We start from the raw sequence: 144179 nt of genomic DNA, 5'->3' as shown, positions 1-144179 counted from the left end.
CATTCAGATATTGACGTGATAAGCGCCAGCTGGGACTCCTGCAGGACAGGAACGTGAAGGAGAGCAGCGCGTGCTTCGGACTGGGACCTGTTCCAAAGTCAAGCAGCATACACTGAGGGAATGCAGAGCTAAGTGCCGTGCTCCTGGCGGTCTCTCCCACACAAGAAACCTGTGGGAGGGAACACCCACCTAGGAATGATACACATGTATTTTCTGCCCATAAACATGGTCTTGTCCAGCCCCATCGCCTTACTCCATGCTCTCTGCTATGGGGCACTCTGTGTTCTGAACACAGAGATCCAATTGGGTTTGGCATAAACCAGAAAAGCATCACTTTGCGTTCCACATGAATGCTGCCTGAGCTAATTTTGGGGAGGTCTGTCACCTTGTCAGTGGACAGGTGGTAGGCTGAAACAAATTCAGCCTCCTCCTCCCACCCCAACTCTTCTTGCCAGCTTTCATGCCAGAGGAAGTCTGAGTCAAACACTATTTTTGATTTTTTTATAAATGTCTCTACAGGTTGATGTTCAGGCTGTCACACGCACAGATTTTTAAAGAACCAGCTTTTAAAATTTGTCTGAAAGAACCACACATGTTGATGGGTTTTCCACACCAAGATAAGCACCCACTAAACCAATATGAATTTGTCAATTAACCTTAACAGTGCTGTACTGGGTTGAATAATGTCCCCCCAAAATTTATGTCCATCTGGGACCCTGGGATGTGGCCTTACTTGGAAATAGGGTGTTTGCATACGTCATTGGTTAAGATTAGCTTATACTGTTTTAAGTCTGGGCTCTAAATCCAATGACAGGTGTCCTTATAAGGAGAGAGATATTTGGAGATACACAGACACACACAGGTGAGAAGATCACGTGACGCTGGAGGCAGAAACCAGGGTGATGAAGCTGCAAGCCAAGGAACACCAAGGATTGCTGGCAACCACCAGAAGCTAGCAAAAGGCAAGAAAGTTTTCTTCCCTGGAGCCTTCACAGGGGCCAGGGCCCTGCAGCTACCTTGACGTCAGACTTCTAGCTTGCAGAAAGAACTGTGAGAAAGTAAATTCCCGTTGTTTGAAGCACTATGTGGCACTATGTTACGACAGCCCTGAGAAAGTAATACATTGTCTAGTAACCAACTTCACTAACATTATTTTGAGAGTTTGCCATGTGCCGGGCACCTCTCTGAGCACTTTACATGCATTCATCCATTTAACCCTCAAAGCTACCTTCTGCAGAGGGTACAGTTATTCTCATTCCTCATAAGATACATGACGTCACTCACCCTCATTTCTTATGCAGCTGATGGTGGTCAAGCAGCTTCTAACCTAGGCAGCCCCACTCAGAGCCCCTACCTGGGTCCCCCAGCCAGGAGCTCTGAGAGTTGGGAACTGAGACAAACATAGGGGCAGGAGTTGTTATGACCATACAGCAGCCCATGTTCCCACTCCAGCTGCCCCCACGGATGAGCAGAAGGGAGTCTCAGAGGCAGAACCCACAGGAATCAGTTTCACAATCAGGAAGCCCAGCTGCCCTGTAGTAGAAATTGATGCTGGTTGGTGTCTAGGAAATGCAGTTATTAGTGAATGCTCTCAATTAAGAAAAGTTCCAGGGTGCTAACCTAAGCTAAAGGAGCTCAAGGGCTCTGCAGCAGACACGCCTGGGAGGATCAGCAGGGGCTGAGCTTCAAAGAGTGCTGAGAGTGCCACTGGGGTGAGACACAACCAGGCTCGAAGATAAGTGGACTTGCAGCGACAGCTGGAAGGAGAGTACCAAGGGAAGGGTGACCTTGCTGAGTTCAGATGTTTAATTCTTTAAATATATTTCCCGGAAGCCTTTAAGGCATTTATTAAGAACTATTTCTAAAATTACTAAGCTCATGTACAGTTCGGGTGGGTTGCAAAGGTAGGCTGGCTCTCGACAATTTTTCAAATACGCACTTTCAAAGGCGGCCCTGCTGTTGCGGCACAGACTAGAAAGAGCTCGAATGCCATGTAGTGACCGGCAGCTCTCACTGCAAACACCATGCCTGGGGCTTTAAAAGGATGTGTGGAGTGAGTGTAGCCAACACACAAAGTCCACATCAGGGTTTCGGAGCCTTCTCACTTGGTGTTTTGGACTAGACAACTCTGAGTTGTAGGGGAGCTGGCCTGTGCAGGGGAGGATGTTTAGCGCATCCCTGGCTTCTTACCCACAAGAGGGCCAAAGGATCCCTACCCAGCTGTGACAAGCACAAATGAACCTAACGGGATAACATCACCCCCGACCCCACTGAGAACCACTAGTCTATATAGAGTGACAGAAATCAGTCACCGCCGTGGAAATGTAATGGCAGTGTGCGATGTCAGAGGGGTAGTAGATGGGGGGAGGGGGTTATCACTGTGTGAGGGGTATAAATGATAAATGTCTAACTATCACATTGTTTGGTATACCTGAAACTAATAAATATATATACTTTTTTTTTTTAAAGAAATCTGTCACTGTCAACTTGGGGAAAACTTTGTGTTTACAAGGTTTCTTTGGCAGCTAAAAGTCGAGATAGGATAACACCTCAGCTCTGCTCACACACCCTAAGCCCAGATTTATCCACCTACCTGAAAGTTTTCTTTTCCTTGCTTAGCTTCTCCAACACTACTCTCTCCTTGGTTCCATTCCCAGCCCTTCCCATTCTCTTTTCCTAGCCAGTTTTTCTTCACTTGCCCCTAAAATGCTTATGTTCCACCCGGTCTTACCCTGGACCCGCTGGTCTACTTTCCGTGATTAAGTTTCACTTATCCCATAACCTCATTTCTCACCTACCTGTTGCTAACTGACTTCTAAATCCGTATCTTTTGCCTGACCCTTGTCCTAAGTATTAATTAAAAAGTACTAAACTAGTAATCCGGTATTTTCGACTAGATAGCTATATCTGTTTCACAGATATTTCAAAATCAAATTATCTAAAACTATGCGAAATGTGCATTAAAATTCCAGGCAGCTTTGTCTCACACTGCCACCCATCTGATCAAATTTCCATCAAAATTCTGAGAGGCGTCTCTTCTGTAAGTAAGTCCCCCACAATCAACTAGTCACCAGGCTCTATTACAGACTGCACCTGTGGCTGCTTTCTCAGGTCTGAGCTCTCCTCTCCACTCCTGCTGCTGCTGTACTGGTCCAAGCTCCTTTTGGGGACTGGATATCTGGGCCTCTCCAGCTCTGTCTTCCCCTCGATTGCTAAGGCACCATTCCCAACCACAGCGCAAATCCAGTCCCCCTCTCCCTCCTGTGCTTCTACCACAATGAGAGTCTCCACGATCCACCAAAGCACCCAAACCAGAAACTCCCATTCAGCCAGTCGACAGTCATTATCATGCTACCTGGAATCCATTCACTCCTCTGTTTCTACTTCCGCCACCTTACCTTTTGCAACCATTCTATGTTTCCTGGACTATTCGATATGTCTCCCTGACTCCAATATTGGTCCCGTCCAATTAATTTTATACACGGTCACTAGAATAACCTTTAAAAATGAAAATCTGCCATATAATACAATAACCCCGCTTCTGAATATTTATCCAAAAGAATTGAAAGCATCATCTCAAAGAGATATTTGCATACTCATGTTCACTGCAGCATTATTCACACCAACCAAGAGGTAGAAGTAACCCAAGTGCCCATTGATAGAGGAACAGATAAAATTCGGTATATACATTCAATGGAATACTATTCCACCCTAAAAAAGCAGGAAATCTTGTCTCATGCAACATCATGGATGAAACCTGAGGACGTTATGCTAAATGACATAAGACAGTCTCAAAAAGACAAATGCATGACTCCACTTCTACGAGGGATCTAAAGTAATCAAACTCGTAGAAACAGAAAGTAGAATGATGGTTATCTGAAGCTGCAGGTAGGGGAAGATAAGAAGTTTTCTGAATGGGTACAGAGTTTCAGTTTCGCAAAATGTAAAAGTTCTAGAAATCTGTGGCACAACAACATGTATATACTTAATGCTACTGAACTATACACTAAAAACCGTAAAGATGGTAAATTTTGTTATGTGATTTTTACCACAGTTAAAAATTTTTTTTAAAGGGAAATCTGTTCATATCATTGCCTTGGCTCACGTTCTCCTCTGGCCTTTGCACAATCTGTCTACTCTACTTGGATCCTTCTTCAAAATACCTCCCCTCCACCAGTCACTCTGCTCCCGGCAAACGCCTCCTGATCGTCTTGGATTTCTCTCCTGCCTCCTTTGTGCACACACAGCCCCTGAACTTGCCGCACCAGAGCACTGACACTGAGTAGTTGTTGCTCACTTTCTCCCTAAGATGCTGTGAAGGCTTCACACACAGGAACTTCCGCATCCTTCATCTGTGTCCATGGGGACGGGCGCATTGCCCAGCTCGTTTATCAAGGCATTCGTCAGAACCCAGAGCTCTGCCGAAGAGGATTGCGGTTGAATTATATTTTCTCCATCTTATTCCACCTGAAAGGAATGTTTCTCTTTTCCTCTCCATCTGACTTTCTGGATCTCTTTTCCATAAGCTTCCTACACTGGCCTGGTCCTGTCTTGACTAACCTCAGGCTTTCCAATTTCATTTTCCTTATGCTTCTCGCCAATGGCTGCTGGATTCCACAGCTTTCCATCAACGTATAATTTCCCACAAACAGTATGCAGCACGACCACTGAACCAGAATAAAATCTCATTTTAACTCAGACTAGACATGCTATCATAAAGCAGAGGCCAGTTGGAATTTGAAGTTTGAAGGATAATCCTTATATTTAGTACTCTGAGCCACTGGAGAGCAGACTCATGAACATTTCTCCACTTCCTGTTTTAACATGTAGAATTTATCACCATTCAGTTCTGGTGAGGCCAACAGATGAGGAGACGACTGCCATTGAAAAGATAGTTTGTTTTTCAGAGTTTGCAAGAAAAGGGGTCATACCGTCAGCAAGTCCTTCGGAGGTGAAAGCCTCACAAAATGCAGAAACGAAACTCATAACTAATAGACTTCCCAACATCAGAATCAGGCTGTCGGCGTGTAGTATGGCTGGAGGGAGGACAAAGGCGGTGGGGAATGAAGACAGTGCTGCTACTGGCCTGGCAGGTACCCCAGACCAGGGCATTCCCTGACTTTTACAAGGCTGGTAAGAAACAACCTTCCAGCTATGGATTAAAAATAACCCCTTACTTTCTGAGAAGTAAGCTCCTAAAACACTTACTTTAGATTTCTTTTTATGTGAAGTGATAAATATACAGTTTTCCCATGGAGAATATTTATGAAAAGTTTTCTGGGAATCCTCTTTTCACTAAATATAGGGTCTCAGGAGACAGCTCAGGAAAGCAGCCCACCCCCTCCCGAATATGCTGTCAATTGTGACCTGACAGTCTGAATTACTGTATTTTTATACTGTAACTCACTTCCTTTAATGATATGTATATTCCACTAATGGGGTAAAAGAGATGGAAACTGGCAGCTTTAATGGTGTGTGATATATGTGCTCCCTAACCATTAAATGTGAGGTTTTAGACTGAGACAAGGGGATGCTTTGGCTATGGCCGTTACCTGGGGCATGGCTTCCGTGTGACACTCAGCAGAGGTGACTTTGGTGACAACATGGCGTGACATGTGAATCCCTTCTCCTTACTGCACAGTAAAGATGACTGCACAGCTAGACTTCTACAGTTGGTAACTTCTGAACCTTTTATGCTCCACTTTCTTTCTCCAGATGGTCTCCCTCCACAACACTTGGGTCCCTCCTTCCTTGTTCTTTTTTTTTTGGCCTCTTTTCCTGGATGAGGCTCTAGGCCTCAGTGCTTACTGGAACTGACTGTCAGTTCCAATGACTGTACTGCAAAGCCATCCTGCTGGAGGGAAGGTGTGACGCTGTCTGTGTTTTGGAGAGCTGGATGCTTAAAATAAGTCTAACATAGTGATTACACAGTAGGACACCAGAGTGTGCCCCTGTCTGGGAGGTAAGGGGGACACCACACAGTGCACTCCTCCATTATCACCCTGTATCCCCTTTCTGATGTCCCCGACTCCACAGAGCCAGCCGATGGAGGAAAATGTGAATGGGCATCGGTTATCCCCGTGCTTCCTCTTTGTCCCCCTTTCCTCTCAACATGTCCCTTTATTACCCACTCCTCCTCATGTTCTCGGTGCCCTTCGCTTGGCAGAGATCAGGAGATAATGTGCTATCCGTCATTTATACTTCAATCTAATAGTCCTCACTCCCAGGCATGTTAAGCCTCTTGTCTGACTGTGGAATAAAATGCTTAGGTTCCTCTCAAAGAAATTTCAGAAGAGATCCAGCAGGTAGAGGAGGAACAATTTGGCAGGTGGGAGGTAGCTTTCCTGGAGTCCCTGACGCCTGTCGTGCTGGCAGCCTGTGATGCCCTCTGCCCACACAGAAAGTATCGATGCCTTCTCTCTGCTCGGATGAGCACTGGGAAAGGGCCCAAGCTTCCAGTCTCAACAGAATCTCCAGATGGGGCACATCTGTCGTAGCCACTTTCTGTGTCGTGCTTGTTAGCCCCCCAAAGTGACATGGGTTGTCCTTGTGCCTGAGCCCCAATGATACTGTTTTGGGCACTATTGTTGTTATCTTAACTTCTACCAGCTTTGCTCCCTTTCCTTCTCTTTCTTATGACTGAAACCTGCCAACTTTCCTTCCCCAATCCCATCAACTCCTGACTATGGTTTGGCTTGTAATCATCAGGCCATAGAAATTTAATGCAATCTCAATCCTATTCTCAAAGTCAGACAGAAAAAGTCGACAACCATCTGATTCCACTCCTATGTGGGATATAAAACTGAAAGCAACAAACAGAATAGACAAACAAAACCTCATAGACACAAACAACAGTTTCGTGGTTACCAGAGGGAACAGGAGATGCGGGTGGTGTAAAGGGACTCAAACACACGGCGGTGGAAGGAGAACTGACTCTGGGTGGTGAGCACGTGATGTGATCTGGAGACGATGTACACTTGAAACTGTATAATTTTACTCACCAATGTCACCCCAATACATTTAATAAAAAATTATTTTTAAAGTTTGTTTTCAAACTTAGTATATATTAATTCTAAAGCACATCTAAGAGAAAAAGACAGGGAGGTAAAACAAAGGAAAGCACCAAATTAAACCATTTAATTTAAATGGACTAAATAGTCCAGAATTAGATAACATCAAAAAATAAGAATTTTATATATAATAAAAAAATATCATAAACCAATGAAAGCAAAGGTAGAAATATTTAATAGTGTTGGTTTTGCTTATTAACATTGGTGAGAAATGACTTAGGACCAAGTAATATAATATATAAATTTAGAATTAAGAGATTAAACGTAAAACTTCAACCATGAAAATATATAGACACTTGTATAATTTATAATTTAGTAGATCTGCAAATTTTGGAGAGAGAAGACTTTCTAAATATAAATGTGATAAAAGAAATCAGAGAGAACAATTAACAGATTTGATTGAAAAAAAGTAAAAATATCTATACTCCAAGAAAAATTATTAAGCAAAAGAAAAAGAATAGATTGGGTAATACTATTATAGAAATGATTGATATTTTTAGAATGTAAAAGTTTATACAACTTGAGATAAACACATTAAGACCCCAGTACATAAACCAGGAAGATAATAAGATGATAAGATTCACAAACATGAAAGATAACTTTGCCAATTATAAAAATAATGCAAATTTAACAAACATTAAGGTACACATTTTACATATCAAGTTAACAAAATAAAAGCCTAATGGTAATTTACATTGCTGGTAATAGTGTATGAAAAATATTGCCACGTGCATTGCTTATAACATTTTAAATGGATACAATCATTTTGAAAAGTTACTTGGCAATATATTTCAGGGACCATATGAAAGATTATATTGTTTATCTTGATAATCTTACTCTCATACAAAATATGCAAATGCTATATACATAAAAATGTTTATCACAATATTATTTTAATAGCAAAAACAGAAGTAAACAAATGTCCAATAATAAAGAATAACTAAACTGGTTGTGGAACCGTGGCAATTTTAAAACATCTCTGCAAATACTTTCATCCCCCTGCCAGTGACACATATTCCTTCCCTTTGAATCTGGGCTGACCTTGATCGTTGGTTAATCGATAGGGTGTCAGTGACATGGCACCATGTGAAGGTCATAGGAGATATTGCAGCTTCTGTCTGGCTTGCTAGAATACTCTTGCAGAAGCCCTGAGCCACCACATAAGAAGTCCTAGCATCCTAAAGCTGCCATATTGTGAGGAAGCCCAAACTGGCCCAAATGGAGAGTCCACATCGAGATGCCCTGAGATGACGCAAAGAGAAACGGAAGCTGGCCAGCCCCCAGCTGCCCCAGCCCCCTTGTCCCAGAACCAGCTACATATGATAGCAACTGTTTGACCCTAAACCACCCATACAAGCCCTTCCCAAAGCTCTGAGCCAAAACCATGAGATAATACAATGATTGTTATTGTTTTAGGTCACTAAATTCTAAGAGGTTTTATTGCAAAGCAATAGGTGCCTGGAACAGAAATCTCTATTACATAGAACACAAGGTTGTCATTGAAAAGCTTAATTAAAAAGACTATGTTTGTTTTTGTTGTTTTTTTTTTTCCATTTCGTTTGTTTTTTTATTGTTGAGTTTCATGAGTTCCTTGTATATTTTGGATATTAGCCCCTTATCGGAGGCACTGTTTGCAAAAACCTTCTCCCATTCAGTTGGTTGCCTCTTTATTTTGTCGATGGTTTCTTTTGCTGTGCAGAAGCTTTTAAGTTTCATATAGTCCCATTCGTTTATTTTAGCTTTTACTTCCACTGCCTTTGGAGTCAAATTCATAAAATGCTCTTTGAACCCAAGGTCCATAAGTTTAGTACCTATGTTTTCTTCTATGCAGTTTATTGTGTCAGACCTTATGCTTAGGTCTTTGATCCATTTTGAATTAATTGTGGTACATGGTGACAGATAGCAGTCCAGTTTCATTTTTTTGCACGTGGCTATCCAATTCTCCCAGCACCATTTATTGAAGAGGCTGTCTTTCCTCCATTGTATGTTTTTAGCTTCTTTGTCAAAAATTATCCATCCATATTTATGTGGTTTTATTTCTGGGTTCTCAATTCTATTCCATTGGTCTATGTGTCTGTTTTTCTGCCAATACCATGCTGTTTTGATTATTGTAGCCCTGTAGTACAAGCTAAAGTCAGGGAGTGTGATACCTCCAGTATTGTTCTTTTTTCTTAAGATTGCTTTGGCTATTCAGGGTCTTTTGTGGTTCCAAACAAATCGGATGATTTTTTGTTCTATTTGTTTAAAAAATGCCTTTGGGATTTTGATGTGGATTGCATAAAATCTGTATATTGCTTTGGGTAATATGGACAGATAATTTTTGACAAAGAAGCTAAAAACATACAATGGAGAAAAGACAGCCTCTTCAATAAATGGTGCTGGGAGAATTGGATAGCCACGTGCAAAAGAATGAAACTGGACTGCTATCTGTCACTGTGTACCACAATTAATTCAAAATGGATCAAAGACCTAAGCATAAGGCCTGACACAATAAACTGCATAGAAGAAAACATAGGTACTAAGCTTATGGACCTTGGGTTCAAAGAGCATTTTATGAATTTGACTCCAAAGGCAATGGAAGTAAAAGCTGAAATAAACGAATGGGACTATATGAAACTTAAAAGTTTCTGCACAGCAAAAGAAACCATCGACAAAATAAAGAGGCCACCAACTGAATGGGAGAAGGTTTTTGCAAACAGTGCCTCCGATAAGGGGCTAATATCCAAAATATACAAGGAACTCATACAACTCAACAACAAAAAAACAAATAACCCAATTGAAAAATGGACAGAGGACCTGAAGAGACATTTCTCTATACAAATGGCAAATAGACATATGAAAAAATGCTCAACATCACTAATCATCAGAGAAATGCAACTAAAAACCACAATGAGATATCACCTCACCCCAGTCAGAATGGCTATCATCAACAAGACAAATAGTAACAAGTGTTGGAGAGGCTGTGGAGAAAAAGGAACCCTAATACACTGTTGGTGAAAATGCAGACTGGTGCAGCCGTTATGGAAGGCAGTGTGGAGGTTCCTCAACAAATTACGAATAGAATTACCATATGACCCAGCAATCCCTCTCCTGGGTATCTACCAAAAAAATCTGAAAACATTTATACATAAAGACATGTGTGCTCCAATGTTCATTGCAGCTTTATTTACGGTGGCCCAGACATGGAAACAACCAACATGTCCTTCGATAGATGAATGGATAAAGAAGTTATGGTATATATACACAGTGGAATACTATTCGGTGGTAAGAAAAGATGATATAGGAACATTTGTGACAACATGGATCGATCTTGAGAATATAATGCTAAGCGAAATAAGTCAGACAGAAAAAGCAGAGAAACATATGATTTCACTGATATGTGGTATATGAACCAAAAACAACAAAAGAACAAGACAAACAAATGAGAAACAAAAACTCATAGACACAGACAATAGTTTAGTGATTACTAAAGGGTAAGGGGGGTGGGGAGTGGGAGATGAGGGTAAGGGGGTCAAATATATGGTGATGGAAGGAGAACTGACTCTGGGTGGTGAATACAAAATGGGATTTATAGATGATGTAATACAGAATTGTACATCTGAAATCTATGTAATTTTACTAACAATTGTCACCCCAATAAATTAAAAAAAAGGAAAAAAAGACTATGTAGAAACACAGAAAGATTCTTTTATGTAATATTTAGTTTAAAAAGGACATAATATTTTTGTTCACTATGATTGTAATCTTTAAAAATTCATATTAAAAAAGACTAGAATGGAGTAACCACAATGTTAAGAATTGTATTAGGTTGGTAACATTACATGGTATTATTGGGCTAATGTCTAACCTTTCTAAAATGCAGTTTTGATTGGGCAATTAATTAATGATAACTACTTGTCCCTCAAAAAAAGGAAAAAAAAACTAAGATTCTAAGATACTGGTTTAACAAAATGAAAAATCTAAGACATTAGAAGCACAACAGTCCTATGTCAAAATTCACCCCCTTCCTAAGACTGATTATGAATTGGATTGAAACCCTTGAGGTTTGTGGGTTAAAATGTAAAAACTGTATCTCCCATTGTGTCTGAAGTTTGAAGAGAGGTCATAAGTACTGTCCACAGCCACATATGTACTGGAGAGGTTTTACTTTACCACTTTTACTTTTCAGATAAAAGTTATGCAGGTATTTTGTACAAAATGCAAACAACATAAAAATGCTTGAAATATCTAAATGAAAACATGATTTTAGGATCATGTCTCTTGGGACTAGATTGGAGACTACTTTGACATTCTTTTCACTGACTTCATGTCACCTCCACCAGGAACATGCACAGTCCTGTAGCTCAGTGAAATATCAACTGAAGGACACACACACACACACACACACACATGCACGCACGCACGCACACACGCACACACACTACGGGATGATGGAGGAAGACTAAACAGTGGCAAATAAAACGGCTGTTAGGGAACGGGAGACTAGAGAACCATGCAGCAGTCACTAGCTTGTTGTAGTTCATCAAATCCCACCGAGTAGAGATTGTGAAGGCTCTTTCTCAGGCCGGAGTCAGCTGATTAATGGCCCATGTGGCACTTTACATGCTGTCCTTGGAGAGCAAGGTAGGCTTTGGAGGCTGTGCTCTCCTTGGAGGCTGGCAGACCACTTCCTGCTGGTACAGGTTTGGGACCAGCGGCATTGCCATTCTCCAGGGTTGAACAGTTACAGACATTTGCAGGTGAATATAATAGTTACTTATAACAATAAATTCTCTCAAACATATGTTAAGCTTCTTGTCTCTTTATTTGCCTGCAGTCACTCTGTGTGCAAGATCTTATCTCACCTTAATCTTTATGTATAAGACTCCAGTCTTGAGGTTGGCAAACTTCTGTAAAAAGGCTAGATAGATAGTAAATAGTTGGGGCTTAGCGGGCCAAAAGCAAAATCAAGAATGTTATGTAGGGACTTACAGAATAAGAGAGAAAACAAATGTCCATGTTTTTTTCACCTGTTTAAGATCAGGGCCATACAAAAACAAGCAACCCGTCAGATTTGCCTGGCGGACGGCAGGGTGCCAGCCCTGGTCTAGTCTGTGATTCCATACCCTTCTTTTTCATCTTCACAGTGGTCATCTTGAAGCCATCTGACACAGTAGGCTTTAGAGGGAAGACAATACTCCTTCTGATTGTTGCCATTATTATTTTACTTTGCTTATGGTGATGCAACAGACACTTAATAGAGGATGAGACAGTCAATAAAAACAAGAGGATGAGAAAGGCCTGCAGCCAGGAGCTCCTGTCCTCGTAAAGCTGCCCCTTCACAGCCAATAGTAACTCCACCAGTTTGCAACACAGATAAACATGCTATTTGCAGCCCTGCACGTTCTCTGGTTGCAGAATCCTCAGTCAGCTTAAACTGCAGGACTCAGGACATGGTAGAGTCCTATTTCAGCAATGGCATTCTCTTACGACAAGGGTGTCAAGAAACAGTCAACACACCACATTGGGACATTTTTGCACCCAGTCCCTCATACTGTGGGATCACACTGCCCCTGCTCTGCCTCCCAATGAACCCAGCGAACAGTTTTACTAAATGTTTCGCCACCACACGGCAAAGGTCACCAGCTTGCTAGCTCGCAGTGTCTGCGTATTCCCACTTACTACCTGACCGCTTCAGCTTACACTAAGCCACACACTTAGGCTCTGTTACGTGCAGCTTCCCACTTCAGGAACCGAATTCCATCGTTGTAGCTCTTCTTGACCTTGAACTTATGGTTCAGAAATATAGTGCCAGCTTCTAGGGAATAGGATGGAGGAAGAGACAAAGTTAAGAACGGAAAGGGGCATGTGCCAGATGTCTTTAAAAGAAGATACTTAGAAGCTGTTACATGATGCTTTTGCTTATATATCATTGGCCAGAAGGTAGAGACATGGCCATACCAGGCTAAGAGAAGAGCTAAGAAATGCAGCCTCCCTCCTGGGCAGCCATATACCTAGCCAAAAACTGGAGCTATGTCACCTTGAAAGGGAGAGTGGTCACTAAGGGCTGACTGGCAGTCTTTGCTGTAGATGGGTACTAATGTAATTCCCATTTTGAAGATGAGAGCACCAAGGCTTAAAAGCCTAAGTGCTGCTTGAGAGTAAGTGGTAAAACCAAAATTCCAAACCAGGCAGTCTGATGCGGAAGTCTCATTTTATTAACAAAGGTTCAACTGGCTTTTATGCAGGTTTTCACATATACAGTTCGGGACAAGCCTCCAGCCTGCATATAAACAGATTTTAGTGAAGGGAACAGCTATGGGCTTCCTAGCTGGTGACTTTTGGAATCATGACATTCCTTACCAAAAATTTCAGACTCTAAGTTTCAGAGAGGGAAAAAGGAAGTCATGGCCCATGAACAGATGAATGGACAAACGAAATGTGCAATAGCCATACAAAGGAATACTATTTGGCCATAAAAGGGAATGAAGTACTGATACATATGACAACATGGGTGAATATTGCAAACGTTATGCTAAGTACACGAAGCCAGTCACAAAGAACAGCATGTAACATGGTTCCATGTATGTGAAATGCCCAAGATAGGCAAATCCATAAGGACAGAAAATAGATTAGTGGTTGCCAGGGGCTGGAGAAATAGGGGATGAGGAGTGACTGCTAGTGGGCCCAGGGTTTCTTTTAGGGGTAATAAAAATATCCTAAAATTGACTGTGGCAAAAGTTGTACAACTCTGAGACTATATTAAAGAGCATTGAATTATACCCGTTAAGTGGGCAAATTGTATGGTCTGTGAATTATATCTCAATATAACGGTTACCAAAATATAAAGCCCAAGGTGACACTGCAACAGGGAAGTTAATTCAAGGTAGAGCCGTAATATATGCACGAGAGTATATCACGTACTTACAGAAATACTTCATGCTATCTATCAGTCATCCAGTGTGAGAGAGTGCCATAGTAAAGCCACACCCACATTAGGAATCACAAGCTATCATAAAAATTAACAAAATGAAAAGAAAGAAGCGAAAAGAGAGCCATGAGAATCAAGGAGTGAAGGATGAATGCACTTTCCTTGTAAACTGTTAAAATATTTTTCTCTTTGTTAGAGACTGATCCTTGGCATGTTTCATGATTCAATTAGGGCCAAACAATATGTAGGGCTTTTTATTTTGGTAACAGCTATGTTGAGATATAATTCACGTACCATATAATTCACCCATTTATAGTGTGTAATGTCATGCTTTTTAGTATATTCTCAGCGCACTGGCACAGAAAATCACGTGAGAAACAAGAGCTTTCTCTAGCTGTGGTGCCTTATTCTGACAACACAGATGGTACCAAGTCCTCTCCTTCATTCAGTGCCTGCCTTCATCTAGGCAAGGATTACTCAGGATCCCAGATTATAGAATCGGAGACCTCAGAGACCAGCCGGTCCATCTCCTCTGATTGTACAGGTTACGTAACTAACCGATCCTAGTGTTGAGTGACGTGTGGGAAGGGGGCAACAATTTATGTGTGACAATATATTCACTCTGGCACTTAAAGAGGACGCATTCTTGCAAGCCAGTTCAGCTCTTGGGCTGTTCTGCCGTGTAGAGATGCTGGATAGGGCAAGAGGGAAAATGAAGGGAACAATTATAATTATGTTTACTACTGCCAGGAGATGATTTTCAGGAATAGAGAAATAGAAGAGAAAGACTTCCAGAGCCAAAAGCTATTAAAAGGAGCAGTAAATTGGGGGTGGGGGGTGGGGGGAGACCTATTTTAACAAGGCTGGTTGTGTATTAAGAACACACAAGTGTCTTTTCCATTTCAATAAGAAATTGAGTAACGAATTAAAATATTTCTCTAGGATGCGTTCGTGAACTTAATTGTCAGACCTCATATATTTTCATGGGATGTAAAGTGCAGCATAAGGAATATAGTCAATGGTATTGTAATAGCTACATATGGTGTCAGATGGGTAGTAGATTTGTTGGGGTTATCACTTTATGAGGGGTGTAAATGTCTAATCATTATGATGTTTTGTACACCTCAAACTAATAAAAAAAAATTATTCTCTGACCTTTCTGATCATTCTCAGATGTGAAAAAAAAAAAAAAAGGAAAACAATGCCTTGGGCCAGTGGCAGAGCTGATGGTTATCCCAGGATCTATTCTCTCCTTTTCCCATAATAGCAGATTTTTAGTTAAAGAACAGGCTGTCTCTCTAAAGATCACGTTTCCCAGTTTCCTTTGCAAATAAGTATGGTTATATGGATAAGCTGCAGCCAGCACTGATGTGTGAACAGAAGTGATGTGTGCATATTCAGGATGATGCCCTGAAAGAGAAAAAGCCTGCCTTCTTTTCCCCTTTCCACTCCTCACAGCCAGGAATAAGTGTATTATGCAAGGAACTAGCACAGCCACCTTGATCATGAGGTAGAAGCTGTATGCTGAATGGCAGAGCAAGAAGAAAGAAGGAACCTGGGTCCTTCCTGTGACTGCAGTAGAGTTCTAGACTTCCAAACTAGACTTCTAAATGAGAGAGAAATAAGCTTCAATTTTGTTTAAATCACTGACTTTTTATTCTCTTTATTATAAAGATCAAACCAATTATGTTTTCAGGGGGGTTGTACATATTTTAAATATAAAAGTAGCTTACCCAATTCCTTCCCAACAGTTAGATTTTCCACACCTATTGAATGACATTCATGGATCTAAATTACAAAGTTTCAGTAGAATCCCAAAATTAACACTTGAATATATTCTATTCAGTTCTCAGGAATTATGAGGGGTCTTCTCTCTTTAATTTTAAAGAAACTGTCCTGTTCTATTACACATCCAGGGGGCTGAAATAGAACTTAAAAACTATTTCCTAGGGATTGAAAATTTTCTGAGATCCTACAAGCAAATTATTGCATACAGTGCTAAAACCACTGGGGATTTAGTAGGTGGGGGGAGAGAAAGAGAGAGAGAGAGAGAGAGAGAGAGAGAGAGAGAGAGAGAGAGAGAGATATTAAAATAACTTGAATCATCAGGAAAGTAGAGCTGCCTATCCAGCCTACTTTGCAAGCATTGCTGAAGAGGGAACAAAGGTGAATGGAAAGACTTCCTGACCCTGCAGCTAACCTCCATGTGACCTTGGGCAAGCCACTGCTACTCTCCTATCTCAGCAAACCAGGTGCGGCCTGAATGGTCATGATCACTAATTCCCTCCTGGCTATAAAATATGGATTTTAGTAAAATCGAGTGACTTAGTTTCCCAACTTTAAGTGAGACCAAAATAAGCTTGTCTCCAGCCTTAAAACCCCAAGTTGAATGGACTCAGGTTCTAACTGGCTGCTATTCAAAATCCTTCGTTGGAGGTCTGTATGAAGCTCTGTTTCACAATTGTAAAAGCCAGTTGCAAACAACAGAGGCTCACTTGATATTCATGACAATGAAGTGGGTTTGCTATAAGGATACACGAGGAAATGCAACACCATGAGGGTCGGAGGCAGCTCTAGAGACCAGTCAGTCCATCCATCCCTCACAGTGGATGTGCTTCTCTTCTCTCTGCTGACCATTTTCTACTCCATTTTTCTGTCCTCTTACAACGTCAGCTTGCATGAATCCTCTTGCGTACTCCTCTGTTTCTCCCTACGTCACAGCCCATCAGCTTCTGCTTCCACTGTTTACGGCTCTGTTCACTCAGTCTCTGCACAAATGTCATCAGCCCAGGTTATCTTTTTATGACAGGCCACATAATCAATCAGTGAACAGTCTGCAGACTGGCTGCCATTGTATCACACTGCCATCTCTGATCCAATCAATGGTAGCCAGGGAGATCTCATATTGCAACCCGTGGCTTCCCTGCAGCAGGGTTCATAGACAGAGTAAGCACCTTGATGGACATGCCTACTATTCTGTAATAGGATTGCCACTGTGTACGTCCTATTTTGAGTTTTAATGAAATTTCAAGGTAATAGAAATAGGTTTTGTTTTAGAGTGTGCGCTCTAGGAAGAGGTGGACCTTCTCAGCCCTTGCCTCCTCATTTGTTACATGGAGCTCATTCTTGCCTGTATTATTCAGGGATCTCCAGAGAAACAGAATCAATAGGGAAAGAGACTTATTTTAAGGAATAAATAAGGAAAAAAACACAGGTCTGACTCACGTGACTCTGGGGGCTAGAGAGCCTAAAATTTGCAGGGTAGGCCAGCAAGCTGGAAATTCACGTAAGAACTGATGTTGATTCTGAAGTCTGCAGGGCAGAAAGCTAGAAACTAAGGAAGGAGTTCTATGTTACAGTCTTGATGAGAATTCCTTCTTCTTCGGGAAACCTCAGTCTTTGTTCTTAAGGCCTTCAACTAATTAGGGAGGCCCACCCATATTATGCAGGGTAATCTGCTTTACTTAAAGTCAATTGATGGTAAATGTTAATCATATCTAAAAACATACCTTTACAACAACACATATACTAGTGTTTAACCAAAACACTACTCACCACAGTCTTAAGCAAGTTGACACATAAAATTAACCACCACGCTGCCCTTCCTACTTCACAAGTTATTAGGAAAGCATCACTCTTATACGTTTTATTTATTGCTTTATCTCTAGCATTTACATAGTTTGGGGCACATGATAGGCACAAAAATAAATACTCAGTGAATGTATGATGTAATAACACTTTGAAACTATGAAAAATTGTACAAGCTAGGTTCTGACCACTGTGGTTTGGGAGAATATATTTTTGAGCCCACTGCAGTCTGATTCAGCTGCACCTTAAATTCACAATTGAACTAATACACTTGCCTAGCAATTCCACTTCTCGAAATTATTTCCACAAATATACTCACACAGATGTGAACAGACTTAAGAACAAAGTTATTCATTACAACATGATTTGTTAAAGCAAAAATTGAAAACAACCTAATTGTCCATTGAGATGGAATTTTGTTAAATGAACTTAATGGAAATTTTTAAGATGAGGAAACTTTTTATATAATATATTGATGTAGAAAGATCTACAAGATAAATACACTATTAAGCAAGAAAAGCAGGAGTGTAGCAACATGAAGGAGTGTTACCACTTGTATAAAAGAGGGAAAATAAGGGAACTATGAAATGCCTTTATTATGCATAACATATGTCTGTTAAGGTACATAAGGAATTCATCATATTGGAGAGGGAAACTGGGTAGCTAAGAAATGGAGGTGGGAATGACAACTTTTACTGCATATCTACTTATGCCTTTGTAATTTTGAATCACATGAGAATATTACTGATACAAATATTAAATTTTAAAAAAAGAAAGTTCACCTAGAACTTAATATAAAAATAAATAAGCAACCAATTGGGTTTGCTTTTACTTTTTTCTAAATGTCTACCTGCTTTTGAACTTCAGGTCACTTGTTCTGGGGTCTGAGAATAACTATCTCATAGAATGAGAAGTACTGAGAAGACCAATGGAGGCTCAGTTTCCATAGGAGAAGTCCTAAATTTTAGCTTTTTGGGATTGATGTTTGGCTTGTAACAGACTTTTCTCTGGTGAAAGAAAAGAAAGGCAGAGAGCAAAGGTTTCGCTCAAAGGAATTCCAGGGAAATCAATATGAATCAGAAGCAGCAGGGAAAGTTTTTTGAGAAGATGGCCAGAACACATCAGCCCAAACATAACAAGAGTTGAAAAAATCCCAAGTTATTTAGTTGAAAGACAGAATTCCAATGTTTTTTGTTTTGTTTTGTTTTGTTTTTGTCTGCAGCTGATCAGAGCTAAAACAGAACCAGAAGACTTTAGACACTATTGTAAGAGGTCTATCTTTAGAAAACCACACTTGCAAATCCAGCCAACTCTCAGGTGGCCAGAGCTTGGCAGATTAATCTGTGAATCTAGGCTAATTCTTCATCTCTTTCAGAGTCCTGCTATCTTCTTTATAACACTTGACCAACTCCCTCAAGCCTAGGAGGGAGCAGAAAAGAAGACTCAAAATAGTTCACCCAGGAATTGAAATTATCAGGGCTTTTTTTTTTTTTTCTGTCAGTAAAGTGATATTTCTCTAGATAATAATCTCTACCATTTACCAAATTTTGTGGTGTTTCTTTATCAGTCAGTTTACACTAGGTTACTCTACAGTAATTAACAACCTCTAAATCTTACAAGCTTGAAAAACAATGGCTTCTTAGTCATGTAAAGTATCCTACAAGTTCTGGCACTTTCCAGGGAGCTGTCTTTGGCGCTGCACCTCTGGATCACTGTCTACTTGCATGATCACTGTGGGAAAGGAAGAGAGAAGATGGAGAACCACACACCAGTTCTTAAGCACTTCTACGCAGAAGTACCCTATATGCTGATATTCACATTTCCTTAACCAAAAAAAATAAAAATAAAAACAATAGAAAACCACATGGCATGTCCATCTTCAGAGGCTGGGGAAGTACAATTTTACTGTTTGCCTAAAGAAAGGAAAGCAGAAAATATTGGTGGATAGCACTAGTGTCTTCACATTGGCTCGGCTCCAAAAAATAAGAACGCTTATCATTGTTTGGTTTTCCCTTCAATTTTTGAAACCGCACTGCATGGTTGGACATTCTGTCCAGGTGCTGGAGGTAAGAGTGCCTGAATAAATTAACTTGTGAAACACAGGTCTGGCCACCTCTGTTCTGCTTATGCTCTGACATAAATTACTTTTTGAAAGCTACACTTCCAATACTATGGTGACATTTGGGGCTCTATCAAGTAGTACACATTCAATAGGGTTCCATTTTAATGAGCCATTGTCATTCCTTTCGTGATTCTTCCTTGTAAGTAATGCAAAGCATCTGTAAAACTAGAGCATTTTTGTGATTTTGGAACCAAGTTTCAGAATGTCTAAACTAATAAAAACATTAAAAAACACTTCATTTTCAACCATTGCACTTTACAAATGAGAAACTTGAGGCCCAGAAGTGAAGTGCTTGCTCAGAATCATAAAGCTAATACATGGGTGTTGATTTAAGTCACTAAATGTTTGTAATTTATTACATGGCTATAGATAACTAATACAAAGGTGTAGTCTCAAGAGTATTTATGTTTTGCTCCTGAGATCTGGTCAAAATGGCAGAGTAGGTAAATGCTGTGCTTACCTCCCCTCAGGACCACATCAAAATTACAACTAAACTACAGAACAACCATCACTGAGAATTGCCTGAAGTCTAGCTGAACAGAAGCTCTACAACTAAGGAGCCACTTAGAAGAAACCACTTTAAGACTGGTAGGCAGGACAGAGATGTGGAATGGGCTGGTCCCACACCCACATGTGACCATTAAAAATCCAGAGGGATGTATTGGCTGCAGAGGTGTCCTCTGGAGGAGTGAGGGGTCCCAAGAGCCACACTAAATTCCTCAGCCCAGGGTTTCAGTGCTAAGGAGAGAAGTCCCCATAACTTCTTGCTGTGACAAACAGCACAGATTGTGGCTGAGTGAGATGGAGTGTGACTAAAATCCCAGGTGTTCCTCTTAAAGGGCCCACACATGAACTTACTCACTGACAGACTCACTCACTCTGAGCTCCAGCACAGCTGTAACTGAAAAGGCACCAGGGACATAAAGGGAGGAACTGAATTGTCTGGCTTCAGAGCAAGGGCTGGAGTGGCAGCTTTCTTTCACATGGGGGAACTAGCAGAAGCCATTGCTTCTTTGTTGAGCCTTCCTCCCAACCAGCATGTAAACACAGGAAAAAACCACATATGAGTTTTCATCAATCTAGTTAACACCAATCGTCCACCCTGTCCTGGTGATTCCCTGAGACTCCACCCAAATTTCAGGCACACCCAAGCCACTTCCAATGACTCTTCTATACAAATGGTCTGCCTTGGCTCATGCTGTGGACTTTCCTAAAATCACTCAAAAAAAAAAAAAAAAAAAAAAGCCAGCATCTGCCTTTGGCTTGTCCAGTATCTCTGGCTGAGCAGCCCCAAACCCGGAACTAGTGACAGCTGGCTTTTGTTCTCAGCTTGGCCTCTCAAGGCACCTCCAAGCTTTGTGGCTCATGCCAGGTGGCCCCAGGCAGGGCACAGGCTGTGGCTGAACTTTACCTTTGGCAGGGGCCCTCCCAGAAAGCCACAGAGCCAGCTTCAGACAGAATAGGAGCACCACCCAACTGCCTTGACACACCCAAAGGGCACACTGGACAGGCACCAAAGCCCTGTAAAAGTGAGTCCTGCTCCATAAGATCAGCCCCTGCACAATGGCTCCTCCACTGTAGTCATAGCCAGTCCTCACAACCAATCAGCCCAAGGATCAATCGCTCCCAATAATGTGCAAACAGAAACCAAAGCTCAACTGAAACAGGAGGGCAGACACAATCCACAAAAGGGAACACCTGAAGTACCCAGCTCAGGTGATCAGGAAGACTGTGTCCCTGACCCCTATTGGTCACCTACTACATAAGGCCACTGTACCAAGATTGGGAGACATAGCAGTCCTACCTAATACATAGAAACAAACACAGGGAGGCAGCCAAATGAGGAGACACACACACACACACACACACACACACACCACAAAAATATGTCCCAAATGAAAGAACAGAACAAAGCTCCAGAAAATGGACTAAACAAAATGGAGACAAGCAATCTACCAAACACAGAGTTCAAAACATTGGTTCTCAGTGATCTCAAGGAGAAATTCAACAGAGATAGGAAACAAAAATGGAGATAGAAAGCAGAAAATAGAACCAGTCACAAAGAAAGACCTCTGAAACAAAGAATACATTACAGGGAATCAACAGTAAATTAGATGAAGCAGAGGATCAAATCATCAATTTCGAAGATAGCTAGCAGAAAAAAAAAAAAGCAAAACAGCAAAAAGAATCCCAAAAAAAAAAAAAATGAGGCGAGATTAAGGGGACTCTGGGACATCAAAAATACCAATCTTGGTACAGAAGGAAAAGAGAGAGAGCAAGAAATTGAAAACCCATGATTGAAAACTTCCCTAGCCTACTTAAGGAAATGAATAAGCTCAGAAAAGCACAGAGTCCCAAACAAAATGAACCCAAACAGGCCAACGCCAATACATATATTAAGTAAAATGCCAAAGGTTAAAGACAAGAAAAGTATATTAAAAGCAGCAAGAGAAAAGCAGTTGGTTACCTATAAGAGAGCTCCCTAAGAATACCAGCAGATTTCTCTACAGAAACTTTGCAAGCCAGAAGGGATTGACACAAAATATTCAATGTGACGAAAAGTAAGGACATACAAACAAGATTACCCAGCAAAGCTACCATTTAGAATCAAGGGACAGATAGAGAGCTTCCCAGGCAAGAAAAAACTAAAGTAGATCATCACCACTAAATCAGAATTACAAGGAATCTTAGACAAATTTAAGACAAAAAAAAATAAAAAATATGAATAATAAAATGGCAATAATTACGTATCTATCAACAACTACTTTCAATGTAAGTGGATTAAATGCTCCAATCAAAAGATAGGGTGGCTAAATGGATAAGAAAACAAGACCCTTACATATGGTTCCTACACGAGATTCACTTCAAATCAAAAGACACACACAGACTGAAAGTAAAAGGATGAGGAAAAGATATTTCATGAAAATGGAAAGAAACAAACACACAAAATCTGGGATAGCAATACTTAAACCAGACAAAATAGACTTTAAAATAAAGGTTATAACAAGACACAAAGAAGGACCTAGTAATCCCACTTCAGGATATTTATCCGAAGAAACCCAAAACACTACTTTGAAGAGATGTGTGCATCTGTATGTTCATTGTAGCATTGTTTACAATGGCCAAGATGTGGAGGCAGCCTGGATGTCTGCCAATGGACGCATGGATAAATAGTAGGTGGTGCATATATACAATGGAATATTGCTCAGCCATGTAAAGGAATAGGTTCTTGCCATCTGCGGTGGCACGGATGGACCTGGAGGGTATTGTGCTGAGTGGAGTGTCAGACAGCGAAAGACAGATGCAATGAGATTCCATTTGTGTGGAATGTAAAGAACAAAATAAACAAACAAAACAGAAACAAACTCACAGATACAGAGAACATTTTGATGGTTGCCAGATTGGTTGGGGTTGGGGGAGGAGAAAAAGCAGAAGGGATTCTGTAGTACAAATTGGTTGTTACAAAGTAGTAATGGGGATGTAGGGAATAGCAGAACGATTATAGTCAATAATATTGTAATGACTATGTACTACTAGATCTATCAGGGTGATAGATGGGAGAGTGGCTTGGGGCAGGGTGAAAAAGGTGACGGGATTAAGAAGTACAAGTTGGTAGTTACAAAATAGTCATGGGGGTGTAAGGAAAAACATAGGGAATATAGTCAATAATATGGTGACAACTATGTATAGTGCCAGGTGGGCGCTAGACTAGTCAGGGGGATCACTTCTTAAATTATATAAATGTCTAACCAATTTGCTGTACATCTGAACCTAATATAAAATAATATTGAATGTCACCTGTAATTGAAAATTTTTTAAAGTGGGGAAAAGGTGAAGGGGAATAAGAGGTTCATATTTCCAGGTATAAAACAAATAAGTCATGGGGTTGTAATACACAACATAAGGAATAGAGTCAGTAATACTGCTAGCATGGTATGGTGTTAGCTGGTTGCTGGACTTATCATGGCAATCACTTCTTTAAGTATATAAGTGATAAATAATTGTGGTGTATACCTGAAACTAATATAATGTTTTATGTTAGCTATATTTTGACAAAAATCTTTTTAAAAAATTTTAGATAAAAAGTGTTTAAAAAGAGCATATTCTACCTAGGCTTAAAATGATAGTTTTGGGGTTTTTTTTAATGACACATAGCTTACATGTGTGGTATAATTAAAATAAGCTTCTTAGAGATTTTCTGAATTCAAAGATATGGATCTTTCTAACAAAATAAAAATTTTTCCCTTTCTCTCTTTTTGCCAGATAATCCACCATCGATTTTAAAGATAGGATGAGGAGGCTTTAATTAAAAAAGCAAACATCCAATCATGGAATTTCAGAAATCAGGATAGGAATGGGGGTACATGGATGCCATGGGACGGGGTCCTTTCTCAGGGTCTAGAAACCACCTCAGTCTCAGTTATCGCCCCAGGCAGCAGCGCAACCACCTGGGCGACCTGGTTTCATGGCAGCAAGGCATTAGCGGGTGCCCACTGGGTTCTCCCGCATTACTTCTGACAGATGTGTCTACTGCCATCTCCTCCGGCCATGTCCGGGAACGAAAGTACACACAATGGAATTTTCAGATACCATTAGGACCAGAGGTGAAACTATGGTTCACGTTGCCTCTGAGGTGGGAGAAACCAGTGAGGCCAATGGATTGCCCAGGACCCAGGGCTGCCAGGCTCAGCTGTATGCACCCAGACATTGCCCCACCACAGATAGACCAAAAGCTACTGAGGCAATTTCCCCCTTCAGGGCAACCACTGCCACCCCCCTCATATACATTGTTTACAGAAGGGTGATGAGGGACCAAGGCAGGGCGAGAGAAATCAAGGGAGCAAGTGCGCACATCTAGATTAGAAAGCAAATTTCAGGTCACCAAGAGATAGACACTCAGTTCTACATCTCGAGCATCTGCAGAAGCCAATAGGGCCACCCTCAAAGCAGTCCTGTATAGGTAAGAGCGATGGCCTTGGCAAGCTGTCTACAAATCCAACTTCATCATTTGTTACCTAACTTCTTTAAGCATCTGTTTCCTCATCTGTAAAATGGAGATGATAAGAGTAGCTCCGTCGTGAGGTAGTTGTGAGGATGAAACAAGTGAAAACGTAGAAAGTGCTAGGTCCTGTATCTGGCAGATAGAAAGTACTCAAAACTCTATATCCAAGGCAGTCTTTCTAAACTTTGGTAAACTTGCTCTCACCATGGCAGAAAACAACAACCATTCTCCACCTTCCTTCCCACTCCTGCCCCCACTCCCAGTAAGAGCCTTGGTCTTGTTTAACCATACCTACTTCCCTTGCTTGCAGAATGAAGCAGATAGTATAGTTGAAGTTTACTCTGTGTTTGGAAGACGCAGCCTTTGACATTGCCTCAGTCCTATGAGGTCTGACAATGAAGTTCGTGAACTTGTGGCAGCAATGCTGCTAAACTTTTTTGATATCAGAGGGATTATTCATTATGAATTTGTACCAACTGAACAGTCAACCATGTTTACTATTTGGAAGTGCTGAAAACGCTACGTGAAAAAGTTAGATGACCTGAACTTTTCGCCAACAATTCATGGCTCTTGCATCACGACAATGCACCAGCTCATACGGCACTGTCTGTGAGGGAGTTTTTAGCCAGTAAACAAATAGCTATATTGGAACACCCTCCCTAGTCACCTGATCTGCCCCCCAGTGACTTTTTCCTTTATCTGAAAATAAAGGAAATACTGAAAGGAAGATATTTTGATGACATTCAGGACATCATGGGTAATAGACAACAGCTCTGATGGCCATTCCAGAAAAAGAGTTCCAAAACTGCTTTGAAGGGTGGACTAGGTGCTGGTGTCAGTGCATAGCTTCCCAAGGGAAGTAGTTCAAAAGTGACCGTAGTGATACTCAGCAGTGAGGTACTATATAGCACTTTTTCTAGGATGAGTTCACGAACTTAATTGTCATGTCTCATATCTTTCAACTTCAAACATTGGTCATCACCTCAGGCCCCTATGAGCTGCCCCCAATGCATCAGGCAATGGATGGGAGAAATTTATTTATTTTTTTACGTCATATGGGATCAGAGGCAAGGCTTCTTTTAAGAAATGGAATCATAACTCTGATAGTTGTCAATAGGGTGGAGTCTGGATTAAGTGTGAAAAGAGGTTGTATCTTTCCCATTCCAACTTTCCTGGGGGATGAATCAGCATGGAGGTAAACCTGGCTGGCTACACCAACATAGGTATGCAACCCCTGAGTATCCAATCCTGTCTGGAGAGAGGAAACCACAGATCCTGCCTTGTCCAAAGCAGTTAGCAAAACCCAGGCCAGCACCCTGAGCTACAATGAAAAATAATGAGTTGAAAAAGAAGAAACAGGGACAAAAGGATTGTGTCTTCAAGTTACATGGTCTTTTTTAAAGAGGTGTCCAGCAAACTGTTTTGAACCAATGTGGAGAATATAAGATGGCGACGAAACCACAGTGCCAACCAACTTTTTAATCTAAAGAAATTACTCAGAAGGTCTTTAAATTCACAGGTCAAAAATTACATTCTCCTGGTCAACTTTCTAGTTTATCCTTTGGAGGGACTTTCTCTTCTGCTCAGGATAAGATGAAAATAAAAATAAGGGATTCGAGTGAACTCGTTGATCTCCACAGGGCAGGTCCGAATGGCCCTGACAAACTCCAAAATCTCACAGTAAACTTGTCTGTCACTCAAAGTCACAAATGAAAAACTCAGATTCTCAAAACCCCCATGGAGGAGACAAAACAGCTGATATAGTCTCCAAGCAAGATTAAGTCGGGAAAATTTTTCCTATTTCTTTTTCAGCGTAGAATCTTCACCTAATGGTCTAAACCTCGTGGTTAGAACCTGGAGAGTCATTTATTTCAAAACGCGCTGGTTGCATTTGTCCACGAAGTGGATAGTAATGTGTTCCTTCCCAAAGGGAGCAGCAGCGAGAACGGAAATGTAATTTATTTTTTATTGCTGAGTTGGGCTTTTTCAAATGATTTTTGCAGACGGATCTTTAATAGATTTTCAGACATATTTTATTTGTTGAAAAATCCATGCCCTTGCATAATTTCAATTATTCAATGGAAACCACAGTTTGGGAAATTGTTTCCAGCCACTTATTCAGCCCTTTGAATAAGCCAGATTCATAAATTGAATTGATTACTTTGTCCATTTGGAGATTAGCCCGGATGAACTGGGATTAAGAGAGAACATGTTTCAGATTCCTTTTTCTCCTGCAGTCACGCAGGGCCCTTTTGTTTCTTTAGAGCAGCCTGTGAGCAGCTTGGCATCTGGTCATTCAGGCCACTGGGGTCCTAGTGAAGAGGTGCAGGAGAGGGAGAGTGACTCTTAGGGTACTGTATGCTGTCACTGAAGATGCACTCAGCCGCAAACAACAGAGGTTTGTTTATTCACAAAACAAGAAATCTGGAGAGGCAGTAACTGGCCGTGGTTCGGGGAGATGACAATGCCCTTGGTTCAGGGGGCTGAGATGCCTGGATGACATCTAAACGTGCTTTTTGACCAAAGATGGCTGCTATAAATAAAGTTGTCACATCCAAGAAGAGGAGTAAAAGGGGAAGGATCGCTTTAGCATAGTCTGACTGTTTTTAATTAGGAAATAGAAACCTTTTCCCGAAGCCTCCAGCTGATGTCCACTTACTCTCACTACCACTCTTAGTCCAAGCCACCGTCATTTCAGCCCACTGTCTTCTATTTTGTCTCCTACCTTCTTCCTCTGGCCCACAGTCTGTCTTTTCTCAATATAGCAACCAGAATGAGCACATTAAAATAGAAATCGAATTGTGCCACTCCTCCACTCCGAACTCCAATAGCTTCCCAGCAAACTGAAGAGAAAAATCCAAACTACTCAGAGGAGCTTAGAAGCTCCATGATCAGCACACCTCGTTTCCTCTCTGACCTCGCCCCCGCTGCACAATCCTTGCCCACTCCACTCCAGCCACACGGGCTCCCACCATTCAGTTAAGGCCAGCCTTCCCCCACGCCATCAAAGTAGGAAAGCCCAGCAGGACAGAGGATCCCTGGCCAGGCACCTTCTTCAAGGAGCCTCTCCTTTCTGTAGTCAGGGAGTTGGTGGCCTCAGACTGCATCCCCTCTTCTCTCACTGGCATCCCACTCTGTCCCAGCACAGCAGCCAAGAGGACAAAGCATGGTGACTGTGGGGCTGGGGATACAGGATCCCCCACTGGCATACAGGCCAGACTGCCTGCAGCCTTCAGAGGGCCTGTTCCCTGCCCTGGGAACAAGACAGAGGGGAACAGAAAGCAAAAGTGGTGTGACTGGGTGTGTCACCCTGCGATGGGAGAAGGGGGTGCAGGGCCTGGCCCTGCTATCAGTGCAGCCAGCTCCAGGTCACTCCAGGCCCCTCTTCTTTTAGAGTCCCCAAGGCTCCAGTGCTGCCCAGCCCCCACAAAGGGAAATGAGAAGAGGATGGGTGGTCCTTGAGGGGAGGGGTCTGCAGGGAGCTACCCAGGTATCTGGTGATACCCACTCTTCCCCCAGGGCTGGAGAGTACAAATGCCTGTCCCCAACCACCACACTTTTGCATTTGCTGTTCCCTTTGCCTGGCATGCATCTATAACTACATGGTTGGCTCCCTCACTCCTTCAGCCTTTGCTCACTTTTCCACTTGGCAGCGAGACCTTCCCTGACCAATGTATTCATAATTCCAACTTCCCTTTCCTCAGTGCCTTCCATGTTTTATCTGACAGCTTTGGCATAGCATTATTTAACACATATTCCTAGTTATCTTTTGCAATCTGTCTCCCGCAGTGACCAGAACACTGCCTGACACATATTAGATAGACACATATTATCTGTTGAATGACGGGTGGAAGCATGAAAAAACTCCAGGACAGAATGGCTTGCATGGCCTCTACTAGCAAGTACTTGGTACTCTGGCTTCTAGGGCAAGAGGCTCTGAGGAGAAAGGGGCCTAGGAGTGACTTCTGAGCAGTCGACAAACAGTGCATGATGTGGATTTACTCACCCTTCTCCATTAAGACAAATTCCCAATCTACTACTCGTGAACTATCATAGCAAAAATGCTCAAATTAATTCTGGTTTTACTTATTAAGTGAGAAAAAGATTAGAGTCTTAATTACAGGGGATAAGAGAAAAACTAAAAAGAGTTCATGCGTTTTGATAGACACTGTATGTGTTATTTCATTCTTTAAATCCTCGAGACAGCCCTGAAGGAAAGCAAGGCTCCGAGGCGTTGAGTACCGTGTCCCCAGACCCTAAGCCGGGATTGGACTGCAGTGGAGTTGTTCTCCACCCCACTGTAGAGACCTGCTCTCGGCCCCATGAGCACGTAAAGCGTGGCTAGTCCAACCTGAGACGTGCTGCAAGGGCAAACCACATGCCAAGTTTTGATAACTTAATATACAAAAGTGTAAAACAGCTCACTGATTCCTTTTTATATTGAGGACGTATTGACATGAGACTATTTTGGACATACTGGGTTCATTGAAATATACAATTAAAATCAATTACACCTGTGTGCTTGTTTTTACTTTTTTTTAACGTGGCTACTAGGAAATTTTAAATTATATCTGTGGCTCACAGTACATTTCTGTTGTACAGCACTGATGTGGACAATTCGTGGCATTATACTGTCCTTGTTTGTTTTATCTATAGATATCCCACTTGACTGGAAGCTCGAGGAAGACACAAAAAATTTCTTCCAGTGCCCAGAAAGAGGCTTTATCCATGTTCAGTATTCTACAAAATGCTTGTCAAGTGAATAGAGTTATGAATAAAAAATAATAATAACTCTTCAGTGATTCTGAAATAACTATAAAATCACTTGGAATTATATGCTATGAATTGCTATTGAATTGCCATTAATCTTTTCGGTGCAGAGATGACTTTCAATTGATGCGGTTGGTATGGATGCCCACATATTCCCACAGGTGTAAATAAAATGAATATTCCAAAACTACACTGAACCTTGTGCAACTCAAGCTTGCACATTTATTCTGTAAGTGAGTTGGGCAGGCTACTAATTTATAAAATGTAGTAAGTGACTGTTGTCGTTTCTCAGAATTTACTTGTTCAGTCAGCTGTTCCATTTCTTTCCTTGCTACCCAATGGGTGACCCAAGAACCAGCTGCATGAACATCACCAGAGAGTTTGTTAGAAATGCAGAACTTCCAGTTGTATCTCACTTATTGAATCAGGACAAGATCTCTGGTTAATTGTATGCATGTAAAATTTGAGAAGCCTGAGCTATGCGTTTTTGTGTCTCAACTCTAAGGAAGAAGGCCACCTGGGAATCCGGCTATCATTCCTTCTCATTCTTTACATGTTTCTTGATAAAAATGGTTGAGCATTCAGTTCGTGGAAGATGCTCTCCTAGGCCTTGAGATACAAGGATGAACCACACATGGCTCTTGGTTCTGTGATTGTGTCTCCAGTTACTGAGTCCTTACTCTTTGTGGAGCAGCTGGACACACAGTGGGTCCTAGAGGACCAGAGAGCTCTGCAGAAGGGGTGGGCAGGAGTGAAGGGGTCAGAAACAGCGCAAAATGGCCCCATGTCTGGAGTGAATTTATAGCTCGCTGCTTCATGAATCATACATTCCAAGAGTGTCCAGAGGAAAAGAAGCAGTCAACACTGCCTTTCTGTCTAAGAAGGAAACTGTCCAGAATCTGCCCGTTTCCATGGAGAACCAAGAATTTGCAAAGCCTCCATCAGCTTTCAGGTCCCCAGGCTGAGGTTCAAGCCAGCTTAACTCCCCTTTGTCTGGGTCTCTGGGGGAATGTGAGTTTTCTTACTCTGGGGGAATGCAGGGCTTTTTTAGTTTTACCTGTGTGTTCCTGGAGAGCGAAATCAACTCAAACTTGATCTCAACAGCAGTCCTTACTCTGTGGCTGGTCAATTGCATTGAAACCTCAATCAACTTTCACCCAAACCATCAGAAAATTTCGCTACCAGAATTTTTCCCCTCTATTTCTACAAATATAATTGCGTTCACTTGATTTAGTGAAATTTCTTGAGCTCCTATGGTGTTTACTACAAAGGCTACAGAATAGTACTTCCTAACAAGAGAAACTGATGCTTAAACAATAGCTTGAAACATTCCCATGGTTCTTGTTGTGTCATACATGTTAATTATTCCAGAAATGCTTGGCCTACCAGGCTCACGTGCTTGCAGGCTCCTGACTCATCTCACACACCTCCCCCCTGCTCTCTGCGCTCCAGCCGTACTGACTGCCTCCTCCTCAAGGGCCTTTACCTAGAACATTCTTCCTATCACCCACTTCCTCCTCCAACCCTCTTTTTGCCTAGTAAGCTCCTATTCATCCTTCAGATCTTGGCTCAGGGATCACTTCCTCACGGATCCTTATGGATGCCCAATGGCCTGTGCAACCTGGGTACCTACCCTGTGCTCTCGGAGCCTTTCTCCTCCCTTACACGCTCTCTACTCATCCTTCAGAGTATGTGCCTCTTTCCTGACTGATACAGACTTCATTTTATAAACTCTGGGAATCTGAAATTTTTTGAGCAAGGGAGAGATAAGATTAAAGTTTGGGGAAGATGAATTGGCAGCTGTGGACAGAGTGTATTAAACAAAGGAAGAGATTGCAGGCACAGGAAAGAGACTGGAACGATTATCTTTGAAAACCAGACCTGGGGCCATTTTAAAAAATATTATCTTATTTATTCTTCATCCTATATCTTTGAGGAAGGCATTGATGTCCCCATTTTTTAGCTGAAAAGACTAAGACCGAGAAGGGTTTAATAACTTGCTCAAGGCCACACAGCTAGTATGCCCAGGCCTGCCTCTCTTCCATAAGAGTCTGCCTCCCAGGAAGCTATTATATACGTTCCTTTACGAGAAGATAATGGAAAGCAAAAAAGAGACCTGGCAAAAGTTATGGAGGAAAATCAACAGAATGTACTGATAACTGTTCATGGGGACTGGAGGATGGGAGAGGAACTCATCCCAGATTGCTGAAGTGCTTACCTGGCCACTTCCTCCTGGAAGAATTCCCAACACCCTTCCCCTGTGTGCCCGCCATCAGAGCACCCTTCATAGAGTTTTCCCATTCTCGGTCTGTTTGCCTGTCTTCCCCACCAAGGCCACGTCTGTGGGTTTCACTCCCAGACCTCCACAGTGGAGCAGACAGCCCCCAAGTGCCCAGTGAAGACTTGCTACATGAATAGGAAGCAATGAATGAACAAAGGACTGGTGATTGGGACAGTCAGGCTGCCAATGACAGATTCACAGAGAGAAGAACTTGGAGCAACACGCCAAGGATCAGCCAGCCAGAGCAGGTAGAGCAGCTCTCTGCAGTTGACCCGAAGTGTTTGTGCCCTAATCCCACTAAAGAACAGGACTTTCCCACGTGAGAGTTAGGTGACTGGGTGGAGCAGGGCTGCAGCATGCAGCCTTAGCTTTGCCCAGCTTGGTGCATCTAAGGCTAGGTACAAAATCAATAATGCCACAACTGCACATCTCAGAGAATCCCCTTAGTGATTTCTTGGTAGCTACATTTGGCACTTGAACAACAATTTATGCCACTACTTGTAAAACTTTAATGACATGAAGGATTGATTTTCCTTGAGAGTTTGCAAGGATGCTCTACGAAGAGAGAAGATCCATATGTTAGCTCTTAAAATGGAATCTACCTCAAACTCTCTGTTCCCCATATAGGGAAGAGTCAAAGAAACCTACAGACCTGTGATCACAACGTTCTTCCCTCTGGAAGTTACAAAAACTCCTCCTTACACTCTAGTAGAGTCTCAATATTTCCTTTACATCTCTCTGTACCAGCTGTAGTCAACATCTCCTTACCTGGCTGAGCAAACTGTGACAGTCACTTCCTTCTAATCTACTTCCAATATTTCTCCCCTTCTTACCCCGCTCTCCACACTATTAGTAGATAAGTTTTTCTAAACACAGAACTAAGAGTAGAAAGCAAACTCCTTCAGACGCATTGACGCCCCTCGTGCTATGGCGTCACCTCTCTCCTTGGACTCACCTTACACTCAGCCTCTCTTCAGCGGCCACAGTGTTCAGCGGCCACAGTCAAGCCACTTCCTACCCCTTCCTAAAACCTGTCCTCTGCTTTCCAGCCATACTGTCACTCCCATACCTTCTCACCAAGGACCCTGTCAAAATCCTACTGGCCTACCAGAATTTGCTCAAATGCCACTTCTTCTCTGAAACTAATTTTTTTTCACGTAATTAATTATAGCTATCTTGCTATGTCAATAAATACGCTTCTTTTCATTTAATACCAAACATTAACAATTTTCTGTTTTATTGTAGTTTGAAATCTTGTGTTTCACAAAAAGCTAAGCTTTCTTTCTCCTTCAATTTTTACTTTATCATAGTAATACCAATTTTTTAAATCTTTTTTCATTTCCTTCTGTTATGTTTTACATTCTAAAAGGTTTCCTTAACTTTGTATATCAATGCTTCTATCATATTTTAAATTTCCAACCCTTTATCTTTTCTTCTCAATGTTCTTTTTTTATGGTACCCTATTCTTTACCATGAATATAAAAATCTTCTCTTATGTCTCCGAAAAGATTAATTATAGGTTTTTGAAGTTGTCTGATCTTCACACTGTCTGCTTTCTCTGAGTTCTATTTTTTTCTGTTTGTTAGTTTTGTTCTCTTTCATAATAGATGGTTCTTTTAAATATGTGTTCTTTATTGGCTTTCTGTTCATGTTTAAAAGTGAGACACTAAATCATGACTAGTAGCTATGTGTATGAGAGTACAGTGTGCTAACTGGTGAGCACACGGTACAGGGAGGGAGCAAGTTCTGACACCTTTCTTATGGCTCCTCAAGTGTCAGTATCTGGAGTTCTTCTATCTTACACTAGACAGTTTCTCCAGGAGGTAGTCCTCCAACCTCCTGGCCTGCACACTTACTTAAGACTGCCACATTCTCGTTGCTGGAGAAGGGAATGGGGCTGGGAGTCACCCTGCTCTCTATGTAGAGCTTCCCTTGATCCCATTTTACCCCCTTGCCTTACATTCATCCGTAGCTGTGAGGTCATCCCCAAGCGCAGAGCCTCTCCCTCTCAGTCTCTTCTCAGGGCCCCTTTCTTTCTTCAACCCGCTCTGATTGGTTCTGCATCCTGAACTCTGCCATGAAGAGCATCTTCTCCAAGTCCTCAGTGGCCCCCATCCTGCTAACTCCAGAGGATATTGTTTTGGTCCTCATCTTACTCTGCCTCTCAGAAGAATTCAACACAGTTTAGTATTCCCTCTTTCTAGAAATTTCTTACTTATTCCATGACAAAAGATCTCTCTGCGGCTTTGCAGTCCACTTCCCTCAATCTTTTGTAAATGTAAAACGTACATGTCACTCTCCTGCTCGAAACACACTAAAGCGTCTCTTCACAATTTAAAAGTATCCAGTTTCCTTACCATGACCTACAAGGCTCCATGTCATCTGTTGCTGCCCCTCCAGCTCATCTCTGATCATTCTCTATGCACTCACTCTCCTCCAGCCAACCTGCCTTCTTTCTGTGGCCCAAATACACCCAACTTGGTTTCCTGTGGGAGTTTGGCACTTGTTCTTCTCCATGAAGCTCATAAATCACTTCCTTACCTAACCCAGGGATGCATTCCTACCACCATTACTCCTGGTACACTTACTGTATCAGTCTATTCTGTTGCCACCATGATACTTCAAATTATGTGATATTAACTTGATTATTTTCTATCCACTTTCTGTCTGAATCCCCTACGAGAATGGAAGCCCCTCATGGACAGAGGTTTTGTCTGTTTTGCTCAAGAGTGCCTTCAAATGGTGCCCAGCTCATGGCGGCTCCTTGATCAGTGTTCATAGTGTGAATAAGTGAAGTTGCTGCACAGTCATATGCTGAGCTCTCCATGGAAAACCACTGTAGTTCAGCGCAATGAAGGATCCATTTTCAACTCAGACTACCACCTAGATTGAACGCTTCCCAACAGAACAAATTTAAATTCCCTTTGACCACCATAGTTCTCAGAACTACTCATCACTTCATGGAGCACAGAACTTCTACCTAGAAAGGGAGAGGACATATCTCACAGAGCCATTTCTCATCAGTAGGAAAGCCTTTACTAGCGAGCAGCAAGATCTCCCAAAGAAATTACTTAAGAAAAATTCAAAACTTCAGATAGAACTTTGGACAAGTACACAAGTAAATACTAAGAACTTAGCATAGATAAGTGCAACATGAGATAAGCAGAAGAATATCTAAAATAGTCTAAAAGAGGCCTCTCTGGTTATGGGTTTTACCCACTTTATTAGTGTGAAAGAATGAAAAGTTGCCATCAGAATTTGCTATAAATCTTTTACTTTCCATGTTCTATAAATATGCATGGTGAATTGTACATATGTCTCAATAAAATGGTGATGGATTAGTCACTCTCAACAAATTCTGACTTAAAAAGTATCTCTTGATGTACCATACATATAACACACAAAAAGGTGAACACAAATTGTGATTTCTTAAAAATGTGAATCCTTGGTGGCCCTACAAGTCTACTCTCAGGAAGTTAATCAAAGGAACTAATTAAGAATGTGAATTTTTGGCTATAAGGATAGTCATCACAATATCATTTATAATAGTAGCCTAAATGTTCAACAATAGGACATTGGTTCTAACCATTAGAAAGTTATTCTGTGGATAAATATTTATTGGCATAGAATGAGTTCATTAAGTTGAAAAAGCAGGTTACAAAGTAATATGATCCCATTATATTTATACAGTATATTTATAATACATCTTTATGTGTAAGAATGTGTATACATATATGATATAAATGTGTGAGAGAGAGTAAAAGGGCAAGGAACAACATACACTAACTGTGATTTTCAAAGCAGTTTCTCTAGATAGTAATATTATGGAAGGGTTTTTTAAATATGTTTTGTTTTTCTCTATTTCAATTTAAATTTTCTTTTTTTCCTATAATGAATAGTTCCTACCATAGAAATATGAAGAAAAGCTATAAAATTTTAATCAAAACATTTTTTGGTGATCACAGACAAGTAAGAAACATCCTTTACATTATTTCTTAGCCAGTTTATTGTGCCTGAAATTGTCATATCTCATACACACAGATGACATTATAAACCATGAAGCCCGGAATACACTGATAGAGTCCAATAGACTCCTCCACCTGGGGTCTTTCTTGACCATTTCTTCTCACATCTGTCTAATCTTTAATCATCATGAAGCTACTATCCCATGCGTCTCCCTTTAGACCTCTCATCAATGTTTACATTCCTTTTCATAAGCTCCTTTCTTAGCTCAGATTACCATAACCACAACAACAACAACAAACATAGGCTGGGTGGATTAAAGAACAGAAATTTATTTCTCACAGTTCTGGAAGCTGGACTCAAAATCAAGGTGCTGGCAGATTCCATTCCTAGTGACAGTTCTCTTCCTATCTTGCAGACAGCCACCTTCTCTCATGTCCTCACATATGCCTTCCTTGGCACGTGCATTAAGGGGGAGATCTCTCTCTCTCTCTCTTCCTCTTCTCATGAGGTCACTAATCCCATCATGAGGACCCAACCCTCATGACCTCATCCAACACTACGAATTCTCTCCCTAAGGCCCATCTTCAAACACCATCACTATGGGGGTTAGGGCTTCTACATATAAATTTGGAGGAAACACACTCAGTCCATACCACTCCTCTTCTTCTGATTAAATCTGAATGTTTTGCAGGACTCTGTCCTGATGCTCTACACACTCCCATCAGTGGCTTCTACACCATCTTTTTTGAATCTCAAATATGTCCCAGAGAGACCTAAACTCCAAATGCAGTCCTATGTCTCCCCCAAGTCCCACAAATAGCTCAAGCTCACATACCCTAAATTGTCTACCCTTTTCCAATCCTGCTTCTTCTATCATGCTCACCACTGTGGAGGATGTGTGGCCATAAGCCATTCACCTTACACTACACAGGTCCCCTCCTGAGGAGCAAGGGGTCCCAGCCCCTCCCAGAAGACTGGGAGACGCCTTAGACTCTTCCCTTTCACTCTTAGTGGCTTATCAGGATAAGTCAGGATAATTGAAAGATGAAAAGATATAAGATACTGACCTGAAGAGATTTGAAAGCTTCCATAATATTGATTTTGTGATTTTTCCAATAGCCATGAGGAGACACTGCTGCTAAAACTCATCTTTTCTTAGGAAATAAACTCCAAAAATGTCCCAGGTAAAACAAATTTCATTGAAAGCAACAGCTCTGAGATATGGGCTCTAATCAGAGACTCTGAGTTGTGACCAGCCCAGGCAGCCATTGAGCCTCTTCTGCCATTTTACATTTCCTCTTTAATCAAATTCCTGGATGCTACAATTCTCAACTTGCAGAGATTTAAAAGGCACTGTGATTAATGGACTTGATCAGTGTCTGCTCTTGTTTAACCATGGTGTTTTCCTCCACGTTTCACATTTCACACCCACATAGCACCATTTCCCTTTTATTGCAGGAACTGAAGAATGTGATGGCCTGCCAACATCAAAGTCATTTATGAAAAATATATTTTTAAAAGGAGAGTGTATTAAAGCTTGAAAAAACTCTGAGCTTGTTGCTATTTTAATTGTAAATAGGCTATGCAAATAATTAAATGTCAGGTCATATTGACACTATCAAATTTAGGAGACTATAGATGTTATACAACCCCAGATTCCCAGGGAATATTAAATCAGATTTACCAGAGCACTGAATCATATCTTGCTTTTGACATGAAACAACAGTATCGATTGGGTTAAAAATGAGCCAATTTCCAAAAACTTCTACCTGCTACAAATGTTTCCATATATACAACAGTTCTTTAAAAAGAGATAAAAAGAAATATGGATGAATTTGTAAACATGTTTAAGTGCTAAATCCTTTTTGGTCTTTTATTTTTCTCAAGCCTCGCATGCCTCACACTAGCCTATTTCAAATATTGACTTCCAGGAGAGGATGGATGAGAACAGCCATTATTCAAGGCTAAGGAAATGGATGCTTCTCACCCAACTCTAGAACAGTTTAATTTGGATATTTACCTGAACTTTGCTCATGGCTTTGTACACTTGAGTCTCAACTAGTACTATGTACTATGTGGTGTATACTATGTGCAGCTATTTCAGATTAGCAGGAAAGTTGAAAATCCCTTTTAAATGACATAGGGAAGAAAAGGTCCATAAGTAAATATTTATTGTGCGAGGAATTATGCTCTATTTATTGTGATGAATAAGACACTCTTATATTTTTGAGGAAAGAAAATACTAGCAGAAAATTTGCCTTTCTCCTTTTAAATTCTTAATTGTTGATTAAGGGGAATTCCCATATCCAGAGTACCTAATAACTAGTCTTCAGAAGTGGATCAGAATCAAGCTGAATGTCAGGAGAAAACCAGTTTTGCGTCCAGGATTGGTTAGCCAATAACAACCAATCTGTAATAGCAAAAGCTTGGCACTGACTTCATGACGTGTCCTTCCATTACCCATGGCAGACCTCACGAATCACTTGCAGCATTTGGCTATCTATTTCACAAATATTTCCTGAGTGTTTTTTACATGTCAACACTATAATAAGCAGGCAGACACTGCAGTGGACAAGATGGAAAAAAAAATAGTCCCTGCCCACTGGAAACTTACATTATAGTGGGAGAAGGCAATACACAAGAAAGATACGTAACTTCACATCATCTGAAGTGCTAGGAAAGGAGATAGAGTGTAGCTGCAAACACAGCTCAGCTGTGGGAGAGGAAAGGCACTTTAGCTAAGGTGGTCAAAGTCTTCTTGGTAGAGGTCACATTTGGGAAGAAACTTGACCCAGGAGAGAGGGCCAATCAAAGAAGACCTATCAGACTGACTCCACCTTAACACAGCATACTGGACAATCATTACTAGTCGTGACTATTGGCTGTGTTATGGATGAGCCTTGTGCAGGGCATTCAGTGTAGCCACTGAAACAGATTTAATACCATGTTTCACCAAAAATAAGACCTAGCCAGACAATCAGCTCTAATGCATCTTTTGGAGCAAAAATTAATATAAGACCTAATATTCTATTCTATTCTATTCTATTCTATTCTATTCTATTCTATTCTATTCTATTCTATTCTATTCTAGATCCAGTCATATATTACAGTAAAATAAGACCGGGTCTTATATTAATTTTTGCTCCAAAAAGACACATTAAAGCTGATCATTCCGCTAGGTCTTATTTTCGGGGAAACATGGTAACATCAAATAGCACAAGATTCTGAAGTAGAGTGGAAGGAAGACTAAGAACACTTAAATTCTAGTCTCCTTTTTAACCTTTTTACAATCTCGTCCTCATCAATAAAATAAGAGGTTTGGACCAAATAATCTATACAATTTCTTTTAGATCTTATGGTTGATAATTCTAACTGAAAAGAAAAGTAGGGTTTTAGACAATGGGATAGATAGGGTAGATTAAGTACAGAAGTCTTTTCGTAAATGGGGTCATTTGAACAGTTGGAAGAGGAATAAGATGTAGCTATGCCTTCTTACATGCTTCTTGGTGAATGCCAAAAAAGTCACAGTTAGCCCCTAGTTTTGCAAACAGCTTCAATTGCCCAAATCCAAAGCACTTTTCACCTTGAATTCTGGATGAAAACTAATTGGTGTAGTCTTCAAGCCATACACATATTTAAAATCACCAACCCCAATATGTCATCTGGCCATCTCAAAACACCAAGGACTACACAAAGGCAAAGCATCATGTTGTGAAATAAAGCGGAAAGAATTATTAGAGATTCATCAGGAAGAATCCACCTTTCATTGCTACCTTCCAACAGGAGAGCCAGAACTTTCAGAAATGCCATAGGAGAGAATTGTAGTTTTGCATGGTAATGATGTGTCTGGATTAAGACTCAGGTATTTATTTCAAAAATTTCTGATCTTAGGGGCAGGTGAGAAAATAGCGAAGTAGGTAAAAGCTGTGCTCACCTCCTCTTAGGACCACATTACAACTAAACCATAGAACAACCATTATTGAGAATCTCCTGAAGTCTAACTGAACTGAAGCCCTACAACTATAGACATACAGAATAAGCCACCTCCAGACTGATAGGAGAGGCAGAGATGTGGAATGGGCTGGTTCCACACCTGTGTGTGACCACTGAAAATTGGGAGGGCCAACTCAGCTGTGGAGGTCCCCTCCTGAGGAGCAAGGGGTCCCAGCCCCTCCCCAGGCCAGGGTTTCAGTGCTGGGAAGAGAAGTCCCCATAACTTCTGGCTGTGAAAACCAGTGGAAATTGTGATTGAGTGAGACAGAGGGCAGCTGCACTCCCTGGCGCTCCTCTTTAAAAAATCATGCTCAGACTTACTCACAAATGGATTCACTCACTCTGAGCTCCAGCACTAGGGCAGTGGCTTGAAAGGTGCTGGGGACATATGGGGAGGAACTGAAATGTCTGGCTTTAGGATGAGGGCTGGAGGGGCAGCTTTACCCTAGACAGAGAAGCTGGCAGAAGCCATTGTGTCCTTCTTCTCCCTGCATGCAGACATAGGCAGGTGACATATCTGAGTCTCCATCAAACTGGCTATCACCTTTCATCTGCCCTGCTCTAGTGATTTCCTGAGACCACGTCCCACCCAAATTTGAGCACACTCAAGCCACTTCCAGTGGCTTTTCCATATAGACAGCTTGCCTTGGCTCATGCTGTGGATTTTCCTAAAAACTCTCGAAGCTTCGCAAAACCCAAACAAGCAGCACCTGTCTTCGGCATGTCTCATACCTCTGACTGAGCAACCCTAAGCCCGGCACTAGCAACAACCAGCCTTTGTTCATGGGTTGGCCTCTCAAGGCACCTCCAAGTACAGTGCGGGTGGCAGCCATCTCTGGATTGCTTTGCAGCCCATGCCAGGTGACCCTGGGCAGGGCAAAAACTGCAGCTGAAGTTGACCTGCAGCAGGTCCCATCCTAGGAGTCCCTGGGGCTGGCAGTCCCAGTGGCCAGCTTCACACTGGGCCAGAGTATCACCCAGCTACCTCCAAGGATGACACTCCCAAATAGTAAACTGGGTACAAAAAAGATTCCCATTAAAGCAAACTCTGCTCTGTAGGATAACCCATGAACAATAGCTCCTCCACTGTAGTCACAACCAGTCCTCACAATCAATCAGCCTAAGGGCTGATCCCTCCCATTGATGTGCAAACACCAACTAAATCTCAACTATAACAAGAGGGCACACACAGCCCACACAAGGGACACACCTGGAGAACATGGCTGTAGTGACCAGGGAGACTGTACCACTGGGTCCCACAGGACACCTACTACGTAAGGCCACTCTACTAAGACCAGAAGCATAGAAACCCTACATAGAAACAAACACAAGGAGGCAGCCAAAATGGGGAGACAAAGAAACATGTCCCAAATTAAAAAATAGAACAAAGCTCCAGAAAAAAAAACTAAACAAAATGGAGACAAGCAATCTACCAGATGTAGAGTTCCAAACACTGGTTATAAGAATGCTCCATGATCTCAGGAAGAACTTCAACAAAGAGACAGGAAACATAAAAATGGAGTTACAAAACATAAAAAAGAACCAGTCAAAAATACAGACTATAATAACTAAAATGAAGAATACATTGGAGGGAATCAACAGTAGATTAGATGAAGCAGAGAATCCAATCAGCAATTTAGAATAAGAGAGTAGAAAATACGCCATCAGAACAGCAAAAAGAAAAATGAATCTAAAAAAAATGAGGACAGTTTAAGAGGCCTCCGGCATTTGCATCATAGTGGTACCAGAAAGAGAAGAGAGAGAACAAGGAATTGAAAACCTATTTGAAGAAATAATCACAGAAAATTTCCCTAACCTGGTGAAGGAAATAGATAAATAAGCCCAGTAAGTGCAGAGAGTCCCAAACAAGATGAACCCAAAGAGGCTCACACCAAGACATATCAAAATTAAAATGCCAAAGGTTAAAGACAAAGAGAATATTAAAAGCAGCAAGAGAAAAGCAATTAGCTACCCACAAGGGAGCTCCCATAAGAATATTAGCTGAAACTTTGCAGGCCAGAAGGCACTGGCAGGAAATATTCAACCTGATGAAGAGTAAGGACTTACAACCATAATTACTCCACCCAACAAAGCTATCATGTAGGATCAAAGGACAGATAAAGAGCTTCCCACACAAGAAAAATCTAAAGGAGTTCCTCACCACCAAACCAGTATTACAAGGAATGGTGGAGAGTCTTCTTAAATAAATAAATAAATAAATAAATAAATAAATAAATAAATAAATAAATAATAAATAAAACACCAATGACTACATATCTATCAACAATTACTTTCATTGTAAATGGATTAATGCTCCAATCAAAAGCTGGGTTGGCTGAATGGAAAAGAAAAAAAGACCCTTACATATTCTGCCTACAAATGACTCACTTCAGATCAAAAGACACACAGAGACAGAAAGTAAAAGGATAGAAAAAGATATTTCATAAAAAATGGAAACAAACAAAAAGTAAGCTGTGGTAGTAATGCTTACACCAGGCAAAATAGACTTTAAAACAAAGGCTATAACTAGTGATAAGAAAGGACCCAGTAATCCTACTTGTGGGTAATTATCAGAAGAAATCAACATGCTACTTTGAGGGGACATGTGCATCCATATGCTCATTGCAGCATTGTTTACAGTGGCCAAGATGTGGAGGCAGCCTGGTGTCTGCAGATGGATGCATGAATAGAGAGGAGGTGGTACATATATACAATGGAATATTGCTCAGCCATGTAAAGGAATAGGTTCTTGCCATCTGCGGTGGCACGGGTGGACCTGGAGGATATTGTGCTGAGTGAAGTATGCCAGACAGTGAAACACAGATGCAATGTGATTTTAATTATATGTGGATTCTAAAGAACAAAATAAACAAACAAACAGAAACAAACTCATAGATACAGAGAACATTTTGATGGTTGCCAGCCAGAGGGGTTTGGGAATGGGTGAAAAGGGGGACGAGATTAAGAAGTACAAATAGGTTGTTACAGAGTCGTCATGGGGATGTAGAGTACAGCATAAGGAATATAGTCAATGATATTGTAATAGCTATGTATGGTGTCAAATGGGTGCTAGATTTCTTGGGGTGATAGATAGGGGCACATTGGGGGACAGGTTGAAAAAGGTGAAGGCATTAAGTGCAAATTCGTAGTTAAAAAATAGTGATGGGGATGTAAAGTATAGGGAATATAATCAACAATATGATAATAACTATGCATAGTGCCAGGCAAGTACTAGACTAGTCGGGGGATCACTTCTTAAATTATATAAATGTCTAACCACTGTGCTTTACACCTGATATTAATATAAAATAATATTGAATGTCAACTGTAATTGAAAAAATTAAAAAGGGGGGGAAGGTGAAGGGGAATAAGAGGTTCAAATTTTTAGTCAGTCATGGGGATGTAACGTACAGCATAGGGAATGTAGTCAATTAATATTGTGATAACGTGGCGCAGTGTCAGATGGTTGCTGGATTTATCATGGGGAACACTTCTTTAGGTATATCAATGTTAAACAATTATGGTGCACACCTGAAATGGATATAATATTGTATGTGAGCTATATTTTAATAGAAATCTTTTTTAAAAATTCCTGATCTTGTTTCACAATAGCATGAAAAACAGGTCCCAAGTACATGTAACTGTCCCCTTTTTACAGGCAGTAGTTCAAGTTTGGGTCATCAGCCATAACCCAAATACTTACATGTTACTGCTACATTGTGAGTTTAGATGATAAATGATTGAAATCCACTTTGTAGTACAAAGTGCCTCATAAATACTTAATCTCCAGAGAGACTTCAACTTAGTGTTTCTGACTCCATTTAGAGTTCTGTTTACCGAAGTCACACAGGGTCCCTGTTCAATTTGGAACTAGTTCATGTACCACTCTAGCCTCTTCACAGTTCCCTCCGCTGCTGATGGATGCTGACTTGGAACTTGTCATTCGGGCAGACTGAGAAATCTAGGACAAGCAGGAATGGTTCTGAGTAACTTACGACTCCCAAGCAGCTCCACCAATTTACTGTTTTTCTGTTTTCCACGCTCTGAAGCAAAGATGAAACTATCTCTGTGACTTATCGCAGACCACATGGATGGACGGTTTCATGGGAGGATGCTGTCTGCAGAGAAACCCTCAGCTTCCAGCCCAGCACTCTGGGCCCACTCACAGTTCTTCAGCCAAAATACAGCCCCTCCCCCAACCCTTTAGCGAGGAGCTAAACAGGCATTCCCTGGCCACACACAAGCAAGGACAGTGCAGATATCATCTCCTCTATCTCCCTTGCGAAAGCAACAGCTCTGTCTGCACTCTACAGAGCCTTCCGGGCCAGGCTGTCTTCCTGGCCAGAGAATTGGTGGTTAGTAATACAGCACAGCCGCAGTACAGCTTCACCTTCCCGGTCCTCAGTCTTCTCATGTGTGAAATAAAGGTTTGCATCTGTCTCTTCTCAAGGCTTTATCAATCATGGTAGCTTGTTTGGTGGATAAGCCTGGTTTCAAATACTATCTCTGGCACTTACTGCTTGTGTGGCCTGGGCTCAATGTACTTCTCTGTGCAGTAACATGAAAACCTGCCTCACAAGGTAATTATACAGAATATGTTACTTAAGCATGTGTGTGCAATTGTTAAACTGCAGTGAGCTGTTTACCTTAGATGTACAGAGCGAGGGAGATCTTTTACGTTACCATCCATCACAGTTCCCTCTCCCATGGAGGGGCTCACTAAACACTGGGTTGATTACTTATTGGGTTTAAGCTGAGAACAAAGTTGGATCTGCAGTGTAGCCCAAACCCTGTTTGAATGCAGAGTTCATCTGGATCGTCCCTGTTGAAGATGGAGATTCCAGGCTAATCAAATCTCCCCACTGGTGAAATCTGGTTAGAGCATTCAGGCGGCCAACATAAAGGATCTGGGTAAGGAGGAAAGCTGGGGTGGCTGATGGCTCAGTTGGTTAGAGCGCGAGCTCTTAAACAACAAGGTTGCGGGTTAAATTTCCGCATGGGATGGTGCCCTGTGCCCCCTGCAACTAGATTGAAAACGGCAACTGGACTCGGAGCTGAGCTGCACCCTCCACAACTAGATTGAAGGACAATAACTGATGGGTCCTGGAAAAACACACTGTTCTCCAATATTCTCCCATAAAAATAAAGAGGAAAGGAAAATCAGGTACCTAGGTGTGACTATTACGCGTATATAGATTTGTTCCATTATGTTTGTGGCTTAAAATAACACCCGTATTATTACATCTTGTGATTTTGTGGGTCAGGAATTCAGGCCAAGTTTAGCTGGGGGATGTTTCAGTTCTACATAGCATCAACTGGGGTCAGTCTGCGGTGCTCAGATGGTAGGCTGGACTGGAGGGTTCAAGACAGCAGCACTCATATTTTGGGGTCCTTGGAGGGAATGGCTGGGAGGCTAGGCTCAGCTGGACTGTCCACTGGAGCAGACATGCTGTGCCAACACAGCGGTCTCAGGGGAGTCAGACTTCTTTCACAGTCAGCTGGGGCTTTGAGGGAGTGTTCCAGGAGACGAAGGCAAACGCTTGCAAGGCTTCTTCTGACCTGGACTTGGCAGTCATGCAGTGTCACTTTGGCCACATTCCATTGCTCTAGTGGTTCTATTGGACAACTAAGGCTGGTCCAGATTCAAGAGGATGAGGAGGAAAGAATTTGCAGTCATCTTTAATCCACCTCAATATATGAGCCTCAGTTCTGCTTTGTAGGACCCGTTGTGGATACTACTTCTCCCATCCTCTCATTCTTCCCAATGTCTCTGCCAATATCTTCATTAGGAAATAAGGAAGCCAAGACTGAGATGTCACCAGGACAACAGTAAACCTCAACAGGTAATTATACTCTGACTTGCCACCATCTGTAAGTATCTTCTGTGTCCAGCCAGCTTTCATCAGCATAGAACATAGAAAACCAAAGACCCCCTACAGTCTCTGGTCCAAGAGATGAGTACCGTGGACAAGAGGCTATGTGGAGGGTGGCACTCCCCAGGATGCTCTATGTCACATAATGTTTTCCTGATGACAAGCCTGCTGAAATGTGGAGGGAGAATTAATCTTCCTCAGAAAGGACAGGAAAATCAGGCAGCTGGAAGGCTGTGTTCCTTTGCAGCTCATAGCTATTGTGAAGAGGGTCCCAAGGCTTCTCACATTTCTCAGGGTTCCCAAGCCCTCTCCATTACTAATTAGCATCCAGGGTCTTACAATAACAAGGTTGATTTTTGAGGTGCTGCATTTATTGTGGGTGGGCTGTGGCTGTGTCCTGCATAATCTTTACCCCAGGACCAAGACTGAGAAAGCAACTTCTATCTGGAACAGCAGAGATATAAATTATAAATGAACACAGTGATTCTCAGTGCTTCTGTTCAAAGATGGCACCTGTCACACTCACATGTCATTGGTCAAAGCAAGTCTAATGGTCACACTGGATTCACCAGGGCCAATGGAGAATCCTCCCACCACAGAGAGAGGCTCTGCAGAGAAAGGCACCACAGTATTTGGTGAACAATAATATAATTCACCACATTCTGTTCTGTGGATACCAAACATGCAGTCCCCTCCCCTTCCCCCTTGAGAAGACACTTACCCCTCCCCCAAGGAGATGACCCCAAACTCCCCGCCAAGTGCTAATCTGAGCTCAAAGTCCAGAATGCCCATGGCAGGAACATATCTATGGCAGGTTTCGATGTCCTTAATTGGGTGGGGACACCTAAGAAAGTAGAAAACAAGTCATCTGCTCCCACATGCACACCTAATATGGAATTAGGGACAAGCACGCAATGAAACACTCCCATTTGGAAATGGAAGCATGGGTGGCCTACAGTAGGCACTGACCCACAACACTTCTGAACACCCCCAGGAAGATATTGTGAGCAGCCCCTGGTCCGAGGGTGAGACGCACGCCTTCATTCGCCCCCACTGAGTCTTTCCCCAGGAGAAACTCCCAGCCTCCTGCTCTCCGTGGTCCTTGGTTCTGCTCACTGGGAGCTCCCTCCTTTCTCACTAACCTCCTTAGCTACATCTCAAAAGGAATATGGTCTCCTTGGGGGGCTGAGCAGAGCTCTTAGCCTCCTTCCTTCCTATAAAAGGCTGGGGATCCAAAGGTTATTTTCAGTATCAAGTGGGCACAGCTTCTTTTACTCCAGGCTGGTAGCTTCCTTGCTTATACAATTCTCTTAAAATATTAGTTGGTTGCTCATATGTTTGATTCTAGTCAGCCTCTGGGACCAGGAAAGATAATAATAAAATGCATACTTTTGCTTTAAGCCCTTTAGGTTTCTTCTGCCATAAATAAGCAGAACAAACTGAAAAAATACACAAACCCAGGTCCACTCAAGGCCAATTGAATCAGAATTTCTGACAAGAGAAGCCTATACCCGACTGATTAATTTCTCCAGGTGATTCCACTGGAGCTGAGGGTTGAGCAGCTGCTGATCTCCTGCAGGCAACGCCCTGGAACAAAAACAAAGAGTTGTGCAAAAAGCCATTTTTGGTTTCCCTAAAAAAAGAAACTAGTTTTTCTACTTTTTTCCCCTACAGTCACTTAACAGTCAGATGTAACTAAGTAAATAGTGACTAGATGGTAAAGGGTTAGAAACACATCATTGGAGGAAAGGATGGGTGAAATGGGAAGGTGTCGCAGAGAAGAAAAGATGAGAGGAAACATTTAGTTGCCTTCACATATTTAAGTGGATACAGAAAGCTTTTTCTGCTTCCTAGAAATTAAGAGTAAACCTTGGATATCACAATGATAAACATCATACTTGATGTTATTTGTTACAGTATAATAAGGTTGAGAAAGTAGTATTTTCTTAGCAGCTGTTACCAGAATATACGAGGGGTGCCAAGAAATGTATACAAGTGGACACTTTGGTCATTGCTCAAGCAGTAGTTCGGCGTCATCAGAAGTGTCTGGACACTGATGGTAACCACTTTGAGCACCTCTTGTAATTGCAGACGTCAAACGTGACTTGTATTCATCTTTTGTTACCAGTATATATTATTACAATTTTAATAGTTTTTTCTTTTCTTAAAATGTGTATACCTGTTTTTGGCGCCCTGTGTGTGTGACGAGGGCAGCGACTTGGGCTGTTTACACATAGCCTGGTACTCTCTCAGCATGAGGACATGGTAGTATTGCATTGTCCCATCTCTGCGGTTAGGAACGGCCAAACGACTCACTTAAACCTCAGAAATGTGATTGGAAATGATGTATATTACTTCCAGAAGAAAACTTCAAGAGCCAGTGTGCAAATTGCCACATCCTCTTTCTTTCTGTGATACTAAGAGAGGGGGCACACTATTAACCTGAGTCCAGAATGGGGATGTATTGCAGCGCCCCAGGTAGGGTGGCCAGAAAATATACAGGCTCTCCAGTCAAATTTAAATTTTAGAAAATAATAACAATACTAATTTGTAGTAAACATTTTTGGAGACATACGTATACAATAAAAAATCACTGATTATTTGAAATTCAAATATAGCTGGGTGTCTTGTATTTTTCTTTGTTAATTCTGGCAATCTAACCCCCAAGTGGCCTACATGGGCTGTGCAGTATTAAGAAGAAATAAACCTTTGTTATTTTAAGCCCTGGAGACTTGGGGATGGTTTGTTACAGCCAGATAACTTAGCGGGTACAAACTTAACTATTTCCCAACTTTGATGAGAAAGTGTTTTGATGAGACATAGTATAGACCTAATATTTGAAATGAAGTAGGCAGCTTCTCTGCATAATAAAAGAGAACATTGAGAGCTGTGGGATGTAACTTGAGAAGGAGAAATGGATAGAAAACGGTTAAAGCATCAGTCATCAGGCAATTGCTTGTCTACTTGGAAAATAAAATTAGAAAAACTGATGGTAGAGAGTAGTCCTGAAGACACAGAGGTCATTGTGTGTTTGCAGGAGGCATGGAAGGACTTCATGGAAAAAGCAGCCTTGCCAGACCTGGGGATGGCCAAGTAAGCTGGATTTTGACTACTAAAAAGCCGAGTGCAGGAAGCCGTGCGGAGAGACGGCATGGCCAGGCTGGCTCTTTCCAGCTTTATCTATGCGTGTGGGCCCAGGCTTCTGGGCAGGGCTGGAGATAAAGCACTAGGTACTCAGCTGGGCCCAAGTTCAGGACTGATCTGATGCCGAGAGCTTGATTGCATTCCATGACACAGATGTCTGTGACTATTCTGGGCCTCTGGACTCAGAGGTGCAGTGAAATCTCCTTAGTGGGGAGTTGGTATTTCAACACACAAATCCAAACATTTTTGCCATCTTTTGTTTGAAACATCAGTGTTACAGGAAAGCTCCTTGATAGCAAGGGGCTGGCTTTCTCCATCTTCATGGGCCCCATGCTTAGTGCATGGTAGGTGAAAGGCAGATAGAATGTAATCAATGAGACAAGGTCCCAAGTATATTGAGACCCCTTTGGTCGCTCCAGCCACTTCTCTTGACCACCAGGGGGCAGCATGGCAGCACCTTGAACTGTGGGTTTCAGAATCAGGATGGATTCAGTGATTCCCAAAACCAGTTGGTATCAGGATGCCAATCTCTGCCTGGCATTTTTCTAGGCCCTCAGCAAAAGGAGACAGTTTGGGGCAAAGTAGTCATGTTTCCCCGTAATGCTCTATTCAGACAATTCAAAGGATTATTCTTTATTCTGATTGTCTTTCCCAGTGACAGGTTTTGTCATTAAAATATCCTTTCTTTTATGAAATGATGGTGACTTTTTGTGGTAGGGGTTTGGGTTGGTTTGCTTGTTTATTGTTAATATTCTTTCTTAATCAAATAAATAATGTCATCCTTCCAGTGTTCCAGAATATTTTTAGAAAATTACTTTTAAGGTTTGTGAGATCCATTAGTGTAGAATGTGAGAATCAGACAGGGCCCATGAAAAAAAAGGGGGAGAAGATAAGCTTCACCTTTTGGGTCCCCTAGACCTTCTTTTCCATTAGCCATTGCTCCTTCCTTTCTGCTCAGCCATCTCAGGATCCTTTTGCTCTCTCCTTAACCAGCTTCCTCCTCCTACTTGAAACCTATTCTCAGAAAAGAATCTGCTATCAGCTGCTAGACCTCAGTGAAAATTTAAATTACTTCTTTTCCCTCCCAGGAAAACTTGCCTTCTGCGTCTTATCTCTGATTCCAGAACTCAGGTGCAAGTGGCCAGTTTAAGGGATTTCAGACATCAGCAGACAGAGGAAGATATGAGAGTGAAAAGCAGTCAGCAAGGTGTTGAAATCAGGCCGCCCAAGGGGCTTGCAGATCCCACTCTGTTTTATCAGGGAAGCTGGAGGAACCACCCTCAAAGCAGGCGGACCAGGTCCTCAGACAGGGAGGCCCCAGAAGCTTCTTCTTCCTTTACCTTTCTGGAAAGCCACAGGTCTCATTCCTAAGCACATATGGTATTCTGATCTGATGACAAAGAGCCTTCGGTCCATTGGACTAGTGCCACCAGGGCCAGGGACAACACTCCAAATCATCAAGGGCCAGCTCTGGTCACAAGCCAAGAGGTACTGTCCATACTACATTGTGGAATGCAGTCATGCTTTTAGCAATGATTATACGGAACAAATCAAAAGGCCTGCATTGAGACCTGTCACTGGGCGGGGGTGGAGTAGTGGGCGGTGGGGGGACACCATGCTAATGTTACCGGAACACAAAGAAGTACAAGAGGAAGTGGGGTGGGAGGGGGCGTTACTGCCGGCAAAAAATACTCCAAAATAACTGCCAGAGTTGAAAAGGAGATGACAACTCGTTTGGAAAAGTTGGAAAGGCTTCCTGAGTTAGGCCTGGAATAGCTGGTAGGATTTATGAAAGGAAACAGGAAGGGAAGAACCAGCTCAGCAAAGATCCAGCCTCACCTAAAGGGCTCAGTGAGAAGTACAGGTTCGTGTTTAGGGCACAGGGCCTATTTCAGTTTGGCCAAAGTATCAGGCACGCAGCAGGGTGAAAATGGAAATGATTATGAAAGGCAGGAGGGCTGGGCCAGCAGGAAGAGGTGGCTTGAGTCCTACTGCCACAGCAGACCGCTCGGTGGCCCTGACTGACTACCTAGGCCTCAGCTTCTTGACCATCAACTGTGGATAATGGTCCTTACTCTTCAGAGCACGAAAGAGGAGAATGGCGGTGTGATGGGTATTAAATTTTAGTCCACAAACACAAGCGATAAAAAAGAAAAAAAAATGTGTAAAAGTAACGTTTACTTTTTCTCACTCAGTTTCTGTGTTCAGCCTCATTCTTCCTGATGTCAGCCATGTCCTCTCATATCATTCAGGACTCCTGCAGCAGAAGCTCTGTGCCAGCGTGGGCCCATCCACGCTCAGTGGTCCTCCTTGCTCTGTGCTGGCACCTACAAAGACCTCTCCCCCATCCACCTACTCCTCAGGGTGACCCACCCTGACTGCTTCTCCATCATCCTTATTCCTGTCTGGATTCGTTTGCTAGGGCTGCCGAAACAAAGAACCACAAGCTGGGGGGCTGAAAATAACGGAAATTCACCCTCTAACAGTTCTGGGGCCTGGAAGTCTGAAATCAAGATGTCAGCAGGGACAGGCTCCCTCTGAGGGCTCTAAGGAAGAATCCCTCCTTGCCTCTTCCTAGTTCTGCTGGTTGCTGGCAATTCTTGGCCTTCCTTGGTTTGTGGCTGCATCATTCCAGTCTCTGCCTGCATCTTCATTCACATGGCCACATTCCCTCTGTGTGTGCCTCTGTGTCCTAAATTCCCTCTACTTATAAGGACACTAAAGCGTTGAATTAGGGTCCACCCTAATCCAGTAGGACCTCATCCTAACTTGATTATATCTGCAAAGACCCGATTTCCAAATCAGGTCCCATTCTGAGGCTCCATGTGGACATGAATTTGGAAGGGTCCCTCTGCGACCCCGTATACTCTCAGAGGTACCTTCAGGCCCACAGTCTTCCCCTGCTGGTTCTGTGCCTCTTGAAGAAACCTGGATGTCTCCAGCCCTCTGCTCTGGAGCGAATAAGCAGCCTTCTCCTCTCTGAGATCTTCACACCCTTCCTGTATTCTCCCCAGCTAAGAGGGTTCAGGTCCCTCACCCAAGAGCCCACAACCCCATGCCTCCCCAGGGAGCCTGGCTAAGGGTGAGTGAGAGCAAAGTGCCCCCTGCACCCAGTCTGTCACCCCCTCACCACTCCCGTCTCTCTCCCCCACCTGGGAAATTTGTACTGATTTACCACATGTTCTCCTGAATCTACTGGGGACAGCCTAAACTTCTGAAACTCACAACAACTTGGCCTTTCCTGACATATGTCTCACTGGCTAAATGGGGCAACCGTCTGGTAAGAAGATACCGGCAATAAAATAATTCATAATACGAAAATATTATCCCACTGCCCCGATCTTCCAGCTCATTATATGTGTGTGGAGGTCTAGCTCTGTCCTCGGAGTGTATATTCCAATCAGCTAGCATGACCAACCGTCCACGTGTGCTTTCCTTTCAGTGCTAAATACAGAAAAGGACCAGGCAAGACAGGACACACTGGCCACCCTACATTAGTTACCTTCCCCAGTCCGAGGATGCCCCACAACCTGGGGAGATTATGCCTCGGGCCTTAGGATCCAAAGAGCTGAACAAAGGAGGAAGCCTCTCCAACAAAGCCTTTCTTCTACAGGACAATGGGGTATCATCTCAGAGCGCTCCAGCAGCACTGTGCAGACACAAAAGGGGATGGGCAGCTAGTGGGATGGCACAGAGGCAGCACAGAGGACTGTGTAATATAACCAGGCCCTCTCGGGAGCTCGCCTCCAGCCCTCCCCCAAGCCTGGGCTTCTCTGTGACCCTGTTCCACACATCTGCAAGTGGCTGCCCCCACCACAGGAAGGCCACTTCGAAGTCTGTTCCACAGTCTTGAAAATAAAAATACTGCCATCTCCCTCATTTCCCCTGCCCCAGGATTCCTTCTTACCATCTTTCTTTCTTTTAACCATAGCCAGAGTAGGCATTTGATTCTAGAGCTTGTCTGTGGTGTGATTTTGAAAACAATTTGGATTTCCACAACCTGAAACCTGATTTCTGGTAGAAAGGTACCATCTGGTGGATGTTTGAGAAACTGCTCATGCACTGTGTTTGAAAATGAATATCTAAGGACAGCTCTCCTAACAGAACACCGATGGAAATATCACTTCCATGAGACTGAATGAGAGCTTAGTATTCAAATACGGGCTGATCCCCTTAAATATCTCACTCTCCACATACAGGCGTTTATTCTTAGAACCGAGCAGAGCATCTTGCAGAGTCTTCTCTGTTTGCGAGCCTCCTTGGTCCAGGTTACAATTAATTGAAACAACTATTCATTGTCTATTCCCTTCCTCTCCAAATATAATTCTTGCTGCTCTTCATCATGGACATTTATCTATGAGAGTTGTATTCTAAGATACCTAGTTAGGCCTCATTCAGAAGCCTTTTACTTGTTGAGTCCAACCCTCCATGGACAGTCACACACTGGCATTGACATCTGTGGGATGCCCTCCCCAGTTCACCACGGCCCCTTCCTTTGAGACTTGCACCCCTAATGGCATGAGGGGTCCTGCCATGTTTGTGCAACAAGTCCCCAGCCGTAGGACCGCAGGTGGTTGAACAGGGGTGGCCATCTCACTTGAGCTGGGCAGTCAGATGCTCCCTCTTCTGGGATTTGGGATTTGGAATCAGTATTCAGAAATCATGACCAAGTGCAGCTAGATCTGCGGGGAGGTGGACCCCGATGTTGAGAGATGGCTGTTGCCACCATGCACGTGGGAAAGCAGCCAAAGCCGGCCTACCAAGAGCAGGCACCAGCCGGGAGCCCAGCAAGCTACACAGACCCTCTGCCAGTTTTCCGGAGCACACCATGTCGCAGGCTGCAGGCCGGCCCTTGAACTTCATGAGTCTCCCTGTATCTAACAGTGACGGCCCCTCTTCTACTGAAGGAGGCTCTGGGGGTTGCTTACAGTTAAAGACACAGACACACACACATATGAAGATCTATCCGCAGATTCTGAAGCCTGAACTATCAGACCTCTGAGGTCACCTGGTAGAGTCAGAGAATTTTCACCTCCAGGGCATGAGGACTTGATGGAAATGAAAAATTGCTTCTAAGCAAAACATTCTGAGGGACTTTATACTCTGTATACTACATAACATCTGTGATCCACAGTGAGATAAACCAACCTGCCCCAGGCCTGTTTGAAGGTTCTAGCAGGAGAAGTGACTACACCATCGCCCGAATGAAGGGCAGGTTTTCTCTGATCATCTTCCATGATGCAGACATTTTGGGGGAGGAAGCGCATGGTGATGGAGAAGGACACACTTCGGAGTCTCAGTGGGATGACAGATGAGGCAGCCAGAGGCATCCATGATTGTCCCTGGGTTACCTGGAAAGCCAACTCAGCAATTTAGTGGGCCGGATGTGAACGGGGAAAGAAGCAGGAGCGGGCCTGGGGGAATGCCACTGTCACACAGCCCAAGAAGAGCCTGGCCACCCCGGGAACTCTGGAGCACAGGTGGCCGCCAGGGCTACCTGCGTTGGGCCAAGATGTCCTGACCTTTATACCCCTGTGTGAATCAGTCACTGGAGGTGGGTCACCTGGCAAAGGCCAGGAACTTGGACAAGGAGTCTCTCTGCAGCTGAAGGCTGTCTCCGGCCCACCTCCTAGCAGTGGGGTGACAAGCCCCCCTAAAGGAGCCCCGATCTGTGGAAACCAACTCGGTTCCTAATGTGGTGTTTGCCACCTGGTAATGGTCTCATTCCCACTAGGAGATAATATCTTTCGTGTTCTCTTCTTCCTTACCCTCAATTCAACAAGAAATCAACATCGGCATTTGCCTAAAGTAAGTTAAACCATTCCCCAAAACCTAGACCTAAGTAAGGAATGTTGGGAAGTCATTAATATTTGTTCCATTTCTACTTTTGCTCCTTTGCCCCTTCACTTCACTGCACTATTCCTCTCCTTTTTTTGGTGTTCTGCCCTCTCTACATTCCCTCCTTCTACAGTCAGTTTTTGTTTTCTAAGAGGATAAGCAACAGGACAGACTGATTCATACTATGGAGTAAATGGTTGCTAACTAATCACTCCTATCCAATGCAAACTTTATTTCTGTCGTGGTCCAGAGGTTCATCACAAACGTATGTAAACAATCTTCTCCGGTCTCCCTTCTCCATTTCTTCTCTAGTCCACCCTGACCACAGAAGCACCTCACACCAATCATTTTTAAATATCATTTATGTCATGTAACTCCCATATTCAGTGTCTCCTCAATTCCTTACATGCCCAGTCCAAGGACAAGGAGCACTGGACCAGGAGTCAAAGACATGAGCGGCCGTGTAGCTCAAAAATTAAAAACACAAGCTCTAGAGCCCAACTTCTTGGTGGGAGTATCAGTTCCACCATTTACTGGGTCTATGACTTTGGGCAAAATACTTGTACTCCTCTGCCCCAGTTTTTCCATGTGTGAAATGGAGAAGAAAATAACAGCCTGGTGTATTAGAGTGGTCAATACAACTAAAGCACTTAGATTAATAGCTGGCATGTGGTAAGTGCTCTCTAATCTTAGCTATCATTAGCACTGTTAGTACTAGTAGTCGTAGTAATAGTACTATTATTATTACTCATTCATAATATTACTATTATTAGTTACACGATTAGTACTAGTAGTAGTACTATTAATCACCAAGTACCAAATACCTGAGTGACCTTGACTTTGAACAAACCTCTTCATCTCGTTAAGAAGGGGCTTCAACTTCCTCATCTTTAAGTTGAGCGGATTGCATAGTGCCTTTCTAACCCCCAAATTTTGTTTCTCTTATTCTCTTCATGTCACTCAAGACCTACTGATCAACACACATTACTATATTATCGTATGGTGGCTACATAGTGGTCCCCCCTTATCTGTGGGGGCTACGTTCCATGATGCCCAGTGGACGCCTGAAACCTTGGATAGTACCGAACCCTCCATATACTGTTTTTTCCTATACATATATACCTATGATAAAGTTTAACTTATAAATTAGGCACAGTAAAAGACTAACAATAGTAAAAAAATATATATATATATAAGAATTATAACAATATACTGTAATAAAAGTTTTGTGCATGCTGTCTCTCTCTCTCAAAATATCTTATTGTACTGTACTTACCTTTTCACTTAAAAGAAGCACTTTATGGCTTCTGTTTATGGCGTATCCAAATGGCCAGCATCACTACTCTTGCACTTTAGGACCGTGAGTAAGTAAAATAAGGGTGACTTGGACACAAGCTCCTCAATACCACGACAGTCGATCTGATAACCAACAGGGCTATGAAGCAACTCACGGGTGGGGAGTGTCTACAATGTGGAGACACTGGACAAAAGGATGAGTCACGGCCAGAGCGGGACAGAGAGGGACTCTCAAGATTTCATCATGCTACTCAGCACCGCACAAAATTTAAAACTCATGAATTGTTTACTTTCGAACTTTTCCATTAAATGCTTTTGGATCATCGTTGACTGCAAATAACTGAAACCAAGTAAAGAGAAACGGAGGACAACAAAGGACTAAAGTAATTTTTGGCTCACCCTTACATAACCTTTTTTCTACTTCTGCCCAGCCCAGAATTGTCCCTGAGCCCCTCCATGTGCTGTCAGTCTTACTAGTCAGGGGACACAATGTAGGTCTCTAATCTTTCAGTGTGTTTATTATCTGGAGTAGCTTCTTCAACATAGGTGTTCAGGAAGTGTTTATTAAGCAAACTAATGCCAAGCACCAAATGTTTTGGGCCACTTTCCAGCTATTCGTCCTCCCTCCCTCTGCCCCTCTGGAATCACTCCTCTTGCACAGCGCTGGGAAATGCTCTGGCTTTTTCAATCGCCAGTTCAATTTGCCACCATCTGTCATAGAGTATGAGTTCCCAGAGGCCTGAAGCACATCTTCCAGGGGCTTAGTGCTATTTCCCATCCAAATCCAGGCAGAGGGAGTTCACATAGAGAAAAAGACCAGGATCATGGTGGGAGGGGAGAAGGAAGGTGGAAGCTGGAAGGAGTCACACCGTTGCAGCCTCCAGTTTCTGAATTGCCCCACTCAGTGTGCATTGATAGAATTTTAGGAATCGATTTCTAAACATTTAGAAAAATTAGTTTCCTTGTACAGTAATCTCCCAGATGGATAGCCTCCTAGATGTATTATTTATTCTTTTGTATGTTAACACCTATAGCACCCACTACAAATAGTTTGAGGTTAGGCCATACTAATAGAAGGAACAGACATAAAGTCTTAAGACCCACAGGTGTGGGAAACAGAGGTGGGAAGTGCCTTTTTTTCTAGACTAACAATGGTAAAATTTGTAATATTGGATAAAGAAGCCAACACAATATGGATGAGTAAAGCAGCCTTGGACCAGTGTCCTCCGCCTAGAAGGTCAACAAACATATAGTTTAATCTGTGTATATCTGGGCCTATTACACTGGCCATACTGAGAACACGTGCTAGGGCTTTCAAAATATTTAACATCCCTTTTAAGGAGTAGCCAGATTTCTAGCAACTTCAACACTCAAGAACACAGCCAGGATCCTAGAGGTCAAGTAAAAGATATCACAGCATCGGTGCCTCTCTGTACCACCAACTGGTGTGCACTCAAGGAGTCCAGAATGATTCTAGCCTGAGCAAACTATAGGCTCACAACCATGATATTAATTGTGAAGCCCATTCAATCTTCCGGGAGTCCCTTTTGTGCTACAGATATAATTCTGACAATGAATGCAAACAAGAAGAGCTTCTGAATTCAAAGTTTGGCAGGTCCCCGGTTTTCCTTGCCAACCTCCCCAGCCAATGCTAATCTCCGTTGTTGACGCTGTGTAATTCCATCCCTGATTAATCTGATCAAAGGACACATGCCCAATGTTCCTTGTTAACACATCATGGTTTGGTTCCTAACCTAGGGCTTGCTGCCATCTGCCACAATACGATAGAGTGGTTACAGATTGACCCTTGGGAGAGTGGTCTTTACCATCTAGCCTTGAGTAGTTGGAAAGCCCTCTTCTATATGTGCTGATTTGAAATCCAACCTCCTAAACCCTAATGGGGACATTTTATAAATTTCACATAGTCAGAGTAACTACAACAAAAAATCTCTTAAAGAGCCATGCCATGCTAGGACAAGCCACTAGAGTTGGAACTGCTCCAGCCTCACCTAGGAATATCTTACCCATCTTCTTATCCTCTACTGCTTTCCAAGAAGAGGACCAACCCATTATTCTTTTCCAGAGCTAACCCACCCCCTCTCTCTTTCCATCCTACAGACTCTTAACTCTTCTGGAAACTTGAGTCAAAAAGCACTCTCTCTCACCCTGCCTCCATCACCCAGCCCACAGGCATGCTCAATGCTCCCCAGAGAGACAAACCCATGCAACCTGTCCTCCATCCTTCCCTTCCACCCTCCTGCTACCATTTAGCTCTTTTTGACTCCTTTGACTACACATTTCTTGGGGTGGGGGGTAAGCTATTTATAATTATTGGATCTGTCTCAGCATCTTCTCTTACTCTAAAGCTCCTTGCAACCTACTTCAGTTCCCATTTCTTTTCTGAAGTTGATACTTCAAAAGCCACCAGTAATCTTCCAGTTGAGAGACTTAATGACCTTTTATTCAGTCTTCATCTTGGTAAACTCTTTGCAACTTTTGGCATTTCTACCAGTTATTTCCTTAATATCCTTTGCTCTTCTGATTGCCAGGACACTCCACTCACTGTGATTCTCATCCCACTACCATGACCACACCCACCTTCCTCCTTTGACTGCTCTTCTTCCTTGAGCCCTTTGCACAACATTCTCCAAAGTCCTATCCTTGGCTTATTTTTCTCCTTTAATTTTGCTTTTTCAAGATTTCAGCACTTATCTCTTTGTGGATGGTTAATGCTTGATCTTTACCTCAGTTCCTAGTGGACACTTCCATTGTTACCTTCCATACAACCCTCAAAATCAATAAGTACCAAACTGAGTTCATCATTTTCCATCCTAAACTTGCTCTATGCCTATTTCTGCTCTTGTTCCCAGCATCCATTCTCACCCTCAACCCAGTCATCTCAGTTACCACCCAGGCTAAACTACGCAGCATCTTCCCGGGTCCAGCTCTTCCAAGGTCTAATTAGATACCAGATTCCATTGATGCTGCCTGTGCACTAGCTTTCTCATAACCACTCTTGCCCCCTTGTCCCCATGCTCCACTCTAATCAGGCCCTCAACGTCCCTTCTTTGGATAATTTTGAGTAGGGTTTCTGGGTGGTAATTCCTGCCCGTTATCAGGAATTTTTTTCGCTTTCCTGTTCCCTAATCCCAAGATACAAACTGTTTTCTGTTCTCCATGATGAATCGTTTCCACAAAGTGACGGCTGATACTACCAACTACCTGGGTTCAAGGAGCCTATTTTCCCGATTTCCCGACCAAGTTTTCTTGGGATTTGGGAATGGAAAAACGAAAAATATTCCCAAGAACAGGTGAGAATTCCCACCCGGAAACCCTAATTTTAAGGCAGGATAATTTATTTAAATATGAATTTGTGTGTTTTTGTGTTGCCTTTTCCCTCCTTTATTCCATGAATACAGCAAAACAAAAGTGTATCCTTGCCTCCAGTAAAAGCTTTTATCAAAGAAAGCACACTTAATTCTTTTGAGGATAACAAGGGAAGAGAGGGGATGATTTAAGGAAAGAGGAGGAGATATAGGGAAAGATATAAAAGATATAATTTGGAAATTTCCAGTCAAGATGGTGGAGTAGGTAAACACTGTGATGGCCTCCTCTCACAACCACGTGAAAATTACAACTAAACTATAGAACAATAATCATTGAGAATCACCTGAAATCTATCTGAACAAAAGTCCTATAACTAAGAATATACAGAAGCCACGATAAGACTAGTAGGAGGGGCAAAGATGAGGCACAACTTGACCCCACAACCTCACGTGGCAATTAAAAATTAGAAGGGATAGCTCAGCTGCAGAGGTCCCAGCAGAAGACTGAGGAGTCCCCGGCCCACAACAGGCTCCCAGCTCAGGTTTCCAGTGTTGGGAAGAGAAGTCCCACAATTTCTGGCTGTGGAAGCCAGAGGAGATTGTGGCTGAGTGAGATGGAGGGTGGCTGCAGTTGCAGGCAAACTTCTTAAAGGGCCTGTGCACAGACTTACTTGCTGATGTACTCGCTCACTCTGAGCTCCAGCTCTGGGGCAGCAGCTCAAAACGTGCCAGGAACACACGGGGAGGAACTGAATTATCTGGCTTCAGGGTGAGGGCCAGAGGGGCAGCTTTCTCCTGGACAGAAGTGCTGGCAGAAGCCATTGTTCCTCTGTTAAGCCCTCACAATGTGCAGATGCAGGCAGCCATCATATCTGAGTCTCCACCAACCAGGCTAACATTGCTCGTTCACCCTTCCTTGGTGATTCCCTGAGGCCCCGCCCAACTTGTGGACCCATTCAAGTCACTTCCAGTGTTTTTTCCATACAAATGGCCTGTCTTTCTTCATATACAAACTTTCCTAAAATCTCAAAAGTTCATGAACCCCAAACAAGCAGCATCTGGCCTGGGCATGCCCCGTGCCTCTTGCTGAGCAGCCCCAAGCCTGGCATTGGTGGCAGCTGGTGTCGGTTCACCACGTGGCCTCTCAAGGCACCTTCAAGTCCAGCACAGGTGGCTGCCATCTGCAGATTGCTTTGTGGCTCATGTCAGGTGGCCCCAAGGCTACAGCTGAAATTGGTGTGTGGCAGGCCGTATCAAGAGGCCCCAGGGCCTGCAAGCACAGGGGCTGGCTTTGGATTGAGCCAGAGCACCATTCAGCTGTCTCCATGGATGACACACCCAACAGACACACCAGGCAGGCACCAGAGCAGCTAAAGCAAATCCTGATCCACAGGGTCAGCCCCTGCACACAACAGCTCCTCCTCTGTAGTCACAAACAGTCCTCACAACCAATAAGCCAGAGGACCAATCCCTCCTATTGATGTGCAAACAGCAATCAAGGCTCAACTACAATAGGTGGGCACACACAAACCACAGAAGGGACACACCTGGAGCACCTGGCTCACGTGACCAGGGAGACTGTGTCCCTGAGTCCTACAGCACACCTACTACATGAGGCCTCTCTACTAGGACCAGGAGACATAGCAGCTCTACCTAATACATAAAAACAAACATGGGGAGGCAGCCAAAATGGGGAGACAAAGAAACATATCCCAAATGAAAGAACAGAACAAAGCTCCAGGAAAGAAAAAAAACTAAAGAAAATGGAGACAAGCAATCTACCAGACAGAGTTCAAAACACTGGTGTCATGCTGGGAGTCAACTCCCGCTCCCCACATAAGAACGCAGGACATGGTGAGGCCAAAAAGGAACACGAGTGGAGCCACGAATGGGGGTTCATACCACTATATTCTCGCTGGCAGCGGGATTGGAGACACAGGAAGCAGGCGCCACATGATCCGCCCTCCATGCTTGCTAACCGCACTTGCTAGCGCAATCCGCCATCCGCTTCTCTGCCAATCAACCCACCCCCTAGCGTAGCCACAGCTGATGGCCATCTAATAACCAAGCCAGCACCTTTCCACGTGAGGCCGAGAGCCTGGAAGCTGCTCTCTGGGACTCTGTCCCCACAACTGGTTATCAAGATGCTCACTTATCTCTGAGAATTTCAACAAAGAGTTATTTCAATGTTTAATATTAGAAGTATTTTGTGTCTTTACTTAGAAGTTTGGTAATGTTTTTGTGACCAGAAATATGCTGTGAGAACGTAGCTCTTGTTTATATCAAGTAGCTGTCATGCAGGGTGTCATGCGGGGTCTCTGCTCCCGCTCCCCACGCAAGAATGCAGGACATGGTGAGGCCAAAAAGGAACATCCACGGAGACATAGGTAGGGGAGTCACACCACTATACTCTCGCTGGTGGCTGGGTTGGAGACACAGGAAACAGGAGCAACACAATTCTCAACCCTCACTGCGCCGCTTGCAGGCTCAACCACCATCTTCTTGCCAGCCCCCATTTGCTGCTAGCCTAGCCACGGCAGTTATATTAGTGGCCAATGGCTCACTGGTTACAGCTGACGGCCAACTAGCCACAGCTGATGGCCATTTGATCAGTCAATGGCCATTTACTACCTGAGCCAGCACCTTTCTATGTGAGGCCGAGAGCCTGGAAACTGCTTTTTGGGGCTCTGTCCCCACAGTAGCCTATGGCAAAACTGGTTTTGTTGTACCTTGTTGCACTTAAAGTTACAGCTTCCAAGAACCTATCGACAGCACTAAGTGAGGAATGATCATATTTCCGAATGGGAATGTCTGCGTCTTGTCCTCCAGTTGGGTATCTGGCCAGCGTCATTGTTGGGGACATCAAAGGTACCTTAGTTGGGGGCCCACAGCTCATCGGGGCTGCCACAGCAGAGTGAGCCTCAGAGAACTGTGGGCATGGTGCCTCCAGGGAGAAGACACAGTGGGCTCATTCCTGTGGGCAGAGCCAGGCTGGCTGCGTGGTCAATGAGACCCACCATTCCCGTCTGGCTGTAATAATGACTCTGTAGGTGTAGAAACCATATTGGCAGCAACAACTCGAGAAGCCGACAAACTCCTCAACATCCTCATGGAGCAGGTGCAGGGAAAGAGGGCAAGGGGAGAGAGGTCAGGCCCTGAACCTCGTAGCCAGCCCCAAGCTGCAGGGGCAGTCTCACCCAAGGGGAGCTGTACTCAAGGACAGGAGTTTGGAAATGACTTGAGACTAGTTTTAGTAACCTGATCGGACCACGAAATAGTAGATCACAATGAACTTCACAGAACAGACTGGGACTTACTCCCTCCTGGGTCCTTCACTTAGTTGAGGGGAAAATAAAACTGTTCCGGGTGTGTCCATCACTGAAGTGATCTTTCTTCCTTAAACCAGTTAGTGAGCCCTGAGGAGTGTGGGGACAAGAACACAGGTAAGTCCCTGTCACTAGCTCAAAATCTAATATCCTGACATTCCTTACCTGCGAGGAAAGAGCATGGGCTCATTCAGAATGTAAACTTTCATAGATTCCTTCTGCAGACCAAAAGGCTTTCTCTATCACTTCCTACTTCTGCTGGTTTTATGAACACCTGTGCACCTAAGTTGTGAGTAAGGAAAAGTGTTACTTCAGGTCTAAGTAGATCAAAGACAAAGATCCCCTCCCAGCTAGTGAGAGCCAGAGATTTCTGTTTCTCCACTAATCCTCTGCATGAAAGGCAATTTGAAGGCACCTTGAAGGCAATTTAGTACATGGGGACTGCTCTTCCATGCGGCCGTTTTCAGATCTACTAATGTCTGAGCCACATGTAATTCATGGTTTATTTTACTGGGCCTCAATTGACGTGGCAGATGAGCAACAGCAAATACGCAAAGGTTTGAAAAACAAATCAAGTTGGGGTGGGGAACTGTGCATTTACTTCTGCACATTTTCACCTGAAAATGATAATGTGTATATCCTTAGAGGAGAATCTGACATCTTATCACTTCTTTGAGTTCCTGGGCATCTATTTCATCTCTAACGATACCGCTAACAGGGGGCCTACTGGCACTTACTTCACATTATGACAAACACATCTCACCATTGACATTTAGGTGACTACAGACAAATGGGGCTATAAAAAGCTTCAATTGCGCAGTGCCTCATTGCCTACAGGTGATTTGTACTTTATTAGGCAGAGGTGAAATTGTGATGAAGAGGATGCCTCAATCTGTTCGGTTTCAAACTTGGGGAAAGTCTCAAGGAAATAGCTAAGATGTGATGCTTCTTTGATTCAATGTGGGAAGTATTTATTGAACATCTACTATGTGCACAACAATGGTCAAGACATTGAAAACAAAATCAGGTGGGATTTTTAAGTACAGACTCCACCATCCAGGAAGGAGTAATTCATTACTTTAGGAAAGAAAACTGTCTACACACAAATCATTAAAAGAGAAAAAAGCAGGATACAATTGTACATGCAATGCATATATTTTGTAAATACATTACACATAGATATGTTTAATGATAAGTGGAGAATTGTCAAAATGGAAAAAATCAGTTTACTTGGTCTCATCTGTAAGAGCAAATGTTAAAAAGTGATATCTAATAAATTATTAATACAACTGCCTTCTTGAAATGTTCCTGATATTCAGTTAAAATCAGTTTCTCCATCCTTCTGTGCTTTACACTTAGAATGTACTTCTGTCCTAGCCCAACAGCTTAAGACTTCAGGAGCAAACCAATAGTCTGACAAAGTTGTTTATTGACCCATTACTATGAAGGAGACTGGACATGGAGGAAATGTAAAAATCACAAGATTTGGAGTGTAGATCCTGAGGAGAAAGGTTCATTTGATGTGAACCCCGAGAAGGAATTTATGTGCTGGGATGGCCTCCCCATGGTCAGCTGAAGGCCCCATGGTCATGTTTTATGAATACCGTGTGTCCCCAAAACCAAGACCTCGCCGGACCATCAGCTCTAATGCATCTTATGGAGCAAAAATTAATATAAGGCCCGGTCTTATTTTACTATAAGACTGGGTCTTTATAATATAATATAATATAATATAATATAATATAATATAATATAATGTAATGTAATGTAATGTAATGTAATGTAATATAACAAGATCTTATATTAATTTTTGCTCCAAAAGACGCATCAGAGCTGATTTTCCGGCTAGGTCTTATTTTCGGGGCAACAGGGTAGTAAGAGCCTAGTGGCTATTTGCTGACAGGGGCTCTTCTGTATACCAGGAAAAACCTCACACTGAACTCTAGGCTTCCTGCACTATATATGTCCCACTTCTTTACCCCGTCTGAGTCAACCACTGCAGGGAAACTCTGGTTTCATCTTTCTACCACCAGACTGAGACCTGCCCAGTCCAATCAGAACTGCACAATTTGGATACCTTATTTACATAAAAGGGACCTGAGAACCTGGACGGAAAATTTCACTATAAAAGGAAGCCTCCCCTTTGTCTCGGTGGAACTCAATTTAAGTTGCTACTTGAATCTGTCCCCTAGGCTGCAGCTCCTTTTTTGCTCAAATAAATGCTTTTTTATTCTTTAGTACAGTCTAAAATTAATTCTGGTTTACAGAGGGAAGAGAGAAATTTAAATAAATCAGCATTGCGATAGGCTCAGAGCATAGCAGGGCTGTGTGTAAAGGGCCGAACCTCAGGTCTGGACTGCAAATTGGACCTAGAGTCTGTATTCTTGGAAACTACAAAGTTTAGATGTGGCATGTTGGGTCTCAGAACCCCTTTTCTGACACTCTGCACCTCATTTGGGAATTGAGGCAATTTCTCTATGTCAAAGTAAATTATGTTACAGTGGGATGGTTCATTCCTACTAATTTCAAATAGCAAAACTTCTGATAGTCTATGATTGTAAAGAGCAAATTTTCTCAGCAAGTAAGAAACCAGTAGTCACTCAAAGGAAGTTGTTATGACACGTTACGGCTGTAGCACATCCTTGAGAGAAATAGTTTCCTGTTAACTCTGCAGCTGGCTTTATCTGCATCTGATGAAGGACAAGGCATGTTTGCATTTTCTCAGTCTGAGCTAATTTGTACTTTCTCACATCCAGTACAACCAGAAACACACAGCACCCTGCATTTTGGTTAGTTACGTTCAGGGTGCCTCCAAGCCAGGTTACAAATACAAGTGCTCTGTATCCCCTCCGAGGTCCAGCAGAGTTGCCTATGTGATGGATACTCAAAAGTATTTCTTAGACTGAATATGATTCCCAAGAAATAAAAATATTTCAAGTTCATCAAAGATGGCACATCAGGCCCAAGTAAAACGAAGATAAACCACATCAAGTAGCAGGCTAGGGACCGCCCCACTAGCAAAACTGAAAGAGGCACATTTTTTCTCAGCTGGAAGAAACATTATTTTAACAGTATTTCAAAAGGAATCCATTCAGCAAAGTTGCGCCTACAAAGGGAACTTTCAAATAGGCAGCTACACACCCGGGTTCGCCTTCTGTGGGAATCCTGCTTACAAACAATATGATACTTTCAAACCTGTATCTGTCCGATTTTGCTTTTTATGAATGGTAGCAGTAATCAGCCTTTTCTTTGTCTTATCCTACTCTTGCCATACATTACTTGCTTTTAAAGGGAGAGCCTATCAAGTTTTTATTGCTTAAATAATGTATGTTCACTCATCTCAGCTCACATGTTATCATTAAACAATCACAACCATTATAGAGCACATAATGAAACCATTTGGAGTGGAAACTGTTCTTAACCCTGCAGAACCCCTTAAGTAAAGGGCTTTTTGTGTCACAGGAACACTTCCACTTCATCTCATCATGAAATGTTAACACACTGCAAAGACTTGTTTGTAAATCAGGCTGGTGGGTGTAAACCAGAGCACAGAAAGTACAGAAAGCAGTTGTTCACGAGACCTAAAGACATGACACGAGAATATCTCTACACATTAAATAATTCTAGGGCAGACTTACTAGGATTTGGTGAACACAAGACTTCTCAACTGATAAAGCAGTTCTGCTTTGCACCAAATTGCAAGCAAGAGTTCATCAGTCAACATCAGACAACCAAATTTAGATGACTGAACAGAAACCATTCTTCCAGAACGTTCCTTACTGAGTGTCCCACCACGTCCTGTTGATCGGCCACATCTGGGGGAATTAGCCCTCATCTCAGGGAGGACATGTAAGGCCCACGTTCGGAGCCAGCAGTGATGACAAATGTCAGCAGTGCCTCTCTGGACCAAAGATTGCTATGTTTTCATTCAATGTGTGGAGCCCCCATCTTGAGACCAAGAGTACAGGACACACCGATTGCTACAGCTGTGTCTTAGAGCCAGGAGGGTCCTGCTAGGTATAATTTGAGAGCTCCCTAATTTTGTTTACCAAAGTATCGCTAGGCTACCTAAAATACTTATGTGCCTGAAAAACAATACATGGACATTTACTCCATTTTTCAAAACTTTTGTATTTAACCTCAGGCAGCTCTGATCTCAGTCGAAAGTGCTAATCCCCAAACTCACAATAGCCTTGGGGGAGAGGGGAGATATTCTTTAAGTGTTAGCTCTTGGCTTGTGCTGAGTTCATTCTGCAGGTTTTACAAGGATGCTCCATATAAGAGCACATAGAATGATTTCCTTCTGAGAAAGGATAACTTCAGTCCATTTTTTTTGCTACTTAGGCTAAAATGGTCCATGTCCAATTACTTAAGGAACTTGAATCACGTCTGCTATTGTTGCTCATTTCTGAGATTATAATACGCCCAGGCAGGAAAGCTGCTTGGGAATGGGTAATGATCTAGCCAAGAATATAGGTAACCGAGAGCACAAAATGCTCAGGTCTCAGAACACCATAAATACTCAGTTGTTGCTATAATTTTATGATTTTGATCAGTTAAAAAAGTTACAGGGGCGGCCAGATGGCTCAGTTGGTTAGAGCATGAGCTCTTAACAAGGTTGCCAGTTCAATTCCCTCCATGGGATGGTGGGCTGCGCCCCCTGCAACTAAGATTGAAAACGGTGACTGGACTTGGGGCTGAGGTGCACCCTCCACAATTAGATAGAAGGACAATGACTTGGAGCTGATGGGCCCTGAAGAAACACACTGTTCCCCAATATTCCTCAATAATTTTTTTTTTTTAAAGATAATCATTTAAAAGGAAAAAAAAGTTAGAGATTTTCTGTAGGATATAACTAACCAATTTAAATGATCAGAATACAGAACAGAAAAGGGTATGTCCTAAGTAAAGATATCCTGGAATATAAAACCAAAATCACAGCCCTCTCCCATGCTAAAGCTCAAATATCTCAGGATCATGACACCTCTGGTTAGTTCTATGCTGAAATAGTAAGAGCAACTGGCTAAACCAATCTGCGCTTTCACATAAGGTTGTTTCATACATATATGTAAAACACACCACTCATAGAATTCTAGATCCATGTTGAAAAGTGAAAATAGTTTTTGAGCTTTTTTTCTGGGTAAGAAACCTTCATTTACACTGTATATAGTAATAATAGGAAAACGTGGGACAGAAGTTGAGGTGCCTCAAATCTGCATGATGAATTTAAGGCAATTATCATGTCCCTGTAACTTAAGGGAAGGAAATCAGTCTTACATTTCTTTGTTGACTTTGCATCTTTTCAATGATTTATATCACTAAAGAGAACTTGTACTGCATAGATAACAGATAGGTGCATTTGTGGGTATTTATCCCTTGGTGTACTTGAGATTTACACATTTCATTGTATATAAATGTTACCTTAAAATATAAATAAATATTACACTCTAGTGAAAAAAGAAAAAAGAGAGAGAACTTGTACAAAGTCTAACCTTAAAGAAATAGAGAACACTAGCAAGTGCTGTTAAAAACTGAACTTTAAGGATGAAAAAAAGCTTAGAATATTACCCAATCCCTTTTCTTTTCTGGCTTTCCTTAATGCAAGAATATAAACGATTTTGGTTCTGATACTGAAATTTTAATATATTTTCAGGAGGCAAAAAAATACCTGTTTTGCTAACAATTATATCCCTAGCACCTTGAAAAGTGTTTAGCATATAGCATGTTCCAAATAAATACTGCTGAATAAATTTCACTGTGAATTACTGTCCTAGCCTAAGAAACATGTTTGTTTTTATTGAAGTCATGGGTATATTGCTGGAAATGGCATCCCTTAAATGGGAAGATGAAATGTGTTATTTCCTTAACCCAGATCCCAATTGCTTTTGATAGCATCAAATCCAATTGGAATATATTCATTTATGGAAGAGGGGAGAGAAGAGAGACACCTAGTGGATGGATTGAAAGACTAAACTCAGACCACATCTGCCACTCATACTCTTGCTAAATGTCTGAAAAAGTCATTTCTCCTTTGTGAAATAAGTCAAAAGCAAGTAGTTTTTTCAATTTCAAGAATATTAGAATGCTAATGATTGAACAAAAAATCTTCTACTTGGAATTTAACAAGTAATTTACTTCCTCTTGGGGAAAAAAGAGCATACTTAAAACCATTTCATTCATGCTTCTAGTGCCCCAAGAAATAATGTCCATAGAGTTGCGATGTTCCATTAGGTAAACGTGAAAAAAGAGAATTAGGAAAAGAAAGCAATGCTCAGATAAAATAACCATACTTCTTTTTTGAGATATATCAGTGGCAGGTGAATCCATACACATACAACTCAAATGTGACCCGAATGTGACATCGTTAGATCCTTGGTCTTGAGATTATTAAAGTGTATGCACATATAAGAGCTGAACCACGTTTTCAATGGACCATGTTGAAAGGGATGAATTTTTAAGAGTTATAAATGGATATGTAAACAGAATTTTAATTTGTGCCAAATATGCAACATTTTAAAAATAGACATTACCCTGCCTGCATCCTAAGTATTCTCTTTAACTACTGGATCAAAACAGTGATAGGATAAGAACCATGCCCACAGTGATAGGATAAGGACCATGCCCACAAGTCCTTTTTGGTCCAGGTAATTTCATTCTATATTTGAACATTTGCCACATGCCGAGAATTGTATTTCATAACATTATCACAAACTTCACCTTTATTTGTAACCTAAAAATGCGTCCCCAGTTTTTAAAACCAATTGAGGTACTTTCTAATTCATAAAAATCCAGTTATGTCACTGGTAAGTTTAACTTTCAATATCAGTGAGATCTGAAATAAGGTACATAAATTTAGCACCAATCTTGGAGATACATGGCCCAAACTTGCGGGAGCTCAAATATGCCACTTGACTTAAATCAGGATAGTTTAAAAGTTCCAACGGTTGTTCTGTATAGTGTCATTTTTTCCCAATTGAGCCTCAGAGAGACTTGTTGAGTTTTAGGCTCTTGCTCGTAGCTCGGCACTTCAGCCTGGTAAGTATGAATGATTTGGTAGACATATTTAGGTCATTTGATAACTCTCATGAGTAGCATCTTAGCACGATGTTCTCCCAACAAAATGGGTCAGAGAGATTAAGCAATGTTGCCAAGTAAATTTTGGGGAAAAAAAAATTAGTAAACTATAGTCTATTCTGTATAAATAAAACATAAAAAGAATCATTACCGGAAAGGAGATCCAAGATGGCAGAGTAAACACTGTGGCTGCTTCCTTCCATGAACACATTAATAAAACTAAATCATAGAACAATCACCTAGTGAATCATCTGAAGTCTGGTTGAACAGAATTTTTATAACTGAGGATGTAAAGAAAAAGCCACGTTGAGACTGGTAGGAGGGGCAGACACGAAAAGGGCTCGCCATAAACCTCCGTGTGGCTGTTGAGAACCAGGAAGGGTATCTCGGCCATGGAGGTTCCCCCAGAGGAGCAAAAGACCCCAGCCCCACACCAGCCTGTACAGCCCAGAGTACTGGTGCCAGAAAGAGGAATCACCCCCAACATCTGGTTGTGAAAATCAGTGGGGATTTTGACCATCTGGATGGGACAGAAAGCGGCCAGAAACCCAGGCATCCTCTTAAACAGCCCCCGTACAGACCCACTCGCTCGCAAACACTCACCTTGGGCTCCAGCACAAGGACAGTGACTCGGGGTGCCTCAGGCATATAGGGAGCAGACTGAGGTGTGGCTTCAAGGCACAGGGCTGGAGGACAGTCATCACTTCCCCTGTACGTGGTCTTCCTCCCCGGCAGCCGGCAGGCAGACGCCACCTTTCCTGTGTTGAGCCCACCCCCACACGGCCAAATCTGAATCTGATTGGTCTGCTGAGCTGCACCCTTTGCCCTGCTCACTCAATGGGACCCTGCCCTACCCAACTCCCCCAACTCCAGAGGTATTTTCTCCACAAGCAGCAAGCCCTGTCCACCCTGTACTTTCTTGAAAAACAATTGGAGTCTGCAGGACCCAGGCAGGTAACAGCTGGCTTTGGTGTGCTCCGAGACTTTTGCTAAGTAGCTCCAGACTCAGCACTGGCACCAAACCAGAGTCTACATTAACCTGGTGACCACAACTCTTCCGAATCTAATGACTCCCTGAACCCTGCCTTACTCATGTACTACACGAGGCTTTATCAGGGGCTGAACCTTAAGTGAGTTCACAGGTGGCAGAAGGCCTCAGTGTCCAGGCCCGGTACTGGTGGCAGCCATCTGCAGTTCACAGCACTGGCCACTCCCACATGCCTCCAGGGTTAGCACAGGCAGCAAATAACCATGGATCGCTTTTAGCTCCTACCAGATAACCTGGACTAGTCACAGGCAGTGGGAGACCTGGGCCTGCACTGAAGGCCCAGGAGGCCCCAGAACCACATACCTGAATGTTGGCTTCAGACCACAGCAGAGCACCACCCAATTAGCCCCACAAGTGGGACACCCAAAGGGCTCTCAACAGGCACCAGAGCCTGCTGGGGCAAATCCCATTCAGTGGGGTAAGCCCCCCGAACAGCAGCCTGTAAGTTGTGGACGTGGCCAAACCCCACAGCCAATCTGTCTGAGGGTCAATCCTACTCATTGATGTGCCAATAGCAGTCAAAGCTCAACTATAACAGAAGGGCACACACAAACACAAGGGACACTCTTGTAGCACCAGGAGCAGGTGACCAGGGACACTGTACCAGGGCCCCAGAGGATACGTACTACATAAGGCCACCAGGCCAAGATCTCCCAATCTACCTAATCCATAGAAACAAACACAGAGTGGCAGCCAAAATGGGGAAACAAAGAAATATATTCCAAATGAAAAAACAGGAGAAAACTCCAGAGAAAGAAGTAAACAAAAAGGAGGAAAGCAACCTACGAGAAACAGAGTTCAAAACAATGGTTTATTAAGGATGCTCAAGAAACCTAAGTGAAAACTTCAACAAAGATAGATAGCAAGCGAAAAAGAGACATAGAAACCACACACACAAAAAAAAAAAACAGTCTGAAGTGACAGCAATAACTGAAATAAAATATGCACTAGAAGGAATCACCAGCAGATTAGATGAAGCAGAGGATTAAATCAGCGATTTGGAAGACAAGGTAGCAGAAAACACCCAATTGGAACAGCAAAAAGAAAAAAAAAGAATCCAAACAAAACCACAAGGATAGTTTAAGAGACCTGTGGGACATCAAGCCTAACAACACTTACATCGTAAGGGTACCAGGAGGAGAAGAGAGAAAGCAAGGGGTTGAGAACGTATTTGAAGAAACGATGACTGAAAACTCTCCTAATCTGGTGAAGGAAATACATAGTCCATGAAGCTCAGAAAGTCCCGAACAAGATGAATCCAAACAGGCCCATACCAAGACACATTAAATTAGAATGGCAAAGGTTAAAGACAAAGAGAGAATCCTAAAAGCAGGAAGAGAAAGGCAACTAGTAAATTGTAAGGGAGCTCCCATAAAACTGTCAGCTGATTTCTCAACAGGAACTTTGCAGGACAGAAGGGATTGGCACAAAATATTCAACATGATGAAAAGCAAGGACCTACAACCAAGATTACTCTACCCAGCAAAGCTATTATTTAGAATTGAAGGACAGATAAAGAGCTTCCCCAACAAGAAAACGCTAAAGGAGTTCATCACCGCCAAACCAATATTAAAAGGAATGTTATAGGAACTTCTTTAAGATGGAAAAAAAGAATGATCAAAATTATGAATAATAAAATGGCAATAGCTACATCTCTATCAACAATTACTTTAAAGGTGAATGTATTAAATGCTCCAATGAGAAGACAAAGGAGAGCTGAATGGATAAGAAAACAAGAACCTCACCTATGCTCCTACAATAGAATCACTTCAGATTGAGACACACACAGAAGGAAAAGGATGGGAAGAAAAAAATCATGAAAATGGAAATGAATACAAAATATATATATATATATATATATATATATATATATATATATATATATATATATATATATATATATATATGTATAGCTGTGGTAGCAATACTTACACCAAACAAAATAAACCTTAAAACAAAAACTATATAACAGAGACAAAGAAGTACCCAGTAATCCCACTCCTGGGTATTGATCTGAAGAACCCCAAATGCTACTTTGAGGGGACATGTGCATCCATATGTTCATTGCAGTATTGTTTACAATAGTCAGGATGTGGAGGCAGCCTGTCTATCGATGGAAGAATGGATAAAGAGGAGGTGGTACATAGATACAATGGAATGTTGCTCGGCCATGAAAGGGAATGGGCTCTTGCCATCTGCAGGGGCATGGATGGACCTGGAGGGTACTGTGCTGAGTACATCAGACAGAGAACAGATGAAATGTGATTTCATTTATATGTGGAATCTAAAGAACAGAACAAACAAAACAGAAAGAAACTCAGATACAGAAAACATATTGATGGTTGCCAGATGGGAAGGGGTTGGGGTGAGTAAAAAATGGGAAGGGATTAAGGACAAATTGGTTGTTACAGAGTAGTCATGGGAATGTAGGGTATAGTATATGGAACATAGTCAATAATACTGCAATAAACATGTATGGTGTCAGATGGGTACTAGAGTTGTTGGGGTAAAAGATGGGACGGGGTTGGAGGTCAGAGTAAAAAAGGTGAAGGAATTAAGTACAAACTGGTCGTTTCAAAATAGTCATGGGGATGTAAAGCACAAGTTATATGGTCAATAATACAGTAATGACTGTATAGTGCCAGGTGGGTACTAGTCAGAGGGATCACTTCTTAAATTATATAAATGTCTAACCACTGTGCTGTACACCTAAAATTAATATTGAATGTCATCTGTAATTGAAAAAATAAAAAGGGGGTGAAAGGAGAAGGGGAATAAGAGGTCCAAATTACCAGGTATAAAACAAAAAAGTCCTGAGGATGTAATGTACAGCATGGGGAACATAGGCAATTAATATTGTGACAGCATGGTACAGTGTCAGATGGTTGCTGGACTTACCATACTGATCACTTCTTTAGGTATATAAATGTTGAATAACTGGTGTACACCTGAAGGTAATATTGTATGTTAGCTATGTTTTAATAAAAATCTTTTAAAAAAAAAAAAGGTTGCTGGTTCGATTCCCACATGGGCCAGTGAGCTGCGCCCTCTACAGCTCTCCCTGGAGCTGGACTGAAGTGGGCTGCTGTGTGCTGCGTGTGCTAGTTTATGCTGCCATGAGTGGCCAGAGACCAGTGTGAGTGACCAGCAGCCAGTGTGAGCGGCCAGGAGCCGGCGACAGCTGCTGTGAGTGGCTGATTGACAACTGGATTGACAACTGGCGACTGACTGCCTCAGCCAGCAGTGGGGGTGAGAAGGGGCGGGGAAGGCAGGGGAAGAGCACAAGGCTCACAATACCAGCATGGGCCAGGGAGCTGTATCCTACACAATTAGACTGAGAAACAACAGCTTGAACAGCTGTGTGTGTGTGGGGGGGAGGCGGCGGAAGGCGGGGGAATCACCACCCAGTCCTATTTTGTCACTACTTACGTGGTCTTTGCCAAGTCCCTTAAAATAAGTGTTTCCTCATCTGTAAAATGTGAGTTGGACTAGATCACATTCTAAAAATTCCAGTGTCACTGATGTCAAGTGTATGCGTGTGGTTTCTACTTTAATTGCATCAATGTTTACATTTTCCTGTCCGAGTGGCAGATATCCTCCAACCATCCCATCCTCTTCTAACTTGCTTAAAATCACAGCACGCTCACCCATACCCCCAATTACTAATTGTTACCTAGGCTGTTTCTTCCATACCTAGAACATCTCCCCCACCTACTCTCCACCCACCAAATCTTATTCATCTTTCAAGGTCTTGGGACAGAGAAATCAGTCGATTCCAGTGGAAACTGCCCTACAAAGTACTTTAGTCAGCTCATGAATGTACGTTATATCCCAAATAAGCATTATGACACCAAAATAAGTCTCAGATTTTCTTACTGCCCAACCCTCTGAGCAGTACAGTCTTAAGAATTTGTTTGGGAAAGATACCATGTACTCTCAGTAAGACAAAGGATGGACGGTTCCAATTCCAGTATCAACTTTCTGATGAAGCTCCAAGTAAGATTAACAATCTACTGCACCATTGACTCATTCACTGAAAATGGGTTCAAAATGAGATTTACACAAAAATCAGAACTTTTCAATAAAATCCAGAGCTAGAAATTAGTAGTGTTTCTACTATTAGTGTTGCATGTTATAAAACAGTCCAGGGCATTTCAATTAGCATTGTACAATGCTCTGATTTAGGACACAATCATTTAAACTGGAGATTTCAAAATGTTGAAAGACCTAATTAAAGAACTACTGAAGACCTACATCAGAAACTTTATGATCACTTAATAATCCTGCACTGTTTCATGTTGATTGTCACTGTTTTATTTTTAAGGCAAAAACTAGTGAAATAGAAAAATTTAACAATTCAGTCTTACTTTCTTAATATGGATTTTTTAAAGGAACAAAAGTTTTATGTTCAAGTAATTCAGTTTTAATTTCAAAAAGAAAAATGGTTTTATTCACTCATTAATCTATCAAACATACATTCACTGAACCACTACTATGTACCAGGCAAAATGTAAGGCACTAGAAATACCAAATAAGATACATTCTACTATGGAATTACTTTCTTCAATTATTGATGTATATAACACCATTTAAAGAATTTCAGGTGCCAATTTTAAACCACAGCCACACTTCAACTTTCATCTTACCTGAGTTTTTTTTTCCCCTTGACACCACCACCAACACCTCTATTAAGAGAAATTCTAAGTTTAATAAGATCTCTCAAATCTCTCGAGACAATATTCTTCTCTTCCCTGAGTGTCTTTACATTACACTAGCCACTAAGCTCAGGACAGAATCTTTTATCTATCTTCATGTACAATGCTTGAACCACAATATGTAGTCACGAAATGCCTCTGGGATTGGAGGCCAAAAACCTGATGCAGTATATAGGGATTATTAATGAATTACAATGTTTGAATAAAAGTGAAACTATTTTGATCCAGCATCTTAGTTTCAATGTAATGTGTATAAGTCACCAAGAGTGATGGAAAACACTGGAAAACACGAAAGAATAGTCATTTGCTAAATCAAAAATAATAATTCTTTTAATTTTTAACAGAACAATATTTTTAATTTTTTCCTTTTAGGTGTTTTTCCCGTTGCCATTTTTTCTAAATCATTCATTTCTATCTTTGTTACTTTTTTACTGCCCTTGTGAGCAGGGGAACAATGATAATACAATTCTAAATTCAAATAGGTGTTATCTAGTATCAGCTTCTAAGTTCCAAAATGCATCAGTTAAACTGGGTTATGGCATGGAGAATAATAAAGACAACCACCGATTTTAATTTATTTTTGTTAAGATTCTATCAAGACCAACCAGGTTATAATGACAGATCTGGTATGCTGGAAACCAAATTATGTGAAAGAGGAATGAACATTTATATGGCACGGAGGATTTATAAACAATGAGTAGCAGAAATCCTTTCTCACTGAAGTCTAAAAACTTGCCAGACCCTCCAGCAGATTCTTGCTTACAGTCAACTCAGATGTGGTTATGTACCTAATTAGAAAAACACTTCTTTCAGGATTTGCTGTGCAAATTCCACCTGAATTCTCAGTAACAACTCTGTGCTTGGCCAATTGTATAGACTGAAAATGTTCTAAGACACAGGATTCCAATCTGAGGGGGGGAATGTTTCACTCCCAGGTGGCACATATTTTGGACTGTGTGTTATTTTAGTAATATATTTAGTGGCCATTAACCTAAGGTGCGAATCTGGGTGCTAACAGTTAAGAAGAGACTGCAGTGGGCTATCCAAGGAACTCAAGACTGGTGCTTATGAACTACAAAAGATCAGGGAGTAGGGGTCACACAAGTCAAAGCTGGGCTGGTAACAAGCAAAAACGCACTGGACTTGATTACTGACGTTATCAGTCCAGTACTTGAAGAAACAGCTCTCTTTACAATTGTATGAGTAAGTTTCTACACTTCCTGAATAATGTTGTAAGAACCCTGAGACCATCTTTAGGGTTATCTGAAAGCAAGTTTCTATTTATATGGTTATATTCTCTAGGACTTCTCTGTAGCAACTAAGTAAAGAATAAGGACATAACAGCCTATGATTGCTCTAGTTCATAATACAACTTCTAAAGATATTTCTAGAAATAACTACAACAGTTATTTCAATCTGTTAAAACAGCCTCGAAAATAAACCATTAAATTGTAGTGGGCGACTTGAGTAGATAACTGCCTTGCCCCTTATCGGCAAGAAAGACAGATCAGAACAGGTTGACTACTTGCAGTATATGCCATTTACTAATGATTAAGGGTTAAGTTTTGATAACTTGCTTAGCTTGCTTAAAGAGTAGACATCAAGTTAGATAACCAGCATCTGTTTTATTTCTGTTCATTAATACTTCCCATTGATCAAAGCCATATTAAAAAGGAGACAGCTGGGTTATATTCTCTAAACTCATAAAAATTGCACTGTTAATCCAGGTAACACTGCTACCTTGAATATAAACTTATTTTAAGGCGCAGAAATTTGAAGAATTTGTCCATTATTATACAAATGTAATTCCCATGTTTTAACAACAAAAAATCAAAGTTGAATGAGTTGTATCATCAATTAGTAGAGCCACAATAAAAATTCCAACTACTGGCCTCTGTTTGTTGTTTTCCAATGTACCATGCTCATACAGCCTGACATCAAATCAGTGTTACAGATCTGAATTCATCTTGGCCAACCAAAGGAGCTATAAACTGAAGAAACGATATGCAATGATAGGAGAGATGCAAAGAATTGAGCATTGTTTCTATATTATAGCTCACTCCTATGAAAGCAGGGCAAAAGGGGCATCAGGAAACATACTGGAAAGGTTGGAATCTTCTTGTTTCCCCAAATAAATGTAAAAGAATTTTTCACCTTCGCCTTTTTGTATCAAAAGTTAAGAACATCTTTATTTAAGTATGCATGCGATTGTAACCTGCAGCTTTGTAAATATGTCTTTTGAGCTTATTCATGTACTATTCAACCATCCTAGGTAGAAAAGACATATCTATGACAATGCTAATGATACTTAATGAGCCAAAAGGATGAAATCTTTAATGCTTATCAATTTATTCTCTTTCCAAAGATATTTGCAAAAGCAAAGTGCAGAACAGTATATATAGTAAACTCCTATTTATGTAAAATAAGAAAGCTATATTCATTTCAATATGCACAGAAAATTACAAGGACACATCAGACATTTCTAACAGTCTAATGATGAGAAAATGAAACAGGCTAAGGTGGGAAAGAAACTACTTTCACTATTTACTCTTTGGTACTGTTTGAATAGTTTTTTAAATGTTTATGAAATACTTTCTCAAGTAAAAAGATCTTTGATACTGATACTACTACTACTAGTGCTACTACTCCTACTACCACTATAGAGTTTGTTCTTTATCCCCACACTCACAGAATTAAGATGCACATAAATAATTTTAAATATCCAGATTCAATTTAGATATAAAATAAAGTTTACTCCCCAATTCTATCTTTATATTAAAAACAAACAACAAAAACACTTTGTTCTTCAACTTGTGGGTAGAGGTATACTAATCCTACGTGTTATTTTCACGGATAACGAAGTTCAAGTGTTCACTGGTATTATTGCTTACGTTCTAACAAGCCTGTAAAACATTTGCTGTCTTAGTCTTTTATAAATAACTAGTAATATTTCAAGTTCACAAGAAATTTTCTAACACTATTCCAACAGAAACAGAAATCATATCAAAATACATAAACACAAAGAATGACACTGCTTCTTTAAAAAAAAAAACATTAGAAAAGGTAATTCAGTTTTAATTTATTTTCATCACTTTTTCTTCATGATCCAGGTATTTCAAAATGCAAAGAAAAGTAACTTTCCATGATATGTCAGGGACTGGCACTAAAAAATTTTCAGACTGCAATGAGTTATACAAATGAAAATATCAAATGGAGATCCAGTTATCAAAATGAAAGCACTCAACATATTAAAAGTTCACAATTATTTGTTTGGAGCACATAAAAAAGTTAGCTTGCTAACCAACTGTTGTGATTTTAAAGAACTATTGCAGAGATTTGAAGAAAATAGATTTATTGGTTAACTTATAAAGAGATTAAAGAGCTTGAAACACGTATTAAAAAGAAATTTGTGCCTTTATTAGAATGGCATCAGGCTTTAAATATACCAATTCTGGTAATCAAATCATTCATTTTTTTAATACGAAATGACACTACAGAACTGCAACACTGGTCCAACAGTCTTGTCTTTACTTTTCCTTCAAATCAACAAACAGAATGCGAGTAATCAGAAAGCACTAGCAGGCATCAGTTAATCCAAGATACTAGCTTCTTAGTTCCAAAGCACTTGCAAAGAAAACCACTGGGACAGCACAGGGGATGGAAGCAACTCGTAATAACTGGAATCCCATGAGCATGTATTTCAAGTCTCATGAGGCTATTTTTTCAATTTATCCTTTACTTGGTCACTTTTTTTGTACTCAAATACTAGTTTTTCTCTGACTTTTTTCCCCTCAAAGTATAAAAAGTATGAAATATAAACAAGCTCTTGCACTGCACACTTAGAAGTGTACAATTCAAGCATTATAGAGCTATCTACATACTGATAAATCCCATCAAATCTCGGATAATTCAATAATATACAAAATATCAGGGCACAGAAAGAACTAAAACCCACTTCTTTTTGATACACATAAGATTCAAATATTCAATCTAAAGAAAAACACTTACTCATTTTGGCTCTCCTCTACATTCGCATGTTGATATACTTATTAAAATATTCCTGTATAACTATGTTTGGTCTTATTATTTCAAGTCAGGTTTAAAACCTTAAAACCAGCCATTCAGACAAAACAGGTAATCAGAAAGATTATTTCTTCCCCATCTCCCTAACCCCAGTAACTATGAAGTCAGTTTTACGACATGACTCCAAACACTGGATTGTGACGACAAATGCTAGGTCCAATTTCTTCATAATCCTTTTTGGTGTGGCATACTTGGTAGAACTCAGGCTGAAAATAAAAACATATTTTTATAAAGGTCAAAAAATCTATCACTTTTCAACAAGCTTAAATTTTTTAATCTAAAATGTTTATTATTAGTCCATTCATAATACTTGAACAAAACTTCTATCATTCTAGCAACCATGACTTAAAATCCCCTATAAACCTGAGAATTAAAAAGGAGCATTTAACTCATGTTTCTCCACCCTCCTCGACACCTGTTTGTCCTATAATTTTTAAATTTTGAGCAATGAAAAGTTGATTCTCAAATGCCCAGACTACTCTAGGAGGCTTTCCCAAATTGTACATTGAATCAATAATCTAAAGCAGCAGCATTAATCTGAAGTACAGGTAAACCAGTCTTAGTTATGCTACAGAAACGTACAGATCAATTTGCTTTCCTCACTCAAGGTCTGGTACAGACAGACTATTTGATGTGTCTGTTATCTCTCAAATGGCAAAGCTACAAACTGAGCTAGGTCATATGGCACAATTGAAGACAAAATTAAGGAAGAAAATAACGATTATCTCTCTTTTAAAATGGTTTTAAATTAAAGGTCGTATAATTTTCAATAATTCAAATAAAAGCCCCTTCATTTTATTTAATATTCTGTGCACTACAGGATAAAGCACCAATATTTACTAGGCTAATGATGTCAAAATATATTTTAAAGAAGCTTTAAGATGTTTTGTTTTGTGGAGAGGGCTCATAGAACAATTCCCTTTACTTAGTTTAGAGCATTATACTTCCTAAGCAATGAAACATTTATCTTAATGCTTTTAAATATTTGCACAGAAAAAAACCAATGACCTGATATCTATCTGTATTACCACAAGGTTAATTTTCCCTACAGATAAATTTTCCCTACAGATAAATTTAAACTCTAAATGCTCTAAAAAAAAGTCTCTAACAAAATGTCTCGCAAGCAAAGTATGAACATTAAATCCAAATGACTTGCACTTTTAAAAATACCATGTACGTATGTATTCAATTTTAAAACTTTAAAACATTTAAAGAAAATTTCCTTGTTCTTCTAAATTGTTTAAGTATTGAGGGATTCTTCTATCTAAAAATAAATCAAATTATAAAAGTAAGCTTCATCTCATTTACCGTGGAAGCCAGCATCGATCCTCCAAACCAAACTGCGTATCGCTGCATGTGGTGTGTGATGACTTGTACATCAATAGGTTTTGGCTAAAAGACATAATAAAACCAATTCAATAGTAAATTAAAGTAACAGTTTCTGTATTATTTAACCTTCAATGTACATGTACATACACAAAAACATAGTTTCACATACTCAAAAATAAATGAAACTTTAAAGACGTGGAAGGCACATAGGGCAAAACAAATATAGCAGGAAAACATTAAGCTTATTTTTTTTTTTTTAAAAAACATAACCACCCTGAAGTTGGGGAAGGGACTAATCCAAGTAATGTGGGAACACACTATTATGACTGCCACCCTCAGGCTTAAGATAAATACTAAGCAAATATTAAACTCTATAATTAGTAGGCCTATTTCTCAGTTATGGATAAACAATTCTGAAACTACTACATACACATATTCCAAGACTGATCAAAACATAAATATATTGTAGATAACAAAAACCAGCTTTCTCATTGTCAGAGAAAGGCATTACAAATATGGAAAGGTAGAAGGCTAGAATGAACCTTCTGGTATTCTGGAACAGGAAGTAACAGTATGAATTCATAGTAATTTATATAGAGAACTAGATATAGATGTTTACACACACACACACACACGCGCGCGCGCACGCATGCACGCTCTGGATCACCAAGAAAGCCTAGAAGCAGTGACCCCCCACCACCACCCCACCCCAGTAGCAATGAATATATCTAGTGTCCAAAACTTGGTTTCTAGCATTCTCCCCTAAAATGAACAAGGGAACTTTAAAAAAAACAAAAAATGGCTGATTCCTAGACTAGTGAAGAGAATGTACAAGATGAGCCTTGAGTATGCTGCTGTGCCAGAAAGTAACAAAATGCTTGAAGAATACTGGGACCACATCAAAAAAACCTAGAAGTTACCTGCAGTGGCTTCCACTAGCTCAATCTGAGAAAATCTGAGCATCAAAATTAATGATATTAATAATATATTGGTATGAAATCACTATAGGATAATATAAGGAAGGAGGAAGGATGCAGTGAGCGAGGAAAAGAGGGAGGAAGGGATGGAGGGAGGGAGGCTTTTCCATTAGTAAAATTAAACTAAAAAACATAAAAGAAATGATGGAATTTGCAAAAACTACCACAGTAGTAACTATTTTAGGAAACAAAAATGGACGTTAAAACCACTGGTTGAAAGTTTGATGAGAACCAGGATAGTTACATGGTCTGAAAGTATCTCCCCATAAGATTCTTATTAAAGGAAAAAAATAGTAACTTTATAGTAGAAAAACCTGGAAAACACAACTTTAACCAAGCAATCTAAATTAACATATGGGACAAATCATATCATGTGTCTAGTGATATAATGCACTAAAAAAGATACATCACTTCTGTGGTATCACTGCCAAAAGTGCATACTCATGAGGAAACATCAGACAACCCCCAACTGAGAAACATTCAGCAAAACAAATGACCTGTACTCTTTAAAAAACATTATGGCTATGAAAGACAAAAAAGACTGAGCAATTGTTCCAGATTGAAGGGACGTGATAACTAATTCAAACATGTGATTGTGGACTGGATCCTAGACTGAAAAAAATACTTATTTTTCTCCATTTGATATAAAAAACAATAATGGGAGAACTGATGAAATTTGGATCAGGTCTATAACTAGATAATATATTGTATCAAGATTAATCTCCTGATATTTTTAAATGTAATGTCCTGTTTTTAGGAAACACACACTAAAACATTAGAGGTAATGGGCCATCATATACTCAAATCATTTTCAAACAGTGTTCAGAAAAATAAAAATTTTGCATGTATAGGTATGTGTGTTATTTGTACATATACATATATTTATACAAAAAGAAAAATAAAGTAAATATAAAATTTAACATTTGGGGCATCTAGGTGAACAATATATAGAAATTTCTTCTACTAGGTTTTGCAGCTTTTCTGTAAATGTGAGATTATTTCAAAATAAAAAGTTTTAAAACTTGTAAGTCATAAAAAGATATAGTTTATTTTTTATTAAAAAAAGCTATTTGGTTGCCATTAAAAATTACAGATTGAAAAGCAATAAAGCCAGATTTAGATACAGATACAGAATGACATTATGAAGATCTATAAAGTAACTGAGTGAAATAAAAAGGAAGGAGGCACCTCGAATCCTCCAGTAAACAAAATTTTCCCTATATGTAGATATGCCAGTGTGGACATCACTGAGGGGCAAATTCCTTATTTCTAATTTAGAAATGAACCAGAAGCTTAAAAATATGTTAAACATTTTTATTTTATTGAAATACTATATACTCAAAAAAATAGCACTTTTTTTTTCATTTCATGTAGCTGTGATGAGTCATTACAAACTAATCTACTTAAATATACTTTTTACTGCACTCCAAGGAAAAGGTTTAAGATAATCAAAATTTAGGGGCTGAAAACAGTCAGGTTTCATGCAATTTCTCGATAAGCAGCAAACCCTAGAGTGTTGTATTTTACTTTTAAGTAATTTTGAATGACTATGGTAGTCTCTTGGAGCCCTCATTCTTGATAATTTTTCAAGTTGAATAAATGTGTTTTATTTAGCAATGTATCCTTTGAAACAATTTTTTGTTTCAATATCCTTTACTTAACAAGAATGAAACATCAAATTTACTGAAAATTGGTCTCATAAATATAGAAAGCAGACATCTGAGAATTTAAAATTAATTCTGATTTTTTGACAGTAAGCCCCAAAACTCCAGAACAAGTAATAGGAAGGTTATTTTGCTGAACCACCAATTTGATTTCACATTGTGCGGCTGCTATGGGGGAGGCTAGAGTCAGTCTGTGAAAGTAGGCTTGACCACGCAACATCAGCTCCTTTCTCCACTCTGCTTTATTGTCCTGCTACAACGGTAAAATTTTGTGGAAGGAAAAAGAATATTATCCCTTGACTATACCAGGAATCTACTACACACAGACACACACAGACACACACACACACAGACACAGACACATACACACACATGCACACGTTATCTATGAGAGAGATGTTAAAAAAAAAAACCTCACAGCTACAGTATTTTCCAGAAATGTAGATAATGTCCTAGAAAAATCAAACGACCAAGAATATCATGGACGTGAATCTATCATATTAACCACTTTCCATGAGAATACCTGACAGGTTCCTCGTATTTTCCTATATAAAAGCAAAAACTGGCAGACATTTCCCCTCCCCATTACAATAAGCAAGGCACCCTCAACCTTCCAACCAATAATTGAAAACAAACCAACCTTCAATCTACCACCACTCAGTTCCTCACTTAATTTCAGCCTGGCATCTACAGTTCTCTTCAAATCTCGTTGCAAACGACGTCCGAAGTCCCTGAACATGGTTGACCCTCCAGAGAGGACAATATTCTATATTAGTAGAGAAAAATAAATAAATATGACCTTTATTTTAAAAGAATAAAACATTTAAAGCTATAAGAAATGGTATTCGATCCTATTATATCCTTTTGAAGAGAGATGTTTTTAAATTTAATATTTATTCCACAATGGACATAAAGACGTTTTTAAAAAGTATGACCTTGAATAACAATTTAGCTGTAAATACTGACCTTGTAGAGAGGACGTCTGACATCAATAGGACAATTCTGAATTACTTCATCTACAACTTCTGAGATAGGTTGAGTAAAGTCTGGATTAGCAAACTGAAAAAAGTAAGTAAAGTTGGATATAGGATAGAAATTAGATCACTACTGACTTAAATATTACAATTAAAAATTGTTTTCAGAAAGTTATTATTAACCTCATTCCATTCCCATAACAATTTAAACTGTCAAACAACTTTTCTTCTCAAACCTACCCCCCTAAACAAGTCTGTTTAAAACAAAAAAAATCTGTAAAGTATGTTGTATAACACACCTTTATCTACCACCTCAAATAAACTCTACAACCTGAGAACTTTAAAAAGATTTAATCCCCAAAACCTAGACAGAAAATATTAACAAATTGTCAGAAAATATGTTCTATATTCATTTAAAAAGTATTTTCAACTTGTTAATATAGAAACTGTAAATTCTCTACACGGTCCTTTGTTGGCCATACTCTTCAGCATTTACCTAAAACAGTGCGCGCGCACGCGATTAACCTTCCCATAATACTTCCCCACCTTGAAGATAGTTTATATGCTCTATAATATATACCACGAGCAAGTAAAGGCAGGGATAGGGTCATTCACTGTTATGCTATATATCTCTGCGTCCTTCTCAGTTTTTAATTGAGGCTATACAAAAATACAAATTTACAGAACCTTTGAATATTCACATAATCTGGATCCACCCACAGAAATTCTGATTTAGAAAGAAAATAAGTCTGATTTTTCTTTTGAAAAGGCTCAGGGACGATATTGCTGTAGAACCCCAGATGACAACAAATAGAATGATATGAAGTAAAGCAACAAGCAATGAATATTTAGTAAACAATGAAGAAAGAAAAAGAATTAACAATAAACAAATTAACAACAAATTGTTGGAGGTTGTTGAATACTTTATTCCCCTATCAAGAATATTTTTAGTTTTTTTCTTTCACTTTCAGCAAAAGGATCTGTCCCGTCTCTAACTGCTCCCTGCTCAGGTCTTCACATTACTGCCAGTGTCTATCAAGGCAGGAATATTCTTTCTCTCTTGTGAAAAATTTATGGAGAATATACCTAGGAGAATACATTAATCCAAATAGCTTTATCAAAAAATTTAATTTCCTTTAAAAAAAAAACCACAAAGTACCAAACCCATTCCTTCGAAAAACAGTTATTTCTCGTATTTGTGATGAATTTAGCAGTTCAAAAATAAATATCCTTACTCTTTCATACATTTTATCCTCAGTGTTCAAGTTCAGATACCTACACTTTCATCTAACTCAAACAAAGAACAGAGTGACTCCTTCAAATGACAGGAACTATGACATAAATATCTAAAACTACAGGAGAAAGAATATTAAAATTCACTTGGGAAGTGACACAGTTCACATGATACAAAAAAAACAGGTCTGTTCTCAGAAAACAGACCTGTGAACTGAACAGGTATCTAATCTTGTTCTTTCTCTCTACTAAAAGCACTAATAAAGAAGTGTTTTTTAAATGGCATAATCCCAAAAGTTTGGAAAGAACAGAATAGGAAAAAACAGCAACACAATTTGGTAAACTGCAATCTGGAAAACAGATAAAACAAGACCATGCACACCCTCCAGAACATTTACTAAGTCAACAGTAGGGAAAGCCAAGAACCAAGCCAAGAACAAATCCCCCAGAAATGGCTGAGCCTATTAGCGCTGAAATTGAGGTGGAAGGAGAGCAAGGAGGAAAGACTGGTTGAAATTCTCTCTAAAGCAGCTAAAACCCCAGATCCTCTCCAAAGAAGTCTATCAAATGTCTCCTCCTTATTCAAGGAGAAAAATGGTTAATCTATTCTCTAAAGGGAATAAATTAGAGCTCCTGGACTCTTAAACACAGCTAAAAGGAATTAAAGCTAAAAGGGAGATTTAAGTGAAGGTATGCAGCCTACTGCTGACACACAAATGGCAACCCTCTTTCCCCGTTTGCCAATCTTTATGTTCCCAGGTACGAATCTTCTCTGGGAACTGGCCTACCCAAAGAGACTAAATAAACACACACACGGCATTCCTCCAAAGAAAAGGCCATAGTCAACAAGCCCTACCACCAAAGCTCAGGTTTCCAATCATCTTTTCAGTGTCTCCTTCTTAAATGAGTGACCCCCAAAAGTCTCTAGCATGAAAAATACAGGAATCAAAACAAAAAGGAAAGGCAACTTGAAAGAAAGAGACTATGCAGAAAAAAGACGATAACTTCAAAAAACCTATTATTAATATCCTCATAGAACCAAAAGATGCGCAACCATGAAACAAAAACAGGGCATCCTTTAAAAGGACTATTCAAAAGCAGGAATAGGGGAAGTGCTTGAAAATTAAATATGTTACCGGAATAAATTCAATAGAAGGTTCAGAGGTAAAATTAAAGATATAACCTAGAGATTAGAACAAAAAGACAAAGAGCAACTAGAAGAGAAAACAGCACATCAGAATGCTAGGGGACAAAGGAAGATCTACTAGCATCAGAGAAAAAAAAAACAGGTCCTCTATAAGGTTTAGAAATCACAAGTTTTTCACTTCAAGTTATAATGGAAAACAATGGAACAATGGCTTCGAAATGCTGAAGGAAAGTAATTTTCAATCTAGAATGTTATACCCGAACTATCAAACAAGTGTAAAAATAAAACGAATGCATTTTCAGACATGCAAGGACTTAAAATTTTCATCTTCCATGCACTTTGTATAAGGAACCATATTAGCAGACGATCACTAACAAAATAAAGTGGGCTGTAAGAAAGAGAAAAATACAGAATAGAGAAAAATGGGATATAACACAAGAGAGTAGCAAAGGGAATCCCCAGAATGATGGTGAAGGAATATGACAGTTCTATACCAGGTGAAGGAAAACACAGATTCAGATTGGGACATATCAGATGTGCTGGAAAACTGATGAAAAAATCCTATGCATCTGAATATACTGAGAAGACAGTTATAAAACTGGTGTGGAGAGTTTAGAAGTGAATTAATTATAATTATTTTAAAACTAAGCAAACAACTTATGACTCCATGGAAAACAAAACAGAACAGGAAAACATTTCATGTTAAACTACATGGCTCAGCTATGAGCAAAATTTGTGTTCACAAAAATATAAGCAATGAATTTTTACCTAACAAATTACAACATAACTATAATGAAATTATAACATAACCACTGGGATAAAAGGGTATGAAAGGGTACTGTTTGGTGGGGAGAAAAGGAGAAAAGAGGCAAATCCTCATCTTCCATAGTTGGAAGTTGATAGAAAATGCCTAAAACTGAAAAAACTTAAAAGCTGTAATATAACCAAAGCAATGTGCAGCTATGGAGGCAATCACCAAAAGAATCAATTAAAAAAAGTTTGAACTGCTTACCTTTAGGGGAAAAAAAACAACAAAGAAATAGGGAGAGAAGCATGCAAGGCACTCCTAGTTTTTATTACAATTTAAATAATGTGCATATATGTAACTGATTTTTAAGAACAACTTTGAAAAAGAGAAAGGTAAACATTTCTCATAGAAGAAATTACAAGGAAAATAAAGCTATAAAGAGTCAAAGTTTTAAAAAACTTAATGAAGTATACTTGGTACATCAAACAATAAAGATTACTTAACTTAAAGAATGGAAAACAATTATATATGAAACATCGGCAGTAAGATAAATTTTCATCCAGACAACTTTCCCTTTCCTAAGCAATGACACGACAACACATTTTATTTACATTATCTAATGTGTCAAGGTTTTTAAGACAGTCAAGACTTAGCTAAGGACATCTGTAAAAAGTATTCCACTCAAATGCTACCTCCTTTGAAATCCAATACCTCTCTTCTTCCATGCTGTTCTCTCTCTTGTAGTAATGATCCTATTCACCAGAACTCTGGGTCAGGATCGTCCACAATACTCTAATTCCTGTCTTCAACTTAGGGTTTTAAGGTTTTAGTATCTCTCTTCAGCATTTTCAACTTCAAAACCACTTACGTTCCTGAACTCAAGTGACTTTAATTCACTTGTACTCCAGCCACTCATGGGTACATGTCATACAATTAGCCCTGACTTCCAGCTACACAGTTATGTCTCTTTCCATCTTTTTGAAACCCCACTAAAATGGCAGAAGGAAATTAAAAGAAAAGGTAAATGGCCAAGGAAGAAAAAAGGTGGCAAGGAAACAATGAGTAAAATATTTCAACACTGTTTGGAAAACAAAAAAGGAATATTACATCCTGAGTGCGTCCAAGATGGCATATTGGTAAGAAATCAATCAATTTACCCTGCATAACCTTCAAAAGTGCCACAGACTGAAGGTACAAGGAACCACACAAACAAGGGTAAAACAAGGCTTTAAAAATAATTGTTAAAATTCTCAAAAGGAAACAGGGAGACCCCTGGGCAGCCGGATGGCTTAGTTGGTTAGAGCGTGAGCTCTCAACAACAAGGTTGCCAGTTCAATTCCCTCCATAGGATGGTGGGCTGTGCCCCCTGCAATTAAAGATTGAAAACGGATACCGGACTTGGAGCTGAGCTGCGCCCCCCACAACTAGATTGAAGGACAACTACTTGGAGCTGATGGGCCCTAGAGAAACACACTGTTCCCCAATATTCCCCAATAAAAATTAAAAAAAAAAAAAAAGTAAAAAATGAAACAGGGAGACTCCCAGGTTCCCTTCCAGATCTTGTATAACCAGGCAGTTAATTACAACCTCCATAAATATACCTCCATAAGTGAAACAAAGAACAAGTGAATAGAAAATGATACAAATGAAATGCGGCAAAAATTTAGGAAAAACTAAATTTTAAGAGGAAAAAAATAATCACATTACACTACTTCCTCAAAAGTGAACATTCATTCCATAAATAGTATATAAATAGTATAACACTACTGATTTAGCCAATAACATATGGACAAGGCTTAGGGAAAAGAAGATCTAGGAAAAAAATCAACTAATCAACTCACGTAAAAGTATGTTAGCAAATACACCACTGATAAATCAAGAATCAGCAGTATACGCACAGTAGCTGGAAATCTGGATGTAATTACCCAGAGTAATGGCTAAGTAAGAGCCAGTGGCTGGCCTGCAGAACACAAAAAGGGTGGGGGAATGGGGTGGGGATGAAGAGCTGCTCGTTTTGTTTTAAGCCTGTCAGTGTTGATTTTTAACACTGTGTGCATATATCCTTTTAATTAATTACTTTAAAAGCTGCAATAAAAAACAAAAAATGTGCTGTCTAAAAATCTTAAAACTCCCATGTACTTGTCTGACCACAATGTCTTATCCTTCTGGTGCTCACTCCTTTACTCCTAACTTACAACTATATGCCAAGTCGTCCTGATCTCCACACCTGCCTGCATCCCTCACTACTTGTAAGTAATTCAGTCTGTCTGATTCCCTCTCTTCTCTATGCTGCAACACTTTAACCTCTGCCCTGTCAAAACCCTTTGTTTGCTACTTTCCCACAATTGCCTGGGTTGGGAGGCAGGGGATACAACACTACTGTGTGACTGAAAGTTCTGGGTGTCTAACTTCAGCGGTGCCCCACTATTATCAATAGAGTTACCCACTCAATTCTTCTCAATAGTGATGAGAAGTCACTATTCTCTCCCATCCCTTAACCTTATATCCAATCCCTCTCCCAATACAACAGCTTGATTCCATTTCATGAAAAATAACTGAAACTGAACCATGATCATCAACTTCCTCAGCTACTCGCCTGCTCCTCTACCCTTCCCAGCTCCACATTTTCCAGGTCCTATACTTAACTCCTTAGCTCTGTTAAAGAGGTAACCCCTTTTAAAAACTAATCTCGGCCTTATTCTTTCTATTGACTTCTTACCAGTCCCCAGTAACCACTATGCTTTTCTTTCAGAGCCACCTCCCAGAATATCCAGTCGATTCCCAAACTTCCACCTCTCACTGATGCAATAAGCTGTCTCTATCACACCATTCCATTGAAATTGCTCCCCAAGAACTGGAATGTTAAAAACCCGTGAGTACTTCTCCAGTTTCTTCCATTATCTCACTGCAGCAACTGGCACTATTTATATTTAACCTCACTCCTTGAAAACATTCACTACTCTTAGTGTCAGTACCACAATCCCTTGGCTTGGCTTCTCCCTTCCTGTATTATTGAGCATTGTTTGCAGGCACCTCTTACTCTGCCTGTCCATAAAGTGTTAGTGTTCACTAGGGCCCCCCCGCTTCCCCCTTTTCCCTCTCCACATCCTTTCCCTGACCAATTTCTTCCTTTGCTCCATGGGGTGAGTGACTTCACATCTATCCTTACTTGACAACACACAACCCAGTTCAAAACCCTTTGGAATCCAAGTGTGCATTTTGGAACCTTTTTAAGATGCATAATAAACTCATCTCATGTTTCCACCTCATCTATTCTTCCCCTTCCTTCATTGTTCCTAATTTCAGAGGATTGCACTGTATCTAGTTGCTCAAGTTACAAACCTGGGAATCATCACAGATTCTTCATATTCTTACTCCCCTCACATGCAGGCAATCAGTAAGTCATGTTGATTTTATTAGTTTTCTCTCACCTCCTTTTTCATTCTCATTGACCTACTGAAATTACTTATCTTTCATCTGAAAAACTGCAATAAACTCACCTGTTCCCAACACAGCTCACACCTCTGTTCCAATCTACCCAACCAGTGCAGTCACCCAGAGACCTTTCTAACACCGTACATAAACCTGTGTCATTTCTACACTGAAGTTTTCTGCACGGCTACAGAAACCAGTAACTCCTCTGCATAGCATATTAGTCTCTCAAGAACACCAATCTGGACCTATCTCCTACCACTCCTTTCCTTTATACTTTTATTATCTAGCTCTCTCATATCTCAAACCTGTACCCAGCTTATCCATTTGCCAGCAATACATTCCCCTAGCATTCCTGATAAACACACAATCATCCTTTAAGACTCAGTTCAACTGTTATCTCCTCTAAGTTGTTCTTCTAGTTCTCCCAAGTAAACTTAGATGCTCTTGCTCCTATGCCCTCACCAGATACACATGTTCATTAAAGCAACCATACTTGTTCATATATTCATCTCTTATTCTTTAAGCTTGATAAGAGAAAGACAAGTTAATTTTTGACCATGAGAATTATATCCACTTACTATTTGCTGAGTGAATATAAACAAGAGTAGGCATATGTTAGTAATTCTAATAAAGTTAAATTTCTTATATTAAGTTACTAGAACTTTTCATTACAAACGCACATATTTTTCATTAACTTAATACAGCCTACATGTTACTAACATTTCATAGAGATAAGACTATTTTGCTAATGAATATTTTGCTACAACAGTCAATTGACAGTCTTTGTAAAATGGTCATTTTACACGGGGGGAAGAAAGGGAGTTCTAGAACCCTTCCCAAAATATTTTATTTAAATGATTGTAAATTTTAAGGGCTCCCCTCTTTTCATGACCCCACATAAGCCCCAAATATTAGAGACAGAAGTTTCATTTTCCTAAATATATGAAAAATGTAACTTTAGCCTGTTTTAACACAAGCAATTATTTTTCAGAAAAAATATGACTCAACTATAGCATTTAGTATACAAAATAAAGTTCCTGAGATTAACTCTCTGAATGTCAGAGTTGATAGATATTTTCTGCTAAATACTATAGAACAATTCTATCTTTAAAAAAATTACCTCTGGATGAAAAAAGATTTCAGGTCCCAAGAATCTCTCATAACCAACATCAATGGAAAATTCTTTCTTTGAGATAGCATTGATTCCAGTATACTGTTTAATCCACTTTGATCCGTCTGTGTCATACTTGTTAAATTCTTTTACTAAATCTGGGCAGACATAACTATAGCGCTCCTAGAAAAACAAAAAAAGAAGTAATATTTTCCTCTTGTTTTAGGAAAAGTAAAAAAGGATGGCATGTTTTCAGTAAACTAGAAACAAATTTTTAAACTCTTCAGAAAATAAACACAGGAAATTCATCTGAAAAAAATTTGTCAGTATATTATTATAATGTGTAGTACAAATAAACAGCTCATCTCCAACACATAATTCCTGACTCCATACATGAAAGGAGTATGATCTGACAGTCAAGTTCTACTATTTTAATGTCACTTCGTGAAAATTTTCATTAATGTCATCAAACATTTTACTATTTCAATAATTAATGGAGTCTATATTCTAGAGAGGAAAAAGTATAAAATACACACAAAAGTGAGGAATAGTTAATAGTTGATAAATCCACACAAATTACTATATAGATCCTTAATATTTACCTGAAACAAAACTGATTAAGTTCAGAGTAAATAAATAAAATTTAAAAGGCTGAAAATATAAACTACTTTTTTTCACCGTATTACGTGCAAGGCTGAATTGTTGCGTATTTGGTTATATGTCCTAAGTAAAAGTTTTCATCTAAAATACAATTCAAAAATGTTATGGGTTATAACATCCTATTGGCAATTTACGAACTCCCGGTTGCAAGTTTCATATATCTTTTTAAAGAAAAAATGCACATTTCATATACTTTTATATATCAAGGATCCCATCTAAGATAGATATAAGTATTATTATTGATAATCAAACAACATAAAGGAAATGTCAGAAAACAAAAGACAATTTGATTATGCTACATTAGGTCTTCTTTCTCCAATCCTTGGAGGTAGGAATTACACAGAAATGATGATCCTTAAAAGACATTCAGACAGAGCATCAGTATTCTCTAGAATAAATTTAAATCCTTGGTGTTTTTGTTACATTTTTATACTTCACAGATTTTTCCAAAGATGTTGAAATAGTACTGCTCATATTAACTTTTTACATATTTAATATTAGAGCCACCAATGTGCAGTGACTTTTGGCAGCTACATTTAGTAATTACTACCTAGAGAGTAGTAAATTCATTTTCATTCCTAACCTTTGAAGAGAGAGGAAAAACCTATAATTATGTAAAGATAGACAAATTAATGAAGTTATTTTTGCCAGAGCAGTTTTGCTTTTACATATTCAAAACATGTGAGAAATCCACTGAGATTTTTTAGGTATGTTGACGAACAATAAATTTTACAAAGCAATGCTAAGTATTTTTACAGTCTGTATGAAATGTTGATATAATAAAGACTTACACAGCGTACAAATTATTAAAAGAACTTACATAGCCTTCACATTTTTCTATTTGCCGTATCACTTGAGCCAACTATTCTATAACCAAATTATTCAATTATATCAAAAAAAATTTGTAACACAAAACTGTTAGGATTAACATAAGGAATTCAGTGGAAAACCTGAGATGTGAGGACTCTGAAGTGAACCAATTTATTTTTTACGAAAGGGAATAATCACAAAAATATACATTAAAGTCAACTGGTATAAATGTTATATGTCGGACCTCTCAAATGTGAAATGTAGAGAGAACAGGCAAAGGGTCGATAATCCCCCAAAATTTCCTTACAAGAAATACAGAGAAACATACATATAATTAAGGGTAACGATTCCTAACCAGCTAACAAGTTTTTTTTTTTAAGTACTGTTCTAAAGAATTTTTCATGTTAATATTATAAATTTGATTTTAATTTCTAACTGAATTATACTCTCATCATTACTTTTTACCTTTACTGCCTTAGCAGTTTCCAAGGATTGCTCTGGAGGGATTCCTACTTCTCGGTCTCTCAGCAATTGCTGAATAAAATATGTTATATCTCGTCCTGCGATGGGAATGTGCTTGATACAGCTGCCAATCACATACCCTTCAGCCTAGACCAAAAAAAAAGTGTCAAATTTACCGTCAATGTTTTCAAAATTAATATAATCTAAATAATTAGCCATTAAAGACCAATATCTCAGGTTAATGTATTTGTATTCTCAAGTATTATTTTATCCCAGGAGAAATCTTCCAGTCTTTATCCCTAAACGTTTTCTTATCATAAAATTTATAATATTTATGAACAAGAATGGCTAGCAACTTACACACACACATATTCTCCCACTGATAAGAGTTTATAACCAAGAGTGAAATGATGCAACATCATAGAAATAATGATTTTCAGAAGTATGAAATGTTTTAGATAGCAGGCTTTGATGAGATATGATTTTTTAATCTTTTATAATTTCAATAGAAATTTAGATTGCAATGTAGGAAAGCTGATCATTAACTCACAAAGTATCATTTTTCCTAATGAACCAGGTACCAATGTCACAATTCTGAGACATTCCATCATAATGCCAAATAATTAAATTCTGCAAAATGAGTTCATAAATTTACTGATATAAGTCAGAAGTACAAAAAATAATGCAGCAAAACTAAATGTAATGCATTAACAAAGAATATCAAGGATGTCCTGATGTGCCCATGACAGAATATTAGGGATTGGATTCATCCTCTCACTTTAAAGATAAAACAGGACTAATTATATGAAATAAAGGTTTTCAGATATTGGAAAACAGGCAGAAGAAGGTAGTGATCGCTAAGAGAAGGGAAAAAAAACAAGGTAAGTGCTACAAACATCTCATTTCACAGCCTAGGGAAAGTTCCCAGGCAACAATAATGGGAGGGAGGGAAAACCCAGAGTCTGGTGGTCTCATTAGCTGAGGATACAGAATTTAGATTTCAGGCAGCTCAAGGTGGCTACAGTGTGCAAGTAAGACTGCTAACGTGGAAAAAGCTGCACTGACAGAGAGCTTTGGAGATCTGAAGAGTTATCACTTTAGCTGACTAGTAATCATCACATGCATGTGAGAAAACCATCAAGGCCAGAGGGAAAAAACCTCTGCAAAGGAGTGGGCAGCAATTCCTAAAGCTCATACATAGCTGGAGTAGTTTATGTTCCCATTAGCCAGAGTTGAAAGACCTCAAACATAGAGCACTGAATTCTAAGAATACTGCCTCAACTCCGAGGACAAAGGAGACCTAAATAAAAGGTTGTTCTGGCCATGTTTAATAATGTTTTAAAGGTGCCGCTGAAAGAATCAAACTGATTCCTAGGAACTTAATTGTGTCCCAAGAAAAAAACTTAAACTATTTAAGGATATTCTGGAGCCCTGGGAGTCCAAAAACCCAGTACATAACAATGTGAATATATGGAATAGTACCCAATCAAAAATTTTAAGTAAGGAACCAGGAAAATACAACCCCTGACCAAGAGAAAATTCAATCAATGGAGAACAAAACAGAAATGTCAAAGACATAGAATTAGTAGGCAAGGACATTAAAAGAGGTAATATAATAAAGACTGTATGATCAAGAAGATCAATGGAAACATGAGGAAGAGAGAAATGGAAGATATAAAAAGACCCAAACAGAACTTCTAAAGAGAAAAACAATCTGAAATTAAAAATACATTAAATATAATTACAGATCAGACAGAAAATTTTTAAAAAGTGAACTTCAAGACACAGAAATAAAAACTATCCAAAATGATAGAGGAAAAAAGGTTAGAAAAAAATGAACAGAGCTTCAATGAATGAGACAACTTAAGCAGCCTAATGTATATGTAATTGGAATTCCCAAAGACAAGGAAAGACAGAAAAGATATGTGAAGAAATAATGGACAAAAACTTTCAGATATCATGAAAACTACAAATCCATAGATCCAAGCAGCTCAATGAACCCCAAAGAGGAAACAACAAAGAAAACCACATTTAGGTACATTACGATCAAATTACTGAAATCTAGTGAACGAGAAATATATAAGAATATTTTGAAGGTAGCCTGACAAATGTTTCATAACATTACATTCAAAGGAACAAACACTGAAGTGATAACAGACTTATTTTCAGAAACAAAGCAAGCCAGAAGACAGTAGAACTACATCTTTATAATACTGAAAGGAAAAAAAAATTGTCAACCTAAAATTCTACACCAAGTAACAATACCTGACAAAAAGGAAGGCGAAATAAAGACTTTTTCAAAGGATGCACATAAGTTGAAAGAATTCATAGCCAGCAGATCAGCAGTGTAAGAAATATTAAAGGCCATCACTCAGGCATAAGGAAATGATGATAGATGGAAATACGAACCTTCACAAAGCAATTAAAAGCACTGAAAATGGTATGTGGATAAATATAAAAGAATTTATCTATTTTTCAAAATCTCTTTTCAAGATGACTATTTGCTACTTGCTGACTTGTGTCCTGCCCCTCCCAAAATTCTTATGTTGAAGTGCTGATCCCTAATACCTCAGAATGTGACTGCATTTGGAGAGAGGGTCTTTAAAGAGGTACTTAAGTAAAAATGAGATGATTAGAGTGGGCTATAATCCAATATGACCAATGTTCTTAAATGAGCAGATTAGTACACTGACACAGAGGAAAGCCTATGTGAAGACACATGGAGAATAAAGCCATCTGTAAGCCAAATAAAGGAGGCCTCAGAAGAAATCAACTCTGCCAACACCTTTTAGCTTCCATCTCTGTGAAAAAATTAATTTTCTACTGTTCAAGCCATCCAATCTGTCGTACTTTGTTATGGCAGCTCTAGCAAAATTAATACACTACTTACAATAACTATTGAGTTATAACATGTAGAAGTAAAATGAATGACAATGACAGTACAGACCAAAAGAGAAGTACACTGTTGTATGGTTTTTATTTATGTAATAGTTGAATATTATTTGTAATCAGACTGTGATAAGTTGAAGTTGTTTACTATAAACCCTAGAGCAATTGACCACCAAAAACAAGCAACTGACAATAATAAAAATGTACAGCATGGTTAGTCAATAAAGATATAATGGAATTATTAAAAAAAAATCCATTAATTCCAAAGAAAGCAAGAAAATAATGATGAGCATAAATTTGAGTAGTCATTCTGAATCTATGAGGCACAAAAAAAACCTCATTTGTCATTAAGATTAGAAGCACAAAGGTCTTGGCAGAAAAATGCTCAAATAATCCATCTGATGAATTTTTCTTAGTATGCTTTACTAAATTCAAACCACAAATCATAATCATATCTTGAGTTTTTATTAAAAAAAAAAAGATTCCTCCGAAGTCATTAAGGGCCACATGCTTGCTTACAACTAATAGCTATTTAGTTAACCTACGCACCCGTCTGAAATCTATTAATTAAGGGTAAGAGAGACTATCAACTGGCTAACAAACACAGACATATCCAAACTGGAAAACAGAATTCCATGTTTAAGAAAAGAAAGTCATACATATTTCCACTCCAGACATACCAATTCATCATTTCCTAATTAGGAATTAGAAGCAAAATATTTCTAATAATTTTCTAATTATTTTCTGATTAGAGAACAAACCTACAGCAAAAGAAACATTTTGGAATTTGTTTATAAACTTTTAACAATAACTTAAACAAAATACAGCTATAGCTGAACAAATGGCCAAATTATAGCAAATTTTTAAAGTATAATATTTAAGTTTTTAAAAAGTGGTATTAATTCATATAATTTAACTTTGCCAGAGGTTATGTGATGTCCTGTTCAGTAATTTTAAAATATCCTTACCACAGGAATGACATGAGTGACACCGTCTCCACTGTCTATTACCGTACCAGTCAATGTTCTTTCTCCTACTTGTCTTGAGGTCCAGGAAGCAGCTAAGGCAAGAACAGCCTTGAACAAAATGAAATAAGACAGGCAAAAAAAAAAAAAAAAAAAAAAAAAGACAGAGTTAAAAGGAAAAAAAGTATCTTATTGGAGTACTTTATTCAATTTTAAACACAGTATCTCTGGAAAGAAAATGCACAAAATTAATTTACATTATGCAATCAAATTTTCACATCCTACATTTTATTAAGATAAACTTATAGGCTTGTATTTTCTTTTAGGGGCATATTTATAAATATTCCATATTTCAGTGAGGGCCATTTTTCTTCAAAAGCCAAAAAAATGGAAGACTAAGGAGAAATTGTACAGTACTAAAATTGCTAAGATTTAAACTCTGTTTATATGGGATAGCCTATTAAAAACAAAGTAGGTAGAGAAGCAAACAACCAATCACTCAACCACAAGAATTATTCTATTCATAGATGGCTATAAACAAGTATCACTCTTGTAAGATTAGCTCTAATTTTTCTAAATGTAACATGCATTTAGGAATATGTAACACGTCATTTATCCACAGAAAAAGCCAGTGCATACTTCCAAATACCATGATTTAATTAGGAAACAAAGTTGATATTTTCCTATGAAAAATCTTGGTGTGGGCAATAAAGTCTTTAAAAAAAAGTTTGCAAATTAAGAAATTAACATAACTAGCTCATTTTTTAAAATATAAATTTAATATAATACAAATGTCCAATAAGATATATGACTAATAACTAAAAATAGAGCTAAACTGGCTTTATCTACATGAAATATAATAGCTAAAAAGGATCTAGAAAGATATCTAGGCCAACCTCCATTTTTAACACAGGATCACACCATATATCATTGAGAGCTAACAGAACTATACAATAGTTTATATACTTATTAAGCATTTGTGAATATGCCATGTATCACATTTACTATGAGGTTAAAAAATAAGAGGTGAGTTCTGATCTTCAAGGATGGGGCAGAAGCTGTTTTATACAGACATATACACAAATTAAGTGAAATAAAAGCCAACAAGGATTTATGATATATGGGATACAGAGGGACACAAAGGAGGTGGTCAAATATACCAAGTAGTAAATCAATCAAAATAGACTATAAAAAAAGGACACAATGAATGTTACATGGATAAATGAATATATATATATATGTCTTGACATGGAATAAACAGTAAGTATTCTCTTATTTCTGTCCTATGAAAGGCCTTGAATTATCCAAAAACCATTAACTTATTTTCTTTAACATTTCTTTTGCTGAGTAAATAACTCCATTTACTATAACACAATTTCTAAATTATTAATTCAGGAGAGAACTATGATATACTTTCACATTATGAAATATAAATATATTTAAAGAATGAATTAAACCAGGTTAAAATTTAAGAGTCAAGTTTATCTTGACTTATAAACTTGGTTACCTGCACAGCAATGTACAAGCCTGGAACATTGAAGGACTCAAACATTATTTCAGCAGTGTATTCCCTGTTTTCTGGAGTATTCAGTGGAGGTTCAGTCTATTAAATTGAATAACATTTTAAACACTATCAGATTATTTTAATAACTTTATACACAATTTAAAATGAGAAATTATTTCAAAGTCATTAAACTTACACAAAGACCAAAGAAAACCTATAGAGAACTCAAACAAATCTATACATATAAGAAAACAATATGGTTATTCACATTAAAAAAAGAAAAGAAACTGAACTCCTGTGTCACACCACTTATAAGGATTAAACGTTGAGAAAGGGCAGGAGGGAGGGAGAAAGGGAGGAGACCCAGTCAAATCACCTTTAAACATGGTAATGGCAGACTTTGAGCAAACATACGAATGCTCTTTGCTAGTGGGAAGAATCCTCATCTATGCAATGTTTACAGCAGGATGTACCTGGTCTGCCTACAATTATAGTAAATAAGCCAAGATTCTACAAATGTATTGCATAGCTTACTGGAAAATGTGATGTAAGTTACATAACTGTTAAGAGCATAAAATGGAAATGTTTGAACAGTTCTCTTCAGTTTCAGTTATGTGGCTGAGTACATCACTTAGAAACCTGAGGGTTAAGTCTGAGGCAAGAAATAACCTAGGACTGAAATAATAGGCAAGAAATAATCCTGGACTGCATGTTTCGCCTATGCCTTATGATTATTTAAATCATTTAAATTATTAAAGTTTGAAATTGGGTAAGACCTCTGATTCTTATGAGTCTGTTTTGACAATCCAATCCTTGTTGTTATCTCAAGTATTTAAACTTCAAAGGCAAAACTTTTAAACTTAAGAAATATAGAATTACCTTTTTGACCTTCAGTAAGGCATGATTCCTTAAATTTAAAGAGCACAGATTGCCCATGGAAAGAAAGAATGATAAAACTTGAATTCATCACAAATTAAATCTTTTTTAGAAGTTTAAAAGACACTGTAAAGAAAATTTAAAAAAAAAACAAAACACTAACCAGGAGGAGACATTTTCCACATGTAAAACCTTCAATAGCTAAGCTGCCTGATATGTTTAAAATTATTTAGAAGAGTTCAGGAATTATGTTTAAGAGTATGGAGATATTTAGTAATGGGTACATACAAAATTAAGCAAACTAAAAACCCAAGGCAGAACTATGAACTCCAAGACAGAGTTCTACATAAAACATAATCAGAAGATTTCACAAAGAAAACATACAAATAGCTAATAAGTACATGAAAAAGTGCTCAATATGATTAGTCATCAGGAAAATGCAAATTAAAACCAATATGAGAAATCTTGCCCACCCACCAGAATGGCTAAAATTAAAAAGACTGACACACCAAATGTTGGATAAAATGCAGAACAACCAAATTGCAAATACATTGTTGGTGGGTGTGCCAAAAGGTACAACCCCTTGGAAAAAGTTCTGAAAGTTTCCTATAAAACCAGTCATGCTCCTACCCTCTGACCCAGCAATTTCATATCTAGATATTTACACAAGAGAAATGAAAACATATCCACAAAAAAACCTGAATAAGAATGTTCACAATAGCCAAAATATTCCTAATGGTCAAAAACTGGAAACAGCCCTGGTGATCATCAACAGGGAAATGGCTCGTGAGGCATATTCATACAACAGAATACAACCAGCAACACAAAGCAACACGTTACTGGTACATACAACAACATGAATAAATCTCAAGATTATACTAAGTGAAGTCTTATCAAAGAGCCTATCTTGCATGATTCCATTTCATGAAATTCAAAAGTAGGCAAAATCTGTGCTGGAGAAAATCAGAACAGTAGCTGCCTCTAAGGCATGGGGACAAGAATTAACCAGAAAAGGGCATGAGAAAACTTTCCAGAAGGAATGCTATCTCTTGATAAGGGTTTCGGTTACACAGATGTATGCATCTGTCAGAATCAGGAGATGGACAAACTACACCATTCATCCCACAGGCCAAATCCGGCCTACCCCATTTCTGTAAATACAATTTTATTGGAACACGACGATACCCACTCATTTAAGTATTATCTACGGCTACTTTCCTGCTGTAACAGCAGAGCTGAGTAGCTACAACACACACCATAATGCCTACAAGCCAAAAATATTTGCTATCTGGTCCCTTAGAGAAAGTTTGCCAATGCCAGATCAAAAGCCCTAGAATGGTAGGATTAAGATTTACGCGTTTTATAGCGTGTACTTTTTCTATAAAAAAATAAACACTGTAAACAAATATGAATTCTAGTCAATGATGTATGTGTACACTAAACTATTCAGGGGTGAAATGACTCCATCTGCAACTCATTTTGAAGTGATTAAAAAATAAGATGGAGTGATGGATGGATAACCCAATAGATAGATGTCATAAAGCGATTATAGTAAAATTAATCATTGAGTCTAATTTGTGGGTGTTCACTGTATTTTCAACTTTATGTTTACAGTCCAGCTATAAACAATACAGATGTACCTAGTTTTACTGAGCTTCACAGATGTCTTTTTTTGTGGGGTTTTTTGTTGTGTTTTGTTTTGTTTTGTTTTGTTTTGTTTACAAATTAAGGCAAGACGCTCAACCAGCAAAAAGATTTCGACTCGCTTTATTGCAGTGGTCTGGAATCGAGCCCACAATATCTCCAAGGTATGCCTGTATCTACAAACTGCCATAATATAAAATACTGATTTAACCAAAAACTATGATATAACTATACTACACGGAGGAGGAAAAGATAGGGATTTCGTGTTAAGGAAGGGGGGATAAAAGGAAAAAAAGAAAATCCTCATCTTTCCTGCTAGATAGTACAGAGTGTCTAATATTTTAAAAAATAAATAAAAAATAGAATATATTGTTCAAATTTATGAAATACTACTCAGAAAAACTCTAAAAATTTAAAATGTTTGCCTCGGAGAATATGAATCAAGGGTTGGGAGAAATGAGAAGGGCAGCGCTATTTTGTTTTAAATCTTAACAGCATTTGATTTTTTTAAGCTATGAATAAAGCTATGCTTTGGTTAAAACAATAAAAATAAAAAAAAACAGTTTAAAAATTAAGTTATATTGCACTTTTGCTACCAAAAATTACAAATAAAATAATAATCAGACTAGCTATTTTTAAAAAAGGGAAGTGTCATTTTCCAACTTTTTTCTGAACCTTAATTACTATTGCTATCATAAAGATTACATTTTAATTATCAAAAGAACTTCTTAAGTGACTAAACTTCAGTGCTTCAACATACTACTCGTCTATGGGAACCCAGAACTAGATGGTCTTAAAAGATGATAGAGCTTTCTAAAAAAGTCTTTTAGACATATGACAATTTAATAAACAATAAAGTATTTTTATTGTTGAGTAAAACAATAAAGTATTTTTATTGTTGAGTAAAACCTGGTAAGTACAGATCTGATGAAAACAATTCTCATTTTCTTCAAAGGTTTTCTCAGTGAAATTACAATTTGTACTTACCAAAAGAAAATAATGGTCTTCAGGTTCTGCCCTTAAATATTTAAAGATCACTTGTTCCATAAACCTTTCCATCAAATCCCAATCTTCAACTATACCATGGCGGATTGGCCACTATTAAAACAAAAAATAAAACACAAATTAAATCTTAGTATTATCAATAATAAATAAATCTACCAAAACTTTAAATCCCAGGGGAAATGAGATCATTAGTGGATATTAGATGACGATAGCATTGCTTCGGTGTGATAACTATACTGTAGATCTTTCTTAGGAGATGCATACATAACTAGAGATAAATAAAATGATTTCTACAACATATTTTCAGATGGTTTAATTTAAAAAATATAATGCAAACATCAAAAATGTAAAAAATTGTAAATTTTCAGAAATCCAGAAAGACCAGTATAATGGTCTTTCTGGATTTCTGAAAATTTTGTAATAATGGGAAAACTTAACCCATTAAAATTAAGCCTATAAAAATTATAGTTTATTACAATTTCTTATTTTCTAATTTTTAGCTCTTTCACAAATACTTGTTGTGTGCCTAATATATAAAGCACATTTGGTAAGAGTATAGCAAAAATAATCATAAATTAAGCATGTAAAATTTTATAAGAAAAGTTGTAAACATTTGTACAGAACCATGCTTCTAAAACTGAGCCCCAGGGTACTGCAGCAAATTCACAGAGACAACACAAAGTATTTTAAATTTTCCAGGAAAATACAGTGATACTCAAAATCAGTTCAACACTGCATATCTACTAGTTCAAGGCAGTTAGTTTCAACATTAGGTCATACTATATTCCTTTCAATAACATCCCTTCTTTGAGAACCTGGGTTGCCAGCAGTTGCTATGATAAAAACCACGTACCTCCCCCAAAAAACCCATGTAAAATAATAAATGATGGTGGTGATGTGCAATCTGATTCCAGGTGCAAGAAGCTGTGAAGTGCCTACAAGGCACATGCATCCCAATAGTAACTGTGATTATTTAACAATTAAATAAAAATATTTTCCTTTCAAATAAGTGTCCTTTTTTCTCAAACAGCTACTAAGTTGCTTAGACCTAGCTACTTAATAAGCAGAACTGTTAGATGTTTCTTTTGGTCTAGATGGCACTACAAAAAATCTTACTGAGACACTAAAGGCACTGAGAAAGCTTGTGAATCTCTGCAATTAAATACAGTTCCACAACACACATAACTAATAAAAGATTAGTACTCCAAATATATAAAGAAGTCCTTAAATAAGCAAACAAAAATTTAGGCAAAAAAGTTTAAATATATACAGAGGGTACCAAAAAAATGTATACACATTTTAAGAAAGGAAAACTACATCGATATATACCGATAACAAAAGATTACAAGTCACATTTGACTTCTGCAATTACAAGAGGTGCTCAAAGTGGTTACCATCAGCGTCCAGACACTTCTGATGACAGAGAACTACTGCTTGAGCAACACTGACCAGTGTCCACTTGTATATACTTTTTTGGCACCCCCAGTATATAACAAAGAAACAAACAAAAATATATAGTTCCATATACACAGTATATACTCAGTACCTGTAAAGGAGTAAAAGGCTGAAAGAACAAGTAAACACCTTGTAGTCATTTACTCAATCATTAAACCTCTTACCTATTAATCCCTAAAATCCACATCTCACCCTAGCCTTCCACATACTTTTTAAGGCATTACACTATGACTTCTACTCCTCGTTTAAGTTAATAAAAAATGTACTTTACTACATCATTCATTTTAGTACAATATTGGAAGTGCACATATTTCAGTGTTCTAAGTGTTAGTTTATGGTTCACCTATTGTGAATCATTGGCATAAATGCTAGGTTTCATTGCCACAAATGAACCTCCTGCCCACAAGAAACTCAGTCTAGTGAAAGAAATAGATGCAAATATTACAGCGTATGTTTTTAAAGAAATAAAGTACCCAGGACAAGATGACGAACTTGGCTTCTGAGGGAAAACAAGGCGGCTCATATTCCTATATGACTGAGGTAGTCATATCTAAGCTGAGTCATAAAGGAGCAACCTTGTCGATTTTGTTTTCTTGGAGGAGTGGCAGGGAAGAACATGTAGATAGCAAATAGAAAAACATACATACAAAGACAAACACTGCATAATATACAAACACTGCATTTATCAATGAGACAAAAGGGTTGGGGAAAGGGATGCAGAGAGAGAGAGACTGATTCTAGATTAAGGGGACCAGATTCTCAAAAAATATATTTACCTTGTATTTGGGTTTTATTCTGTAAGAAACGGGGCACCAGTAGGAATTATTAAGCAAGGGAATGTTAAGAATGGCTTTGATTTTTTAGGAAGAGTATTATAGCAGCATTGGGAAAGCTAAAATAAATCTTTAAAACAACCAAGAAAGAGAGAATAAGAGCACGCAGTGTGGTATGAATGATCTTAGGCCAAATTCAAACTTTCTATTCAATGAGTGAGAAAATTCTCAAACATATCAATAGGCTCCTATTTTTGAAGTCAGGATGGAGAAGCTCTATCAATCAAGACACAAAAGTTGTGTTTCGTCTTGTCTTGGAATAAGCAAGGGTGGAGTATATATAATCAATTTTGTACATATAATAAATACTAAACTTGAGAGCCAGGTAAGAGTAGGCAGTTAACAGTAGGTGGCTGGAAATGTGGCCAAGGAATTGGAAACAGAGATTCAGGCGTGGATGTAGACAAAGGAGTAAATGGATTACCTACAGAAAGTATTTAATGAACAAATAAAAGAGAACCAAGGACAATACCTGGGAAATATTAATATGTGAGTAGTGGACAAAAGAGGAGGAATCAGTGACAACAGGGGTGTAAAAAAACAGTAACAAATAAAAAGAACAGTTCATGTTAGGAAAAAAAAAAGACAAATCAAGAAGGATGAAGACTGTTACAATTACATGTAACAAAGAGCATAGTAAATAATGTGAGCCTAAGAGGTTTGGTTTTAAAAGAGGAAAATAACAATAGCTACAAGACTGAGGAAAGAAGGTAGGAATAAAGAAAGATCGAGGGAAATTTTGTTGTTTCGGTTTGTTCATGGAAAATATGAAAATGTGTTTAAGAGAACAAAATCAGTGCAGAGGAACTCTGGTCTCTCAGTTCACTGACTTCATCACCTTCGAAGATTTCTTTCCCATTTGGGCCACAATTTAGATCTTAGTATCACCGTCACCTCCGACCCTGAAACGCAAGAACACTCTTTGATCACAACCTTTCATCTTTCTAGCATACTCCAGCACCTCACTGTATCTTCTGATCACAATTAGACTAACAATCCACTGGCTGTTATAATCAATCCCTATCAAGCCCCTCCCCAAGTCACACACACACACACACACACACACACACACACACACACAACTTTAGATTTTATGCCCCATCACTTTGACTATTCATATTTCCTTTTGTCATTCTATCTACCAACACCCAACTCAGCAGGGCTCTACTCTAAATTTGTCTATACACAGAATACGGATTGTACTGAAGAAACACACATAACTGGGTTAATAAAACTACGCATTCATAATCACTACTCTCAAATGCACCTAACTTTGCCTGGCAAGCCTTTGTCTCTCTACTCTGTTCATCTTTATTTTCCACAATAATGATTTTAAATGTTCTCCCTATCACTCAAATCTCACCTTCTCTCACTATTCCCTGGGAAGCAGAGATGATGTTACTATGTATTTCACAGAGAAAGTAGAAGCCAACAGGCAGGAATCTCTTCACCAAATCTATAAAACGGATTCCATATTTACCTTTTCTCTTTTTCTTTTTTATGATATATGAGATATTCCCAATTTCAATTAGATTATCCGTGCTTTGGATCCCTCCTTCTAGCTTTCTCAGACACTTGGGTTAACTTCATCTTTCCTGCTAACTTTAATTTTTTCTAATGACTCTTTCACAATATCATTTAAACATCTTTTCTATCTTAATCCCACATCTTGTCTCTTCATCTATCTCTCCCTCCCATTCACAGCTAAATCTCAAAGAATATTACTATCTTTTTTTCCTGGCCTACCATTCAAATCCAAACTATTGTAATCCAGCCTCACTATTCTTTCAAAACTATTCTTATTAAGATTAGAAATGACATCCTTGTAGCTAAAGACAGGCTCTAGCTGATTCGATATCTTAGCAGCATTCCATGCTGTCTATCCCTCTTTCCTGTTTACCCCATCCTCTAACCATGCCTTTTCAGCCTCCTTTGTAAACTTTTCCTCCTCTATCCAAACCTAAATGGGGCACTGATCAGGCTGTCCTAGGCCTCTTCCCTGATATATAAACTCCTGTAGGTAATCTCATCCCTTCCAGAGGTAACTGATACCTTCCAAATATTTAGCTCCAGCTGTCTTGTTTGAGCTCCAAAAGCCAAATAGTTATCTAACAATATATCAGATGTTTCCCAGATACTGAAACGCAACTTGTTAAAAACTAAACTTATCCTCTCTTCTCTACTCCACCACAGTCAAAAGCGTTTCTCCTTAAATGTTCTTAATCTCAAGAAATAGGGGCAAGGAAACTATCTAGGAGCTGGGAATTATCCTCAACTACTATGTACAGATTACCACCAATATCTTGTTAATCATTCCGTTACTCCTTAAATATCCTTTTCCAAAAGAAAATTTTTTTAAATTTTTATACTTATCTAATCAGACTTCTAGATTTATCGATCATTTTACAACAACAAAAAAAGTAAATATCGAAAGCAGAAATGACAAAGATATAATCATCAGAATCCAGAATATGGGACATTTAACAAGACAAATAACCAATTTTTTCAATTTATGACAACACTCACACACGGAGCACCTATAGATGAAGAGACTTACCAACCAAATCCAGTGAGTAAACCTTGTTTGAATCTTGATTCAAACAGATTAACCAATAATCATGGAAATTTGAGCACTGACTGTATTTTAGATAACATTAAGAAATTGCAGACTGTATTAAGGTATGATATTTATATTTTTAAAAGTCTTTGTCTTTAAGAGATAAGTATTTGTAGGTAAAATAACATCTGGATTTACTTTAAAATAATTATTGGGGAGGGGGTGGTTACACATAAAAGAAGGTTGGCCATAGATGGGTACCTGGGTGTCCATTACATTCCTGTCTCCACTTTTCTGTGTCAGGTTTTCCATGATAAAGTTAAACGTGTACACATGATGTCATTTCTCTGTATCCCCACTGCCATCTCTGTAGTCCAAGGCCCTAACATTCCTTGCCTTGGCTATTACAATAGTCTGGTCTGCCCAAAATGATGCTGTGTCCCCAAATAATAAAAACAGCCAATACATACTGAGTGTTCATTATGTTCAAAGCACCATAACAACTGCTTTATATCATTATCTCATTAAACCAGCCAACAATCTTAAAGTACTAATAATATCTTTATTTTACAGATGAAGAAAAAAACTCAGAAGGGTCAAGTTACTGAATGATCACAGAGCTAGAAAGTGGCACACCCAGAATTCCAGCCCAAGCAGACAGACTTCAATCACTAATACTACTTCTCTGCTTAAATTCATTAATGTTCCCCGAAGGACAGAGTTAAAATCTTTTAACAGCCTAACAACACTCTCAGCAATCTTATCCTGGCCTACCTGTCCAGCCCCCTCACCTCTTTCCACCTCATTCTCTATGCTTCAGGCACAATGGTCATCAGTTCCAGGTTCCCTTATACTTTAAAGTCTTCCTAAATATTGGAGTCTCTGCCTGCAACAACCTTGCCTACACAATTCACCCAGCCAACTGCTATTTTATCCTTCAACTCTCTGCTTAAAAGATTTCCTCCTCACAGACTTTCCTAAGTCTGTAAACTAGATGAGCTACTCCCAATATATACTCCTGAGCATCCTGTACTTTCCTTTTTCTAACCCTCTTAACACTTGGTATTATTTCTTTAATGTCTTCTTTCCTACCATATTATAATAACCTCGACATCAGGGTAGCCATTTTCTTATTTACCACTGCATTTTCAGCACTTAGCCAAGTTTTTACACATGGTAGTTGCTCATTAATGAGTAACTTATGAAAAGGGAAGAAATGAGGTACAAACAATGAAATTTGCAAATTAGGCAAAGTCAATGTCTAAAAGTAAGATAATAAAAGTCAGAATAGTGTGTACCTTTTGGTGGGGGTGGGGGTAATAACTGTGGGAATAGGCACAATGAAAGCATTTGGGTCACTAGATTTACTCTATATCCTAAACTCCTATGATTACAGTCATAAAAAATTTTAACTGTATAATTAGGACTTACCTGTTTTATTATATATAAATTATACCTCAATAAAGAGGAAGAAGGGGAAAGAATAGCAGGGAACAAGAAAAGGAAAAAGAATAAAAAGGGAAGAGACCTGCACTTCCAGGTGGCATAAGCTTCAAAAAGGAGAGAAATGATGTGGGTTTGAATAACAATGAGGGAAATGTCTCTAGATGTGGCAATATGGAGGTAAGAGAATGCCAATCACATTGGTGGTTCTGAGATTTAGTGGGTATGCAAAAGTACGGCTCACTTGAACGGGCAAAAATTTTCCTGCTGGGGAAAAAAAAACAATAAAGTTAAAGCAATGTTGGGAGGGGCCACAGGGAAGAAGAAACTTCCACTGTGATGAGGTTGAGGGTATTATGCCTATAACTGAATGAAATTCCAAATGGCACAATCACTAATTTGTTTAAAGCAAATGTTATATATTTTTACAAATCATAAAAATATACCTTTGTTGCATATGTAGGTTTTTCTATTGCTTCATCACCAATGAAGAAGTCTAGGTCATCAACACCTTTCATTACCCTTCTTTGAGCTTGATCACCCACTTTTGCTGACTCCTTAATAGCAATACCTTTAAAATAAAAGTTATTTACACGTCAAAAAATTTACTTTCAAGTGAAACAAATTATTTAACTTCTTCCATTACAAAGTGTTATCAAACAAAACATGATCTAACAATTTAAACTGTCAAACAAAAGCACAAAGGTGGTAAGAAACCAATGACAAAATTCATTTAACACAATGAAATCTCAACTTCCTCCTAGAGGCAAGGCCTTAAATGTGAAATGCCAAAAACAGAAGTACTGCTGTAGGAATGTTTCAGTTATATTTTTTTTAAACTATAGTAAAATCTATTTTAATTCGAGTAAAATTGTAATCCCACCAAGTCAAGATATGCTTGATGGTCAACCATAAAGAAAAAAATTGAAAAACACTAACAAATGAAAATAGGAAAATTGCAAGGGGAATTTTTTTAAAACTAAGCTTTCTCCATATTTCTATCCTATTTTATTACGGACTAGTAATTTAAATATAACAATGACATATGGATCTCTTAAACTTTAATCACATATACAAAAGGAAATTTCAAATCTTTTAGGTAAAACCCGGAACAATCCTCTTAAATATCTTCAGAAATTCAACATACAGTACTAGACCTAAATCTTGTTACGTATTTCTTAATTAAGTCTTAAATTTCTGACTCCTTCAAGTTAAGCAGTCCTTTATTATAATAATTACCTATAATATCTATATATATTTATAATATAAATAAAAAAATATTAATATATTACCTGCATACATTTAAGTTAATCTGGCATTCAATTGTTACACATTTATATAATAACAATTATATCCTTAATAAAGTAAGTAGAAAATACTGAAGAAATTCTAAATCCACAGTCTACTCCTTTTAAATGCTAGAAAGCTTCTCTAGCAATTCATTTATTATGTACATAGACATCCAGATGGCTTACTATAATTTCCTGAGAAACAAAGATACATGAAAATAACTTTGAACCGTATCTACAGGCTTTCCAGATCAAATATCCACGCTCATCAGCGGCAATGACTATATCTGCTGATTATAAACATTGCACCTGTAGCATTAAAACTGGCTGGGTGAAAAAAACTCCAAAATCAAAAACCTTCTTTTAGAAAGCAAATTAATTTTTAACATGCTCCAATCTCTCATAAAGACAATGAACACTAAAACTGTGTATTTTGGCAGAGAGATGAAATAGAGAACGGATACAATGATGATGAGAGCCTAGGGTTCAAAAGATCAAGATTATAAGGGGCTCCAAGAAAGACTTAACACAACCACTTAACACAAACAAAACCAAATTTTGCAAAGATGAGAGTGACAAATCAGTAATCTACTGAATAAAAGTTTGATCACAACATAATGCTTTATAAAAGATTACAAATTAAGAAATTACAAAATCAGCATTTTATGAGTTGAACTGTGTCCCCCCAAAAGATATGCTGAAGTCCTAACTTCAAAATGTGACCTTTCTGGGAAATAGGGTCTTTCAAGTTAAAATGAGGTTAGAGTAGGCTTTAATCCATTATGACTAATGTCCTTATATATATAAAGGGGAAATTTGGACACAGACAGCCACACAGAGAAGGAAGACAATGTGAAGAGACACAGAGAGAAGACAGCTATGTGATTTCTATACAAGCAAAGGAATACCAAGGATTGTCAGCAAACACTAAAAGCTAGACAGAGAAGGCAAAGTTTCTCCCCTAGAGCTGTCAGCAAGATCATGGCCCTGCTGACACCTTGATTTTGGACTTCTAGCCTCCAGAACTGTAAGTTTCTTTTGTTTTAAGCCACCCAGTTTTTGGTACTTTGTTATGGCAGCCTTAGGATACTAATACAAGCAAACACAATAGTCTACCACTAAATTCAAATATAACTAAAGTCAAGTACTAGTCCACAAAAATTCTTCTATACTAACTAGTCAGCAACACAGCCAATATTTGCCATCAAATTCTTAAAATTAACAACAATCAATATACTGATATGTAAGTGTGGGGGGAAAAGAAAAGCAATTAGCAATTATTTGTAGACAACAAATATGCATAAAACATAATGAAAAAGACAATAGTATCACCAAACTAAGACTATTATAGTCAATGTGCTATTTCATCAGTGTCACCTAAAATCTGTTCTAGGTGTTAGAGAATTAGACTTAGGTAGTAGCCTAATTTCTTACATAACCAAATCCTAAAAAAGTATGCCAAAAGTGGATCAGAAGTGCAAAAGTCAAATAGGTTTCCAAAAAGTAAAAACTATATACAAAAGCTTACCTTTTACGTACAATTTTGACAGTGTATTTCTCCTACTTACCACATTGCATTTTGTTTGAGCTATACAAATGACAAAACAACTGACCTGTTCATGTCCAATGAGTACCCAACTGAAACTGAAGATCTGCAGTTTTTGGCAAGTCTAATAATTTCTACCTTGCTCCAACTTCACTGATTTTGAAACCAATTTAAGCTACTTTCACTACTCTCTGCATGTTTATTTTCCCATTTCTTTCTTGCCTTTGTAAGTTAGTAAGAATACACAAAAATATTCAAATACACACAAACAGTAGTGCGCAAAAATACTCTCTCAAAATTAAATTTTCTAGGAGTCAGCACCACCAAGCAAAGGCTCAAAAGGTTTGTTATGTGATATGGAAGTCTTAATTCAGCGTAGGACAAGTAAATCAGAGGTGTTACTACATAACATGCAAAAGGTGAATTGTTTGAAAGTCAAAAGTACAAAAGTATTTCCGTCAAGGACCAGATACATAATCCACATTAACCAATAAGAGCACTAACAAACCAAATATGAAGAGTATTTTTTTTTATTTTGTTTGGGAATATTGGGGTACAGTGTGTTTCTCCAGGGCCCATCAGCTCCAAGTCATTGTCCTTCAATCTAGTTGTGGAGGGTGCAGCTCAGCTGACCCTGTTTTCAATCTTTGGAAAGAGCTCTCGCTGTTTTCAATCTTTAGTGGCAGGGGGCGCAGCCCACCATCCCATGCAGGAATTGAACCGGCAACCTTGTTGTTAACAGCTCACGATCTAACCAACTGAGCCATCCAGTCGCCCCTCTGGAAGCTCAGCAGCAGCTCGTCTTCAATCTAGTTGTGGAGGGCGCAGCTCACTGGCCATGTGGGAATCGAACCGGCAACTGTTGTTCAGAGCTCATGCTCTAACCAACTGAGTTATCCGGCCGCCCCAAGAGTATTTTTTAAAAACTATTGAAAGTTGATGGTCAGAGAAAATGAAGTTAACAAAAATAGGACAGAACGAAAACACTGTAAGTATGGTTAGAAGGTATTACAAAAGAAAGGAAGTTAACATCTCTATAAAGATGAGATGCCTTCCTTCTTTTGAAACGAGGCTCTTGTCAGGGACGTCAATAAGCACAGAGCCTGCAAACAATAATCACATCCACAAACCAAAGGACAGTCTTCATAAGTGTGATGGGTGATGCACTACTTAAGTTAGTTACAACCACACAGTTAACAACAATATCCTCGAAACAGAAAATTGTTTAATTCAGTTTTGTCTTTACAAAGAGGTATTTAGGAGACTTGGTAAATGAAGAGCTACACAGAGCTGAAACAAATGGTCAGAGGTGCAGAAATGAGGCCACACTTAATCTTGGCAAACCGTGTTTTTAAAGGATTAACTATTACAGTGTGCCAGAAATGATTATCTCTTTTACTTTAATTATTAAGAAAAAGATCTTTAAATCAGTTTATTTGTGGTTTAAAAGAAATACTTACAGGAAGGGATGATAAACTGTGGTTCTGTATTTCCAGCATATCCTAGTTTTGTATATCTGCAAAACAAAAAGAATTTTATAAGGATATCACTAATATCTTAGCAATTATAAATTTAATTCTTATATTTCCATTATTTTGAAGTGAGATTACATTGAGTAATTCATATATAAAATTCCATAGCTTTAAATTCATTCAAACATCTCTACTTTCAAAATTATATACACCCATAGCTTTTAACCAGAAATTCCACTTTCAGAAATTGATCCTACAAGGATATTCATACATGTGTGTAAAGAAACAATATACAACAAGGCAATGTTATTCTACATAAATATGTATATAGATGTATATACTGCATATTTTTTTGCTACAACCTTACTGATATTAGCAAAAGACTGGAAATAACCTAAATAACCATCAAACGAGAAAATGAACATGTTAAATTTATACTATGGAATATTATGTAGCTATTAAAACAGAGATTAAAGAAGCTCTTTATGTCCTGATATGGAACAATCTCCAAAATGTATTGTTAACTGAACAAAGCAAGGTACAGAACAATGTTTCAAGTATTCTGTATTTGCATAAAAGAAAGGGAAGGGGTAAGAACATATAAAATATAGTTGATTGTATAGACACAGACTATCATAAGAATATAAGGAAGTCAGTAATTTTAGTTGTCTCCAGGGAAGGGAGCTGGGTAGGCAAGGAGATTTTTATTGCATATCATTTCATACCATTTGAATAGATTACTATTCAAAACTATACTTTTTTAAATGTTTTGCCACAGTGGATTCAGCCTATATTCTTACAATAACAAAATAACAACCATGATGATTAGAAATTATAAAAGCTGAAATTGACAAGCAGCACATACTTAGGAGATAGCTGGGCACTTTTGGGCTATGTAGGAAAACCTATTAACTAATGAGCTGGCTTTAAAGAGCAAGTGACAATATTTTATTGTATGATTTCATATTCAGACCCACTGCTAAATAATAGGCAGGTAAACTGCTGTGACATTCTTGTATTCTAATAATATCTACAGAAATATTTGTCTAATATAAAAGGAGGAAAATCTCTTTTGGGGGTATTTAGCCCCAAAACTATGTTTAAGAACCTTAAGCGTGCCAGATAGACTAAATCATTAAACATAAGGGGAAAACACAAACTGTTCAAAATGTGATACTGCTCTACTGACTAAATCGCTTCAAAGATTTCCCAGTGTCCATGTTTAAAAAAATACATAACATTTCTTTGCAAGGTCAAGAGCCCCTTTAGTATGTGGCTCCTGACAGCCTCCCCAGCAGCCCTAACACCACACAGAAAACCGCTGATGGTTTCTGAGCAGACGGACTCGTTTGATGCCGCAGAGCCACTATTAAACTGTTCTAACTATAGGAGATGAGCTCCTTTCAACTCTGACTGCAATGTCTAAACTCTTAACTCATGCTGAAAAATTTAGGTTAAGTACCACTGCCTCTATATGAAAACTTTCATAACCTCCCAGAGAACTGATTACCTGTGCCCGTTTGAGTACAGTATTATTTCATAATAATTCCTAAGTCTTGACTCCCTCATCTGTAAAATAAGTAACTCAAGATTGTTCAAAGTATAAGAGAACAAACTAAAGCACTAAGCACAGCACCTGGCACAGAGTACACATTCAATACATGTCAACTCGAATTATAATTACTCTTTTCATCCACTCTCTCCAAATTTTCCTCTCCTTTAATATTCAGATAAAGGTCATACAGATATCTGAACTTTCAAATGCTTATATTAATGATACAAATTATCCCTTTACCTATAAACCAAAGTCAGTCTGTAGATTTTCAGATTTAGTTCATATCTGATATATTTTTATTACCCTTCCACTGCCCAATTTTTTTATTCTTCCAAATGAGAGTCTCTTATTAATGTGAAAACTTCAAGTGTAGAACAGAACTCCTGTAATAGATGAATATCAGCATGACTGAACAACTCATACTTCCCTGATCTGCAGACAGAAAAATTAGAACTAATTACTCAAATGCACAAAACCACCATCAATTGATATGAATAACCTGTTCCCACTGAATTCACTGAAACCTAACTGTAACCTAGCTGAAATAAGAGGGTATCAGTTAAAAGAAACCTGAAAAAAGTAGAGGCTACACTGGCACTGACAGGAGCGCAGTGTATTTAGCCTCTCTGGTGGACAACAGGAACTTAGCGAGCCTTATCAAAACAAAGACTTCCTTAAAACAAAACAGCCTAAAATTGAGCCACAAAATTCTACTGTCTGACCAACACTTAGTGGAAGGATTAACACCTAATCATTCGTTTAACTAATCCCTCCACTTTTATTTCTATTTGTCATCACAGCAATTTAAGTCATTATACACAACAATATTCCCTAACAGACAGAAAAGAATGCCTTACTTCCAATTCTATCACCCCTACAAAAGAGAACAGAATAATCTTCACTCCCAAACCACTGCCTAATTCAAAAATCTTCATACGAGGCTCTACTGCTTATAAAATACAAACTTGTTCCCATTTCTACAAAAATGATAAATTGTAAATAGTTCCTAAAGTCCCTTTCAGATAAAAAGTTACGATTCTGATTCCTTTAACTGAATATTAAGGTTCTCCATATGCCCCAATTGTATTAAGTTCTCCCATCATTTGCTTCCATAAACCCAACTCAAAGCGTACTCATTTTCCCCTATATGACTTGCACATTTCCCCTCAATGTTATCTGTGCTTACCCTGCACTCTCTCAAAAAGCTCTCACCACAACTTAGGACTCCTCCACAAAATCTTTCTTGATCACTTTAACTATCAGTCATCCTCTACTTCAATAAACTATCTCAACCATTTGCTGAACATGTACACAAGTCTATAGTGTTATTTATGTGTGTAAATACCATCTCCCTAATATGATACTAAGATATTTGAGGTAGAACCCATATTAAAGTAGGAACTCTCTTAAGAAACCATTTAACAAAAATTCACAAGCTTAATCAAAGCTCTATTCCTGGTCAAAATCAAATTCCCTAGCTTGAGCATACTCAGCAATAAATTACTTTCAAAATAAACACCAAAAGAGGTATCTAATTAACCTTATCAATACAAAACAGTCAATACATAATCAAAACAAGTATGCTCTTCCCCAAGCACAAAAATAACTACATACAGTATATCAACTGTATGGATATACCATAACATTTAATCACTTCTACTATATTCAAAACACCATAGCAAAATAATTTTCTAAATTTGGAAAGGGGGGGAAACAGCCAAATATATTTATTAATGTTCTACAGCCTTGAATTTAAAATTTTTTAAACATTGCAAAAGAACAAAATCATGTCAAGTTTAGATACACTAGATACAGATGACTAAATTATCATATTTAATGACTATCACAGAGGACAATATTTTCACCAATTTTTAAGATATATGAGGGGAAATGTCCTAGTTCACTTAACTTTAAAAGTTGCTTAGCCTCTAAAAATTAATTTGGTTCTTCGTTCAAAGAAAAATGCAGTATAGAATACAATCTAAAAAAATAGAGAAAATCATACTAAAATCTAGAAGACTTGCTGAGTTAGGCTGATCCCTTAAAAAAATCACATTTTTCTCTAGTGGAGTCAGAGCTAAGTGCTAGATGACAAAATAAGAATTTGACTCCTTAAAACCATTCTCTTACACGATTAGCAAACCTGAAATATTGTTTTGAAAAGACTCAAAAATTCAGAAGAATCAAAGTTCAGAAAGTATCTAGAAAATGTCACAAGAGTAAAAAACATCAGAATATGACTACAGAACTCTCAGACTTAAAAAAGACATTTTGGTACTCAGATAAAAACATTTTAATGCTCATATATGAGCAGAAAACAGACGCATTTAAGTAGGGGAAAGAGGAGAGAGAAGAGGAAAAGAGCAAGATTTACAGGAACTGAGTCTAAAAGATGTGTCTAAAAGGATGAGCTGGAGAAGTATATTTCCAACCCTTTACATATGAATGCATACAAAATATGGTAATATTTGAAGAAACTGGAGGGGATTTGGGTATAGCTGTAAGAGGTTTGCTTAAAAACTTTATTTAAATTTTCTTTATATTATTAGGAAAGATGCAAACCGTATACTAAATGTATTGAAAACTTTCAAATAAAAGCTTTTCATATGTAAGCTTCCATTAACCTAACTGAATTCTATCAGTTTTTATACTTGAAATGCCTAATTTGATAAAAACATTTTTACGGTAAACTCCCAAAATTCTTGATAGCCACTATAGAGAAGAAACTGTACAAGTAGATGGTAGACAAGGTTCTCTAACTTTTTCTGACTAAAAGAAATTCCTTTCTCACAATTAATTGGCATGTGGTAACTTGAACTCTTTAAATTACAGTTTAGACCACAAGGATGTGATCACTTTATTTAAACTAAAAGCTCCTGGTTTTCACTGATACATGCAAAGTTCAAATTTTTTGTAATAATGCAAATATATTTCAAATCAATCAAACGTTCTCATATTAAGAATTTATCTAAGCATACATACATGTTCCTCTCCTAGTTATAATGTTGTTTACAATTAAAACTAATACTGACCAAACATCACAGTGAACCATTTTAACCTTACTTTTTCAAAGTGAACTTTGTTTGAATTCATAAATTCTCAGTATACTTTATTTTTTCATAGCCCTTGTAATTTTCTATTAAGTTCTTTTGGGTGTTCAAAAAAGTCATTTATATAATTAAGCAAGCTCAGAAGACAATACATAACCAGATTATACAACACATCTGCAGAAAAGCATCCACACACACATCAAAATCTTTCTAAGTTGCCTTCAGCAAAAACTCTTCCTTCAGAAAGCTAGCAGACACTTGGATAACATAGACTCCCATTAAGTTTTTTAAATATGAAATTAAATAGCTTGGGTAACATCATTTAGTGTATTTAGACTTGTGACAAATTTTCACATTTGCAAGCTATTTACTCAAATTCGTCTACAGATTCAAGCAGTCCCGATCAAAAACCCAACAATCTTTTTTGCAGAAAGAGAAATATCTATCCTAAAATGTGTATGGAATCTCAAGGGATCATGCCAAAACAATCTTGAAAAATAAGAACAAAGTTGGAGGTCTCATGTCTTGATTTCAAAACTTACTACAAAGCTACAGTAACCAAAACAGCATGGCACTGACATACAGACAGAAATATGAGGTGTGATCAAATAATATAGTGAATGTTCAAATAAAAAAATATATTACAGTAAAAGACGCACTGCCATTAATCCCCCTTCAAATCACTCCCCCTCGCTTCAAACACACTTATCCCATTGTTCTTGCCAGTTTCTGAAGCAGTTCTGGAAGTCCTCTTTTGTGAGTGTTTTTAGTTGCACTGTCATGGCTGCCTCGATGTCCTGAATCATTTATTTGACTTTGGAGAAGAGCCAGAAGTCTCATGGTGCCAGATCCAGTGAATAAGGTGGATGAAGACACACCATAATGTTTTTATTTGACAGAAATTGCCCTATACCAGAAGCTATGTGTGACATGGAGCGTTGTCATCATGATGGAGGATGATTTGTGGCACACTTTAAAACACACCTTCTCTCAACCGTAGCTCACACCACACTAAACACATAAAGCTGAAACTTGTCATACAGTTACTAAGGTTCCATGTGCTGTTTCCTGTATTCAAGATCCCTGCCTTTCCGTTGGATGACATTCAGCAGCAGCATTCAACGTATTTTGTGATCAAAACAGAAAGGCTCTATGTCACACATCGCGATGAGTTTTTTACTGTATTAATTTTTTTAAATTTAAATTCACTGTATTTGTTGATCACACCTCATATAAACTAACGGACTAAAATAGAGTCCCATAGATGGTCAAATGATTTTTGACATGGTACCATCACCATTCCAATGGAGAAAGGACAGTCTTTTCAACAAATGGTGCTGGGAAAACTGGATATCCACATGCAAGTAAATGAAATTGGACCTTTATCTTATAACATACAAAATTTAAGTCAAAATGGATCAAAGACCTACATGTAAAAGCTAAAACTATAAAACTCTTAGCAGAAAAAGGGGGAAAGCTTCATGACACTGGATTTGGCAGTGATTTTTAGGATGCGACACTAAGAGAATAGGCAACAACAAAATAGGTAAATTGGACCCATGGAAATTAATAACTGTACACCAAAGGGCACTATCAACAGAGTGCAAAGGCGACTCATGGAGTGGAAGAAAATGCTTGCAAATCATATATTTGATAAGGGATTAATTTCTCCAGAGAAGATAAAGAAAAGACTAATTAATAAACACATGAAAAGATGTTCAATATCATTAATAATTAAGGAAATGCAAATCAAAAACAACACGGGATACCACTTCACACCTATTAGGATGGCTATTACCTGTCCCCAAAAATAAAATAACAAATGTTGGTGAGGATATGAAGAAACTGGAACCCTTCATATGGCTGGTAGGAAAGTAAAGCAGTGAGCTGCTGCAGAAAATAATAGGGCAATTCCTCAAAAAGGTAAACATAAAATAGCACATGATCCAGCAATACCATTTTTGTGAATGTACCAAAAGAACTGAAAGCAAGTACTTGAACGGGTATTTGTACAACAATGTTCACAGAAACATTTTGCATAACAGCCAAAAGGTGGAAGCAACCCAAGAGTCCATTGGCAGAGGAATGGATAAACAAAATGTGGTGGTATATACATACATTGCAATATTAGCCTAAAAAGAAAATTCTGGCACATGATACAATATTGATTAACCTTGAGAACATTATGCTAAGTGCAATCATAAAAGGTCAAATATTATATGGTCCACTTATGTGCAGTGCCTAGAATAGTCAAATTCAGAGACAGAAAATAGGATGGGGGGTGGGGGGCTGTAAGTGTTTTTTGGGTACAGAGTTTCAGTTTTGGAAGATAAAAATGTTCTGAAATGAATGGTGGTAACAGTTGCATAACAACGTGAATGTAGTTAATGCCACTAAACTGTACACTTAAAAATGGTCAAAATAGTCAATCTTATGTTGTATATATTTTACCACGATAAAAAGAAGCTATTCCAACTTGGTAGCTACCCAGAAAAAAAATTAAATTAGGTAGAACTATGCATATTAAAGTAATATAAATCTAAATGCACCAAAGATTAAAAGGGGGGGGGGGAATCACACAGTAAGTTTAAAAAACAATGTAGGATAATTTCTTTATAATCCTGGAATAGGGCTTTCTAACTATAATTTAAAATCCAGACAACTAAAAAAAAAAATTGCTATTTCAACTATTGGAAAATTTAAATCTTCTTCACAAAAGCATACCAAAAGTAGCCAAAAGTGACCAAAAGAAAACAATTATCTGTACTCAGAACAAAGGGTTAATTTCCTTAACATATTAAAGGATACCTAAAAAGTGATTACAACCAGGGACGGAAATAAGGAGTACCCAGTCAAAGAACTTGAAATGGCTATAAATGAAAAGATGTTCAACTCCATAGGGAAAAAAAAAAAAAGCATATTAAAACTAAAGTATCATACAATGGAGTTGGAATGCAAAATGATACAGCCACTTTGGAAACTACTGAGACATTCACTTACCATATGACCCACCAATTGTACTTCTATGTATATAACAAGAAAAATAAAATAAAAATATGTCCACACAAAGATGTGTACACAATTGTTCACAACAGCATTATTCACAGTGGCCCAAAATTAGAAGCAAAACATATGTTCATCAACAAGAGAAGAGATAAACAAGAACAGTATATACATACAAACCAAAATTACTCTACATATGAAGATTCAGGAAAATGTAACCCATTCTCCAAGGGAAAGACATTTGACATTAGACAAAATGACCCAAATATTAGAATTACTAAAGACTTGAAAGCAGCTATGATTATCACAATGAAGTAAAGAAAAACACACTTGTTATGACTAATAATATAGTAAATACCACCAGAGACTCTAAAACTATAAAAAGAACAAATGGAAATTCTAGAACTGAAAAATGCAGTATCAGATTTAAAAACATTCACTGGATGAACTAAACAGCAGAACAGAGGTGACAGGATGTAATCAGTGAACTTGAAGGCAGCTAAGTAGAAATTACCCAACCTAAAAAGAGAAAAGGAAAAACAGAAAGCCTAAAAAAGACAGAGAAAAGAATAGAGCCTCAGAGACTCGAGGAACAATAGGAAAAAGTTGACATAACTGAAGTCCTCAAGAAGAGAGAGAGGGTAGTAAAAACCTTTTTTAAATGAATAATGACTGAAAACTTTCCCAACTTAGTAAAAGGCATAAATTTATGAATTTAAGAGGCTCAATGAAACCCAAGCAGAATAAATATAAAGAAAACCATACCTCCTGGGGCAGGCACATCATAACCAAACTTCTGAAAATCAAAGACAGAGACCAAATCTTAAAAGAAGCCAGAGAAACCCATTAACAGGAAACAAAAAAGCAAACTACTACCACCTTCTTATGAGAAACTATGGAGGCCAGAAGACAGTGGAATAACATTTTTAAAGTCTGAAGTGAGTGGGGAAACAGTCAACTCAGAAATCTATAGGAGCAAAAATTTCTTCAACAATGAAAGTTCATTAAAGACATTTTTCAGTTAAAAGAAAACACAATGCCATCAAACCTGAGCTAAAGAAAGTTCTTCAGAGTAAGGGGAAGTTGACACCAGAGAAAAACTGAGATGTTACGAGTAACATCAGAAATGATAAAACAGCTAGGTAAATATAAAAGACGATTTTGCCCCCTCTTCAATTTTTTAACATGCTTATAACTATTTAAAGCAAAAATATTATCTTGTGGGGTTATAGTATATGTAAGTGTAATATCTATAACTGTAGCATAAAAGAACATGGGGTAGAGGAATGGTAGAGAGTTAACAGACCTACAGAGATGCAAGATTTCTACTCTTTGCATGAAGTTTTAAAGTATTAACTCTAAGTAAATGGTAATAACTTTTCTTAAAGATGTGTTTATAATCTATAGCAATAGCGAAAAACAAACTGCAAAGAGATGCAGTTAAAAAGCCAAAAGGTAAGTTAAGTTAAATAGAATTCTAAGAAATGTTCAAATACTTCAAAAGAAAGAGGAAAAGAAGGACAAATTAAAAACATAATAAAATGGTATATAATCCAACCATGTCCATTATTACATTAAATTTAATGGACTAAACTCTCCAGTTAAAAGGGAGTTATAGAATATTTTTAAAAAAAAAAAAAAAAGGCAAGCCCCAATTACATGCTGTCTGCATGCTGTGCACTTTAAATATAAAAGATGGAGAATGAAAAAAGATGGATGGGAAGCAAATAGTAAGCATAAGAAGGCTGGCATGTCTGTCTATATTGATACAATATAAAACTACTCTTAAGAAAAAGAGTAACACCAGAGACGAGGAAAAATTTTATAATAAAAGGATAAATTCGTCAAGAAGACATAACAGTATATGCCTATTAACAGTTTCAACATACCTGAAATGTGTCAGAATTAAAAGCTGACATAATTCTACACTTACAGGAGGAAACTGTCACCTAGCCTCTCAGGAATCAGAGTCCGCCTCTCACCCCCCCAAAAAAAAAAATCAGTAAAGGCATAGAGGACCAACACTAATAACCATTTTGACCTAACTGATATTTATAGAATATACACTCAAGAACTACAGAATATGAATTCTTGCTAAGTATGTACACATGGTACATTCATTTGGACAACGGATTAGCAAATTGTGGCCCAAAGGCCAAATCTAACCTGTGCTCTGTTTTGGTGTCACTGGTGAGTTTAAAACAGTTTTTACAGTTTTGAAGGGGAAGGGAGGAATAATGGAGAGGTAGGGGAGGGGGTAAAAAAGGAGGGGAAGCAGCAGCAGTGGAGACAGAGACTGTATGTGTCCCACAAAGTCTAAAATATTTCTTATCTGGCCCTTTACAGAAAAAGTGTGCCAATCCAGGACCTAGACCACATGCTAAGCCATAAAACAAGTCTCAATAAATATAAAAGATTGCAATCATAAATACTAATGTTCTCCGACTAAAAGGAATTAAATTGGAAATCAGTAGCAATGAGATTATCTAGGAAAACCCCAAAATTTGGAAATTAAATACACTCTTAGCCATAATCAATAAGTCAAAGAAATCAAAAGGGAAGTTAGAAAATATTTCAAGGGCTAAAGCACTGCTTAGAGGGACATTTACAACTTTGAGTGCCTATGTTAGAAAAAATAGAAAGGTCTAAAATCAGTACCTAAGATTCCAATTCCACCTTAAAAAGCTAGAAAGAGGAAAGCAAAATAAACCCAAAGTAAATCGAAGAAAGTCAATAGTATACACAAGGGCAGAAATCAACTTAATAGAAAACAAATAGAGAAAATTAACAAGCTAAAAGTTCGTTCTTTGAGAAGATCAGTTAGGCTGATCACGAAAAACTAGTACAGAAATAGCCAACATAAAGAATGAAAAACTGACTAATAATATAAACCACACAGACATCAAAAGGATAAAAAGAGAATATTACAAAACAACCAAACTATCACATTAAACAACTCAGATATAATGGACAAATTCCTTCATATATACAATTTATCAATTCAACACAAGATGAAATATAAAATCTATTTTAATAACCCCATAGCTATTAATTATCAGCAACCTTTCCCAAAACCAAACTCCAGGCCCAAATGGTTTCACTGGTAAATTCTAACACATATTTAAGGAAGAAAAAACACTAATTTTACAAAAGCACTTTCAGAAAAAAGAGGAGGAAACCCATCCCAAATCCTTTCATGAGGACAACATAATAATTCTAGTATCAAAATCAGATAAAAACTTTCCAGATAAAGAAAGGGACAGACCGATATCCGTAATGAATATACAGCTGACCCTTAAACAAGGTGGGGATTAGAGGCACCAACCTCCCTACACAGTTGAAAACCTGCATATAACTTTTTATTTAATTTTTTTTATTGGGGAATATTGGGAAACAGTGTGTTTTTCCAGGGCCCGTCAGCTTCAAGTCAAGTCACTGTCGTTCAATCTACTTGTGGAGGGAGCAGCTCAGCTCTAAGTCCAGTGGCCGTATTCAATCTTAGCTGCAGGGGGGCACAGCCCACCACCCCATGCAGGAATTGAACTGACAACCTTGTTAAGAGCAAGCGCTCTAATCGACTGAGCCATCCGGCTGCCCCTGCATATAGCTTTTGACTCCTCAAACTTAACTACTAATAAACTTAACTACTAAAGCCTACTGCTGATCAGGAGCCTTGTCAATAACATGAACAGTCTATTAACACATATTTTGCATATGTATTATATACCGTATTCTTACAATGAAGTTAGCTAGAGAAAATAAAATATAAAGAAACTCATAAGGAAAATAATCTACAGTATTGAAAAAATCCACATGTATAAGTGGAACCACACAATTCAAATCCATGTTGTTCAAGTGTCAACTGTGATGCAAAAATCCTTAACAAAACAAACACAATAATATGCAAAAAGTAAAATACACCATAATCCAGTAGGGCTTAGCCCAGGAATCTAAGCTTGGTTAACAGTAGAAAAATCCAGACTTTGCTTTTTAAAATACCTCAATGAATTTCAATGGTTTGAAGACTACTTACTACTCCTTATGCTCATGCTATGGTTTGATCCCAGAGATAATTCATGCAAAGATATGCATATGTATTACTTTATATTAAAACATGTAACTGGGCTATCTGGGCAGTCAAATTATGAATGCACTTTCCTTCTTTATACTTTCCTATACTTAAAAAAGTGTCATTTTCTAAATGGTTTTTTTTAAGAGATCATAAAATGAAAAAGGCAAAAATATCCTAAGTTTATAAACTCAGACGGTCAACATCATATTTTAAAAAACTAAACCAAAATTTTCCTTTGCGGTCCTGAGAAGCAAGTTAAATATACAGAAAATCTCCCTGGGTTATATCAGCAATGAAAAAAAATCTACAATGGTGATTCTGGCTAGCAAGAAAGAAAAAGGACTTGAAAATTGCTTAAAGAAGGGACAATAGTAAAGGAGAGCATTCAAAAGCACTTTTGTAGTTATCAACAACTTGGTGACTAGAAGAATAGTAGTGGAAATGTAATAAAGTTAGGGAAGGCCTGGATAATAGAAATAAATTGCAAAAAAAAAAAAATGAGCTTTATACAAGAAAGGGTTAATCTATCATGGTCCTGCCTCTGGGGAGGGGAAAAGTCTACTCAGGGATAGTCACTGATAATGATCTTTCACTCTTAAAAAAACAAAGAGATGAAATAAATATGATAAAACGTTAGCAGGCAATAATTCTGATAAGGGTATCTTTTATATTAATCATTGTTCTTTTCTAAAACTGTTGAATGAATCAACACCCTTCCAGTCCTCTTAGGCCTAAAAAGTACAATCTAACTCCTTTTCACTAGTGGAGAGGAGGAATATGGACCTTAAAAATCAAAAAGTCATGAGTGAAATGTTTGTTCCAGCAATTACTATCTTGTTGTCATAGACTTTATTCCTAATGCATAAGGAATAAAAACTGAATTCATAAAGCTGTCATGAGGATTGAAGACAACAGTTTGAAACAGTTTTGCAGAAATATTTGGAAGAAAATTATTAAAATTCCAAAATAGGATATTATATTTGTCTTTCTACTCTGGTATTAACCCCGTTCATACCTTTCATATATTTTATGATATAAAGGCCCACATAAAGATGTAAAACAAATAGCACACAAAGTAATATTAATCACTATCCTATTCTGAAGAACCAAACTTAAAACATTAATCCACTAACATCAACTTATTTTGTACTGTTACTTAATAATGCATGTATTTATAAGTGCTTGGTAAGCTATAAAGCATGTTAATGTAGTGTTATTATTACTTAACTGCTCTGCTCTTGACTCTTTATGCCAGTGGCTATTACAGATCAGTAGTGTCATAAAAGAGGCTACAAGTTCCAATAGAATTACAGGTGAGCATTCAAATGCCTTTTAATAGAGGAATTTTGTTTCAGAGAACATGCTGCTTGGAGCAACATTTTAACCATTCCACACTTTTGTCAAGTCCAACCATTTATGTTTCCACGTGACGGAGGAGGGGAAGCACGCTGGGCATGAAGGAACACTGTGGAAGGAAATTTTAGACCTATTTTGAGCACTCTCCTCCTCAGGAAAAAAAATGGGATGAGATAGGAGACTGGCTGTCAGCATAACTAATCACTCATCACTTCGAGCCACTGTGCTCACTCATTCTCCTCACTGTGATGCTCACGAAGCTAGGTCACATATCCAATATTTTTTAAACAAGGAACATTAATATTCAATCTTTTGTTTTCTCTTTAAATTGTCATTTAATTAGCTTCAATGTATAAATTATAATGATGATTGCGAAATCTCCCCCTTCATTCCTGAAGTTCCTGTATTAACTTCCTCTAGAGCAATTCCAATTATGGATCATTCCAAATTCAATAACAAATTCCAGTTTTACTCAGCTTCTTAAAACCAACTCCCTTATTATCCCACTCAAACTCACACTCTTGAAATCTTCATTGATGCCTATTTACAATCTACTAGAATCAACTGCCAAGTCCTAGCTATACCTCCATCTCTCAAATAAGCAAAAACATTTTGACTGTGCAAACAAGTGTAGTAGGTAGGCAAAGGACTACAGGTGATAAGAAAATAAACACGATACTGTGTTCCTTTCCTTAAAATCTTCAATTCAACAAAAAAGGGCTCTAACTGATAATTGTAATAATTACAATGTATTGAGCACTGTGCTGAACCACTTTCATTCATTACCTCAAAAATAAAATAAAATAAACCATTAGATACTATGATCTCCAAATAATAGATGGAAAAAATAAGGCCTGCAGAGTTTGAAGTGTACAGCTTCCGGTCATACAGCTAGTAAATTGTAGAGCATGAACTCAAAAACAGCTATGACTTCAAAGCCTTTGCTAACCATAAATACACAATACAAAACAATACAATTGCCAGAAGGAAGATACAAACAAAACCAATCTTTCCCAAATTTCTCTCTTTTGCTCCAGAAGGTGATGCTGAGACAGCTGCTTAAAAAATCATCTGGGAAGCTCATTTAAATAAATATGCCTAGACCCCACCCTTGAGATCCTGAGTCACTGGGTACAGGTGTGTCTGAGGCAATTTTTTTAAACCACACCTCTAATTCTTGTTCATTCATTCACTCATTCAATCATTCATTCAACAAAGATCTGAGTTCCTACTGAGCTAAGCCCCATAACTACATCCCAAATACCTCTGTTACATCTCATCCCACTGCATTCCACCTTGCAAATATTCTAAAAGACCTATTTACAACATTTCACTCCTCTACTAGATTTTTATTCTCTATCAAGTAAAATTATTTTGAATCAAAGTTTTGCTGACATATAATGAAAACCAGATACACAGTAAGTGCTCAATAAATGTTAGTACCTCTTCACATTACATAATCTAGTCTGTATTGCTATTACGTACTCCTCAACTCATAAGGTAGGGGAGTGGTACAACATATGCTAAGAGATCTAAAGACAAGAAGCAGCTACTCTCCCCTTTCTGCTACACGTATATGCTTTTCCTTCCCCTGCATCCTTCCAAATCCTTAAAAAGAGAGCTCATACCCTACACCTCCACTAAATCTTCCCTGACCATTCATGACCACAATAACAATAATCGCTTTCCTTCCTTACAACCTATAGAATAGCTATTACTATCGGAAAAGTACTTACCTTAACATTTGGTTAATGCAGTCTTCCACCATCTGATTTTTTAAGATGATTTTTAGCTCTTGTCTTAAGATTCTTGACAGCAGATTGTATAATACATTTTCATTATAATTCCAAGAATGCCTGACCTGCTGCTAAGTATATAGTAAGCTTTAATTTGACAATAGCATTTTTTCCACCTGTGCAAATACTCCTTAAATTACTAACATGTCTGCCTTTATAACATCATATATGAATTCTCTCAAGAATACCTAAATGATTCAAAATTGGCAAAGACTCATCCTCTATGTAAGGAGACTATTAGTGTGATGACTCTATCACACTTATTTGCTACAATACCTCAGCAGAGTAGTTTAACTTCTCTAAACCTAAATTTTCCTGTCTATAAAATGGAGTAATACTTCTCAGGTTGATATGAAAAGTAAATGAGATGAGATAAAGCATTTAGCACAGGGCCTGACACATAATTCTTGATAAATGTTAGTTGTTAGTATTTCCTGATAAAAACCTTTTTATCTACATTTTTCTCTCTGGTTTTTATAAGTAAATTTTTTGCAGATTAAATTTAATCAAAGTTACAAAGAAATTAGTGTAGGAATTCACACACCCAGAAAAAAATCTAAGTCAGAAAGAGCTGCACAGAAAGGTTCCTCTAATTAATTAAATCAAATGCATAGGGCTGGGATTTTTTTAACAAGGTTATTTTAAACAAGAATAGTTTACATTACTAATAAAAATAAAACAAAGTGCTTAGTTCTGAAAAGGGGCTCAGGAGTCCCCATGGTGTAACAGAAAAAAACACAGGGCTTAAATAGAGAAAAACTTAAGTCCAAATAGCAACTCTCACTAACTGCTAACTGCAAGACATTAAAAAAGTAACTTACATTCACTAATCCTGTTTCCTCACTTGTAAATTGAGGTAAAAATAGCTGTCAAAAGATTAAGGTAAATAAAAAGCCTGGCCAGCAGGTCCGCCACTGGTGGATCTTTCCCTTTTGTGCTTAAAAATAAAATTTCTTAACTGTGTTTTACAATAAGGCTGGGAAGTTCACTACATACAACATATATGCAATTCAAAAATCAATGTTTCAACACAAAATTGTCAGACAGGAAAGGAAAAGAGAAAGACACATAGGAAAGTCTAAGCCAAATAAACTTTTCAACAGGATCATGTCTGTTACACTTACTTTCAACAGCACACAAAACATGATCAGTGAAGGAATGAGAACTTTAATGTTTTTTTGTAACAAGATATTGTGAATGTTTCTAGCCTTGGAGATGGTTGGAGGAATAGCACTATTAAATACCATGTACAAAACATAAACTTTCCCCCCATGCACTCAGTCCTTCCCCCTCTGCTCTCTCAAACAAGATCAGCTTATCTATACTTATTGCTAGAATGTGGCCACAGGATGAATAAAATAAGCTCCTCATCCACTACTCTCAACAAAATATTTATGTTCACATTTTAATTCTAAGATTGCTAAGAAGTTTAAGTTCATTAGGGAAATTCCTTAATCCATTCTAGATCTGAATATATCCAAGAGTTCTACAATAAGGCTATATTAACTTCTGCTATCATAATCAATGAAAAGAATTTACCAATGCAGTATCTATCAGGAAAAAAAGAAAACTGTAAAGGGGAAAAAGTAATTTTACAATGCAAAGTTCTGTAACCAAGCTACACTATAAAAAGTACATAAGGAATTCCTTTATTTGGCTTGAATATTGAAGAAATTTGAGTGAAAACACGCAAAAAATAAGATACTCTTAACTTTGCAAGTGTTATGTGTTTACAAAGGCTTTCTTAAACAATGTTTTCCTTTCACCACTAGTAGCAGACTGAGTTCTGTAATTTAGTTCTTAAGCAACCAACTCTATCAATGAGAATCTCTATGGCAAAATTGTATTCTATAGTACTATCTTAATACAGACCAAAAAAGCATGCAGATAGGGTATCATATGAAAGAACTGCTCCTTTCTAAATTCTTTTCAAAAGGAGCTATTTTATGATCTTGGCTTAGGTGATTCATCATCTTATATCGAGATAAAGGATTTTTGCTGGGGGATCTTTAAGTCCTGGGATTAAGCTTCAAGTTTCCTAATTCTTACAGCTTTTCTCACCTGAGACCACCAAGTTCCATAAATGGCCACTTTTTTTTGTCACCTTTGCCTAACTTATATAATGAAATGGAATGAGCAACCTGATTAAGGTTATAATTTTTCACTGACATTAAGTGGGAAACTGCAATTAGATACTTAAGATATGCATGAATGCATTCTCTAAAGCACAAAGGAACACACAAATTATAGGTGCACGATTTGCATCTGGGGACCACAGTATTCTAGAACATAAAACTCCCTATTAAGGCCTTAGTTAGAGATGCTTACCCCAGACCCAATCTCAAGGAGCTATCTATGTGCTTTAATAAAACTAAAGGAGTAACATTCCAAGAAATGCAACAGAAAGACCAAAAGCCTTGCAAACCAAAATAAATGGATCTCTTAGAATTTCAGACTGTGACAGATGGTAAAAGTGATAGGAAATGGGGAATCCTAATTAGTTCCATTCAAATCATGAGTGTCCTCCTTTTAAGATAAAACTAATGCAACAATGTAAAATGTATTAACGTAGTAGTAACTGAAATATTAAAACAAAAATATCCTAAGTACTGAACCCCTCTCCCTACACCTACACCAGCAGGTGTTTTAAATTCAAGGTTGTCCTATCAGAAGGTCAATTAAGGACAGTTAACTTCAATGAAATACCTAGTATACTAATTCAAAAATAACCAAAACTGTATTTCCAACGGGGGGGGGGGGGGAATGAAGAAAAAGTAACATCCTACTTCAGATATTACCATGCTATTAGGGTGACAATTATCTAATTTTATTGACAATCCAGTCACTTGTAAAGCATAAATATGAATTATGTAGCAGTATTTTTCACTTGAACAAAATACACTTGAAAATTCTTCCTCAGTCAGGCCAAATCTAATTTTAAAAATGAACCTAAACATAAAACTATTCACCAATTAAAATAAAAAGAGAAATCTTGGTTTAGGGAAGTGAGACTGGATTAAGAAAACAAATTAATAAGCTGTCCATCAAAAAAATACATAGACGTTCCCAAGGCTAAACTAGGCTAATGTTTCCCAAGGGAAAATATTAATAAATAGGTTATTTCCCTATGCATGGTTGGGATTTCAGAAACTGCCACACTAGCATGAAATTTTACAGGGAGCAAAGAGGAGGAGGAGCATACCATCTTTAAGAAAAAGCAGCTTGCTGAATAATAAACAGGGAGGGGGGAGAGAAGGCTGGCAATTCACCTCTCAACCCCCTCACCCAAAATTGGAGTATTTTGGGAATTAAGAGATGTAATAATAAATCAACATAGCACACACGCACAAAAAGAAAACATGTCCAATATCGTAAAATAAAGCATTCTAGAAAATACAGTATTTTCTATGTAATTACAAAGTATAGTATAACTCTCTACAATGCCCATTAATACAGAAAGAACGACCACGTTAACGCCACGCTGTATTTTAGTAAACTACAGTACAGATCTGTAAGAATTCTTTGAAAAGCCAGCACAACCCTTTATAACTCTATACCTTCCTTCCCTCTTTATGATACCGTCACAGAATGAACTTCTTTTCCCGGGTGCTTCCCTTCCTCCCTCCCGTAGAACACAAATAAATTTTTCAGGTTCACATAAATTGATACCTAGCACCAGTAACTCAGTCTATTTAAAATCGGCTTAATTTTCAAAGTTCTAATAAGATGTGTTCAGGTTGGAAACGAAAAACTACCTTATAAGGGTATAAAAGACTGAAAGCAGGAAGCAGCTTTGACAAAACTAAGGAAGTTGCAGCGCGCTTGCTCACTGGGGGACTTTTTTGAAGCAAGAGAAGTAACACATTACCTCTTTCTCTCTCAAATTAAAATGTGACTAGGTTCACCGGTTAAAATGCAGCGGGAGACGGAACAGACACCGGGCGTTCGAGGAGGAGGAGGAGGTGGGTGGTCCAATGAAAGCCCCGATTTCGGTTCCCATTTTCAGAGTCCGATTCATCCCACTCCCCCACCCACACCCTAGGCAGTGTTGTCACAGCAATCTTGCAAAACCTACACGGAGCGCTTCTCTTTTCTCGCTCCTCTGCCAGGCAAGTCCCCGCGCTCGATGCCCAAACCCACCAGGCAGGCAGGGTGCGGAAGGAAAGGAGAGCCGGGTGCCACGGCTCGGCGACCACCCCCACCGCGTCCGCGCGCCCCGGGGAGGTGACCGTCCCCGCATCTCCTTGGGCGGCGCTGCCCACCGCGGTGGGGGAAGGGCCGGGAGGAGGAGCGCGGAGAAATCCACTCCCGGGGGTTTCTCGGCCCCGCGCCCGGGTCCCAGAGGTGAAACCAGGGGACAAGGGAGGCCCTGCCTCTCCGGGCCCCACCCCTCGCAACACAGCGGGGCGAGGACTGACACCACCGGCGACGGCACCTTGCCGCACCATTCATCTGCCGATCTCCTCCCTCCCCCGCCATTTTCCTACCTCAGCCTCAGTTTCCCCACCCCCGCTCGTCAGTCCCCTTACCCGGTGCCACAGTCCACCACACAGGCCGGCAGCCGTCCCGCCATCTTCCTCCTCTCCTGCTGCTGCCGCTGCCGCCGTCTGCTCCGTACCGGTTGTGGCCAGGGATTGGCGGCAGGAGATTGGAGCTATCTCACCATCCACAGCCGGGCCGCTCTCTGTCCGGGGGGTAGCCGGGAAGCCGAAGCAGTAGCGAGAAAGCAGCAGGCTCGGTCAGCCGCTACCACTTCCGCAACCCAGGCGGGCAGGCAGTCCCCGCCCTGCCCCGCCGCGGCCTCCTCCCCCTCTTTCTCCCCTCCTCCTCACTCCTGCCCCCACCATACAACTTCTTCCCCCTCACGCCGCCTTTCCCCGGGAAGTCAAGATGGCCGCCGGTGCCGACGCCCTGGCCAGCCCAGGCCCAGGCAGCGAGCGCTCCCCCTTCCGGCTCCGAGCGGGAGGGGTGAGAGCGCATGCGCAATGACGTGTGGTCACCGGCGGCGGCTCCCATCCCTACGTTAATGAAATCCACTTCGGGTTTTCCTAGAGTGTAGGGGCGGAGAAGTCAGCCCCAGTCTCCAATTCTTCGGAAGCTGAAAGGGGCTTTTAGTTTCAATTACTTCTATGCTAGGTTGAGGGAGGATGGAACCGCATCCCGCAGCCACGAATATCTTCCGTGCTCCGGGGAAAACGGCCTAATTGAAAACGTTGTCAGCAGCACACAACCATTCTTACACCTTGAGTGGCTGCTTTTCTGGGTGGAAAAGAGCAGTATCAGACCGATGGTGAGCAGTCGGGGGACGGATGAACAAAGGTTTGCACTGTGGCTCTTCTGCCTTCATGCCGAGGTTTTATTCGTTTACACTTGTGCACTGTTACAACATTGCACATTACAATTATTATAACATGTTTAAATTGTAGTGCCCCCCACCCACCCACCCAGAGCAGGCCTGTTCCCATAAGGAGGGCAAACATCAAACCTCCCGAGAATATATCCTACGTAATATACTCTACACAAATAGGCCTTTATTCAAGGCTTCTGGATGATGACAAAAATTTCCCTCTGGAGTAGTTTATACTATTCTACTAGCAGGATTATACCAAGGATTCAGGTCCAAAAAAAAAAAAAATCAAAAGAAAAAGATTAAAAACTGGAAAGCCTAGAACAATGGTTTTCAAACTCTAAGTGTTTATCAGAATTACCTGGAAGGCTTGTTAAAACAGATTGCTGGGCCACACCCCCAGAGTTCTCTGATTATGTGGTCTGCAGTGGGGCTTGGCAATTTGCATTTCTCCCAAGATCCCAGGTGATGATGGTCTGGGAACCAGAAGATTAGTAGCTTTCCTCTCCACTACGTTTATTGTCTTCTGATAAACCTTGTGGATTTGCTTATCTAAGGATGAAATAAAAATATTTTTTACTAAGAAAGGAGGTCTAATTCCAGAAGATCACACATAGTGTGGTGTTAGACTGGGCTGGGGGGTGGAATGTGGGTTTTTCATTTCTTTGATAGAAAAGTATAGCTCACCTATTCTATTATGATGACAACAGTTGCTGACCCTGAATATTCAGTATGCACAAAATATTAAGGTCTCTACTCTCATAGAGTACAGTGTAGTGGGGAAACATACAAATTGTGTTGAAAAATAATAGAAAGCAGAGAGCAGGGAACCAGAAAGTTACAAGCCTATGAGAAATGGGGATGGCAGGTGGCAGAATGGGAGGGAAGTGGAAGACAGGGAAGGCTTCTCTGACAAAGTGGCATTTAAAAGCCTAGGACGGAGGTAGTAGGAGTTAGGTGAAAGGGTAAGAAAAAAGGGGAGCTCTCCAGAAAGAAGGAACAGCAAACCTCAAGGCCCTGAGGTGGGAAAGAGGAAAGAGTTTGGCTTCGTCCACAAATTGAAAGACCCAAGTGGTCAAAGTGAAGTGAGTCAGTGAAGATGCAAAGGAAGGTGAAGTCTGAGAAATAAGGAAGAAGCAAACAATGCAAGGATTAGCAGACTTCTCTAAGCATCTTAAAGTTTAGCTTAAAAGCAACTTGGAAGCCATCAAAGAGATTTAAGCAAAGAAATGATGTAGGGAATGGATCCCATATAGTAATGAGTGGAGTGAATCATCTTCTGTCCTGTAGTGGGTGCTTTTAGGGATAGAAGTATGTGAGGAGTAGGATCCAGATGGGATCAGCTATGTGCAGAAGAGACTCAGGGGAGTTATCATCAGTTAGTATCCATCATATCCACAGCTACTCACAGCAAATACATAAATAAAGAAATAATTCTGAGGGTAAGCTTTCCTCAGAGATTGCCTTCCAAGAAGTCAAACACAAGTGGTTCTTTTTTCAGATATATAGTTGTTTTTTACCTACATTTTAGAAGATCCTAAGTAGGGATTCTTTGCTGCCTTTTCCACCATCAGGGATTTTTGGTCATTTGGAAGAGGAGATGCCTGAAGATAGACTGACAGAAGAGGGAGATGTGGCTTGGTTGGGGTGGAGTAAATGGTTGTTTCCAGCATTACAGGTGTAAGTCAGGAACAAGGGGATCCTACCAAAAGGGTCCCAAGGACAGAAGTTAGGAACTTAAACAGGTCTCTCTGGGAAGCCCACACTGGCAGATTATCAAGATGGCCGCCTACACGCCGCTGCCTTGGGTGGGTTGCCATGGAAGCAGTGTTAAGGGTCAGAAACTGGATTGCTCCCAGGGTCCAGGCAAGTGACGTATGAGTAAAGAGGGCAATGAGGGAATGGCAATGTGGAGAGCCCACATCTTGATGGAAGACCGTAGAAAACTGTTGCCATACAGAGTGCAGATCCAGTGTTGCCAGAGCCTCCCTTTTTTCAAGAAAAGCTGTAAGTCTGTATTTTTCTCTGTTGGTCACAAATTCTTTGCAGGCTAGATTTGACCTGCGGGCTGCAAGTTTTCAACTTGTGATTTGAGAGGCTCTTTAACATTTTCTTGTGCACCGCATTAAAACATGAAGCTCATGTTGGTGCTACATACTGTATCTCATTTTGTAGGCATGAGAAAACCTACCCCCCTTGTCTCCTTTACATAGTCAAGAATGTCCGTTATCTGTAAAGGCTGTGACTGTTAGAAGCGTTTGACAGCTTCCAACGCTTGTTAGAAGTGTCATTTGTGTTTGTTCCTCATAATTTGTCTACCGAAACACTTTGCTTGCCTAAGACTCCTTCTACTTCCCGCTTGCTACATGCCAAATTTGTCAGTCTAGTGCTGTGGTGGCTCAGGCTTCCTCAACTGTGTAGAGCCATCAGATGTACAAAAGAAGAAAGCGTTTCTGACCACCCTGTTTTGCATACGTCCCCTTCCTGCTTACCCTAAGCAGTGGTGGATAGTCAGGGTTTGTCTGACTGCCCTGCATTCATTACTCCCTAATTGCATTCTGATTTCCTTTTAGATCAGGTCAACCAAGTGCTTGGTTATGAGTTTCCAAGCTTGGTCCCCAACATTTCAAGCATTTGTGAGCCTTGCAATAGTTTTCCAATAAATCCCCTTTTGCTTAAGTTAGTAATAATCAGTTTCCATTACTTGCAGAAATTTAAGAACTCTAAATGATACAGAAGCCCAAAGTTTGTGATTTTTTTCCCCAGTATCTTAGGGAAGCTAGGGAAGAGAGCCCAGACCAAAACCTGGTTCTGACCTCTTTCTAGGGCTCTTTAGTTGTAATGCCACAAATATTATTTAATTTTGATTGATGTATTGGTTACCAGTTACCATGAGATTTCCTGGGGTTGTCCAATGCTTTAAAGCCAGCTTAGCCAATGTCTCTGGATCTTAAAATGTCTAAGAAATTCACATGTCTCTCAATCTCCATTTTAAAACTATCAATATTTTTTTTAAAAAATCAACTTAGGTACTTGCTGCAGGGAAGACTATTTGCAAATTGGCAGAGCAATCAAATCCACAGAGAACATTGATTAAGGGCAGATGGATAAATGGGCCATGCAGCCTAGTGGTCAGAGGAGGTAGCTGTGAATCCTGGCTTCTCCCTTCCCAAGTTGTGTGACCTTAGACAACTAACTTAGTGTATGAAGAGAGCACAGAACTTGGAATCAAGAGACTCAAATATGAGTTCTTTAATCTGTTTCTTCATCTGTAAAATGGGCAGAAAAACCTAACGTATAGGGTTCTTTAAAGGTTGAATTTTACAAAAGCATGTTATAAACTACAGAGTGATCTTATGGACAAAGAGGAATGTGGCATAATTATAAAGTAATGACTCTTTGACTTGTTACTTAAACATATAGACTTAAATGTCTAAAAGCTGGTCCTCTTCTTCACAAAAGTTATCCTGGGGCCTATGTGCTTACTCTTTTAATGCTACCATTGTGCAAAATATTTTTGGAAGGGCTCCTGCAGACTTGCCTTCAGAGCCTGTAGCACATTCCTTTAAATATCTTCATTGGTGGCAAATCTTGGCTCTTTGTGGGTAGATTTAACTTTTGGAATTGGCCAAAAGTCATTTTTTCAGAGCCAAGTCCAGTGAAAAAAAAAATCAGTGCTCAACTAGGACTATGTTTTTTGATGAAAAGCTTTGTATAACTGACTATAAAGTAATAAAACTGGTTTTCATAGGTGACTTATCAACTGTTTCTGACCATGGTTCTAAAAGGAAATTCTAGAAAGGTATTACTCATTGGCCACATACATTCCCTGGGATAAAAACATTCCCTGATTATATTCATCATGTTTAATTTCGATTGAAAGTATGTTTCATATAGTGATAATAACTGTACAGTGTTCAAAGTGAGGGGAGATTCTCAGGGATATCACCCTAGTTTCCACTGCCTACAAAAAATGAATAACTTATTTAAAATATAACTCTCATAGAAAATTTGAGAAAGAAAATAAAAATTCGCCTACACACACACACCATATTACACATAAAAACATTCCAGATCAACTACAAATCTTCTATATAGAATTAAACCTATATCCCTAATTGTGGCCTGCTACACCCGCCATGTTTTGGTGTCTGCCTCCCTCTCCAACCTGTCTCCTCCTTTCCCTGATGCCTTAGCCACATCAACCTTCTTGCTCTTTACACACACCAAGGCCATTTCTACCTGCGTCTTCTCCCTGTACTTCCCCTCTAATTAGTTATACCTGATATAAATCAGTTTATATCTCACTTCCTCACAGATGCCTTCCCTGACCACCCAATCTGAAGTAGACTGCCTCATGCTACCGTGCCACTGTGTTTCATTCTCTGGTGAAATGCCTGGTTTATTTATTGGTTCATTTGTTTATTGTCTTTGTCTCCCAACTAGAAAATAACCCCACTAGAATCTGAAGACAACCTGGCACATAATAAGTGCTCAACAAATATTAGTTGAATGAATGAGTCTAATAGTGAAAAAACTATAACTATATTGGAAGAAAATTTAGGAAAATATTTGTATCATAAGTGGAAGAGACTTGGTTAAAGATTTTTTTAAATTATTGGTTAGAAGAAAATATTTACATCACATATGACAAAGGTTAGTATCTAATAGTTAAAAATAAGAAAAAGAAAAATTATCCAACAGAAACATTGGCAAAGGGTTTTAACACAAACATCCCACAGAGGAAATGTAAATAGTTAATTAACATAGGTAAGGAGACCTGTCATTGCTGGCAGTAAGGGAACTACAAATTAGACAATGAAAGATACCATTTTTCACCCATCATTCACAACATTTAGAAGGAGAAAAACATATCCAATGTTGATAAGTGTACAGAAAAATGGACATGCACTGAACACGTCTTGAGAACGCGAGTTGCTACAACTTCCTACAAAGTTGACTATCAATATCTATTAAAACTTAAAATTTGTTTGTGTTAGTCTTAGGAATCCCACTTGGGTGACTCCTAAAAAATAAAAGCACTGGATGTTGGAAGAAGAGAAGATTATGATCATGAAGAATTATTTTGAAGTTTAAAGATTTAAAATACATCCTTTATTTCAAGTGTCTCTGTGACCAGGTAAATCCCAGGTTTCTTTTAACTTAGAAGGGGAGTCTGGATGTTGAGGGGCAGTCACAATCTCTTCCATAAAGTCTGTATTAACTTCAGGGATATGTAGCAGCAATTGATACTTATGCTTTCTCTCCTTCATAAAAGCAACTGGGCTTTATTCAGGTGCTTATCTGCCCAGCCACAAGACTACATTTCTCATTCGCATTTTCAGGTAAATATGGCTGTGCGATTAAGTTATGGCCAATGAGATAAAAGTAGAAATAGTTGAGTGGAACTTCTGGAAAATATCTTTAAAGAAGTTTGGCTCAGTTGGGAAGAGCGCCATTTTGGTTTTGTGTCCTCCTCTTTTCTTCCTGCCCGAAACACAGATAAAGTGATTAGAGCTTCTGAGCTATTATGGATTATTAACTCACCCTGAGATGAGAAGCCATGTCCTAAGGCAAGTGGAGCAGAAAAGTAGGAACTCGGGTCCCTAATGACCCTGAAGTACCCTATAAAGGCCCCGGGACACCCACTTCCAGACTTATTTTACATGAGAGAAAAACAAACCCTTAGTGTTTAAGCCACTGCATCTAATTCTAATTGATACTATCATGATATGTTAAATACGAAAGCAAGTTGCTAAGTAATATCAGACGAATATAAACTCAAATGTTTATAGGTGATAGGCCAGTAACATAGAAAGGTGGATTAGTGGAGGTATAAATAATAGGGGATGAAAAGGACCATGTTAAATGGGAGCGGTCATGCAGCATCAATAGTATTATTACTATGCAGGCCTTTAGATCCACATCTTCCAGTTTTCATGTTAAATGACCCCAATGTTTTACAAACAAAACATTTTCCCTGATATATCCAGACTGCAGGCCATCAGTTTGTGATCTTTGTTTTGTAGTGTGATCTAATATTTGGAAAAATACAGAAAAGGGAGGAGCGAAGGAAGGGAAGGAAGGGTGGGCCATATATGTATATATTTATATGTGGTATAAACATAGAGATAATATGAAAGACTGTGCATGAAACAACAGAAACCTAAGAGTGATGAGATTAAAGGGGAACATTATTAACTTTTTTGTAACTATATTTTCTGTCTTGTTACAATGAATATAATTAATTTGTAATTTTAAAAAAATCTAGTAGACCAGGAGGAAAATTTCTGAGTTATTTTCTGACGTTGGACAGGAAATCCAATGTCAATGCCACAGCATAATCATTGAAAGCTTTTAGGATCATTCAGTCTGAGCAAGTTCAATCTGTCTTAGGAATCGGTCACTAATTTAAGTATTAATATCATAACCTAGAAAGAACAGATGTGACAGGGGAAACACAAACCCATGGTAGGTTGCAGTGACTTTAAATGTAAATGGACTGGAAGTCATGTACAAACATGCACTTACCAATTGGAGAAAAAAATATTATAGGAAACGATATATTGATTGTTTTTAAAATAAAAGATGAAAAGAAGTGCATTCTTAATTCTTTGAGATTACAATATGGCCCAATGTATACATTGCATTTGGTTTAACATATGTTGGTTTTTACTAAAACTCATTCTAGTTTTAGAGCAGCCTAGATTTTTAAATATTCATTGCTTTTTTCTAAATCTGTCTCAGGCATTGTCATTCTCTTCAAAACATGTGTTTGAAAAATGTTCAAGCTTCTCATCTTAATCTAAAACTGTATTTGGTTCCAGTTTGATGAGAAGAAACTGGATTGTGAATACATTTTTACTGACACATCTATTTTCATCCTTTAGCAAATTTGACAACCTGTGACAGTTCTCACATTTCTGGAACAAGTATCCAATTATAAAAGAAGCTAATAATGATAATACAATAAATTAGTTGACCGTTTGGGGTTTTATCCAAAATGAAGTTCATCAAATATTCTCTTCCTGGTCCCCGTCACCCCAGCCCCTGACACATACCATGTGCTATTTCGGCATTTATGCCTGGGGGATTATGGTCCTTAAATAGCAGTCAGTTGCTCTAATATTGTAGCCGTGGTTTTTTTTTTGTTTTTTTTTTCCCCATAGAATACTAATTTTGCAGAAGGACTTACTATAACTCCCCAATTTGGCAAATGAAGAAATGAGGTACGGAGATATAAGTGACTTATTTAAGATCTCACAATCAACTATTGCAGTACTTCTACTTAAATCTATCTCTAGAGATTCATAAAAGCTATATTGAAAATTCACTCCGTTCTTGTGACTATAACAAATGTAGTGATGTTACAAAATCTGGCATAATGTCCTACGTACTGCTGAAGAAATTTTGGTAGTAAATAAAAGAAATCAAACTCAAACCAGCTCGAGAATAAAAAGGAATATTTTTCTTTAGAGTGGAGCTCCAATGTAAATTTGTAGGGGGTAAATTGGGTTCAGGCATAGCTGGATGCAAAGACGAAAAATCATGAGAATCTGCCTTTCTCTTTTGAGTTTGCATGTCACTGAGTCGACTGCATTCTCAGGTAACTTTATTCACACAGTGGCGAAATGGCTTATGTTCTAATCCCAGTGCAAAGCATACATGTTTCTCAGTGGTCCCAACAAAGAAACTGGGAGTAACTTGTTAGCTACTTGAATCAGAGTCCTTCCTCAATACTTCACTATGACTCCAGTTGGCGAAGCCTGGGTCACATACCCACCCCCACTTCCATCAGTCCCACCGGGAAGAACTACACAGAAAGTGGAGGAGGGGTATCCCAAGGGAAAAAATAAGTGTTTGTTACCAAAAGAGAGGTAATGAACATAAAGCAAGCAAAAACAAGTGAAGTCCATTAAAAATTCCATTTATGTTGAATTGTAAACCTATACAACTAAGTTAATTTTTTCTTAGTGGTTGTGGATTCATGATATTTTCATTAAAAAGAATTCCTGCAAACACTAAAGAAGGGGATAGTATAGAAGCAGAAAAAATAGAAATACACTAAAAATAGTATAGAAGCAGAAAAAATAGAAATACACTAAAAAATATTGTTGGTTCCCCCCCCCCCGCCAAAAAGATGGATTGCACGTGTGTGCTTGTATTGTCAGTTCCTAAATAAAGAATAAAAATGTTGGACATCTGCCAAGCATTAACATTACATATTGAATGATCTCAATCCTGAACTGGGAAAGCTGTCATTATATTTTTGCATAGCCTTTGTTTATTTTGGTTTCCATTTCATTTCAAATGCTGATAAGCTTGTGCTAGCTACACTTCATAGTATTCTATTGGAATTTATATGATTATTCAGCTCATAAAGAGTAATGGCCTCATATCCAGCCAATTTTCATGATACTGTAACTAGAACTCTGCTCATTCATTTGTCCATTCGTTCATGTGTGTTATGTGCCAGTTATGAATCAGGAGCAAAGCGGAACACTAAGATTGAAGAGATGAGTAATTTGTAGCCCCACCCCTTGAAGTTAAAGTGCAGTAAGGGAAACAGATCAGTAAAATTTAAAGTATAACATAAGAAGGGCATTAGAACCATTGGAAGACGCGTAGCTCACTCTGCTGAGAGATCAGGGAACGTTTCAAAGAAGGCTTGGAGAATGCTTTCCAGAGAGGAGAAGGAGGTGAGAGGCAACTCTGGAGAGTGTAAAATGCAATGACACAGAGGCTTGAAAGAACCCTGGGAGTTTCAGAAATTGGTGACAACCGTGGCTGTGGTACGCTCTGTGTACAGGAGAAGAGTCAATGTGAATATGTGAATGATTTTGTGTGCTAAGTTTGGACTTTATCTTGCAGCTCCAAAACTCTGGTCCCTCAGCTAGAACCAGACTGACAGTAAAGAGCCATCTGGAGAACTTGTATACAATACAGATGGCCCTGGCCCCACTTCTGGAAATTTGGGTTCAGGAGGAATCTGTGTTTTAAAAACAGTTCCCTAAGTGATTCTGGAGCATATCCAAGCCTGAGAATCACTACGTGTACGCAGTAGGGATCCATCAGAGAGTACTGGAAAAGAGAAGAACGTGTTTTGGAAAGACAACTCTTTTGCCAGGGGAAAGTTGCAGTACAGCAGGTCAAAACAGGAGATGGAGAGACCTGATAGGAGACCGTTGTGATAGAACAAATTAAAACTGGCATGCAGAGGCAGTGCGGGTGCAGAGGCGGCGAATGTTCAGTGGTATTTCTGAGAAATGTAATCCACAGGACTACACAATCTGTTTGATGTGGGAAGTGAAATATGTGTGTGTAGGGGGTGGAATGCTAGTTTGTAAAGGGTGCCCTTGAGAACTGGGAGTGAGAGGTTAGCAGGAGGCGTGGCTTGTATGCACAGCAGTGTCGTGTTAGCTCAAGGTGGGAGACCAGGCTGGACCTTGCCATAGGCAGGAGGCCAAGGCTTGGGCCTGGGCTAGCCGAGATCCAGAGGCTCAGATCTGCGAACCTGAGTTTGAAAACTTGCTGCTTTGTGCCACCTCCCTACTTTGTGCCACCTGTGGTCCCTGCCAGTAGTCACCTTTCTTAGCCCCTGTAAGAGCCTCTTAGGAGAAATCTCTAGCTGAATAAACTTCCTGAAGCCAAGAATCATGTGAGCTTATGTGTTCTCGGAGCCTAGCCTACTGCCTGAACATATTTGATGCTCACCTTTCTAGGTGAATAAATTTTATTAATTACCTAGATAATTTATATCTGTATAGGCTTTGGGCCTTGTGTGTGTATGTGTGTGTGTGTGTGTGTGTGCGCGCGCGCGCGCGCGTTTCTATAAACGTGTATTTCTGTAACTTTACATGCTTCATTTATTACTTTCCAAAATTCACATTTTTATAATGGATACCAATATGCAAAATACACTGCTTTTCTCCAAACATGACTTATTGCAAGATGCCTGTTTAATTAGTGAACCAGGCAGCTCCTACAGATATTAATTCAGATTCCATTGAAAAGAGCTTGGTTAATAAAACTTTTAATCTAATTAAAGACAGGAACAATTTTCAATTTACTTATCCAAATAAGTATATATGAATTCAGAGAGATTATTGTTAAGTAGAGTGGTATGATCACTTCAAAGTGTTGTTTATCTTTTTCTCATGTGGTGCTAGATGGGATAAAATAGAGACTGCCATGAAAGATAAACAAATAATATAAGGACAGAAATTGTAAGACTAATTTGAAAGTTACATTACTCTTTATGTGTAAGTTTTTGTTCTGTTCATCCAGTGTATGATTCCTTTTTATTCCTCATAATCTTTGCCCTCTTCCTTGCAGTCAGGTGCCCTCTGAGTACTAACAGGAACACCCTACTTACAGAATCTGAAATCAACAGAAAACTTAAATAGTTACAACTTTTCTTTATAACCTACTTTCATGAGAAAGAGCAATGATAAGTAGGCAAGCTAATATCAGAGATTTAAAAGTATAGTTTCCAAGCAGATGTGGGAATTAATTCAGATAACCAAAAAATGTAAAGTAGCCAAGAT

At 38.9% G+C, this 144179-nt stretch overlaps 1 protein-coding gene across 1 annotated transcript; it reads right to left on the bottom strand.

The window, feature by feature from the left end:
- Positions 1-78405: 78405 nt before the first annotated feature.
- ACTR3 (actin related protein 3) lies at positions 78406-133177 on the bottom strand. Its single transcript, XM_033112325.1, has 12 exons — positions 132815-133177; positions 113442-113497; positions 109593-109717; positions 102841-102951; positions 99337-99432; positions 97833-97940; positions 93979-94122; positions 92053-92226; positions 84362-84454; positions 84036-84161; positions 80734-80817; positions 78406-79631 (listed from the first exon to the last, which is right to left on the bottom strand). Exons 1-12 carry the CDS (start codon positions 132856-132858, stop codon positions 79536-79538), a joined length of 1257 nt encoding a protein of 418 aa, XP_032968216.1. The 5' UTR covers positions 132859-133177; the 3' UTR covers positions 78406-79535.
- Between the last annotated feature and the right edge of the window lie 11002 nt (positions 133178-144179).

Source organism: Rhinolophus ferrumequinum, chromosome 8 (assembly GCF_004115265.2).
Source record: "Rhinolophus ferrumequinum isolate MPI-CBG mRhiFer1 chromosome 8, mRhiFer1_v1.p, whole genome shotgun sequence".
Classification (NCBI taxonomy): Eukaryota; Metazoa; Chordata; class Mammalia; order Chiroptera; family Rhinolophidae; genus Rhinolophus; species Rhinolophus ferrumequinum.
Note: the sequence above shows the minus strand (reverse complement) of the source record. Positions and strands in the feature narration are given on the sequence as shown.

What these genes read in the sequence shown, in the direction of transcription:
- ACTR3 (XM_033112325.1), bottom strand. Translation starts at nt 132,858, where the DNA reads ATGGCGGGACGGCTGCCGGCCTGTGTGGTGGACTGTGGCACCGG. An exon ending in AAATCTTTTTTCATCCAGAG is followed by an intron (nt 84,455 to 92,052) that starts GTAATTTTTTTA and finishes TACTTTTTTCAG; the next exon opens with TTTGCTAATCCAGACTTTAC. An exon ending in TGAGTGGTGGTAGATTGAAG is followed by an intron (nt 80,818 to 84,035) that starts GTTGGTTTGTTT and finishes TATGTCTTTTAG; the next exon opens with CCAAAACCTATTGATGTACA.